Below are 144,179 nucleotides of genomic sequence, written 5' to 3'. Positions count from 1 at the left end.
TTCCAATTCCAACCTCACTCCTTCCAAACACACTGCTCTCCACACTAATCCTAACCTCACCATCAAACCCACAGATAAAGGAGGTGCTGTAGTGGTCTGGCGGACTGACCTCTACCTTGCCGAGGCCCAGAGATAACTGTCAGGCACCTCCTCTCACATACCACTTGAACAGGATCCCACTAAGGAGCACCAGGCCATTGTCTCCCACACCATCACCAACCTTATTAATTCTGGGGATCTTTCATCCACTGCCACCAACCACGGTCTGCAACCCCCATTTCTACCTCCTACCCAAGATCCACAAACCTGGCTGTCCAGATAGACCCATTGTTTCAGCTTGTTCCTGCCCCAATCTGCATACCTCAACTCAGTTTTATCCCTTCCGGTTCAGTCTCTTCCTACCTACGTCCATGACACTTCACACACTTTTGATCTTTACAATTATTTCAAGTTCCCTGACCCTGATCATCTTAGTTTTACTATGAATATCCAATCCCTATACGCCTCCATCCCCCACCAGGAAGGCCTCAAAGCTCTGTTTCTTTCTGGACACCAGACCCAACCAATTCCCCTCCGCCACCACTCTCCCCACCTAGTGGAACTTGTCCTCTCTTAATAATTTCTCTTTCAGCTCCTCCCACTTCCTTCAAACAAGAGGTGTAGCTATGGGCACTTGCACAAGTCGCAGCTATGCCTGCCTCTTTGTCGGCTATGTGGAACTGTCTATGTTCCAAGTCTATACTGGTGTCCATCCTCCACTTCTCCTACGCTACACCAATGACTGCATTGGTGCTGCTTCATGCACCATGCAGAGCTTGTCGATATTGTCAACTGCTCTCAAATTTATCTGGTTCATTTCTAACACCGCCCTCCCCTTTCTCAATCTCTTTGTCTTTATCTCTGGAGACAGCCCATCTACTGATGCCTATTATAAGCCCACTGACTCTCAGCTACCTGGACTATAAAAATGCCACCCTCTTCTCTCAATACTTCTGTCTCCGCGGCATCTGCTTTCAGGATGAAGCTTTTCATTCCAGAACAAAGATGTCCTCCTTCAAAGAAAGAGGTTTCACTTCCTCCACCATCAGTGCTGCTCTCAACTGCATCTCTTTCATTTTGCACATATCTGCTCTTACCCCATCCTCCCACCATGGATAGGGTTCCCCTCATCCTCACCTAGCATCTCGCCAGCCTCTGCATCCAGCACATAATTCTCTGTAACTTCTGCCATTTCAGCGGGATCCCACCACCAAACACATCTGTCCCTCCCCTGCCCCAACATTCTGTAGGGACTCCCACCCCACTGATCTCCCTTTTGGCACCTATCCTTACCAGCAGAACATGTGCTACACCTGCCCCTACTCTTCCTCCCTCACTACCATTAAGTGCCCCAAATAGTCCTTCCAAGTGAGGCAATACCTCACCTGTGAGTCTGTTAGGGGTTACCTACTGTATCCCGTGCTTGCAGTGTGGCTTCCTGCATTTGATGAGATCTAATGCAGGTCGGGAGACAGCTTCACCAAGCACCTATGCTCCATCCACCAGAAAAAGCAGGATCTCCCAGTGGCCACCCATTTCAATTTCACTTCCCATTGCGCCATGTCAGTCCATGGCCTCCTCTACTGTCATAATGAGGTCACACTCAGGTTGGAGCAGCAACACCTTGTATCCCTTCTGGGTAACCTCCAGCCTGATGGCATAAACATTGATTATTGAACTTCCAGTAATGCCCTCCCCCTAATTGTTCATTATTCCCCATTCCCATTTTCCTCTCTCACCTTATTTCCTTACCTGCCTATCACCTCCCTCTGGTGCTACTCCCCCTTTTCTTTCTTCCATGGCTTTCTGTTTTCTCCTATCAGATTCCCCTCCTCTTGCGCTGCATCTCCTTCACCAATCAACTTCCTAGCTCATTACTTCACCCCTCCCCCTTTCACCCATCACCTTGTGTATCTTCCTCCCCTCCCTCCCCCAAACCTTCTTACTTTGACTCCTCATCTTTCTTTCCAGACCCGATGAAGGGTCTCAACCCAAAACGTCGACTGTACTCTTTTCCATAGATGCTGCCTGGCCTGCTGAGTTCCTCCAGCATTTAGTGTGTATTAATTGGATTTCCAGCATCTGCAGATTTTTTCTTGTTTGTAATGGAGAAAGGCTGGTTGCTGGGAACATGCACTTTGGGAACTACTCTGCTCCTCCTTTAGAGTTGAGTCAGGCATCCTGGATCATCTGGTTTCACAAGGTGAAACAGCTGTCATTTTACATTTGCAAATACACCACATTTATTTTGATGATAGCAGTTGTCGAAGAAAATTCAGGACACTCCAAAACCTCTGGAGTAGCTGCGACAGAACAAAACCCACGATAGCAACAGCTGGTCTCTTTATTATCTCTCCCAGTTTGTATTTCTATTGTTTTAAAACCTATCCGATTGTAGGACAGTAGAATTATGGTCTGATTTAAAATGAAATTTGATCCTGCAATCTGATTAATATCTGCTGAGATTTCAATGCGCAGGCATCTGTCTGTAAGGAGTTTGTACATACTCCCATGGGTTTTCTCCGGGTGCTCCGGTTTCTTCCCACAGTCCAAAGATTGGTAGATTAGTCTGTTATTGTAAATTGTCCCATGATTAGGCTAGGGTGAAAATTAAGGGTTATGGGATTTGCTGGGTTGTACAGCTTAGAGGGGCAGAAGGGCCTAATTTATGTTGTATCTCACTAAATAACTTTTTTTAAATCTTCAAGTGGGACTTACACAAAGTAAGGAACTTCATTTTTTTCAGTGAGTAAACTTTTCTTGTAAAACATTTTTAAAGTGCAAGTATTGAGAGATGCAAGATCTGTGCAAGTAGATCACATTAACAGCAAACAGATTTTGTCCCTATGGCGCACATTGGTATCAGATCAGTTCCCCACTGGCAGCTGATCATGTGCTCACCAATATTGTTACACCAATACCAGTATTCAGAATGGTGAAAGAACTCTAGTACCTACAGACTGACAGGTATTCCGAGCAGATAGATTATGACATCCATCAGTGTTCACTGCTGATAAATTGGAGCTTAACTCTCTAGCCAGTGCCCTCTCTTAACCTTGAGCAGCTGAACATGTGTTCAGCAGCAGGAATGACTGCCACCACTGCTGTTTGACAGGATCATCAGTGACTGGAGGTTAGCCGCTGATTGATACTTAGCAGCTTTTGCCATGTCTCTCCAAGCAATGATGCTTTCCACATTTCTTTAAGATTTAAGGCTTTGGGGAGTTTTGCATGTCAGTCTACAAGACTATCAGACATAAGAGCAGAATTAGGCTGTTTGGCCCATCAAGTCTACTCCACCATTCAATGATGGCTGATTTATTTTCCCTCTCAACCCCATTGTCTTTCTTTCTCACCATAACCTGTGACACCCTTACTAATCAAGAAGCTATCAACCTCTGCTTTAAATATATCCAACTTCTTGACCACCACAGCCATCTGTGGCAATGAATTCCACAGAATTTGCATGCTCCAGTTAAAGATATTCCTCCTCATGTGTTTTAAAGGGATATTATTCTATTATGATGCAAAGTCCTTGGGTCCTATGCCCTCCTACTATTGGAAAAATGTTCTCCATGACCACTCCATCTAGGAAGTTTCAATATATGGTAGGTTTTAATGAGCTCCTCCCTCATTCTTCTGGAATAAAGAGGTTACAAGCCCAGAACCATCAAATGGTCCTCATTCCTAGGATCATTCCTGCAAACCTCCTCTGGACCTTCTCCAATGCTAGCACAGATTTAGGGCCAGAACTGCTCACCATGCTCCAAATGTGGTCTGACCAATGCCTTAAAGTCTCAAAATTACATTCCTGTTTTTATATTCTAGTCCTCTGGAACTGAATGCTAACATTGCATTTGACTTCTGACTATTAATTCAACTGGCAAGTTAATCTTTAAGGAATCCTGCTCCAGGACTCCCAAGTCCATTTGCAACTCCAATTTCTGAATTTCACCCCCCCCCCCCAACCCATTTAGGAAATAGAAGAGGCAGCTTCAAGGCCTGTCCACCTAAACTGAGAGCAAGGTTTGATCAATCCGTGCTGGGCTGATTTGGAAAGATTGAGTACAGGCCAAAACAAGGTGGCAGGGTCCAGGCCCAGAGTGTATCAATGCAACTGGGCCTGAGTCTTGGAGCAAGGGACAAAGTGATGTTTGAATGATTTGAACACTGAAAGGCAAGGTGTTGGGACCACAGGCAAGGGCCGTGCCAGTTCTACTTGCTGCTTCTTGCAGTTTACTCTGCTCTTCCCTGCTCTGAGGCTGTTGCTGAAGCCCTGATCCTGCATACATTGTATATATTGTTGTATCATCCACAAACCTGGCCACGAAGCCATCAATCCATTATCCAGATCATTAACATAATGTGAAAAGCAGCAGACCCACTAACAACCTGTGAGAAACACCACTACTCACAGTCTCCTGCCAGTCAGTCAATCTTCAATCCATGCTAGAATCTTTCCTGTAAAATCAAGGGTTGCTATCTTGTTAAGAAGCCCCATGTGCAGCATCTTGTCAAAGGCCTTTTGAAAATCCAAGCAAAAAACATCCATTGACTCTTGTTTGCAAAATATTGCTATTTACTTCCTCAAAATTTCAATGGATTTGTCTGACTAGATTTCCCCTTAAGGAAACCATCTAATCTGCCTTCAGATATCCTAAAACCTTATCATTGATAATGGACCCTAACGTCTTGCCAACCGCTGAAGTCAGGCAAAAGAGCCTGTACAGTGGTTTCCTGCCTTTTGCCTCCCTTCCTCTTAATGAATTGAGTGAGATTTCCAATTTTTTCAGTCCTCTGGAAACATTCCAGAATCTAGTGATTCATGAAAGAATACTACTAATGCCTCCACAATCTCTTCAGCTACCTCTTTCAGAACCCGGGGATGTAGTCCATCTGCTCCTGGTGCTCATCTCCCTTGAGATCTTTCAATATCTAGCTTTGTGTCAATGGGTTTCAACCTGCAACATCTCACTTTGAGCTTTAACTGTGACAAGAGACCTTGACGAGGATGGTTAGGACCCAAGTGCTGGAGTATCTGAATCTGAAAAAGAGACACAATACTAGATAGAAACAAGAACTGAGTACTTGACAAGACGCTAGATGATAATCCTAGTAGCATTTACAATTGAGCACTGAGGCGCTGTTCAGTTGTCCCTTAAATACTGAATTCTAGTCGCTAAAACATGATTGTCAATTAGTGGGATGATCCTTAACTCATAAAGAGGCTGTGCCAGCTACTCACATTCAAAGATAAGAACATCTAAATCCCACAAGCTTGCATGGTTGGGTGCTTCTCATAAAAGGAACCCCTCCTCTATGACTAACTCTTGATGGCCCTGCCATCTCAGAGAGACAGTGATGGTAACTGATGTGAACCGGATCTCTCTGTGGTGGATAGCCACCAAGAAGAATGCACACAGGTGCAGTTTACCATCTGAAGGTGACTGTGCGGCACTCACTCTGATGTCTGACCAATTGTGGCCAATCTCTGACTGTCTGAGTCTTCTTAGGATCCATCTTGAGATTGCTGTTAGAGATGAAGAAACCCAAAAATGAAATGGTCGCCACTTGAACCTCAGACTTCTCCAGCTTGACATAAAGTCCAAGGTCTAGAAGCCTCTTTAAAATGTCCCTGACATGAGCAACGTGCTCCTCTATGGACTTAGAGAAGATTAGGATGTCATCCAAGTAGACAAAGGCATCTTTATGGAGAGTATCCCAGACTACATTGCTTATCAAGGTCCAATAACTGCTGGAGCATTCACAAGGTCAAAGGGCATAACCAGGGTACTCTGTGCTGGAAATCCAAGCAACACAAAATGTTGAAGGAACTCAGCAGAACAGGCAGTATCTACCGGCAGGGTGGGGAGAGTACAATCAACATTTTGGGCCGAGACCCTTCATCAATCCTGATGAATGACCTCGGCCTGAAACGTCAACTGCACTCATTCCCATAGATGCTGCCTGGACTCCCGAGTTCCTCCAGCATTGTGTGTTACTTGTAGTGCCTCATTGTGTTGAAGACAATCTTCCACTCATCACCTTCCTTTATACGGACCAGACTGTATGCACTCTGCAGGTCTAGCTCAGTGAATACTCTTGTCCCTTGACGATTCTCAACGGCAGTACGAGTGGAAGGAAGTAATGATTCTTGGCCACTATGCTGCTTTATCCTCTATTTTCAATGGATGGCTGCAGGTTCCCATCTCTCTTTCGCATGAAGAAGCCTGCGCCAGCTGACGTGGCGGAGGCCAGAATGAATCCTATGGCAAGAGCCTCCTTTATATACGCCATTGCTCTTCTCTGGGCTGACTGTGCGTATAATTGACTGCGCAGAGGACAAGTACAGGAGAAGATCTGTAGCAAAGTTACAGGGTCGGTGTGGTGGAAGGGTCAAGGCCTTTCTCTTGCTAAGACCTCTTCCAAGCCTTTGTATATGGAAGGACTTTGAAGGGTTTGGGTGTTGCAGGTTCTTCTGAACTCTTCAAGGATGACTCCCAAGGCTTCTTAGGTGGCAGGAATGGTTCAACCAACATCCAAATCTCCTTCCCAGGTTCACCGGAATCCTTTATATCAACAGGAAATGGCAACAAGTTGTTACCGATAGTCATCACGCCCCTAGTACAGGCTCCTGTGTTTAGGAGTCTTCTCTTTAGTCGGGACCTGGAGGCTAGATCCATTAAGCTTTGGGTTAGCTCACACTGAAGTCTGCCCACTTGCTAATCCCTGGACTTGAGAGTCTGGGGGTCAGAACCCCATGCCATAAACATACCCTCTTACAATAGCTGGACCAAGCAATGATTCTCCCTTCCCTCCAGTTCAGAGGGTTATGCTGGGACAGCCAAGAGTACCTGAGGATCGGGGGTATGAGGAGCAAGTCAAGGTAGAAACTAACATCCTCCACGTGGTCCTCAATCCTCATCTGCAACTCTTCAGTCTGTTGTTGGATCTGCCCAGAACCTAGCAAACAGCTATCCAAAACAGTCGCAGCCATGGACGAACTGAACTCTGGCAGCGGTATGTTGAGCCGATGGGTGGTCCCAACTCCAGGAAATTACCAGCTGCCTTCACCTGTCTTCTGTTATTACTCCAGGAGGTCACCACCTTCAGCGTGACATCCTTTAGCTTGTCCCAGAGCTTCCCTGTTCCAACCGTTCTCCTGGGCCAAAGACCGGAACTCGATAGCATAGATGGCCACTGACCGACTTCCCTGATACAATTTCATCAGACAGTCCGAGGCTCTGTTTGCGCTGGCGGAATGATAAATTATTTTCTCATGGTGGCCATAAATTCTTCCAAAATTGCGTAAATCTCTCACCTGCATTCCCAATGGGTGGTGACCCAGGCAAGGTCTCTCTGGTCAGGAGAGAGATCATGAATTAGAATTGACTTTATTTCTTACATCCTTCACATTCATGAAGAGTAAAAATTTTTACATTATGTCTCCGTCTAAATGTGCAATCATAGTAATTTATAATAAACAGAACAGTCAATGTGACATAGAAATACCCTGAAGAATGAAGGCCACCTTTCTACGCTCCAAAGGGAGCTGGTATGGCTGAAGTTCAAACATCAATACACATTGAGTGAGGAAGCCGCGGCGAGAACCCAGGTCTCAGTCAAACCTCTCTGGAGTCGGAAGGTGTACTGACTCCGCAGAGCAACTGACAGGCTCATCCAAGTGCCTCTGGCTTTCTCCTTGCGTTAGCTGGTACACAGCTTCTGGAGATCGTCTCTGACTGGAAATCCTCTCGCTGTGTCTGCCCACAGCGGATGAAAGACTGATACCCCACTGGATCTACGTTGGCTCAATCATTCCATGACCAGAGTCCTTGATGAGGATGGTTAGGACCCAAGTGCTGGAGTATCCCAGGATGGAATTGAGACACGACACTAGGTTGAAACGAGAACCAAGTACTTAAAAAGACGTTAGACGATAATCCCAGTAGATTTTACGACTGACCACTGAGGCTCCGTTCAGGTGCTCTTTAAATGCCGAACTCTAGGCGCCAAAACACGATTGCCAATTAGCAATTTAGGAGCCGCATCAGCTCTGCATACTCAGTCGAGTTAGAGTCACTAAATCCCGGTAGGGTGCGTCTCTTAATGGTGATGTTCTGGGCTGGCTGGCTTACAGTACATTTAATGACAGAGGTGGGACAGCAACTTACCAGCCTATGATTTCCTGGTTTCGGTTCAGTCTTTTTTAAAAAGCGGAACAACATTGGCTATCCTACAATCCTCTTACCTCGCCTGTCACTAAGGATATTTTAAATATATCTGCTAGGACACCAGCAATTTCTGCACTTACCTCCTATAGGATCTGAGGGAACACCTTGTCAGGTCTTAAAGATTTATCCACCCTGATTTGCCTCAGGTCAGCATAGAGCTCCTCTGTAATCTGTACGGGGTCCATGAAGCTGATGCCACTTTGCCTCACTTCTATAAACTGTATCCATTTCCCAAGTAAATACAGATGCAAAGAATGCAGTTATGATCTCCCCCATCTGTTTTGGCTCCACACATGGATTACCATTCTGGTCTTCCAGAGGACCAATTTTGTCCCTTTTGCTCTCAACACATCTGTAGAATCCCTTAGGATTCTCCTTCACTTTGTCTGCTAGAGCAACTTCATGCCTTCTTTTAGCCCTCCTGATTTTATTCTCAAGTGTTCCCTTGCATTTCTTATACTTCATAAACACCCCATTTGTTCCTCCTTTTTACTCTTAACCAGGGCCTCAATATCTCAAGACCAAGATTCCCAACACTTGTTATCTTTGCATTTTATTCTGATTTGCACTTTCCCAGTACACATTTGTCAGAAAACAGCCTGTCCCAATACACACTTGCCAGATTATTTCTGATACCATCAAAATTGGCCTTTCTCCAATGTAGAATCTCAACGCGTGGACCAGACCCATCTCTTTGCATATTTACTTTGAAATTAATGGCATTGTGGTCACTGGATACAACATCTTCCCCTACAGGATCGTCTGTCTTATTCCCTTAATAGCAGATCCAGTTTCACACACTTTCTCATAGGAATTCTACATACTGATGACAGAAATTTTCCTGAACATATTTAATGAACAATCCCATTTAGTCCTTTTATAGTATAAGATTTCGAGTCAATATGGAAAGTTGAAATCACTAACAATAACAACCTTATGTTTCTTGCAACAGTCTGCTCTTTACAATTAGTTCCTCTAAATCCTTTGGCCTGTTGGGTGGTCTGTAATACAACCCCATTAACATGGTCATACCTTTCTTATCTCTCAGTTCCACCCATAACGTTTCACTAGTCGAGTTCTGACTAGTTCTGTCCTGACAGAGCACTGCCGTGACATTTTCCCTGACTAGTAATGTCACCCTCCTCCTTTAAAACCTCCCACCCTATCATGTCTAAATTAATGGAACCCCAGAATATCGAGCTGCCAGTCTTGTCCCTCTTGCAACCGAGTCTCACTAATGGCCACAATGTCACAATTCCAGCTATTGATCCATGCCCTGAGCTCATCCTTCTTTCCAAATAATTGCTTTGAAGTAAAGGCAGCTCAGGACACTAGTCACACCACACTCATCCTTTTGATTCCTAACTTTGTCTGATGTCTTCAATATCTGTCTCCACGAACTGTTCTGACATTCTGGTTCCCATCCCCCTGCAATTCTAGTTTAACCCCCACCGTGCAACATTACCAAACCTTCCTGTTGGGATATTAGTCCCCCTCCAGTTCAGGTGCAAACAAACTGTCCTTTCTGTACAGATCTCACCTTCCCTGGAAGAGAGCCCAATGATCCAAAAACTTTATGTCCTCCCTCCTACACCAACTCTTTAGCCAGGTATTAAACTGTAGTCTTCCTAGTTCTGACCTCACTAGCACAAAGCATGGGTAGCAATCCAGAGGTCACAACTCAGGAGGACCTACTCTTTGACTTGGCACCCAACTCCCTGTACAGAACCTCGTCACTCATCCTACCCATGGTCATTGGTACCTACATGGACCATGACTTCTAGTTGTACTCCCACCCACTTAAGAGTGCTGAGGACTCAATCTGAGATTTAGCAGGAAGTAACATACCATCTGGGAATCTTGTTCTCACCTACAGAACCTCCTGTCCATTTCCCCAACTAACAAATACCCTATCACCACAGTTTAGCTCTTCTCCCCCTTCCCTTCTGAGTCAGAGGCAGACTCATTGCCAGGGCTATGACCTCAGTGACTTTCCTCTGTTAGGTCAATACCCCCAACCATATATCCATCCTATCTATCATCCCTTCAGCCTCCTGAATGATCTGAAATTTATCCAGTTCCAACTCCAACTCCTTAATGCAGATTGTTAGAAGCTATAGATGGATGCACTTCTCTCAGCTGTAATCGTCAGAGACACTGGAGGTCTCCCTACCTTCCCACATCCTGCAAGAGGAGATTCCACTATCCTGCCTGGCATCTCTACTGTCCTAGCTGAGCAGATATAAAGGAAAGGGGGAAAAAAAATAAAACTTAAACCTGGAGCTTTTCTTTTCTTCCTAACCAAAGCCTCAAAGAGCAAAAGTCTCAAGATCACCACTTTGACCCTGTCCACTCAGATGATGGCCACTCTACTTGCCCCTACCTGCAATCCCAAACACCAACTGGTCATTGGTCAAAGATCTATTACACTGCCATGACCCATTTTCAAGTGTCCATTATCAACTTAGGCCCTACAATACTTGTGATTTAATGATCGAGTTTATAATCTAATGGAGAATTTATAAGTTATTACTTCCAGTGCATAATATCACACATTTCAATATTTTGCCAAGAAATGAATCCTGTGATATTTATGATTTCCAAGATTAATTCATCAATATAGATTTAAATCCAGAATTACTTGTAGTAAGCAAAAAAATGGTATGGGTGTTGAAACTCAGAGATTCCTCTGTGCCAGCAGATTCTAATCAGAATCAATAACATGAATAAGATGAATAACATCAATAAGATGGTGGTACGACGCAGTTTGCAGCGGCCTCTCCGGAGTTGATATCTGTTATTTGTCAAGCGGGGTGCCATGCACAATCCTAATCTGATGAAAAACGGACGTGGGAGTACGGAAGAACATCTGGAAATCTCCAGGAAAGCCTTCTTCGTTGCTGCTGCTGTAGTGAGGTCCGGGTCTCTGCTGGGAAGAACGGGCCCGCAGTCCTCGGGATAGCGTTGCTGGTGGCCGGTGGCGGGGGCGTCGTAGTGTGCTCGGCAGAGGATGGTGCTCAGAGAGGCTGTGCCAGAGGGGATGGTCGGAGGCTCGGAGGTTCGATGGACTCGGAGTCCGCTGCTGTCGGGACGCTTTCTCTGTGTGCTGTGTTATGACCTCGGCCCCCTCCTTTGTGAGAATCGCAAGAGCCCTAGTCAAGGGGGGGCGTCAACTGACCCAAGAGGGGGAGAGACGTGCTGAATAGACACAGGAAATGGGAGAGAGAGAGGGAGACGTGCGGAAGACCACGTTCTCCCGAGAAGCAGAATAAAGGCGACATTGACTATTGTCTCATGGAGACCACGTGAAAAGCCCTCGGGCAAAGTGGGCTGGTTGAGAGAGAGATCGCATCACCTGCAACCTGATTGACACCTGCGATCCCGTGAAGAAGTATAAAGGAGGGTCTGAGGGGGGGACAACCCTCAGACGCACCAAGGAGACACCAAGGAAGCACGATACCGTCCCGTGGGAGCGGGAAGCCATTTTGAAGGAAGCCACGTGCGTTAGATTCTGACTTTTGAATCTGTGGCTGGAACCATTGGAAGACCGCTTTTAACTAACAACGGGGAAGCCTGCTCCCCTGATTCCAAGGATTTGCTCTGTAAAGACAACGGGCAAGTGTTTATCCTTTCTCAACCATCTCTCTCTCTCCACAACGTGAAACCCCAGCGGTTCCCAAAAGGGAAAAGCCTGCAAACTTCTGAGTGACTCTTTATATTTCAATTGGACTCAGTATTGCCCCTAGACAACTATAGAGCTTATTTCTGATTGATTATTATTACACCGGTGTTTTAGATTGAGTTTTGACGATGTATATGATCTGAATGTTTTGTATTAACCATACGTTTGTGCCCTTTTTTGAATAAAACGTTTGAAAATAGTAGCATCCGACTCAGCTGATCCCGCTATCTTTGCTGGTAAGTTACCTGGTTACGAGGTTACGTAACAGCTGCGTCTGCGAGACTGAGTCCGGTGGCACCATTGAAGTCCATAGCGGGGGTATTCCCTTCTGCCACCTGCATGGGATGGCGAGTCTATCGGGACCCTGAGGATTTGTGGAAACTGTGTGGTGGTTTCTTTCGAATTTACTGTCTTTTAACATCTTTGGACTATTTTTACTGTGCCCATGGTCTGTTTTTTATCAATTATGGTATTGTTTGCACTGTTGTAACTATGTTGTTTTGTGTAGGTTTTGTAGCTTTAGTTGTTGGTTTGTTGGGTGGTAGAGTTGGTCTCCTGACCTGGTGTGTCTGGGTAGTCTTGTTTTGTCTGGTGGGTTTGGAGCTCCTTTCCGGGGAACACGCTAAGATGGTAGCACGATATTAATACGCAGCAGCCTCTCCGGACTCTGGATTGGGGATTGCCAAACGTTATGTGGATTTTCTGGTGTTGTCTGTTTTGTCGTGTACTTTTGTGATATCATTCTGGAGGAACGTTGTCTCATTTTTTAACTGCATTGCAGTTGTGGTTTCTAAATGACAATAAACTGAAATTCAATTCAATTCAATTCAACATACCCCTGAACAAATTGCTGGAGGAGATCAGTAAGTTGAGCAGGATCAGAACCATACAGCAGGTCCCAGAACATGGTCCATCTCTCTCCTCCCACAAATACTGCTCAACCTGCTGAGTTCCTCCAGCAGTTATTGTTGGCTGCAGTCTCTTGTGTCTCCAAGATAACTGAAGCCAGCATTCACCTCACCTGTCCCCGGAAGTAAATTGCTGCAGATTTACTCAATTTCCTTGGTTTAGAAGCAAAATTGCATGCTAACCAAATAACACAATGATGACAGCTGTATCTCCAAAGAATGTCCAGCTGTGTTGAAGTAAATAGCTAGGAGGTTGGGAGAAAAGTGAATGTGGAAAATTGTATTGGGTACAAGAGCTAAACACTTTCTGAATGCAACTGAAATAGTTAAGTAGGTAGCTAGAGGAGACTAGTTTGTTTGTTATGTGCTGTGTCGTATGATGAGGGTAATCATGGTCTTCCCCTGACCATGATTGTTCTTGGCAAATTTTTCTATAGAAGTGGTTTTCCATTGTCTTCTTCTGGGCAGTGTCTTTACAAGACAGGTGACCTCAGCCATTATCAATACTCTTCAGAGATTGTCTGCCTGGTGTCAATGGTCACATAACCAGAACTTGTAATATGCACCAGCTGCTCATACAACCATCTACCACCTGCTCCCATGGCTTCATGTGACCCTGTCTCTTGGGGGGCAGTGCTATGTAGGTGCTATATCTTGTGCAAGGGTGATCTGCAGCTAGTAGAGGGAAGAAGCACCTTACACCTCCTTTGGCAGAGAAGTTTCTCCACCCTATAATCTGTAGAGGAGGTATTTTAATAGATTGAGCCTCCACCTCATCAGCAATTAGCAAAGCAAAGAGAACAGCACATAGAAATAAACTCAGATAGATTCATGAAGGGTTTGACTTACCAACCTAATAATAATTTACTTTGAAGTGTGAAAAGAGTAAGTCAATGAATTTCAAAGTGGCCTATGTAAATCTGGTACTAAAATTAGTTCAAGAATAATTTATATTGTGTATAATTGCATGACCCATAAAGCAAGGTCAGGGTGCAGAAAATGTCTTCTGCTTGGGGAAGTGATACCATTGCAGAGTCTTTTATGTAATGTGTTTATAAGGAGCTAGGAGACGTGAAGATTGTAGTTAAATTTGCATGGTTGATACATGGTTGTACGGTAACTTTATTACCATTGTGTCATGGGACCAAAAGGATATTAGAAAACAAATTAAGTGGATGGTGATCATTTTTCAGCTAGCATTTCCTGTGCTCTAATATTCTTAACACTAATTATTCTCAAAGCATAGAGGCTGGAGGAAGTTAATTTTGACACATATTGTTTATAGCCATTGAATACCATGTTCACATCTCCTCTACAAGGATAATATTCAAATCAGACACAGAGAGAAATTCAATTTTTGGTAACTTGCTAATGCTCAAATCATGAAATGGCAGAACTGATTAAAAGATCACTTTGAACTATTGAATTACCCACAATAAAATTAAAAACTTAACATCAAGCTCCTTTTTTGAGGAACTACTGTAAGCACAAATTTAGTTGCCAGATTACATACAATAAACATTATATGCTTTTTATTAGGATTGAGTGAGAGGATTGCAAAGGAAAGTTAAAAGACTCAGCAAATGTGTTAAAGCCAGCAGTTTGCAAATAGTTCAAGGTGCTTCTGAACTGATCAACCAACGAGGCCAGAAGTACTGGTAATTTTAGTATTTCTGAATTTTGGCATAAAATGAAAAAGAAAATAAATGGGAGAGCCAGAATGCTGGACCAGTGATTACGTGTCCTGTTGCTAACGGACCACAACTAGGAAAAGAAATGAGTGATAATGTTCTCTGCAGTCTTCAGAAAGCTGCTCACAGTCACCAGCTTCCCAATGGAAGCTCAGGACAGTCAATAAATCAAATTAAGTTCAAGTTCATTGTCACGGACACATACACAAATATAATGCCATGATAGTTGGCTTTTTGCAGCAGCAGCGTACATTATAAACATGGCAAACACGGGTTAACCTGCACACAAATTATATATAGACAATAAAATAAACAAAGCAATACCAGTGTAAATTGAGAGAGAGAAAAGATATTGTCCAAGGTTGTGTTAGGGTTTTGCAGATAGGTTCAAGAAACTGATGATAGTGGGGAACAGAGTCAGGTTTTACATCATCGGCATATGTCACAACGTTTGTTCTCTTTGCAGTATCTGTACAATGCAATACACAATAGAAAAAGCTGAATTAAAGTAGATCTATATTAAATAGTTGAAGTAACCAAGTAGTGCAAAAATAAAAGTAGTGAGGTTCAATGTCCATTCAGAAATCAGACGGCAGAGGGGAAGAAGCTGTTCCTGAATCATTGAGTGTGTGGCTTCAGGCTCCGGTACCTCCTCATGTGTCCTGGGTGATGGGGGTTCATAATGATGGATAATGCCTTTTTGAGGCACTGCTCCTTGAAGATGTCCTGGATGCTACAGAGGCTAGTGTGCATGATGGAGCTCTGCAGCTTGCTTTGATCCTGTGTAGTACCCCCACCCCATACCAGACAATTAAGCAGCCAGTTAGAATGCTCTCCATTGCACAGCTGTAGAAATGTGAGTGGCTTTGGTGACAAATCAAATCTCCTCAAGTTCCTCATGAAATATTTCTGCTGTTGTGCCCTCTTCGTACCTGCATCAATATGTTAGAAGAAACTGTTGTTGAACCTTGGGGTTTTAAGAATAACTTCTTCCCCTCCACCATCAGATTTCTGAACGGTCTATGAACGTGACTTCATTACTCATCTTTTGCATTAAGTAACTTACAGAATTTATGTCTTGCACTGTTCTGCTGTGCAAAACAACAAATTTCATGAGATTTGTCAGTGATCACAAGCTTGATTCACTAAATGCAAAATTGTTTTTGAAGTAATTACACCTTTGAACTGAGGAGGAAGGAAGAAAATGTGTATAGAATAAATGAAATGAAGGAAAGGTTTGAATCTCGGCTGCGGACAATGACATGGGACTGATTTTCAGCCGAGTGACTCGCTGAGTTAGAAGGCAAACACCTTGACACCTCAGTGCTTTGGCAGGTGGACTAGCATGGAGCATCAGTTTATTCACAAAATAAAGAGAAAAGGCTTTTCTTTGCAACATGTGTTGGATTTGGTAAAATATTTTGTGCCAGAGGCAACTTCTATTGTTTTCTCACCTTGAAGACCAAAACACTACAAGGTGATGCAAAAGAAAACTATTGGTGAATCTGTGAGCTGCTTTGGTGGAGAAGTGGAATGGACATGGACTGAATGGCCTTCTTCTGTGCTGTAACCATTCTGTGTTACGTGTCAAACAATGCGGGTGCATCTGAGTCAGATAGGGTAGACATTCACAGCCATGAGGCCCCAGGTACTCGGTTGTTTACAGTGAGACAGGTGAACACCAGACTAGCAAAGCAGATATTCCACTCGGAGCTCAATACTGGGTGGAGATTAAGGTTCATTTTTTATTAAAGTGTACAACTGAAATTCTTCAATTCTCCAGGTAGCCATGAAATCAAGAAAGGCAGCACAATCGTCAACCCCCCCACCCCCAATTCATCTTCCCACATAAAACAAATCAGGCACATTGATCCCCACACCCCAAATTCTCCCTTCCCGTACAAAAACCCAAAAGGCACATTGACCCCCCCCAAATCCCCCTCGCTGTACAAAAAATCCAAGATGATCAGGTAAAAAAAAACTTAGGCAACATTCTTGGAGCATAGCTGCAGACTCCCCACCCCCATTCAGAGGAACTGATCGAAATGCAAGCAGCCAGCCCTCACCCTCTGCACTCATTTCAATCTCCCTCATCACTTCAATCAGCAAAACGGAGCCAAACGTTAGTTTGCACTCCACCCTGCTCGCTACAAGGTTCAAATATGCTGCCTCTGCTTCCTAGAATCTTCTGAGATTGCAGAGTGCTGGAACACCCAAACTCCCACACTCACTTTGATGTTTTAATTAGCAAACAGTGGAAGCTGTAATCAGTAAAATGGAGTCAAACATCAGTTATCTCACACTGCCTCCGAGACTGCAGAGCACTGAGGCACACAAATGATCTCCAAACAGCAGAACACAAGCTCCAACAATTCCAGAATCACACTCAAGACAGGAAACAAACATAAAAGACATAAAAGTGAAAAAGATGGTTTCACAATTTATCCGGAAGATGTCAGCCAAAGGAGCATTGTACACAGGCACCATCTTGACCAGAGATTATCAGGGATGCAGAGAAAACAATTCAGGATTGTACAAAAAGCTTCTGTGGAAAAGTAAAGCTTTCCCTGTGAAATCAGTTTAAGGTAAAGTACAAGTATTTAGGATAGTAACAAGAACCTCAAGACCTTGTAATAAGAACACACAGAGGCACAGTGTAAGGAACCAAACTCAGGTCACTGGGTTGAAAGTCCAGCACTCTGCCAGTGAGGATTGAGAGTGAACCATGATGCAGACAGGAACTGTAGTGCAGATTCAAAAAACAAACTTAACTTTCCTTTAGCCAAGATGGCAAAAAAAACAGGCCACCAACCAAACTCAAAAATGCAGTAATCCAAATACAAATTCAGTAATCCAAGACCTCAATGCATAAATAAGATCCAGAAATGGCAGGCAGTAAGCAGACCAACAAAAAAACAGAAAAGACTTTTAAAAAATACATACCAGAGGCTCTTACTACTTACAAGATCACACTCTGAGACTGAGCAAAGTAAGGTGCAGGAGGCAGGATTTAAATACACAGTCATCATTTGAGAACATGTGCTGTCACAAGAGAGTCCTATCAGTTCTCAAAAAATACCCATAGGGAGCTATGTCTGCCCCAGTTGACCAAACCCGGAATAGACCAGGGTCCTAACACTGAGAGCAATGGAAGAGGTGTACCACCTCACAATCAGCCCACCTTCTGTGCTCTCAGTCACCTTCAGCACCATCTGTGGTTTCCACACAGACACGATCAGCCACTTTACAATCCACAATACTGGAGTATACAGCAAACAGGTTATCCTCAATCCTAAAGAAATGCTGAAGAAGAAAACTTTCTTTTCTGCAACTTTTTTGCTCAGCGAGTTCTTCTGCAGATTCAGTATATATCTTCAATTCATCAAGTTTATGTTCCACAATTTTCAAGTTAAGGCGGCAATGATAATGAATGTTTTAGCCATGAAATTGCTTCAACTTTATTATAGAACACACCATAAAAGGTAATACAAAGGTCCAAATCTAATACTATATCAGAGAAAATAGCATGAGGCTCAATCTTTTCCTCCTGCAGGAGGCAGGATTTAAATACACAGTCATCATTTGAGAACATGTGCTGTCACAAGAGAGTCCTATCAGTTCTCTTCCTTTGAATTTGTTTAATGTTTTGAAGACATAAAGCATAACACCCCTTGCTTTGTTTTACGGAATGCACTATTCTGCTTCATAATCAGCTACTAAAGAGTTTACCCCTCTGTGATGTGGTGCTTCCTGGTCACCTGTGATGGAATTTACATTTTCTGATGTACCAAGAGCTGGCACAGCATGCTCGAAGGAAGTTTGGCGGTCAGATAATCTTCATCTGTTGTCCTGAATACCATGTACTTGAGCACAACTAGCTATGCAAGGTGGATGTTAATTTGATCTCTATACTCTGGTTAAGTACCACTTTTAAAATTTGGCCTTTTTCATTTCCCTGTACATTATTGTTAGGCTGGGTTTATTCCACATTAATCAGTCCTAAGAGAATATGAAGTGTAATTTCAAACTTTAATTTGGACTGGTGATGCTTGAACACCTCAACTCCTTAAGAGAATCAATGCTCCACAGTTAATCGTCAGTCTGCTGTATCCAAACGATAGTTTCCAGACCATTGGAGATCTACCTCTAGACTCCAAACTGGTTGTTTAAACTTGCTCTTTTCCCCTTTGCCAGTCCTCATCCCTCCCAAAAATGTAACTACTACTCAAACAATCAATCCTTCATTTAATTAATTTGTTAATAAATTTCTTTATCAATCGCTTTATTGCTGCCACATCTGTGGGATTCTAATAATCTTCTGATATTCATTTGTTGCTAATTGATTCCTCTGAGCAACTTGTTTGACAAGAATCAGTTCATTCATCTAATTAATCTAGTTATCTTGGAGTTCATGTTTGAGGACAAGGATGGCTGGCCTGGAATATAATGATCAACAGAATCAAGAGAATGAGGAAATTCCAGCCTTCAATTTGTCCTGTATTTAAATCTATCCCAATCACAGTGCCATTTTCTTTAACAGAGAAATTTGGCTCATTAATCATCTAACAATCTGCTGATCAGACAACATCTGTGGCAGGAAAGGAATTGTTAATGTTTCCCATTGAAACCCTATATCAGGCCAGGCAGATTGTTTGTTTCTACAGATTCCAGCATCTGCACTATCTGGTAACTCCACTGTTCTATTGATGTTGGAGGATGCTCCATGGAGAGGAGAAGAAAAAGTGGCATATTATCTGTGGGGTAGCTGGTTGAAACATTTTAGTGAAGCTCCTTCCTTTAAAAGCTGGGTATGATGATGGAGCAGCATTAAAAATTAAGGACATTTTAAACTCATGGAAGACTTTAGTGTCAGTAATTGATGGCTATGCAGCTAAGAAATCAATATGTTCTCACCTTATCACCTGTAATAAGATGTGGATTTCAAATAAAGTGACATTATTTACTGTTCCAGCATTCCATCTGGTACTCTGACACTTCTGACACCTTGTTTCCTTCCACAGTTAACAAGGTAGCAGTCAAGTCTGTGATGGGATGTTTTGCAGTTGCCTGGAAGAATGTAGCTCCAACAATGCTTAATAAACTCAACATCACCCAAGCCAAAGCAGCCCATTCACCACCGAAATGCTCATCTACAAAGTGTTCTGCAGATGCTTATCATTTACTCTAAATGTATCTCCCAGACCTGTACATTGAAATTTCAGCACTTGCAGCTTCTTCTCCATAAGTCATATAATATCTACCTAGTCCTGGCACATTCTGCATCATTCTTTTATAGAGGATAACTTTTAATAGGCCCTGGGTTCCCCTTCACAAATATTCATTCTTTTTCTTCATTTCTCTCATAAGGGCAAATTTTGAAATTCACTTCCACTCATAAATGCTATCTAATCTGTCAAATGACCTTTAGTGTGAAAGTCTGTAATGGATGCCTAAACACCTGATGGCAATCTAAACACAGGATTGTGCTCCCAGCCACACTCTATGACCATCAGAGCACACAGTGAAGATAAATATTAAATCAATGAGCCTACTTCAAATTCCAGTTAATCCATTCTGAGCTTCCTATTTCATCTTTATTAATGATTGATAAAAATTGCTTCATTTATTCTGGCACCATTCAGTATTAAAAAGACAATTATATTTTTGGTTGTAAACAAGCTCTGTTGTGACTTTCACCTCTGGATTAATTTGCTTATTTGAATTGACAACACATTTATTTGTGTGATGTGCAGGTGTCAGAAAGCAAGCTTACTTCTTTTGCAATGTTTGTTGCTGCATATTAATAGGTGTCTCCCCAATAAATGAATCAAGTCAGCTCTGCTTCCTGCTCCAGAAAGTAATCTGTCCTTCCTAGTGAATAAAACTAATTATCCAATTTTCTGAAACTCGTTGCTGAGAGAGGCCAATTTGCTTTGAGATTTAATAATAAATACATCTCAAGTAAGCGATCCTGAATGCCTTCAATTCATTTAACTTGGACTGGAGAACTCCAGATTAATAGGTCTTCGTACTGGGAAAAAATGCTTCTCTGGTAAGCTAAAATTGTAAGCTGGTTTCTGCTTCATTGGTCAGGTAGTTCACCTTTATATTACCATGTCCTTTTGCATTGGCCTGATATGTGTACTTGATGGAGTACATTTTACTGAAATGCTCTGTTCACAGCATCCCTTCTTCACTCTCTTGATAGTCTTCCAATCCTTGAAAGACAAAATTTAATAAGAATTTAGGCCCATTTGTGCCTGTTATTTTTTTACATATTAATTCCAACTAGAAATCATAATTCATCTTAGTTGATGTGTTTGTACCTATTTAAGTCCTGTCCTTTGAGAAATTTTATTGAGTACGGGCTCTTCTGGATATCAGTTACCTTGGCACAGGTTTCATTTCTCAGTCGTATTTCCCGTTTGTGATGAGTTAATCAACATGAGTGGATCACTTTAATTATGTAATGACTGAACTTGGATCTAAAGATGATGACTATCTTCATAATTAACAATAAAATGAAGAGTACATCAAACAGTAATAGGCGAATGATTTAATGTTCAAACTTTCTTCCTGTGAGATTTTTTATTCGGGAAGCATTGATGCTAACAGACCCCTATAAAGGTCAGGATTCCTCTGTCAATTACTCCATAGGACATAGGAGCAAAATTAGGCCATTTGGCCCATTGACCATGGCTGATCCTTTTTCCTCCCTCAGTCCCACTCCCTGGTCTTCTCCCTGTAACTTTTGATGCCCTGTGCAATCAAGAAACTATAAACTCTGCTTTAAATACACCCAACGACCTGGCCTCCACAGCTGCCTATGGGAATAAATTCCACAAGTTCACCACACTCTAGCTAAATAAATTTCTCTGCATCTTTTGTTTTAAATGGATGCCCCTGTGTCCTGAGGCTGTGCTCTCTTGTCCAATACTCATCCACCATGGGAAACATCCTTTCCACATCTAACATAAGAACATACAAGAACATAAGAAATAGGAGCAGGAGTAGGCCATTCAGCCCATTGAGCCTGCCCCGCCATTCAATAAGATCATGGCTGCTCTGTCTGTAAACTCAGCTCCATCTACCTGCCTTTTCCCCATAACCCTTAATTCCCTTACTATGTAAAAACCTATCTAACTGTATCTTAAATATATTTAGTGAAGAAGCCTCAACTGCTTCCCTGGGCAGAGAATTCCACAGGTTCACCAGTCTCTGGGAAAAACAATTTCTCCTCATCTTCGTCCTAAATCTTCTCCCCTGAAGCTTGAGGCAAAGTCCCCTAGTTCTAGTCTCATCTACCAATGGAAACAACTTTCCTACTTCGATTTTATCTATCCCTTTCAAAATGTTGTATGTTTCTATAAGATCCCATCTCATTCTTCTGAATTCCAGAGAGTATAGTCCCAGGTGACTCAACCTCTCCTCGTAGGTTAACCCCTTCATCCCTGGAATCAGCCTGTTGAACCTCCTCTGCACTGCCTCCAAAGTTAGTATATCCTTCCTCAAGTATGGAGACCAGAACTGCACACAGTACTCCAGGTGCAGCCTCCCCAGTACCCTGTATAATTGCAGCATGACCTCCCTATTCTTGAATTCAATCCCTCTAGCAAGGAAGACCAACATTCTGTTTGCCTTCTTAATAACCTGTTCTACCTGCAAGCCAACTTTTTGTGTTTCATGAACAAGCACTCCCTAGTCCTTCTGCACAACAGCATGCTGCAACAACATATTTGGCATCAATCATCACATCAAAAACAAAAAATTTCATAATCTTTTAACACAAAATCCAATTCCAAATATCATTTATTTACATTACTCCCATTTATTTTAAATCATGTATTTTATATTTGTTCATTAAATAATTTTTTAATCTTGTTAATTGTGGTGCATGTTTTTAAATTCTCACTACAACTGTTCCGTAGATTCACCCCTCTGACTGAAATACAATGATTTTTTACATTTGTTCTTATCCTTTGTTTTTAAAATATACATGTTCCTCTCAAATCATGTTGACTTTCTCTCGTTTTAAACAACCTTTGGATACTTTGTGGTAGCTGTCCATTTTTTACTTTATACGTAATTTGTATTATTTTAAAATCTATGAAATCTTTGAATTTTAAAGTGTTTAGTTGAATAAATAGTGTATTCATTGGCTCATAATAACTTGTCTTATTTGCAATTTGTATAACTTTCTTTTGGAGTAGAAAAATTGAGTTTGTATTTGTTTTGTATGTATTTCTCCATACCTCTACACAGTAAGTCATGTATGGGACTATAAGTGAACAGTATAATGTATCCAAAGATTCCTGATTTAGGAAATCTTGCACTTTGTACAGTATTGCAAAACATTTTGACATTCTTGCTTTGACATAATTTATTTATGGTTTCCAGCTTAATTTACTATCTATTACCACTCCTAAAAATTTTGTTTCAGATACCTTATCAATTTCAACATCATTTATTCTAGGTTTACTATATGAGTTATTCCTTCCAAAGTGGATGATCTCACATTTACCAATGTTGTATTCCATCTGCCAGACCTTGGCCCACTCACTTAACCTATCTATATCCCTCTGCAGACTCTCCACATCCTCTGTACAATTTGCTTTTCCACTCAGTTTAGTGTCATCAGCAAATTTTGCTATGCTACACTCAGTCCCCTCTTCCAAATCATCAATGTAAATAGTAAACAGCTGTGGGCCTAGCACTGACCCCTGCGGCACCCCACTCACCACTGACTGCCAACTGGAGAAACACCCATTTGTACAAATCCCTGCCTTCTATTGGTTAACCAATCCACTATCCATGCCAATACACTTCCTCCGACTCCATGCATCCGTATCTTATTTGTAAGTCTCTTGTGCAGCAGCTTATCGAACGCCTTCTGGAAATCCAAGTATACGACATCCACCTGTTCCCCTCTATCCACTGCACTCATTATGTCCTCAAAGAACTCCAGTAAGTTTGGCAAACACGACCTTCCCTTTCTGAATCCATGTTGCGTCTGTGTACTGGAACCACTCCTTTCTAAATGTTTCACTATTTCTTCCTTAATGACAGCTTCAAGCGTTTTCCCAAATACAGGTGTTAAGCTAACTGGCCTATAGTTGCCCGTCTTTTGCCTACGTCCTTTTTTAAAAAGTGACTTGACATTTGCTGTCTTCCAATCATCCAGAACCTGCCCAGAGTCTAGAGAGTTTTGATAAATGATTACCAATGCATCTACTATAACCTCTGCCAATTCCCTCAGCACCCTGGGATGCATCCCATCAGGACCAAGGGACCTTTCTATCTTCAAGCCCTCTAGTTTGATCATCACTATCTCTTTAGTGACAGTGATTTTATTGAGGTCCTCACCTCACATTTCGTCCATAACATCATTCTTTGGCATATTAGACGTGTCTTCCATCATGAAGACCGACACAAAATAGTCGTTCAATGCCTCAGCCATTTCCTCTTCACCCAATATTAATTTCCCCTTCTCATCTTCCAAGGGACCTACATTGACTTTAGCCACCCTACTCCACTTTATATATTTATAAAAACTTTTGCTATCTGTTTTTATATTTTGTGCTAATTTACTTTCATACTCTATCTTCCCTTTCCTTATTTCTTGTTTAGTTGTTCTTTGTTGCTTTTTAAAGTTTTTCCAATCTTCCAGTCTCCCACTATTCTTTGTGACTTTGTACACATGAGCTTTTAATTTGATACTATCTTTTATTTCCTTAGTTATCCAAGGCTGGCTCTCCCCACACTTACTGTCCTTACTTTTGACTGGAATATACTTTTGTTGAGCACTGTGAAAAATCTCTTTGAAAGTATTCCACTGTTCCTGAACTGTCCTACCAAACAGCCTGTGCTCTCAATCCACATTAGCCAACTCCTCCCTTAGCCCGTTGTAGTCTCCCTTGTCCAAGCATAATACACTAGTTTTAGATCTAACTATTTCATCCCCCATCTGCATGCAAAGCTCAATCATTCTATGATCACTCTTTCCAAGAGGATCCCTGACTACAAGATCGTTAATCTTACCTGTGTCATTGCACAGGACTAGATCTAAGATCTAAGATAGCATTTTCCCTTGTAGGTTCACTAACATGCTGCTCTAGAAAGCCATTATGGATGCATTCTATGAAGTCCTCCTCAAGACTTCTTTGACCAACCTGATTCACCCAATCTATGTGGAAATTAAAATCCCCCATGACAACTGTCATTCCGTTCTTACAAGCCTCAGTTATTTCTTAGTTAATCACCTCTGCCACTGCAATATTTTTATTTGGCGGCCTATAGACAACTCCCATCAGTAATGTTTTTCTTTTACTATTCTTAATCTCTACCCAGATGGAATCAACATTCTGCTCCATAGATCTTATATTGTCTCTCACAATCGCCCTGATCTCATCCTTAATTAAGAGTGCTACCCACCTCCTTTGCCTTCCTGCCCATCTTTCCGTATTACCTGATACCCTTGGATATTTAATTCCTAGTCATCTCCACCTTGCAACCAGGTTTCTGTAATGGCCACTAAATCATATGCCTTGGTACTGATCTGTGCAAACAAGTTCACTAACCTTGTTTCTAATATTATGGGCATTTAGATAAAGTGCCCTTATACTCATTGTCCTTTTAGAATCTAGTGACCTATGTGATTTTTGCTTTTTAGTTTTATGCACTCCACCCTTACTTTTGTCTTCACTAACTCTCGCTTTGGTCTCTGCATCACTTCCCTCTTTTCTGTGTGGGTTCCTATCCTCCTGTTAGTTTAAAACCTCCCAAACAGTGTGGCCCTGCCCAGATGTAGACTGTCCGAATGGTACTGGTCTCACCTCCCCCAGAAGCAGTTCCAATGCCCCAAGAATCTGAAACCCTCCCTCCTGCACCACCGCTCAAGCCTCATATTCATTCTAGCTATCCTGTTATTCCAACTGTGGCTAGCATGTGGCACTGGTAATAATCCTGAGATTATTACCTTTGAGGTCCTACTCTTTAAATTATCTCCTAGTTCGCTAAATTCAGCTTGTCTAGGCCTTTCAACATTCAAAAGGTTTCAATGAGATCCCCCCTTATCCTTCTAAATTCCAGTGAGTACAGACCCAGTGCCATCAAATGTTCCTCGTATGACCACCCTTTCATTCCTTGTGAATGTCCTCTGAACCCTCTCCAATGCCAGTACATCTTTTCTTAAATGAGGAGCCCAAATCAGTCACAATACTCAAGGTGAGGCCTCACCAGCGCCTTATAAAGTCCCCGCTCTAGTATTCCAGACCTCTTGAAATGAGTGCTAACATTACTCCATCTGTGGACCCACAGGCTGCTGCTGGTAAGGGGGGGTTTGTTGCCTCCTGCAATCTTTAGCATCATTGGATCTGCCCCAAAGTCAGGGTGGTTTCCTCCTGCAGACCTCCAGACCATTCATCCCAATCCCACTTTCCCCATCCATCAATTTTTCTGTGATCTCCTCCGCTGTTGCTCCACTCTGCATGGTAACCACAGCCTGCTATGAAGAGGTCTTATTGAAAACTCCTGTAACCAGCAAGCAGAAAATGCCCAGAATCCCAGAATGACATTCTTTTCAAACTATCTCATTCTCCTCAAATACACTATCATTTTTTCCATTCCTTGCATTTTCTTACCTAATTTTAGTTTTGCTTGAGATCAAATACTTCTCAGAGTAAAACTAAAACAGATTCAGTGATCCTTAATAGAAATAGAAAACTGGGGTAAGAAATTGATCTTTAAAGGTGCATGTGAGAGCCCTGTTTATATGAAAGAGGCACTAAGCATCTTCACGGAACATGACAACTGCTGGAAGTGAAAGGCCAAGGCCCACTGGGTTTCTCATCCATGATTCTGACAGTTGCAGTGCACGTTGATAGTGCACTTACTGGCAATAATATAATTCATTAACAATGAATCTCTGGAAGCTAGAGTGTAACAGACTCAGACATAAATGTGAAAAGCAATGTGGGAGCCAACAGCCCAAAGTATCTTCCCATTTCCCTCACCCCGAGGCAAGATACACTAACCAGATGTCATGCTTTTGGAAACATGAGTTACGTGGATTTTAAACGATAAATTCATTATTGCTTCTCAGAACTTTTATTGTAGCTGGAAAAGTCCGAGATGCATTTAAACATGAAAAAGAAATTAAATTGGAAACATTAAAGTAATTCACATGTTTTGGGCATCAAAGGTGAGGCTAATATTAAATGCTCGTTTAATTGCTCCTGAACTGAATGGCAATTTATATCAGCTTAGAGGATAGTTAAGACACATCAACGCTGTTGTAAGTCACTTATAATCTAATGTGGGTAAGAATGGCAGACCCATTTTTATAAAGGAAATACACCTAGTATACAGGAGGTGCTTAAAAAAGTAGCCACCCAATGTATCTTCATGATCTTCTGCTACTGTGGCTCATCCACTTCAGGGGTCAATGTTTTGTGCATTCAGAGTTGCTCTTCTGCACAGCACTGTTGTAACATGTGGTTATTTGAGTTACTGTCACCTTCATGTCAGTTTGGGTAAGTCTAACCATTCTTCCCTGAACCTCTCTCAAAGTGCTTAAACTCACTGGGTGTTTTTTTTTGTGGGGGGGGGGGTGTTTGCATGCGCAATATTCTCTAGAGTTTACTGAAACCATATCTGATGTTCAAGGATTGAAGTTCAAAGTAAGTTTATCATCAAAGTACTTATGTGCCACTATATACAACTTTGAGATTCATTTTCTTGTAGGCATTCAGAGTAAATACAAAAGAATCAGTGAAAATCCATACCCGAGAGCACAGACAAACAATCAATGTGCAAAAGGCCATTAACTGTGCAATTACGAAAAGAAAAAAAAGAAATAATAATAATAATAATAATAATAATAATAAAAAATAAGCAATTAATATTGAAGACATGAGATGAAGCGTCCTTGAAAATGAATCCATAGGTTATGGGAACAGTTCAGCGATGGGGTGAGTGAGGTTAATTGAAGTTAACTTCTCTGGTTCAAAAACATGATGGTTGAAGGGTAATAACTGTTCCTGAACCTGGTGGTGTGGGTCCTCAGACTCCTGTACCTTCTTCATGATGGTAGCAGCAAGAAGAGAGCATGGCCCAGTTGGTGGAGGTCCTTGACAATGGACACTGCTTTCCTGTGACGGTGCTCCATGTAGATGTGTTTTGTGGTGTGAAGTGCTTTACCCAGGATGGACTGGGCCCTACCACTAGTTTTTGTATGCTTTTCCAATCAAGGGCATTGATGTTTCCATATCAGCCCATGACACAGTCAATATACTCTCCACCACCCATCTATAGAAGTTAGTCAAAGTTTTAGATGGCATATTTAATCTCTACAGACTTCAAAGAAAGGAGACACAATGTTGTGCTTTCTTCGTAAAGACTCTTACATGCTGCACCCAGGACAGATCCTCTGAAATGATAATATGGAGGGATTTAAGGTAGCTGACCTTCTCCACCTCTGATCCCTGATGAGACCTGGATCATGGACTGAAGTCAGTACTCAGCTCCTTGGGGTTGCTGGCGTTGAGTGAGGCGTTGTTGTTGTGCTACCACTCAGTTAGATTTTCAATCAGCAAATATGCTAATTTGTCACCACCTTTAATTTGGCCAGCAACATTAGCATCAGAAAATTTAAAAATGGCATTGCAGCTGTGTTTAGCCTCCCAGTTATAAGTACAAAATGAGTAGAACAGGAGGCTAAGCACACGACCCTGTGGTGCACCTGTGCTGATGGAGATTGTGGAGAAGATGTTGCTGCCAATTCAAACTGACTGGGGTTGCTAGTGAGGAAATCAATGATCCAGTTGCTCAAGGAGGTATTGAGACCAAGGTCTTGGAGCTTATTGATTAGTTTTGAGGGGATGATAGTATTGAGCTGATGTATCCTGATCCAGATGTTCCATGGTGGAATGAGATGGAATCTGCTGCTGACCTGCTGTGACAGCGGGCAAATTGGGATGGATGCAAGTTGCTTCTCTTGCAGAAGTTAACATGTTTCATCACCAAACTCTCAAAGCACTTCATTGCAGTGGATGTAAGCGCTACTGGATGATATTCATTGAGGCAGGTTACCTCATTCTTCTCAGACACCGGTATAATTGAAGCCTGCTCAAAGCAGGTGGGTAGTTCAGATTTCCGAAGCAAGAGGTTAAAGATCTCAGTGAACACTGCAGCCAGTTGATCAGCACAGATTTTTAGTACTTGGCCATGTACCCTGTCTGGGGTGGATGCATTCCGTGGGTTCACCCTCATGAAGAATGCCCTCACATCGGCCTCAGAGGCTGAAATCACAGGATCAACAGGAGCTGTCGGAGTTTGTGAAGGTGGTTCGATGCTTTGATGATCAACGTGACATAAAAGGCATTGAGCTCATCTGGGAGTGAAAACTTGTTGCCATCTATGTCAGTGGGTTTCACCTTGTAGAAAGTGATGGCATTCAAACCCAGCCACAGCTGTCGAGCATCCTTCAGTTACTCAAGTTTGTTCAGGAATTGTCATTTTGCATGTGAAATGGCTTTCCAGAGATCATACCTAGACTCCTTGTATTTCAGTTGATTGACAGACCTGAAAACAACTGATCCTGCCCTCAGCAGAATGCTGATCTCATGGTTTATCCAGGACTTCTAGTTGGAGAAGACTCAGAATGATTTTGTTGGGACACATTCATCTCTGACTGTTTAGTCAGACACAACTGTGGTGTATTGGTGCAGATCCTCTGATGAGTCTTTGAACATGGCCCAGTCCACTGACTTGAAGCAAACCCATAACCACTCCTCTGCCTCCCATGAGCACCTTTGTTGTCCTTATCTCTGAACCTTACTCTTTAGCCTTTGCCTGTATGCAGGTAGGAGGAGGACAGCCAGTTGATCAGATTTCCATAAGTATCATCTAGGCACAGAATAGTGGGCTTTCCTAATTATAGTACAGCAATGGCTGATTGTATTGGGACCCCTGGTGCTGCAGATGATATGTTGATGATAATTGGGTAGATATTTCTTCCAACAAGCCTTATTGAAGTCCCCGTCAATGATTTGAAAGGTGTCGAGTAGGCTTTTCCTTGTTTGCTGTTGATATTTGTTAGGTTTCAATAAGACTCCTCCCTCATTCATCTAAACTCCAGCAAATACAGGCCCAGAGCTGTCAAACACTTCTGATTCAGTAACCCTTTCATTTCCAGGATCACCCTTGTAAACCTCCTTTGGATCCTCTCCAATGCCAGCACGTCCTTTCTTAGATATGGGACCCAAAACTGCTCACAATACTTTTTCAGTGGTCTGATCAATGGCTTCTGAAGGGATAGTATTACATCCTTGCCTTTATACCCTAGTCCTCTAGAAATGAATGCCAACATTACATTTGCCTTCCTTCCTTCCTTCCAACTGACTCAATGTCTACGTTAACTTTTAGGGCATTCCTGCAGTAAATTCCCAAGTCCCCTTTGTACCTCCAATTTCTGAAATTTCTGCCTGTTTAGGAAATAAACTGTGCCTTTATTCTTTCTACCAAGTGCATGACATTAACCTTCCCAACACTGTATTCCATTTGACATTTCCTCGCCCATTCTGCTTAACTGTCCAGCTCCTTCTGTAGGCTCCCAACTTCCTCAACACCACCTGCCTCCCCATCTATCATTAGCAAACTTGACCACAAAGACATCAATCCAACATCCGGATCATCAACATATAATGTGAAAAGTAGCAGACCCAACATTGACTCATGCAGAACACTACTAGTCTCCAGCAGTTAACCAGAAAAGGCCCACCTTATTCCCACTCTTTGCCTTCTGCTAGTCAGCAATTCTTCTAGCCACATGAGTATCTTTCCTGTAATACCATGGACTCTTACCATGTTTAACAGCCTCACATGTGGCACCTTGTCAAAGGCCTTCTGAAAATCCAAGTAAACAACATCCACTGACTCTCTCTGCTTTGTCTATCCTGCCTGTTATTTCCTCAAAGAATTCCAGCAGATTTGTCAGACAAGATTTCCCCTTTAGGAAACCATGCTGACATCAGCCTATTTTATCATGTGCATCCAAGTACCCCAGAAACTCATCTTAATAATGGACTCTAACATCTTGCCAACCACTGAAGTCAGGCTAACTGGCCCATAATTTCCTCTCACACAAAATGTTGGAGAAACTCAGCAAGCTAGGCAGCATCTATGGAAAAGAGTACAGTCAATACTTCAGCAGTACCTGCTGAAGAATCTCGGCCTGAAACGTCGACTCTACTGTTTTCCATAGATGCTACATGGCCTGCTGAGTTCCTCCAGCATTTTGTGTGTGTTGCTTGGATTTCCAGCATTTGCACAATTTCTCTTGTTCATAATTTCTTTTCTTCTGCCTCCTTCCCTTTTTAAGGAGTGGGATGATATTTGCAATTTTCTAGTTCTCCAGAACCATTCCAGAATATGATTCCTTAAAGGTCATTACTAATGACTCCACAGTCTCTGTAGATACCTCTTTCAGAACCTGAGGATGTAGTCCATCTGGTCCAGGTGACTTTTCTATCTTCAGACCTTTCAGCTTCCCCAGTTCCTTTTCCTTAGTGACGCTGCATGTCACTCTCAAATTTCTGGCATTCTATTAGTGTCTTCCACAGTGAAGACTGAAGGAAAATATTTATTCAGTTTATCTGCCTTATATTTGTTCATTTTTATTAATTCTCCAGTCATTTTCCATTCCTCCAATGTCCACTCTTGCCTTTCTTTTATTCTTTATATAATTGTGAAAACTTTTGGTATCGTTTTTATATTATTAGCCAGCTTAACTTCATATTTAATCTTTTATCTCTTTGTTGTCATTTTTTTAGTTGCTTGCCATTGGTTTTGAAAAGCTTCCCAATTTTCTAGCCTCCTAATAATTATTTTCTACATTGTACGTTTTCCCTTCTGCTTTTATTTTGTCTTTATCTTCTCTTGTCAGCAATGGACATCTCATCCTTCCTTTAGAATGCTTCTTCTTCTTAAGCTCCCAGTCATAGTTGATCTTCTTTCAGCCATGACTCTGCGATGCCCAGCTGCTAACTTCTGACACGATCACCTACCTCATTTCTTATGTTGCGTGTATTCAAGTATAATCCCTTCCATCCCGTATTCATCATCCTTCTTTTCAATCTTGCCTCTATGTTGCCTGAAGTTAAATTCTTATCACTTTCTAAGCCTTCTGTCTTATTCTATTTTCCAGAGTCTTCAGTAACATCTCTTGCACTCTCTTTCCCTTTTACTTTATCTGTAATTTTCCGATCTGTTAAACCCATCTCACCCCCACTATTTAGTTCAGATCTTTATTCCCCAGCATTGCTTATGCAATTCACAAGAGGCCTAGGCACATGGTTTATGTGGAGGATATCCCATTTGAACTGTTTCCAATACTGTCTCACAAATTCAAACTCACTGCTCCCACACCAATCATTGAGCCACAGATTTCTAGATCTCTGATCTTATTAAACCCATGCCAATTTACATCTGGCTCAAGTAACAAATCAGAGATTAGTACCTTTTTCGGTTCCGCATTTTAATTTAGTCGCTATCTGCTTAAGTTCCCTCAGCAGAACCTCTTTCCCATGTCACTGTACTCACATGGACTATGACAACTGGATCTTTCCCTTCCCACTTGAAATTCCTGTACAGATCAGATGAGATGTCCCAAACCCAGGCAGAAGCAAACAATAAAGCCTTTGGAACTTTTGATCCTTGCAACAGAGAATTATCTCTATTCCCCTGACTATACTATCTCTAATTACAATATGTTTCTCTTCTCTCCCCCTTCTTGAATGGCTCCCTAAACCACAGTAATGTTTGCTCATCATTCCTATAGCCCCCAACTCATATCCTCCCAGAGAGCAACAATCTCAGGCCCGTCAGGTGAGCTTAAAGATTGAGGCACTGCCTCTTCAATCCCCCAATTTGTCTCACCCACAGTTACTCCCCTCTTGTCCCTAGCCACAGACTGAATTTGAAGTGATTAATCTAATGGGTGCAACTGCCTCCTGAAACACAATGCCCTGGTGACTTTCCCACTCCATGATGTATCACAGTGTTTGAAGCTCCGATTCCGGGCCATCGGCTTTGAGCCTGAGTTCCTCGAGCAGCCAACACTTGCTGCAGATGTGGTCATCTGGAGTGGGGTCCACCAGCTCCCACATCAGGCAGCTACAACACTTCATCTGATTCTGCATCCCTACTCAATGTAATTATTATTTTTTTAGGCAACTAGAATATATAAATAAAAACCTTACCTTTTCTTACCTGCCACACATCTGAGACTCCTTGCTGAAGCCACTTGAGCCAAAGCCTCAGATCTCATACGCCTGCACTGGCCCATTCAAGCAACGACTGCACCACAGCCGCCTCCAGGACCCTGGAATCTTCCTCTTCTTGCAAACGCACTTGAGCCAAAGCTCCCATTTCCCACTCTAAATCTATCTGCTCACTCTACAGCTGCTCCAACAATGGCCACCCTGCTTAAACCTCATTTCCTTGTATTGGTTCAAGTGAAGCTCACATGCAACAAGACTTGCCCTTTTGAATGGTTCCTGCTTTTGCGCATATCTCATTCTCACTATCCAAAGTGAAGCATGTTAAAAGAACATGTAAGCTTCACATATTGAACATAAATTTACAACTGCTGCCAAAAGATAGGGCTTTTGCTCAAGGGAATAATTATCTTTTCAACAGTATGTCATTGTTAGTGCAACATGTCAATGTCTCCTATTCAGATACAGATTAATTCAAACTATTGTGTTTTAAAGGAGGGGCGCAAAGTGAAAAACTGAAGTCGAAGAAGGCTTAGTTACCAGTGCTGAAATGATGCAAACCAAGACTGCATAAAATGCAGAGCTGAAACAAGGCAGAACTGAGGTAGGACTAAGGTAGGATAAGAGAGACTTAAGTATGAGAGTTCTAAATTTTGTGGACCAGGAATCAAAGCAAGTCAATGCATGGCTTGCCAGGTAAAAAGGACTTTTGTGGACTAGGATAAGGCCAATGGAGTTTTGAATGAGCTGCCATACTATGGAGGGTGGAAAGAGGTGGTTGTGAATTAGTTGTAATCAAGTATATATGAAAGCTAATGTCATTTTTCCCTGGTTAGATGAATATTTTAGAGAGAAATAGGAACACTGGAGCACAAATATAGGAAAGGGACATTGATTTTTTTCTGCCATTCAAAAATATAACTTCTCTGTGTGGCTCAAATTGGCTTATCCTCCTTTCCCTGGATACTTTTACCCGACTCTGTATTCAAGAATTTACTGTACAAATCCAACTCCATTTGCAATTCAAAAAACAGATAGCATCTCTCAGGATTTAATTGGAAGTGGCAGAAACTCTGCAAGAATGGATGAAAGGAAGCTGAAGTAATTTGCAGCAAACAAAAGAGATAAAATCTAGTAACCGATGGCCATGTTTTTCAGTTTCACTGGTGCAGTCCATTAAAAAGTTAAAAGCACAGTATTATTATCCTCCTGCAGTTCGTAGATATATTGCATTATTGAGGACTGAGGCAGAATTCACCTGCTCAATAGCTCATTTACATTTAATAAGACAAGGATGTGCACAGATAACAAGGTCCAAAAAGACTTTTATGGTGTTTTACGCTTGATAATGAAAGAGAGACGTTCTGTAATGAGTTGGTGAAAGTCAAGAAGCTCTAATGGGTTGAAAGACAGATGGGAATCTTTGATAAATTCGCAGGTATTACTGCAAATCCATATGGCTCACATACATAGAGCTGGGAATTATATGTATCTGTTATTTTTAGTGCCCTGGCCTTTATGTATAAGCTCCCAGGGAAAACTTTGCCTACTTCTACATGAAATATATGGCCAAAAATTGTCCTTCACATATCATTCCCCAACTCAGCCTATATGGACTTAATATTGCATAAAAACACGTTTATCTTCCTATTTATATAACTTCTTCAACATTGGATTTTTTGAAAATATCATTCAGAAAAGAACATATAAAAGATTGTTTTATTTTAATCTAATTAAAGAGCAAAATAGAATTGGCTATGAACCCAATAATTCATGGAAATATATACTCTATGAGAGAACATTTGAAAGTAATTCTCAATGCATAATCCACAATATTGCTGGAGACAGAACAAAAGGCTTCCGAAGTCTGAATTTGTCTATTCTATTTGCATTAACAAGCAGGTCCCTAACTGCTGCCTTAGGCTCCCTGTTCAACATAGTGTTACTCACAACTCCAGTTTTAAAAAAAACTATTGTAAGTCCTGGCTCTTCTCCTTCTCTGGCAGCTGGCAATGCTTGTCTCTCCCACTCTCGTTTCCCTCTCTTATACAATAAATGCAGCAAATGATCAGCAAGGTTGGCATTATCTAAGGACAGAGGAACATAATTAATGTTTCAAGTTAATGATTATTGACCCATGTTGTTGCTTCAACAATATGGACATGATGAGAGTATTTTCTGTGAATTTTTAAATTCAGATTTCAGTGTCTTCAGTTTATTGCTCTGTTCTCACTTCCAGATTTTTCTCCCATCACCAATGCGTCAGTCACCTTCCAGCTATCCTGATCACATGATCTCTCACAGCAACGTGGTGGCATGAAACTGAAATCTTTTTTGCTGATGAGCTCCTGAGATTATCCAACAGGTGTCAGTTTCTCATTGTCAACTATTAGCCACTTGGTGCAATTACATCATATAGTATTGTAATGTTATGTCTTTGTATCCACTTTAAGGAAACAATACATAATTTAGAACAGGTTTAGCATTCAGAGGAAGACACTAATGAACCAGCTTTGAAATTTCCATTTCCCTGAGTAGCTTTCCAGGACATTAGAGATGTCCTCCTTCTTCAAAGAATGGGGTTTCCCTTGTACCACCATTGATGCTGCCCTCACCCACATCTCCTCCATTTCCTGGACATTTGTCCTCGCCCCGCCTTCACAAGGATAAAGTTTCTTTTGTCCTTACTTAACCCATCATTCCCCACAACTGCTGCAATTTTCAAAGGGATCCTACCACTAAACATGTCTTTACATCCCCCATTACCACCTCTCCACTCTCTGCAGGGATTGTTCCATTCACAATTCCATTTGTCCCTCCCCTCGTATCTCCTTCCTGTCACTTATCACTACACCAGCCCATTCACCTCTCTCACCTCCATTCAGAGCTCCAAACAGTCCTCCAGCTGAGGTAACACTTCACCGGTAAATCTGTTGAGGTCGGCAATTGTATCTGGTGCTCCTGATGCAGCCTCCTCTCCGTTGGTGAGACCCGTCATAAATTGGGGGACTGTTTTATCAAGCACCTCTGCTCTATCTGCCAAAAGCAGAATTTCCCAGTGGCCGATGTCGGATTGTAATGTTTTAATCCAATGTTTTTTTAGAAGTCAGGAAAGTGGCACGAAACTTGTTGTTTTACAATCATTGTATTAAGAATTGATAGAGCAAAGGAAAGTTGAATAGGCAGTGGGAGAGGTCTACCAAGTGAATGGAAAGCGAAGGTTCAGATGGTGCTGCTTCGTGTTTAACTATTTTATAACCATGGGGATAAGGAAAATTCCATTCAAATTTGTAGATAGGAATTAACCATTTAGAAAGCTATCATTCAAATACTGCAGTACCACATTAACCAATGAGAAAGCACTTATTTAAATAAACAAAGCTTCCAGATCTTTCCAGAACTGTACTGTGTATCGCCACTAGAGGCATATTAAGCTATTATATGTATATAAAAACTACTTAAATTACAAGCAGATAATTAATTGTTAAACTGCACAGAAAATAACAATTAAACAGTCTATCTAAGAATTAAGCAGTCAGATCCAACAATTTGTTCAACAATTAATTGTTTAGAATCATTACATCTGAAAATTCAAATAACTTGTAGTATATTTGTTACATATAAAATAATCAAAAAAACTGCTTAGGTTATAACATATCAAAGCATACAGCTGAAGTCAGAAGTTTACATACACCTTAGCCAAATACATTTAAACTCAGTTTTTCACAATTCCTGACATTTAATCCCAGAAAACATTCCCTGTCTTAGGTCAGTTAGGATCACAACTTTATTTTAAGAATGTGAAATGTCAGAATAATAGTAGAGAGAATGATTTATTTCAGCTTTTATTTCTTCCATCACATTCCCAGTGGGTTAGAAATTTACATACACTTTGATAGTATTTGGTAGCATTGTCTTTAAATTGTTTAACTTAGGTCAAATGTTTTGGGTAGCCTTCCACAAGCTTCTCACAATAAGTTGCTGGAATTTTGTTCCATTCCTCCAGACAGAACTGGTGTAACAGTGTCAGGTTTGTAGGCCTTCTTGTTTGCACATGCTTTTTCAGTTCTTCCCACAAATCTTCTATCTGATTGAGGTCAGGGCTTTGTGATGGCCACTCCAGTACTTTGACTTTGTTGTCCTTAAGCAATTTTGCCACAGCTTTGGAGGTATGCTTGGGGCCATTGTCCATTTGGAAGACCCATTTGCGACCGAGCTTTAACTTCCTGGCTGATCTCTTGAGATGTTGCTTCAATATATCCACACAATTTTCCTTCCTAATGATGCCATCTATTTTGTGAAGTGCACCAGTCCCTCCTGCAGCAAAGCACCCCCACAACATGATGCTGCCACCCCCATGCTTCACGGTTGGGATGGAGTTCTTCGGCTTGCAAGCCTCACCCTTTTTCCTCCAAATATAATGGTGGTCATTATGGTCAAACAGTTCAATTTTTGTTCCATCAGACCAGAGGACATTTCTCCAAAAAGTAAGATCTTTGTCCCCATGTGCACTTGCAAACTGTAGTCTGGCTTTTTTATGGTGGTTTTGGAGCAGTGGTTTCTTCCTTGCTGAGCAGCCTTTCAGGTTATGTCGATATAGGACTCGTTTTACTGTGGATATAGATACTTGTCAACCTGTTTCCTCCAGCATCTTCACAAGGTCCTTTGCAGTTCTTCTGGGATTGATTTTCACTTTTTGTACCAAAGTGCGTTCATCTCTAGGAGACAGAATGAGTCTCCTTCCTGGGCAGTACAACGGCTGCGTGGTCCCATGGTGTTTATACTTGCGTACTATTGTTTGTACAGATGAATGTGGTACCTTCAGGTGGTTGGAAATTGCTCCCAAGGATGAACCAGACTTGTGGAAGTCCACAATTTTTTTTCCTGAGGTCTTGGCTGATTTCTTTTGATTTTGTTTGTAAACTTCTGACCCACTGGAATTGTGATATAGTCAATTAAAAATGAAATAATCTGTCTGTAAAAATTGTTAGAAAAATTACTCGTGTCATGCACAAAGTAGATGTCCTCAACATCTTGCCAAAACTATAGTTTGCTAATATGAAATCTGTGGAGTGGTTAAACAATGAGTTTTAATGACTTCAACCTATGTGTATGTAAACTTTGGACTTCAACTGTATATATTTTTAAAATATTCATAAGTTCATACCATGGTTAGGCATATTAGTACCCACGCTTACATGAGGTTGAACAATTCTATTAATGATTGCCTGCAAACATGTAAAAAATGTAAATTATGATCAGGCATATTAGTATGAATAATACGACTTGTAATATTTAGTAACTGCAGCTTCAGGGGCTTAACTCAATCCAGTCAAAGAAATCCCATCCATCAGACTGATGTAGTTTAGATACGAATATGTTCAGCCAATTAGTCATGTCTTCAGATTCTCAGGTACAACACTCATTGCCTATAACTGCACATCTTCCCCCTTCTAACTGTTAAGAGAAGATCTAATGCCAAGTGATTTTGTAGAACCATCTTGTCCATGACAATTGTTGTTAATTTTCCCAAAGCTTTAGCAGTGTCATTGCTCACTCTTTCTAAGGCTACAGCAACATTTTTAGTCTGTCTTATACTTCTTGCAACACCATAAAATGGGAATAAAATTTATGCAATTGATCTCCTTTTAAAATATCTCATTTACGTTTAGGCTCGGGAGATAAATGTAAGGCATGCATATGTCTCACAGCAGGAAAAACATATCTAAGTAACAAGCTCCTAGCCAATTATGTGGAAGAGAGGTGTGGGCTCCATTTCCACACATAAAGTACATGATGTTTCATGAACTTAGACCATGTCTTACTACTTGACAGGAGCGTTAACCTGTTTAAGATAGCCCCAGTTAAACTCAGCAACTTGCTGGTGGCAAACAAAACAAACAAAACTACTAATTAATTTATTAATCACACTTTTTCTGGTAAACAATCCCTGAAAACAATAATCTGTAACATTCCTTTTAGGTTCGAGCTTTTGGATTGTCTATGACCTGGCATTTTTGCAGTGTGAATTGAAGTCCCGAAGGTGCAGGACAGTTGCGGCATGACGTATTGGACCAAATCGAGGCAGTTTGGCACAGGCATGAGAGCAAGGAATGAGCCAATGTTTCACCATTGCTGGAGCAGACTTGGAGGTGATTTGATGTGACAGAACTAAGGCAAATCAGAGTTGAGATGGTGGGACCCAGGCCCAGGCCCGAGAGCAAAGGAAGGCCTGAGGTTTGATGAATTTATGTGCCGGGCCAAATTGGAAAGATCAGGTATGGGCCAAATTGAAGTGGTAGGTCCTGGACCCAAAGGTGTGTCAAAGCAGCAGGGCCCAGGTCCGAGAGCAAGGAACAACCCGAGGTTTGGAAAATTTAAGTGACGGGCCAAATTGAAAAGGTCAAAGTGTTGGGGCAGGAGGCAAGGGATGAGCTAGTTCAGCTTGCTTTTCCATGAAGTTTACCCATCTCTGTGCTAAACTAAGGCCATGGCCTGCAACGAATGGGCTCCTGAATCCACTGCTGACTTCATGACTGTGGACTTATATTCGTGAACTTCAGTTCTGAAAGCTATTTGCTTACTTTTATTATTTGCACTATTCTTTTCTTCACATTGGGTGTTTGATGGTAATTATTTTAATGGATTTGATTGGGTTTCTTTGTTTTGTCGCTGCCTGTAAGGAGACTAATCTGAAGGTTCTATATAGTATACATACTTTGGTAATAAATGTACTTCAAACTTCATTGAATTACAATATTTTTCTGATCAGTAATAAACGTTCCAGAGTCATTATCCTATTTAGAAAAATGTAGAGGGTAATTGCATAAACTATGCCCTACTGGAATTGTAACTTCTGAACTCAAGCAAAAAGTAACTTTTATAGTGATCAGATGAAGAGATTTAATTGCTTTGCATCAACATTAGATGTGGATATAGCCCAGGATAAGACATGAATAGGGTCAGATATTATATTCTCTAAATTATGCTGATTATATTTACATAAATGATCCAGTTTTAGATGATTTTGTGGGGCCATGATCATGGTATATTTATGTCTTCCTTGGGAAGAATGAATCCTAGGCATAATGTCAATATTGCCATTGCTGGAATGTTTAATAAAGCGGGCAAATGTTTGTTCTGGATTTGTAGGAATGTCTAGCATCAGTGAATATTTTGAATTGTGCAGTATATATTATCATACCCGACAGCTAGAGTCATTTGCATCAGGAAATTCATGTGGTATTCTCATGTATACATTATGAATCATCCCAATTGGCACATTATGAATAGGGAAACTTGGCAGAAATATAACAACAACAAATAACATTAAAATAAACTTCATAATGTTCAGTAGTTGTCGACTTTCTTGGTCTTCTGGCCAGTTAGTGATTTAGTCACTGTAGCCCATCAGTCACTAGCACATTAACCATAGCATTTGTTGTCCTTGTCGGGTACCACTTTAGCTTGCTTGCAGTGGCTGATGAGCACCCAATTTTACCTTTTACCTTCACTGCCGTGTTGATAATTAACAGCAATTGATAAGGACCTTCCCACTGAGCTCCCAGTGGTTCCTTATCAGGACCCACTCACCAGGAACCAGGGTGTGTCCTCCTCCTACTTGATTACCCCAAGCAGCAAACAAATCTGTTGAGAAGCAGACCGGACAACTTGGGTTAATTTCACACAATAGTTAATTAAACTGGCTTCCATAATGTATATATCAGCCTCTCTGAGATCAAGGGCTCCTGGCAGAGACATAGGACACCCTGTTACCACTTCAAATCAACTTAGTTTAGTTTTCTTTGTTTGGAGTTTTTCTGATACTATACAAGATGATACAAAGTGCCACTGGTCATAGTATGCCTTCCTCACGATACTTAGTCAATTGTTGTTTGATAGTTCCATTCATTGTTCAACCTGTCCTGGTGACTCTGGTCATGTGGAGAATGAAAAGACCATTCAACATTCATCTATTGACAAACACTCCCGACGAAATACATTCCTTGGTCAGAATCAATGTGATATAGTCCTTGATCAGAGTTTTTGCTCGGTGAGTGGCAGTGGCTTTCCTTGTCAGAATATATTCCATCCATCTTAAAACATTGTCCATTATCACTTGTGCGTCTGGGTATCCTCGATACTTTGATAAAGAAGTGTAGTGCAGTTGTAAATGTAAAAATGGACAAGGTGGTGCAGGAGCGCTTAATTATCATAACTACTCCATTTCTGCCGGATTTGTTTCCACAACTATAGTGATCACAAAGAATCGGTGGTAGTTGGAGCTCCACAACGACCACCAACATATTTCCTGTGCAACCGGAGGAGCCAACACACTTGACCACTGTTATACCACAATCAAAGATGCATATCGTGCCATCCTACACCCACACCCACATTTCGGAAAGTCCAGTCACCTGCTTGATACTTCTACTCCCAGAAAATAAAGACCACAGCATCAGTGGTGAAGACCAAAAAGGTATGGTCAAAGGAGGTGGAGGAGCACTAACAGGGTGCCTTTGAGACAGTGGACTGGACAATATTCAGGGATTCATCTTCAAATCTGAATGAATGTGCCACTGACTTCATCAAGACCTGTGTGAATGGGTGAGTGCTTTTGAGAACATACCAGAGTGTGGGGTCAAGCGAGCCTTTTCACTCTGGAAGAGGTCTCAATATGATGCCTGTTCTGTTTCATTTTGTCAAATAAAGAGATGGTTTCATATCTACCAATACACCTCTCTGCTGACTTGTTTACACAATAACATTTGGGGGCTCGTCCAGGATGTCTTTGCCACCAATGTGTGGCTAGTAATCTCAGCAGGCTAAGTGGGTGAGTATTTTTAAATTCATAACTCCCACTTGAACCTGTTCGGGTTAGTGGCTATGGGATTGTTAGGTATCACAAACATGGTGGAGAGCTGAACTGGGAACTATAAAAATTGTGTGTGTGTGTGTGTGTGTGTGTGTGTGTGTGTGTGTGTGTGTGTGTGTGTGTGTGTGTGTGTGTGTGTGTGTGTGTGTGTGTGTGTGTGTGTGTGATGAAACTTTGTGTGATAATTTGCTGAGATGGGGTCACCACTTGCGAAGGGTGGTTATTGAAGTCTGAGGTGCCAGTGGGAATGTGTATACTCATTCTGGGATCTACACTTCAGCACATGTATTTGTGAGTGTGTGTGCTCTGGTGTAACAGATGCAAAGGAATACGGCAGGAATCATGAGTTCTGATGCACATAAGTGGCAGATTGCAGAGTACATACTTCACGGTTTTAAGTACGTACTCTCTAATTTGTGTCTGTCATTTATGTTTTGCATAGTGTGGGAATTAGTATGGAGATCTTTCAAGGAGAGGTTTTACCTATATATATATATATATATATATATATATGTTGGGATATATTGAGGTCAAGCAACATCAGGTCTAGAATAGATGATGACTTGAGCTAGCCCTTGACTTTGATTACAACCATCCATAAACCCTTCACCCCCGAGGAGAAGCAGAGCATTTTGTCAGAGCTGCTCTCAATCAAGGCCACCGGTGGGAATGCAGAATTGTGGTGCAAGCTCGAGGGAGTGGCTGAAATTCACCAGATGCACCCTAAAGATATATATGTGTTGGTAAAAATGTAGTGCCTGAGGAATATGTGGGACAGTATGGCCCAGGGAGTGCAGGATGGTACATGGGCAACTACGGGGAATGCCAGCAACGAAGAGAGATATTGCCTCATTAAAGGGGAAGTAAGGCAGCAACTGCGGGGGGGGGGGGGGCAATGAGTAACTGGGGGGCTATAATGTCAGTGATTCAGAGAGCTAATGAGCCTGCCATAGATTATGCAGAACAGAAATATTGAGCGTATGACAAGTATTTAGGGTTGGATAATTCAGGGAGGGATGACCCAGACTTCCTGAAAATGCTGAATGAAGGCTTGAGCTCAGTCCAGCAGGAAGTTTTCGATTTAGGGATAACGGTGGGATCCGCCTACTCAGCACCAGTGTCATGAGCCAGTGAGATAGATCGGAGGAGAGGGAGTGGAAGTTGAAAAGTGACTAAACTGAACGTAGCTGCTGTGATGTCACAAAGATCTTGCCTTGTGTGCCAGCAGCTGGAGCACATAACAAGGAACTGCTGGGATAGATGTGGGACGGTAAAGGAGATGATTTATTACAACTGTGGTTTCTCAGGCCATGGTTGGAGGCAGTGCTCTGAAAAGAGAGGAAGGTGTGAGAATCACTCACCGAAGCAGGCAGAACCCACAGCAGCACCCCTTCTTTCCAATTTGTCTGCAGACCAGGTTATAGAGCTATGAAGTCAGACAAACGTTTTACAGCAGCCTCTGTTGACAGTGATGGTCATCTACAGATATACACAATGGGTTTATTAGGAAGCCAACAATGTGAAATGTTAGTGGACATGGGGTTATCAGTGCTGAATACTGATCTACCCTTGGCCACGACTAGAGAGGCAATATACATTACCAGTGCAGGGAGTGAAACAATGAGCGTGCAAAGAAGTCAACCCCAGTTCCTTGAGTTTGAGGAGAGCAACTACCTGTAGATTTTTGGGTATAGCCAAACAATGACAGTACTATCCTGGGAGCAGACATACTGAGTAAGGCAGGTCTGATCACAGGCTCAGGAAAAGGAGAAATAACATGGAAAAGACAGGAGCAGTGAACATGTGTGGCCCACAGAGAGACAGCAGCCCCAAGCAGGGAGGAGAGACTGGGGGATGTGTGGGAATCATGTCACGAGGTCCCAAGGGGAGGGGCCGAGCACAGTCAGGAGTTGTTAGAGGAGTGTAGCTGTCTGAGGTGATTACAGCAAAGGCTCGCCAGAAAGGGGATAGTAAGGAGCAGAAAGGGAATGGGTGGGCAGACATCAGTGTGAGGAGGGCAGCCGAAGAACAAAAAGCAACTGAAATTACAAGTGTACAAAAAGAAACTACAATGGCCAATTTGATAAGATTACATGGAGATGCGAGAAACACTGTAACCAGGGTAGAGTGGTGAAGGGCGGAGCAGAACAACAGCAGCACATCACTGATCAGAAAGAGCCAGAGAGAAAAGAGGTAGTCCTCCCACAGCCCGGTGACCAAGTATGGTGAGGGTGCTGCCAGAAACGGCAGGGTTTGCTTCCAGATGGTACCTTTAACTGTTATGGTCCGGTCCTGAATCCGCATTCCGGATTTTGATCCGGTCTACAGACTCCAGACTCCGGGTCTTGTAGCCATCCCTCCTTTCGCCCTTGAGCCCAATTAGTCACACCTGTGGATCATCGTGGCTTGTTGGGGCTCAAGGAGGCGCACCTGATGCCCATCGGCTGCCGGTGTATATAGGGGGCTCTGGAAGTGAGTGGGGAAGGGGAAGGGTGTTCTTCTTCTTCTGGTTGCCCTGGCTTTGAGTATGTCTGGCAGTCACCCTGGACCTAGGTCCCTTCCTATCCCTTTCCTCTGTTGGGCAAGCCTGGCTGGACTGCTGTTGCCTGGCAGGGGACTCTGCCCCTTTCCATCCCTTGTTGCTGATGGGTTGTGCCCTGCAACCTACCCAGGTGCCCTGTGACCTGCTCAGGCCTGCATGTTCCTGTCTGGGAGGTCTGGGCCCTGCCTAGGAGTTATGTGGCCTGCCCAGAGGTCTCTGCCCCTACCTATCCCTTGCTGCTGAGGGGTTGTGCTCTGTGACCTGCTCAGGCCCGTGTTCCTGTCTGGGAGGTCTGGGCCCTGCCTAGGAGTTATGCGGCCTGCCCAGTGAACTCCTAGATCCTGCCTGGGCTCTGGGATCCTGCCTTGCCTGGACTCTAAGACTCTGCTGGAATCCCAGAATCACCTTGAACATCACGTCCCTCACGCACACCACGGTCTCCACATCTTGTCTATCGTTTAGTTGTTCCTGTCCTGCCCCTAGTACTTTAGTGCCTGCGGCCTGCACGGGTCCAGCCTCCTGTCCCCTTGTGACACTAACAAATGACACTTGTGAATGTGTGCAGACTCGGCAAGGCAGCCAGTGGAAACACTGGACTGAGGTTAAAGCATAGAACTCGCCCTCTTGTTGCCCTGACAGACAGAACAGGGGATCAAGTGTACCTTGTAACAGTGTTATTACAGAGAACCTAAGAGATGAACACCAGCCAGCTGGCCACACCAGGCCTGACCACAGTTGATGGAAGCAGACCCACAGCAAATGTGAGTGTGGCAGAAATCTGTGAATAGCATGCTGAAGTGTAATGGTAACAGTGCTCTGTAATGAAGACTGGTTGCTGAAGGTACATGATTAGTTGTATAGCATAGAACAGAAAAGATATTGGGGGAAAATAGATGGGAAGGGATTTAAGTTCCAGCAGAGACATCAAGTTCTACAACTTCAAAGGCAATGGCAGGTCAAGAAAGAGAAGAAATTGCATGCGGCTTCTGAAGATAGTCACCCCAGCCTGAATGAGCAGTGACTACAAATGAGCTGGGCCTTTCAGTGGTTGGAACAGCAATCGACTGGACAGTTCAGAAGGGAGTGCCACTGGGGAGAGGTCCTTTCAGTAATCCAAATAGACACCTCCCCAACCTCTTCCTGTATATCAATGAGAGGGCCTGTGAGCCTGATGTATTCACCTTGCTGGTGTCTCTGCAAAGAGAGAGTTTAGCTATCAGAGAATGAAGAGGTGAAGATAAAGAATGTGACTAACCTGCATTTGGCCAGCAGGGAAGAAGGAAACAGCCATACAAATGAAGCTGCATTTTTAAAGAATGTTTTTCAAATTTCTGGAACAATCTCTCTGCTTAGCGTCTTTTGGTAGCCATTAGCAACGATAGGGTCGATGTAGATGGACACGAGAGTGTTCTGAAGCAAGGAATTTCTGTTGTTCTATTTGAGTAGATCCTCCTTAAGGTTGGCCTTTCCTAATACAAATTTATTTTTGTCCAGGAGGGCCAAGAGGAGGGATTGTTAAGGCATTTTTGGGGTTAGCATGTATAACAAATAATTTCAGCAACTGACTTCAGTCATATCACTCTCTCACTCTCGTGTCTATAGGGTGGCAGAAATCACAGAGGAGGAGCAGTGAGAGAGGGTTTCTACTGTACCCCCATTGAAGAGAAGATTTAAACTTCTTCAGGATAAGCATCCCTGGAAGAGATTTTGCAGTGTGGTAGCCCAATCGCAAGCAAGAGAAAGTCTGCAGGTGCTGAAAATCCAAACAATACACACAATGCTGGAAGAACTCATCAGGTCAAAGGGTCTCAGCCCAATATATCAACTGTACTCTTTTCCATAGATGTTGACTGATCTGCTGAGTTCCCAAAGCATTGTGTGTGTAAATGCTGATTTAAATTCATTATTTGGTTGTCTGTGGTGTGGGTGCAAAGAGGGAGGTGTAAAGATTGTGTAGTTCAAAGGAAGCATTGTGGATGCATTGTAAATATGGAATTGTCCTGAATTGGCCTTTGATATTTAGCAAATAAAATATTGTGTAGTGTTGGATCAAGTGGGCCTTTTTCCTTCTAAAGGAGACTCAATATGCTGGTGTGACTCATTTTGTTAAATAAGGAGGCTGCTTCAATACTACCAGTACTTCTCTCTGGTGACTTTGTTCATGTCACAATAACTGACATATGCAAATCAAATGCTGTGGATGAACCAAGAGATTCGTAGTCTGCTGAGGGCTAGATCTGTGGCATTCAAGGCCGGTGATCTAGAACAATACCAGGTGTCCAGGTATGGCCTATGAAAAACTACTTCAAGAGTGGAAAAAAAACAATTCAGATTGAAGTTTGAGATGGAAACAGATTAGCAGGGTCACTTCCTACAAAGCAAAACTTAAAATCATGAATGGCTTTGATGCTTCACTCCCAGGTTAGCTTAACAACTTTTCTGCATACTCTGAAAGGGAGAATAAATATACACCTGTGTGAATCCCTGCAGCATCCAGTGACCCTGTCATCACTGTCTCGAAAGCTGAAGACAGAACTTCCTTCAAGAGGGAGGATGCTCACAAGGCATCAGGCTTGATGGTGTATCTGTTAGAGCTCTGAAAACCTGGGCCAACCAACTGGCAGGTGTGTTTACGGGCATCCTGACTCTCAGGTGCAGTCGAAGGGTCCCACCTGCTTCAAAAGGGTGAAAGTCATACCAATGCCCAAGAAGAACATGGTGATCTGTTTCAATGTCTATTATCCAGTGGCACTTACATCTACTGTGATGAAGTGCCTTGAGAGATTGGTCATGGCTAGAATCAACTCCTGCCTGAACAACAACCTGAACCTGCTATAATTTGATTATCACCACAATAGGTTGACAGCCCATACTATCTCACTGGCTCTCCATTCAGCCTTAGATATTCCTGGACAATAGTAATACCTATATCAGGCTGCTCTTTATTGATTACAGCTCAACATTCAGCACCATCATACCCACAGTACTAATCATCATCCAAAACCTGGGCTTCTGTACTCCTTTTACAACTGGATCCTTGACGTCCTCACCAGGAGACCACAGTCTGTATGGTTCAGAAATAATATCGCCTCCTTGCTGACAATAAACACTGGTACACCTTAGGGATGTGTGCTTAGCCCACTGTTCTATTCTCTCTACACCTACAACTGTGTGGCTAGGCACACCTCAAACTCATCAATAAATTTGCTGACAACACAACTATTGTTGCCAGAATTTAAGATAATGACAAGGAGGTGTACAGGAGCAAGATGGACCAGCTGGTTGAGTGGTGTCACAACTACAACCTTGTACTCAACATCAGTAAAACCAAGGAATTGATTGTGGATTTCAGGAAGGGGAAGTCGAGGAAGCACACACCAGTCCTCATTGAGGGATCAGCAGTGGAAAGGGTAAGCAGTGTCGTTCATGGGTATCAGCATCTCTGAAGATTTATCCTGAGCCTGAGATATGGATGCAATTACAAAGCAGACATGACAATTGTTGCATTACACTAGGAGTTCGAAGAGACTTGGTCTGTCATCAAAGACTCGCAAATTTTTACAGATATACCATGGAGAGCATCCTAACAGGTTGCATCACCATCTAACACAAAGGCACCACTACACAGGATTGGAAAATGCTGCAGAAAGTTGTAAACTCAGCCAGTTCCATCATAGGCACTAGCCTCCTCAGCATCGAGGACACATTCAAAAGGAGATGCCTTAAAAAGGCAGCATCCGTCAATAAGGACACCCATCAGTCAGGACATGCTCTTGACTCATTGTTATCATCAAGGAGGAGTACAGGAGCCTGAAGACAAACAATGTTTCAGGAGCAGCTTCTTCCCCTCCGCCATCAGATCTCTGAATGGACAGTGAACCCATGAACACTACCTCATTATTTTTTCCTCTCTTATTGCACTACTTAATTAATTTAATTTTTTCATATACTGTGCCTACAACCCAGCACTGCCCCTTGGAAGTTTTCACATTTTATTGTGAAATTGAATCACAGTGGATTTAATTTGGCTTTTTGAGACACTGATCAACATTAAAAAAAACTCTTTCATGTCAACGTAAAAACAGATCTGGACGAAGTGACCTAAATTAATTACAAATATAAAACACAATATGATCAATTGCATAAGTATTCACCACCTTCAAGTCAGTATTTGGTAGATGCATCTTTGGTAGTAATTAGTCTGTGTGGATAGGTCTCTATCGGCTTTGCACATTTGGACACTGCAATTTTCCCTCATTCTTCTTTACAAAACTGCTTAAGCTCTGTCAGATTGTATGGGGATCATGAAAGACAGCCCTTTTCAAGTCCAGCCACAAATTCTCAATCAGATTGAGTTCTCGACTCTGACTTGACCACTCCAGGACATTAACTTTGTTGGTTTTAAGTCATTCATGTGTAGTGTTGACTTTATGCTAGGGGTCATTTTCTTGCTGGAAAACGAGTCTTCTCCCAAGTCGCAGTTCTCTTGCAGACTGCATCAGGTTTTCTTCCAGGATTTCCTTATATTTTTCTCCATTCATTTTACCCTCTACCTTCACAAGCCTTCCAGGGCCTACTGCAGTGAAGCATCTCCACAGCACAATACAGCCACCACCATGCTTCACAGTAGGAATGGTGTGTTTTTGATAATGTGCAGTGTTTGGCTTATGTCAAACAGCGCTTATTCTAATGGCCAAAAAGCTCAATTTTGGTTTCATCAGATCATAAAACCTACTTCCAGCTAACTTCAGAGTCTCCCACAAGGCTTCTGGTAAACTCTAGCTGAGATTTCATGTGAGTTTTTTTTTCAACAGTGGCTTTCTCTTTGCTTCTCTCCCATAAAGCTGTGACTGGTGAAGCATCCGGGCAACAGTTGTTGTATGCGCAGTCTCTCCCATCTCAGCCAATGAAGCTTGTAACTCCTCCAGAGTTGTCATAGGTCTCTTGGTGGCCTCCCTTCCTAGTCCCCTTTTTTCACAGTCACTCAGCTTTTGAGGACGGCCTGCTCTAGGCAGGCTTACAGCTGTGCCATATTCTTTCCATTTCTTGATGATTGACTTAACTGTACTCCAAGGGATATTAAGTGATTTGGAAATTTTCCTGTATCTTTCTCCTGATTTGAGCTTTTCAATAACCTTTTCATGGAGTTGTTGGGAGTGCTCTTTTGTCGTCTTGGTGTAGTTTTTGCCAGGATACTGCCTCACCAGCAGTTGGACCTTCCAGATACAGGTGTATTTTTATTACGATCAATTGAAAAATCTTGACTGCACACAGATCTCCAAAAACAGATCTCCATTTAATTAATTCTGAAACCAATTGCCTGCACCAGTGATAATTTGGTGTGCCATATTAAGGGGGGTGGGAGGCGGTGAATACTTATGCTATCAATTATTTTGTGTTTTATATTTGCAATTAATTTAGATAACTTTGTTAGAGATCTGTTCTCACTTTGACACAAAAGAGCCTTTTTCAGTTGATCAGTGTTTAAGAAAAAGCAAATGAAAATCCATTGTGATTCATTGCTGTAAAACAATAAAACATGAAAACTTCCGGGGGGGGGGGCGAATTCTTTTTATAGGCACTGTATAAACTTATTGTAATGTTATAATGTATTGCAATGTGCTGCTGCTGCATCTCAAGAAATTTCATAACATATGGAAGTGACATTAAACCTGATTCAGATTCTAAATCCCCTCCTATTAGAGTCCTTCTTCTTCAGCCCTTTAGGTTTCCCTTTCACCTGGCCTCACCTATCACCTTCTAGTCTGCCCTCCTTTCCCTTTTCCAGTCCTGATGAAGAATCTCAGCCTAAAATGTTAACTGTTTATTTATTTCCATAGATGCTGACTTCCTCCAGAATTTTGTGTGTGTTGCTCTGGGTTTGCAGCATTTGCAGAATCTCTTATGTTTATGCTAGTATTTTATGAGTGTTTCTTTGCTAATTTGGGAGCTGAACCATGTGAGTTCACATCTTGGCTCTGTCATTTCCATTGCAAGCATCTTTATGTTGGCACGAAGTAATCACTAAGCCAATGAATTTAAACCAGATGCTTTCCATATCCATCCACCAAAATCATATGCCTTTATCTTATAAGTTAAAGTTTGGAAACTAATGTCAGCAACATCTCAAGCTGGAGGTGGGCCATCTTCATGCAGTGAACACAGCCAATGGTTACCCTCTTGGTGCAGTTGTAGGCTTCAGGTGCTGTTGGGATAACCCCATTTCATTGCATCAGCATTTGGCCAGACATCACGTGGACTGAGAGCATGAAGTCTTCCGAATGAACACCAAGTACTTTCCCCTTGTACCCCCAGTGATAACCTTAATTTTATTATGCAGGGAAGTAAATTACTGAGATCGGGGAATCAATTTCTCCTTTTTATTATATCAACTTTAACAACTTTAAACTCCTCAGTGTTATTATTTCAGAGGACCTGCACTGGGCCCAGCACATAATTGCAGTTACGAAGAAAGCACAGCAGCACTTCTAGTTCCTTAGAAGCTTGTGAAGATTCAGCATGACATCTAAACCTTAGACAAACTTCTGTGGTCATTTACTGGCTGCATCACCAATGCCCTTGAATGGAAAATCCTTTGTAATTTATTTTTTTATTGAAGTTCATCATCAGCCAAACATTTCCATAAGATGTATTTCTGACATTGTACATATAATCATATATATCACAAATCTCCACAGAGTATTTATCTGAGGTATACACTTATAGAAAAGAGTGGAAAGAAAAAACAAGCAAAAGGAAAGAACTATATACAAGTAGGGAGTGATCTTTTTTTTTACAACAGATTCATTGATTTGTGAGAATAAAATCAGGCCCATGAGGCATTATGTAGTTAAACCATTTTTCCCAGTATGAATCAAATCCTACAAAATGTTATGGATATGGCCCAGTCCAACATGCATAAAGCCCTCCCACCATTCAGCACATCTAAATGGAGCAGGAAAGCCGCATCCATTATCACAGACTCCCACTGCACAGGTCATGCACTCTCCTTGCAGCTGCCATCAGGAACCAGGTGCAGGAGCATCAGGACCCACACGATCAGGTTCAGAAACAGTTATTACCCCTCAACCATCAGGGTCTTGAACTAGAGGTAATAGCTTTACTCAGCTTCACTTGCCCCATCATTGAACTGTGCCCACAACCTATAGATTCATTTCCAAGGACTCTTCATCTCATGTTTTCAATATTCATTGAATATTTATTTATTTATTAAAATTGTTCACTTTTCCTTCCTTTGTATGTGCACGGCTTGTTGTGTTTTGCAAACCGGTTGCCCGCCCTGTTGGGTGTGGCTTTTCATTGATTCCTTATGGTTATTGGATTTATTGAGTATGGCCACAGGAAAATGCATCTCAGGGTTGTACGTGCATGTTGATAATATATTTACTTTGAAGTTTTGAACTTTGAAAAATTATATTGGTCAAATAATTTTTCTCTCTAAAGGAGAGCAAATTTGGAAAAGTTTATTCCAACTTTATTCCACAGAATATTTGGGCTTTCAAAGGTGTGTTTGTTCTATCATTTCTTAGTTTTAAATTACATTTATTAAAGTCATTATAGATTATTTCCACCCCATTCTGTTGATTCACAAAAGAAACAAATCATTATTACTTCCAAATCTGCTATTGCGTTTCTTAAATCCTTTCCATTAGGATTAATTGTACTGCCACATATTAAGTCATTATAGTGCTAAATGTGGTGCTTTTAGACTTCTTTTATTAAGGCAATTTTTTAAATGAATATTTGAGGCATTATTAGACGAAGAAATCCCAGAGTTCTTCAACTAACTATTTATTTTTGGAATATTTAGTTTATGTTCTGAAGTGAATACCAGTCATAATATTATCATGATGTTTTGCATGAAGGAAACGTATCACCTGATCTCACCATTTTACTTTATAGTAATGGTCTCTTTCTAGCAGTTAGATCTTGGAACAATATTAACATGTTAGCAGTTAGCCTTGAACAGAAAACTGAGCAGCTAAGTCCCTTGTTAGAGACCTGAGTATATCACCTGAGCACACTGGAGTCGATGATAGCGTCATTTACCCGCTGAACAGAGCCTGCTCCCACTTGGATAAGCAGGGTAGTACTATGAGGATCATGTTTTTTGATTTCTCGAGTGCCTTCAATATCATACAGCCCTTATTACTGAGGGAAAAGCTCCGTTCAATGCAGGTCGGCACTTCTATTTTATCCTGGATAATGGACTACCTAACTGGCAGCCCAGTTTGTGTAGCTTCAGAGCTGTGTGTCAGACATGGCTATAAGCAGCACTGGGGTCCCACGGCGACTGTATTGACTCCCTTCCTGTTTACCCTGTATTCCTCGGACATTAGATACAACACTGAGTCATGTCATCTGCAGAAGTTCTCTGATGGCTCAGCATTAGTTGGGTGTGTAAAGGAAGGATGGGAAGATGAATACAGGGCCCTGGTGGAGGACTTGGTCAAATGGTGCAGGCTGAATCATCTGCAGCTCAACATCAGTAAGACAAAGGAGATGGTGATGGATTTTAGAAAGACTAAGCCTGCACTTCTCCTGGTTGCTATTGATGGTGAGAATGCGGATGTGGTGTGGACCTACAAGTACCTGGGGGTGCACCTGGATGACAGACTTGAATACAGCACCCACTCAGAGGCTGTGCACAAGAAGGGCCAGAGTCGCTTCTACTTCCTGAGGAGACTGAGGCCTTTTGGAGTATGGAGGCATCTCCTTCACATGTTCTACCTGTAGATTGTATGATTCCCAGTACAATTGTCTATGTGGTGGTGTGCTGGGGCAATGGCATCAACACAGGCGATGCCAACAGGCTCAATAAACTGATTAGAAAGGCTGGCTCTGTTTTAGGAGTCAAACTGGACACACTGGAGGCTGTGGTAGAATGAAGGACCCTACAGAAAATCCCAGCAATTCTGGACAATATTTCTCACCCTCTGTATGCCACCTTGGCTGAACAGAGGAGCACTTTTAGTAATAGACTAAGACAACTAAGACAACATTTTAGGAACAGCTTCTTCCCTTCTGCTATCAGATTTCTGAACAGACAATTAACCTCACTTTTTTTTCTTTTTTTGCTCCCTATTGCACTACTTATTTAATTTAATTTTTATATGTACTGTATTTATTGTAATTTATTATTATGTATTGAACTGTACTGCTATACAGTATATTAGTTTTATAATATTTGACATTATATATACAGGGTGTCCAGGGAGGGGTATCGCCTCTAGTGAAGGGGCTTGTATCCATCCCAGGGCAGTTCAAGCAACACACACAAAATGCTGGTGGAACACAGCAGGCCAGGCAGCATCTATAGGGAGCAGCGCTGTCAACGTTTCAGGCCAAGACCCTTCGTCAGGACTAACTGAAAGGAACAGCTCATTCACTTTTGGTCCACACAGGACACTCAGCTCCCACCTGAGGCTCCAAGTAGCTGTTTGTGTGCAACAACAGACACACTCTGGTGTGCCGTTTCGACAGGCAGACTAAACAAACTGAGGGTAGCTGGTGACCTCACACCCCAGTGAGATAGGGACGTGCCTGTCCTAGCCTGCAAAGCCAGCTCCGGTGGACTCAGTAGATAAGATCTACAGTGAGATCCAGTGGCCAGGTTCTGCAACACTCCATGGAGAGCAAAGGGCGTGACAAGGCTCAGAAGATGTCGTGGTCATCCATTGCAACAAAGGAAGGCCCCAGTTTGTGACACCTGTTCGTACCACTAGACCCAGACTTCTGAGGTGCATAGAATGGAACTGCCTCGAGCAATGGCCTTTTCACTTTAAAAACTCTCCTGCACAGGTTTCCTATCATTGTTGGACACAATTGACAACCACCATGTATATAAGTAACCTTCTCACCGGGTTCGTATACAAACTTGGCTTGTTACTAGCTCTGCTAACAGCCATGGGACTCAACAGTGAAAGGTCACCTTCCATAAACACTGTACGTCTCAAGTCAGTATGATTTGGGGTTCAACCAAACTGGAATTTTGTGATGTTCTGATTAAAGAAACTTTGAATTGTGCGAATGCTGTGTAAATGCTGAAATGTCAGTCAGCCAGAAGTAACAGATCATATACCTCAGAAAATTTTAAGGAAGTATATTTACCAATTTCAACTTTATCAAACAGTTAATAGGAAGACGAAAAGAAAAAGAATATAAAAGGGTCCATTACATTTAAACCACTCCAATGTGCATAAGATCGTTGGAGCTCATACTAGAGTAATCTTTTACTCAAGTGCTGGACCCATGGTCTGCGTGAAGGCACTCACCACATTCTGAACTTTCTTAGACGTCCAACTCGAACAAACTGACCCTGTCTCAGAAGTAGTGGCCCTTCCTCCTTGGAACTATTCATCTACACAAAGCATTTTGTGCAACAGGGGCTCTCCTTCCAATGGCATCCTGTGGCATCTTCCCTTCTGTCCCACTCTGCAGCTCTTGCCAAAAGCCCCTGTACCAGACTATGTGTGATTCTGAATAGGGTTTTAGGATGAGTGGGGCTCTAGGTTAGTAGTAAGTGAGCAGTCAGCAAGCAGGTGAATCTGAACCAGGCACTATCAGGGTGTTTGGGCCATTGACAAGCAAGACATTGGGACTGGGATGACCAGTGGGAGTCGATGCTAAGGATACGAGGAGAGTCGAGTCCATGCGGTAGCAAAGGGTCTGGGCCATGGGCAGCAAAAAAAGTTAGTCTGGGATGATCACAAAATCTAAGTCAGGCTGAGTTGAAGATTTGCTGGATTTTGAAGGTTGGTGGTGTGGAAACCAAGGATGATCAGAGGATGGTGTCAGTAGTGATTGAATTTTGTAGGTGAAAGTGGTCAGGTAATACAACTAAGTAGTCACAAAATCTTCTGGAGAGTTAAGCAGGCAGGGAACTGAGGATGCTTCAGATAGGTGCTGAAGGATAAAAGCATGATGATTAAAAACTACTGTATTTAAATCTGTTGCTCTTTACTACAGACCAGTGCTGATTGATCCTTGAAAATACGTGGTTTATTTACTTACATGATGGTCCAAAGGAAGATTACTAAGTTCAGAGTTCAAAGTAACTTTATTATCAGGGTACATTTATGTCACAATACACTACCCTGAGATTCATTTTCTTGCAGGTATTCACAATAGAATGGAGAACTAGAACAGAATCAATGAAAAACTACACACAAGGACTGACATACAACCAATGTACAAGAAGAAGACAATCTGTGCAAATACAAATAAATAACTGTTCCTGAACCTAGTGGTGTGGCTCCTGTACCTGCTTCCTGATGGCAGCAATGGGACACACCAGGAAGAACTTTGTCAAACTTTTATTGTCAAGTGGAACAGGCTGGAAATTATTTCAGAAAACATTTTCACCTGTCTCAGAAGAAAGCTGCTGTGCAATCAAGATTTCAGACTCTGGGATTTTATGCACCAAACAAAGGATCACTTCCATATAAAATTTGCCAAGGTAATTCAGAAATCTTTCTGAACATTTGAATAAAAAGCTTAAGTTTATGAGATCCTTATTTTTTTTAGAAACTCCCTTCACCAATCTTTGTCTTACATTAATTTAACATCAGTCCTAGTTTTGGACAGTCCAACTAGTAACTGGTATGATACACTGAACTCATCGGTAAAATAATAGGTTCATCTTATAAGGTTCCTTAACATATGCCTACAGCTGTGATGGTATTCGGTTTGCATGCCACGAAGATCTAAACTCAAAGATCTTAACTCAAAGATCTTAAGCCCAATTTGATAAGGATAGTAAAAGATAACTTCACTAAAGAGAGGTTATCCTGTAACTACCTACTTTTCAAAGACTTGTTCACTTCCCAGCTTATCCTCCAGAGCAAGCTGAGCTGCCAATAACCACTATTTGAGTGGTGGGTCCCCGCTCCCTACCAAGGAGAAGATGCTTCCAGCTGACGGAATAGTTAAAACACTGTTTATTTATTTTTAGTGTTACAATTTTAAATCTAGACAAAAATTTTAAAACACATTTAAAACTCACAGAGGTTTTCTATCTTATAAAATATTTTCAAATTTTAAACTATTTCTAATCCGCAAAGGAACTCCAAAGTGCAGGTACAAATCTTATAAGCTAAAAAGACATACCAATGAGTAGCAGATGAACGAATTGTCCACCACAAAAGTCAAAGGCAGAGGGATGGATTCTAGTTCCCTGTCTTTCATTCATTCCTCTTGATGTTCTTTTCTATTCCTAATAAGCCTGACTGCTCTCTACTGTTTCCCATTTGGGTGAATTCACACATATGTGATATTTTGTTGGATACCTTTTCCCACAAGTGGTCTGAAAACTTCTGGGGACAGAGCTTGCAGATACCCATAATTAATGGTGTGAAGCTAACTCTTTGGGTACATAGACCTTCTAATTATGCATAGATCAGCTATTTAATGTGCTAAGTGATAGTATAAATCTGGTCTGCAGGAGTCATTGAATAAAATAACTTGTCTTATAACTTGCCAATTACCTTAACTCATTGTCTTACACTGTATCTCTTTAGAAATCAGCCCAGGCATTGTGGGCCAGCAGTCTGCCTTTAGACAGTGCCATTTGCAAAGCTGGCCTTTTAACTTCACACTGATTATAGGTTGCCACTTGCATTAGGAACTGCAGATTAGCTCCCATTTATGACAAGAAGCTGAACAAAGAATATTAGCTCGAAGCTTAACTTACTTAAAAACAACCCGTTGACCTTTAGATGTTCACAGACACTGTGTTTAGAAAACTATGTGTGATTAAAAAGAAGGCCTCCAGGCCCTGGACAGTGAATATCCAACACCTTGCTATCTATATTTATGCTTATTTGTACTAGTTTGGTATTCCATTTATCTACCTTACAAGCAAAATCCACTATGGTCCAACATTCTGGTGCTTTTAAAGAAGATGTGCAAATGTACAGCCCTGAGGGATTAATACAATGTACTTATCCACAGATATTAGTTATTAATTGTGCTTAAAGATGTTGAATTGTATGAGCTGAAGAATTAGGTACTCTATTTTTGTTATAACTGAATTAATCAATAATTTTAAAGAAGCCATTTGTCAATTGTTTATTCTCATCAATACAAAGCCAATAAGGGAATACCAGTATGATTTGTGTTCTGAAAACCACAGAAAAATACAACCATGGAGACAGCAAGACTTTCATCGATGGATGATAATATTCTCCATATATTTTCATGTTTCCAGCTTGCTGGCATAAATTTGTCAAGATTGACGTCCATGGGATTGAGCTTCAGAAACTTGCTCAAATATATAGTCACTTTGATATTGCACATTTCACTTATGCAACCAAGGGTATATTTCTTTACACAGTATCTGAATCATGGTTAGTTTGACTTTATAATCTTATATCTTGGACTAACAGAACAGTCACTTTTTAAAATAAAATTCTGAAATTACTATCTCAAGTTTAGACAACCATAGGAGACACTGCCTGCAGATTCTGGAGTCCGGAGCAACAAATAAGCTGTTGGAGGAACATAGTGGGTTGTTCTGTCAATGTTTTGGGTTGATGCCCTGTATCAGGATCACCATATTTCATAAAGGAGGTGCTTGTGAAGTGTTTTGGAAAATGCTCAAAGCAGCTTTGAATAGGTCACAGTGAGGGGCATGGAATTCCAATCTGCTGTTCAAACAACACTGCATTTGTATCATTAAGAACAATTATCTTGTTTGAAAATCATAATATAGACAGCATCTTTGCCATGTATTACTATTTATGTTACTGGATAAGTTGTCAGCAGGAGTCTTAAGCCAAGATCCCATTTATTGACAGATCACAATAAGATTACACTATTACTCTTATAGTTCCCTATCAGTACATGTCATTTATTATTAGGCGACATTGATAGATGCAATGATTACTCAACATTCTGTGAACTCCAACTTACTGAAATTTGTTTCACGAGCAGCTTTGAATAGGTCACAGTGAGGGGTATGGAATCCCAATCTGCTGTTCAGACAACACTGTATTTGTATCATTAAGAACAATTATCTGGTTTGAAAATCATAATAAAGACAGGTTATTATACATTCCCTCAAGAAATTAATAGAATCTAAATAAATCAAACACACAAAAGAGATCCAATCACATAGGATGAGATCATTGAATATGTCATAAGTAAACAAGAACTTTTCTTTATTACCAGTGCAATATAGAGCACTGAATGGAAGGAGTGAAGGTTTATTGACCAGCAAGAAACCCATCAATCTTTATGATATTCAGTGACAGACCAATATTGGAAGAATTAGCATTTATATTAACACTTTATTGCAAATCTCAGGAATGTCTCAAAGTACTTCAGATATAATGCATGTCTTTGAAGTCTAATCATCATAATTATGGAAACAAACGCAGCACCTCTAGTATTCCCAGTCACAGTCTACAAACCATCAACAATGCATCACCAAATAGTTACGGCACATGAACTAGTTATTGGACCAAAGAATTTATAACACTTTTATGCCCGCAGAATCTCTCCTCCCACTTTTCTTCTTCTAGTCTCATATAAATACAATTCCTCTTATATCCGGCATTCACTTGAATACGGCACTGTGGTGCAGCTATTTCAAAGCACCAGAGACCCAATCAGAGGCTCAATCCTCACCTCAAATTTGCACATTCTCCCTGTGACCATGTGGTTTCATCCATGTATTCCCGTTTCCTACACTATCCCAAAGACAGTAATTACAGAATGGCTTTTGTAATCTATGGATCTATTTCTTTCAGCACAAAGACTGCCCTTAGCATTAATTATTGGCTGATAACTTACGCATGTTCATTGATTTGTTGCTCTCTCTCTCTCTGCAAAGTGAATAGACAAGCGACGAGTACGAACCTGATTGTACATGAATATCACCAACTGCACTGACAATTGCAAGATGACATGACTCAGAGGAAGGGAGAGAGACAGCAAGAGGAAAGAGTGAACCAGTACAGAGAAGGTGGTCACAGATGCTAGAAATGGGCATGTGAGTACCAGTGCACAGTACACAATGAGAGATGCACAACTAGGAAAGCTAAAGTAAAAATAACATGACGATGGCCTTTGTAGCAAGTTAATGAATTTGATAGAGCTATTGTGGGCTGGGAATTGTAGATTGATAGGGTTAATCTGTATTGTAATGCTAACAATGTGGATGAGGTAAAGAAAGTCTCCACACTTCTTAGCTTAATGGATGTTAGAATGTACAGTTTCTTATGCAACTTAGTAACTTGAAAAGCCAGCAAGCAAGATGTTTGAGGAAATTGTTGCAATTTTGCAAAATTGCTTGATCCTAAAATTGTTAGTAATAGCAAAGAAATTTAGATTTCACAAATGGATCAAGTCAAAGGATGAAAGAATTTCTGAATACATTGCCGAACTGCACAAATTTTTCCAGTACTGTGACTTTAGAGATAGACTTTCTGAGACATTAAGAGACAGGCATGTATGTGGCACTCAAAAGAGGTCATTGTCAGAAAGAGTCCTAAACTTAGAACAGATGTTGACCATTGAAAACATTGTTGGAGACTGCAGAAAAATACTTTAGAATGTGAAACATATAAAATATCCCTGAATGGTGTAAAAAGTCAAAAATGTTATCAATGTGACAAATCCTCCCATGATGCAAATGATTGTTGGTTCAAAGAAAAAGTTTGCAGAAAGTGTCACAGCCAAGGGCCACATCAAGAGAGTGTGTAAGTCAGATAAAAAGCACTAAGAACACAGAGTGAAAAACTTCAAACACAAAACTAAACAAATGTATAAGGTGACTGAATGTAAAACTGAATCAGACAACACAGAATCTGACAACGGGTAGCTGTTATGTCTAGAACTGCATAGCATTACTGAAGCAGATCACAAAATCATGTGTCTGGTGTAAAACTAAAAATGAGTCAGTTTTGTGTGTAATTTCAGAGGCTGACTACAATAGACTGTTTTCTAAGCAACCATTAGAAAAGACCCCAGTGATGCAAAAGACCTATTCAGACGAAATGTGTCTCCCAAAGGCAAAATGAAAGTGACATATGGAGGCCAAATGCAGCAGTTAGAGCTTTATGTGATGAAAAGAGAAGGACCACCACTTTTTGGATGTGAAGGGTTGAGAAAAATCTAACTAGACTGGTACACAAAGCTCTTAATGTGTCATCAATAGACAACTGCAGCCCAAACAGTAGCACTAACCAGAGACTATCATAGCTGCTTAATGCTAATGAGAAGGTGCTGGAGAAGGTTATTGGTCAACTCAAATGCATGAAGGCCAGAATTAAAATGGATGAAGCAGCATCACCAAGATTCTGTAAAAGTGTGTCCAGTGTCTTACACACTACGTCCAAAAGTGATGCTGAGCTTCAGAGCTTCGAGACATCTGGCATTCTCTCCAAGGTTGATTGGAGCAATTGGGCATTGCCCATTGTCCTAGTGATCAAGAAAAGGAAGGCCGGAACTATTTTCATATGCAGGAACTTCACAGGTAAGCATCAACCCTGTGCTATGTTCTGTGCAGTACCCTCCGCCGTGAGTATCTTTGACAGGTGGAAAGGAGCTTTTAAAGATTGAATTGTTACAAGCCTATCAGCAAATGGAGATTGAGGAGTCAAGGAGAAAGTTTGTCACAATCTACACTCACATGGGATTGTTCCAGTATAATCAACTTGCCTTTGGCGTCACATCACCTCCAGCAATTTGGCAAAGAGCTTTGCACCACGTGCTCCAAGATATCCCAGGAACACAATGTTTCCTTGATAACGTCATTGTGACTGGTAAAAATGATGAAGAGCACCTCCAGAACCTTGGTAAAGTGCTTACCAGGCTGAATGTGCATGCTCTATGTGCAAAGAGAGAGAAATGTGAGTGTTGCAGGACTAAAGGAGTGACCGTCTTCATCATGGCAAAGAGTGCATATTGACTTTGCTGGGCCATTCATGGACTCCATGTTTCTGATTGCTGTGGATGCTCATTTGAAGTGGCCGGAGGTCAGAAGAGTTCAGATTATTCATGAAGAAAAGTGGCATCAAATATTTCAAGTCAGCTCCTCACCACCAAATAACGAATTGGTTAGCTGAAAGGCTTATCTTAACATTCAAGAAATCCATTAAAGTTATGGACAAGCAGGACAGTTCTCTACAGCACAAGGTGGGCAACTTCCCTTTTGTGTATCGGAACTCTGTTCATGCGACAACAAATCAAATACATGCAATGCTGTTTAAGAGCAGGAATCTGAGATCTTGCATAGACCTCCTGAAGCCAGATCTATGGAGGAAAGTGCAGAATAAACAGTACAGCCAGTTGCCCAGTAAATCGGCATAGAAGTTGGACAGAAGGTCCTAGTATGAGATTACTGAGAAGACAAATGGACATCTGGTAGGTTAACTACAAGAACTGGACCACTGATGTACACAGTGGATGTTGGAGATCAGACATGGAGATGCCATGTTGACCAGATACTGGATGCTCAACCAAAGAACACACCTGAGTCGACTGTGTCCAACAAGACAGACACATTACAGCCACCAAACTTACCTGTCAGTGATGATCATGTCACCAACAACAATGTGACACCTGCAACAGAGAAAGTTTGACAAGACACCTGCCAAACCTGATGTCACTCCACGTGTCCAAAGGCACTATCCTGAAAGAAACAGAGCACAACCCAAAAGATTGAATCTTTAGTACAATGAAGTTTATTATGGACTGTTATTGTGAAAGCATTTTTATTGAATATGGTCTGTTAAATGGAAATTGAATGTGTTGGTACATATTAGATTAGATTAGATTATGAGGACACTCAGACCTCATTTATTGTCATTTAGAAATGCATGCATGCATTAAGAAATGATACAATTTTACAGCTTTATGTTATATTAATCTAAAGGGGCAGGAATTGTAGTATATGAATCTATTTCTTTTAGCACAATTACCGCCTTCAGCACTAATTATTGACTGATAACTTACCCACGTGCATTGATTTGTTGCTGTCTCTGCAGAGTGAATATACACGTTAACTTCACCTCCAAGTACATGCCTTTATTTATTTGAGATGTAATTGTCCGGGCACAACAGTTTTGACAGCCTGTTCAGTGCTCAGCTATCTCCTCAATATGTGTTTCATGGGTTGTCAGGCTATAATTGAATCTTTGTGAGGGTTGAGACCTGTTAAAAACATAAAATGAATATAGAATAGATTATTTTAAGTTAATATGTGCATACACATGTTTATTAATTACCGTAGATTCCAGACTACAGAGCGCACCTGATTAAAAGCCGCAGGCTCTAATTTTAGAAAGAAAAGCAATTTTGTACTTGTACAGGCCGCACCGGATTTTAAGCCGCAGGTGTCCCATGTTGTAATATGAGATATTTACACAGAAAGATATTACACGTGAGGATTTTTTAACTTTTAATTAAATCCGTATGGTAACATAAACAAATACATATTGCAAATGCTTTTTTTCGAACCGTGCCTGTAACACGGCTACTTTTAAATATACATACATATCGGTAACACACAAATTACGTTGCGTATACTTTTTTACTGAACAGTGCACAAACAACATTCCAATATCTCCTAACGACTGGTAAAAAATATATATATACTGCAGCCTACCAGGAAAAGTTATTGATCGCCTTTAACTTAAAAGCTGCATCATATGGTTGCAACGTTCTCGCGTGGGTCTAATGCGCTCGCCCCCTCCTTTCCATTTATCGCAAACCGGTATTTTCCCACAAGACGTGGCGAAACCGGATGTGACGTCATAGCATTCCGGGATGTAGTACAGAAAACAAATATACTTAAAACACTTCTAACTTTAACTAGAAAATACTAACAAATGAATTACTAAGCGAAAATATTATAAACTAAATAACTGCCATAAAGGCAGCACAATGCTTTTCTTCGAGTGTTTTCCATGTTGATGAGGGTGAGTACAAATGACTGATTTACAATAATTTAATTGTGAAAGTGCGCTTGATTTATCGTACAATTTCATTGGATCTCTGTGAACTACTCATCAATTTTATTGGTCTACTGTTACGAGGCAAAATGTTTTTGGCGGCATGAAAAAAAAACATGCATTAGCCGCACCGTAGTAAAGGCCGCAGTGTTCAAAGTGTGGGAAAAAAGTAGCGGCTTATAATCCGGAATCTACGGTAAAATGTTTAAATTAACTTAGATGTTCACTTGCGTTTTCTCTGCGAGTGAAAATCTGCCTTCCAGTTGTATCAGGCCACTGTTCTGATGCTAGTTTTAACCTGGTAGAGGCTCAGCAGGTTGATTCTCTAAGTGGAGAGCTGGAAGCCAGTGGTTCAATCTGCTCCATTGGATTCTATGAATCTATACATGTAGCGCAGGTGGCGGGGGAAATGTCACAACCAATTTATTTATCATGACACAGAAAGGAATTGCAATAGCCAGGCAATAAACCGGCATGCCCGTGAGGTTTGGGAAGAAACCAAAGCATCTGGAAGGAACTCAGAGGGTCTCAGGGAGAATATGCAAATTTTCCCTAGGGAGCACTTAAGATCAGGATCAAACGCAGGTTCCTGAAGTTTTGTGCCAACAAGACTAACTGCTGCACCACTGTGTCACCCAGACTTAGACCTAGAAAGAGTTATTTCATTGTGATATGAAATGATCTACATACAACTATATAATAGATCAACAATATATCAGGCCTGCTCCTGCAAGCACCTCCCAGTCTCCACCCCCCTAATAGGATTTACCTGCTGCTCGTTCAAGACTCAGCACCTGCAGCCTATTTAACCCCAGCACATATTCCCAGTACTTGTTCACTCACTGAACCAGCCAGCCTCAACCAGTTGCTCCTAACCTTCATTGTCGTTGCCTAAAGTTTACCTTGTTGCCAGCTGTGTTCAGTTTCTGTTCTCTCTTGTTTCGTGGCCCCTTGTGGCTTGTTATTTTATGGTCTATTAGTTTACTGTTTAACCATCTCAACCATTCTGCCTTTGGGTCAAGCCTCCTCCTATAGTCCCCGACAGGATGAGTGAACCATCGATCGATTCAGCAGAGTATGTTCACCTAAAGGAAGTCACCTGTCGCAACTAGTACATGATCCAGAAGCAGCAGCAGACCAGCTCACTGCTCTCTTTCACCTCGGTGCAGCAACTCCACAGGAGTCAACTTCCTCCCTCTGAGCCTCAAATTCTTGTGCCCAAGAGCTTCAATGGGTCTCCAACATGACACCACAACTTTCTGTCCCAGTGAGTCTTACACTTCGAGTTCAGGCATCTCGTTATTCTGTGGACCCGGCCTCAATTCTCTCTTGACTGGGCAAACTCTGACCTGGGTTGCTGCTAACTGGGACAATAAAATCTGCATTTGCAACAAATATGAGGATTTCACTGCTGAGATGTGCCAGGTTTTCGACCATCTGGGAAGTGGAATGGAGGAAGCAAATCAGATACTTTGCCTGCGTCAAGTCTCACACTGAATGCTGGATTACACCGTGGAATTCAAGATGCTCATAATGGAGTACAGGTGCAATGTGGAAGTGCGACTGGCCCAATACCATCACGGCCTCTCAGCAGCAAGAAAAAGTCTGCAGCTTCTGGAAATCCGAGCAACACACACAAAATGCTGCAAGGTCTCAGCAGGCCAGGCCGCATCTATCGAAAAAAGTAGAGTCGACGTGTCAGGCTAAAAAGTCAACTTTATTTTTTTCCATGGATGCTGCCCAGCCTGCTGATGGTTTCTCAGAATGCTTGAAAGGTGAGCTTTCTATCTGGCAGGTACCCAACAACCACAAAAACCTCATTACTTCAGCTCTCCATATTGACAAGCTTCTTATGGAATGAGCCTCCAGATCATCAACCAGACCCTAGTTTCATTCCCAGAACCATCTCACGTTGCAGGACCTTCCTTGTCAATACCTCCAGAACCCATGCAGCTAAAGGGGGCTCCCTTAACCCCCAAAGAGTGCGAAGGTCGGTGGAGAAACAACCTGTATGCCTATTGTGGAGCAGCTGACCACCGCCGAATCAAATGCCCACTATGTCCTGGAAATGAGACCTCCAAGTAGAGACCAGGGGCCTCCTATCCCCATCCCTTGTCGGAGAGCACTGTGAGTCCATCCAATTCCTCCTGATTGACTCTCTCAACACTCCCGTCATCCTGGGTTACTCGTGGCTCTCCAATCATAACTTTTACTTCACTGGGGGCATCCAGTTCTCTGCTGAGCTGGGGACCCAACTGTCTGCAACATCGGTTAACCTCATCCCGTAATTCCATGGGGGGTGGAGGAAACCCTTGATTTTATCAAATTCCCATAGGAGTAACACAATTCACCGAGCACGTTCAATGAAAGGAGAGCCGGCACCTTGACATGTCACAGACCACACAACTGCACAATCGACCTCCCCCTGGGCACCATCCCTCCCTGAAAGTGTCTGTATTCCCCCTCCTCCTGCTGAGAGCCAACCTATGATTGAAAACATCACCAAAGCACTACAGCATGCTTTCATTCACTCATCCCAGTCCCCAGACATTGCAGGATTCTTCTTTGTCCAAAAGGAAGATGGGGGGAGAGTCTTTGTCCCTGCATTGACTTCTGTGGACTCAACAACATTCCCATTAGGAAATGCGGCCCTCACCCCTTGATGGGTAGCACATTTGAAACACTCTGTGGCACCCAGACCTTCACCAAACTGGATCTATGGAGTGCATACAAACTGATCTGTGTCCAGCAGGGGGATGAGTGGAAAACAGTGTTCATAACATCCAATGCTCAATATAAATACTTGGTGATGACTTTCAGACTTTCTAACCGTCCTACCATTTTGTGAGCTATCATTACCAAGAACCTCCACAACATGCTACACAGGTATGTAGTTGTCTACCTCGACAGCACCCATATCATCTCCAAGGATCCCCAAGGCCAGGCCTTTCTCGTCCATTCGCTCCTTCAGCATCTTCTGAAAAACCAACTGTACTGCCAGTTAGATAAATGCCAGTTCCACACCTATGTCGTGAAGGGTTATCGTACCTGCCGGTCAAGAACCACTTCTGCCGTGCTGGTTACTGATAGGCCCATTCAAAAAAATGAGGCAGCTCTCTGTCATTGGGCGGCTTTTGTGCAACAGCACCAGTTTCCGGTTTCAGGCACCCCGGAGGTATAAGAATAATGTGTGTGAGATGCTCTGTCTCTTTTTCACTAGGAGCTCCCTTCACACTAGGTCACAACCAGGGCTGAAGGGCCACTGGGAAAATGTGCTGCAGATAGGAGGGCCTACACACACAATTAGATACAGTAAGCACCTTATCCTTGTAAGCAGAACAAGTGCTACACCTGCCCTTACACTTCCTCCCTCACCATCATTCAGGGCCCCAGACAGTCCTTCCAGGTGAGGCGACACTTCACCTGTTAGTCGGCTGGTGTGGTATACTGCATCCGGTGCTCCCAGTGTGGCCTTTTATATATTGGTGAGACCTGACGCAGACTGGGAGACCGTTTCGCTGAACACCTACGCTCTGTCCGCCAGAGAAAGCAGGATTTCCCAATGGCCACACATTTTAATTCCATGTCACATTCCCATTCTGATTTGTCTATCCATGGCCTGCAACCTGATGGCATGAACATTGACTTCTCGAACTTCCATTAATGCCCCTCGTCCCCTTCTTACCCCATCCCTGATATATTTAGTTTTCTCCCCCCTCCCCTATTTTTCTCTCTCTGCTCATCACTCTGCCTGTTCTCCATCTCCCTCTGGTGCTCCCCTCCCCCTTTCTTTCTCCCTAGGCCTCCTGTCCCATGATCCTTTCCCTTCTCTAGCTCTGTATCCCTTTTGCCAATCACTTTTCCAGCTCTTAGCTTCACCCCAGACCCTCCAGTCTTCTATCATTTTGCATTCCCCCTCCCCCTCCTACTTTCAGATCTCTTACTATCTTTCCTTACAGTTAGTCCTGACGAAGAGTCTCGGCCTGAAACGTCAACAGTGCTTCTTCCTATAGATGCTGCCTGCCCTGCTGTGTTCCACCAGCATTTTGTGTGTGTTGCTTGAATTTCCAGCATCTGCAGATTTCCTCGTGTTTGCACAGTAAGCACCTGTTTGTTGAATGTTTAGTGTTGTAGTTGTGTAACTTGAGAGACTTAACAAAGTACCTGTAGGGTTAGAAGTGGTATTGAACATTTAGTATCATAGTACCTGTAACTTAGGGGCCTTAAATAAGCACTTGTTTGATTTAGATGCTTGCTTGAGTGTAAATAAGTAGTTAACATGCTTACTCGCAATCAGCGTCTTTTGTTCCATTTACCAAATCCATTAATCCATGAATCTGCTTCCAAGAAACAACACCTCAGTCATTTCCTTCCTGGAAATCCCAAGGAATAATCATGAACCCAGGAAAAGTGAGCACTGTACTGGAATGGCCACGACTGTGTTCCCTGAAAAAGTTACTTTGGGTTCTCCAACTTCTATGGCCATTTCGTCAGAAATGACAGCTGAATCACCTCCCATCTCAACTCCGTCACCAAGTCACCTATCTCATGAATAACCTGGTCTGCTGCTGAGGATCTCACCTTCCAGAAACTTAGGAGAGGAGATGCTTCACCTCCTGTCCCATTCTCTGTCATTTGAACCCCTCTGGACATTTTGTGTAGAGGTGGACACATCTGACTTGGGCAGTGAGGCTATTTTCTCCTAGCAAAAACCGGATGGGATGATACCCCCATTTGGCTTCTTTTCATGCAAATTCAACCCTACATAGCATCATTACGGAGTAAGAGACAGGGAGCAACTCACTATTAAATGGTCCTTTCAGGAATAGAGACTTGATGGGAGCCCCTCCGATCTAGTCTGACCACCAGAACACAAAGCCGCCAACTCAAACCACAACAGACTTGCTGGGGTCACTTCTCTGAACAATTCTTCTTCACCATCTCTTGCCACAAAGGTGGACATCCTGTCTTGACAGTTTAACCCAGCTGAAATGGAGATTGACCCTCAACACATCATTCCACCCTCCCATATCCTTGCCCCAAATGTCTTAGGCTTTGAGAACCAAATCTGCCTGGCCCTAGGCCTGCCTCAGTGACACACCTGTCAACCATATGTACATGCCAGTGGCTTTGGGCTCTGACGCACTCCAGTGGGCCCACTCTGGCTATCCAGGAGCACAATGAACGATAGATTTTCTGCAATGCTGGTTCTGGTGGGTCACCTCTGTGAGTTTGTCCCCTGGCTACCATCCACAGAATAACTGTCACTCAGAAAGAACCAATCGGCAAGTGGAGAAGTTTCTGCAATGCTTTCCTGCCTCTAACCCACCACATGGAAGAAGCATCCACTCTGGGCTGAACTGTCCCACAACCTACACACCTCCTCTACCTCAGGAATGTCACCCATTGAAGTGCTCCATGGCCACCAACCCCTGTTCTTTCCCATGGAGGAGCCCACACCAGGGTCTTGGTTTTCTCACACCAGAATGCTTGGAAGAGGGCACAGAGGGTCTTCCTAGCCACAAACCAAACCGCCATCGATGCTCAGCCACACTAATCCAACCTGGGGACCTTGTCTGCCTGCCCATCTGAGATCTGCCCCGCACACCGACTCCCACAAGCTCTCGCCCTGTTTCAAGATCACTGTTCACATTAGCCCAGTCACTTACCATCTTCAGGTTCCACCATCCCTCAGGACCACACCTACCTTCCACAGGTCCTGCCTTAAGCCTATTGTCTATGGACTACTCAACCCACCTGAAACTACATCTCCGGAACCTTGGATGGTGATCCCACGTACACAGTCTGCTGGCTGCTGAGTACACATTGTCGTGGATGGAGAGTGTAGTATTTGGTCGACAGGGGAGGGTACAGCCTGGAGAAGTCTAGAATGCCATACAGTTACACCTTGGATCCATTGCTCATTGATCAGTTCCACCAGACTCATTTGAATCATCATAGGCTGTCAGTGGTCAACTGTGGGGGGGGCGGGGAGAGTGAGGTTGGCGGTCATGTCAGGCCTGCTCCTGCAGACGCCATCCAGTCTCCACCCAGCTAATAGGATTCACCAGCCACTCGTTCCAGACTCATCACCTGCAGCCTATTTAACCCCAGTCCTTGTTCGCTCATCAAACCTGCGGGACTCAGCCAGTTGCTCCTAGTCTTCATTCTGCTTGGTAAAAGGTTACCTTGTTGCCTATTATGTTTAATTTCTGTTCTCTCTTGTTTGGTGACCCCTCAAGGCTTGTTGTTTTGTGGACTACAAATAAAGTATTGTTTACTGCTAAACCATCTCCGCTGCTCTGCTTTTGGGTCAAGCCTCCTTTACATTTCCTGACACAATATAAATGGAACAAGAGACATCATAAATGATTGCATTTCTCAGTGCTAACTCCCTGGTGGCACTGTCATTGGATGAGAATATACTGTGTAATGCAAGAAACCCACCAAATCACTGATAAGGGCAAACAGCATGTTTAAAATCAAATCAAAAAGATGACTGCTCTGACAATGGAGCAGTCATCTCAGTACTGTACTGAAACAGATTCTGAAATCAGATTTGAGTCCACAACCATCATACACAGAGCTAAGAACAAAATTCATTTTTGCACATTTCAAAAAACAATACATTGTCAGAAAAACAATATACAACTCACTTCTATTATATCATTATTCAGATTTTATTATCAATATTTAGATGTGATAATCACTCTACTTGGATTAAAATGCAATCATTTATCATGTGTTTTGCTACGGGGAGAAGGCCGGGAACTGGGGTTGAGGAGTAGTAAAAAAAGATCAGCCAGGATTGAATGGCGGAGCAGACTCGATGGGCCAAATGGCCTAATTCTACTCCTATGTCTTATGGTTTCATGCAGGTATACAGTATATGAGTTCATTTTGCATTCTGCCAGTGCATTGACCAAAGGTTTATCTGAGAAGAGACACGAAGTATTTCCTTTTTACTTCTCTCACCCCACCTGACTTCAGACTGAATTTGCCCAATCTAATTCTCTCCTTGTAGTTCTCCCTCTTATGGTTTCTCAATCTTTAATCTCATTGGTGAAGAAGTGCAGCCTATAAATTGTTAAAGGTGTTTATTTTGATCAGTGATGTGCTATGGTGAGCTGACTGATCTCTCACCAAAGTGAGACTGTTTAAAGTGGCACTTTGATAGCTGCCTCACACAAGGATAGATGCAACTTCTAGTGGTTCGACTAGACGTTGGCCAAAGGGCATGGGGGGAAAAGGTCAAAGATTAACAATTCACCAGCTGAACAAATTTGTCTTTACTTGTTCATGTTAAATGGGAGCAAATGAGCACTTCACTCTGCTTTCAAAATTCATTTCAATTGATGCTAATGGGTGCATAATTAAATGTAGAAATGCAGGGTTTATTTTGACGTTCATTAATTTGTCATTAGCTCAAGAATGGCTCAACTACCAACTAACTCCCCATGGGAAAGCAGCTCCCTGTATTTAAACTGTAAATATGAAAGACATTCTCAAGGTAAATCAAGCCTTTTCAAGTCTAAGTACTCTTCAACAAAATGATAAGTGTTATTAAACTGCCCTCGTGGGGACTTATCATAAATGCTTAGAGTGTGGGGATTGATTTCTTCAGGTTTTGTTGTTATTGAAGATATTTAAAACAAACATTTTTATTTCACTTATTATCTGTACATATATTCTCTTGTTCTCAAGGGTGTTGCATCATTTCCATTTTCTAATTCCAGAAACAAAATATTTTTGATCTTAAACAGGTATGACAAATTAAATTAGAGTAATTGCTATTAGTTATTATGGACCACACTTTGTGTTTTCCCATTGAACTTGTGGCAAGCTTAACAAAGCTTAACACAAAAGAATCAGAAGAGAGATGTAAGGTATTTTTGTTTAGGAAACTAATGAAGGGCTGAATCAAATCAGCTAGCAGCCTGGCCCAATGAACTGATATTAATATCCTGTAATATCCATAGAGCACAGGTGCTGCCCTTCAGCCCAACAAATCCATGCCGACCATGGTGCCCAATTTCCTGCTTTGTGCCCATATTTCTTTACATTTTCCTCCTCGGTGTACTAATCCATGTGTGTTTGAAATGATATTGGACCTGTCTCAACCACTTTCCTTAGCAGCTTATTCCATTTACTTACCACACGCTGTGTAAAAAAAAAAGTTGCTTTGCAGGTCTCCTTTAAATCTTTCCCCTCTCTCCCTAAATCTGTACCCTGCGCTGGGGCAAACACTGTTACCATTCATCTTAACTACGCCTCTCATAATTTGAAGTATTTCTATAAGTTTGCCTCTCATTTTCCTATGTTCAAGGGAGTAAAAACCTAGCCTGCCCACCCTCTCCCTGTAACTTAGCCCTCTAGTCTTGGCACATCCTTGTAAATCTGTTCTGCACTCAGTCCTGGTTAACCATAGGGTGACCAATACAGCAGACAGTACTACAAGTGCAGAGACCACCACGGCTTACACAACTGCAACATAATGTTCCAGCTCCTATAGGCAATGTCCTAACTGATGAAGGCTGGCGTACTAAACACCTTTTTCACCACAATGCTTCTTTCAATGAACTGTTCACTTATATTCCTAAATCCCTCTGTTCCTTTATACTCTAGTGTCTGACCAACCCTTCATTGTATAAATCTTGCGCTAGTTTAACTGTCCAAACTGCATCACCTCATACTTATCTGTATTGAAGTTCTCCCCTTGGCCCACTTCCTAGCTGACCAAAGTCCCCCTGGAATCTACAATGACTTTCTTCACCATCAGCAGAACTTCCTAATTTTGTGTCATCCACAGATTTACTGATCAAGCCCTTGGCATTTGTATTCAAATCATTTAGAAACAATAGTGAATAACAAGGATCCCAACTCTGACCCCTGCAACCTGCCCCTAGTCACTGGCCTTCATTCTGAGAATCAGCCTTCAACCATCACCACCCCTTGCTTCCTGCCTCCGAGTCAATTTTGAATCCTTTTATCGTTTAAATTATTTTATATATGGCACAAAATATTTTAGCTTCTGGTGCTGTTTATATACATGCAGAGTGCCTAACTGATGAAAGACAACTGAGGTGAAGATATAGATACACCTGTACACCTGCTCATTAATGCAAATATCTAATCATCCAATCATGTGGCAGCAACTCAATGCATAAAAGCATGCAGGCATGATCAAGAGGTTCAGTTGTTCAGACCAAATATCAGAATGGGGAAGAAATGTGAAATAAGTGACTTTGACTGTGGAATAATTGTTGGTGCCAGACAGGGTGGTTTGAGTATCTCAGAATCTGGAATTTTTCATGTGCAATGGTCTCTAGGGTTTACAGAGAATGGTGCAATAAAGCAAAATAACATACAGTGTGCAGCAGTTCTGTGGGCAAAAATACCTTGTAAATGAGATAGGTCAGAGGAGAATGGACAGACTGGTTCAAGCTGATAGGGAGATGACAGTAACTCAGCTAACTATGCATTACAAGAGAGACCTGCAGAAGAACATCCCTGAATGCGCAACACATCAATCCTTGAAGTGGATGGGCTGTAGCAGCTGAAGACCATGAATGTACATTCAGTGAATGTAGATAATAAGCAGAATTAAACACTTACACTTAAATATAGCAGGTGGCAGAGTGGAGATACATCTCTACCATAGATGCTGTAAGGTACTCCTTCCCTCTACTAGCCTGCAGGTCACCCTTGGGCAAAGCGTAGCACCTTGGGGTGGCTCTATTGGTAAAAAATGAAATCAAATCACTAGAAAGAGGTGACATAGGATTGGAAGGTGTAGAATCATTGTGGATAGAGCTAAGAAACTGCAAGAGTGAAAACAAACCCTGATAGAACTTATATGCCAACCTCCAAACAGTAACAAGGATGTGGTTTACAAATTACAACAAGAGATAGAAAATGTATGCTAAATTGGCAATTTATGATGGTCATGGGAGATTTCAATATGCAGGTGGATTGGGAAAGTCAGGTTGGTACAGGATTCCAAGAAGGAGAGTTTGCAGAAGGCCTATGAGAGGGCTTTTTGCAGCGGCTCTTATCTGAGCCCACTGGGGCATCATCCATTCCAGATTCAGTGTGGTGCAACAAGCCAGAATTGATTAGAGAGCTTAAAGTAAAGGGAACCTGAGGGGGCAGTGATCATAATACAGTAGAAATCACCCTGCAATTTGAAAAGCAGAAGCAAAAATCAGATGTAATAGTACTACAGTGGAGTAAAAGGAATTACAGAGGCATGAGAGAGGAAATGGTCAAAATTGATTGAAAGGGAACACTAGCAGGGAAGAAGATAGAGCAGCAATTTTCTGGGAGCATTCCGAAGGTGCGGGATATATACCGTACACCCCCAAAGAAGAAGAAGAATTCTAAAGGCAGGATGACACAATCATGGCTGACAAGAGAAGTCAAAACCAACATAAAAGTCAATGAGAGGGTAATAGAACAAAAAACAGTAGGAAGCTAGAGGATTGGGAAGGTTTTAAAAACCAACAGAAGGCAATTAAAAAAGTCATAAAGAAGGAAAAGATGGAATATGAAGGTAAGCTAGCCAATAATATTAAAGAGGATACCAAAGTTTCTTCAAATATATAATGTGTAAAAGAGAGGTGAGAGCAGGTATCAGACTGCTGGAAAATTATGCTGGAGAGGTAGTATTAGAGGATAAGGAAATGGCAGATGAACTGAATTAAGTATTTTGCATCAGTCTTCACTGTGAAAGACATTAGCAGTATGCTGGAAGTTTGAGAGCATCAGGGGGCAGAAGTGAATCAATTTGCCATTACTAGGGAGAAGGTGCTTAGGAAACTGGAAGGTCTGGATCAGATGGTCTACAGCCCAGGTTTCTGAAAGTGGTGGCTGAAGAGATTGCGTAGGCATTAGTAATTATCTTTCAAGAATCAATGGATTCTGCCATGGTTCTGGAGGACTGGAAAATTGCAAATGTGACTCCAGTCTTCAAGAAGGGAGAGAGGCAGAGCAGAGGAAATTATAGGCCAGTTAGTCTGACCTCAATTGTCAGGAAAATATTAGAGTCGATTGCTAAGGATGTGATTTTGGGGAATTGGAGTCACATGATAAAATAGGCTGCAGTCAGTATGGTTTCCTTAAGGGAAAATCTTGCTTGACAAATCTGTTGGAGTTCTGTGAAGAAATAACAAGCAGGATGGACAAAAGAGTATCAGTGGATGTTGTGTACTTGGATTTTCAGAAGACTTTTGACAAGCTCCCACATATGTGCCTGGTTAACAAGTTAAGAGCCCAAGGTATTACAGGAAGATTTTACATGGATAGAGAACTGGCTGATTGGCAAGAGGCAAAGAGTGTGAATAAAGAGAGCCTTTGCTGGTTGGCTGCCATTTACTAGTGCTGTTCCACAGGTGTCTGGAACTGCTTATTTTTACATTATATGTTAATGATTTGAATGAAAAATTGATGGCTTTGTGGCCATGCTTGCTGACAACACAAAGATAGGTAGAGGGGCAGGTAGCATTGAGGAAGCAGAGAAGCTACAGAAGACTTAAACAGATTAAGAGAATGGGAAAAGAAGTGGCAGATGGAATACAGTGTAAGGAAGTGTATGGTCATATATTTTGGTAGAAGAAATAAAAGCATAGACGACTTTCTAAATGGAAAGAAAATTCAATTATCTGAAGTACATAGAGACTTGGGAGTCCTCGAGCAGGAATTCAGAAGCATGAGGAGGGATCTTATTGAAATCTGTTGAATGTTGAAAGTCCTTGATAGAGTAGATGTGGAGAGAATGTTTCCTATGATGAAGGAGTCTAAGATCAGAGGACACTGCCTCATAAAGAGGGATGTCCATTTAGAATAGAGGTAAATAAGAAGGAATTTTTTTTTAGCCAGAAAGTGGTGAATCTGTGGAATTTGTTGCCACAAGCAGTTGTGGGTATATTTAAGGCACAGTTTGACAGATTCTTGATTAATCAGATCATGAAGGATATGGGGAGAAGGCAGGAGATGGGGCTGAGTGGAAAATGGATCAGCCACGATGAAATGGCAGAACAGACTCAATGGGCAAATGACCTAATTCTGCTCCCATATCTTAGGGTCTTCTGGTCTTCTGACTAACTTCAGTACTTCAGTGAAGGGAGAGTTTAAAGTATATGCTCAAATTTCTAGTTTGGAAGTTGAACATGTAACATTGTGCTTTAAGCTGAGAGTGATTCTGCTGAGCAGTCTTTCTCTCACCCCTTACTTTTGTTGAAAGTGATGTCCATGCTAAGCTGTGGTTGAGTTTCCCATTGTTAACTCGATTTATAAGTGACTCAGATTACCTGTGAAGTTTGGTACTTAAAGGAGCCAATAATTCACTGCTGGTAACCATTTCATACAGTATCGTCATTCCAGTGTCTGAATAGTAGTGAGAAATAAGAGCCCTGACTGATTTTATTTCTTGTATCAGATCGACTGAGAATAATTTTACAAGTGTTCAAACCAGGGTGGAAAATTTCAATGACAATCCCTAAATTTCTCACAAAAACCACATTGGAGCCTTGGGTATCAGACATTACAAGTCATCATTAACCATTCCTATTCTTGTTCTGCTAGAATTAAAATGAGCCAGGGAGAAAGAACATGAATTGGCACACATTCCCAGTTCTAATGAATAAACTGTCATTAATTATTGGTATCTACCAAACCACATTAAAAGCAATGTCAGCTAAAAGGACATATTTAATTCAACATTTTAACATCAAATTCACACATTACTATGTTATTTATTTCATTTTTGATATTTCTATTTGGAAATATCATAAAGGACATATTAGTTGTGGCATTCTATATGTTGATTTATCATACATATTTTAGTTAAACTTTCTTAATGTACTTAATCAGAATAAAATCTACTTATCATATTCTTAACCAATGAGCTTTTCCGGTTGGAAATGACGTGAAAGGGAATATGAGAGGTGTGTGTGTGAATTGGAGGGGGGGGGGGGAGGCGGAGGTTGTTAGATATTCAGAACACGTTGCTGCCTGCTGCGGCGGGGACAGAGATTATCCACGGACGCTGAGGGTCAGTGCCGCACAGACACCATGGCAGAAACTTCAGAAAAAGTGCCCATAGCCCTGGCAGGGCCAGCTGACGTGGAGCAATGCCTGCCGCCTGTAAGTACATAGGAGAGGGGATAAAATGTCTTCAGCGCCTCCGTCCCTGGTACATTTACATAAAGTTTAGACCCATTTCCAAACAAAGTTTCCAAGATTAGTTAAACGAGACGAAGTGTGTAAATTTTAAGGGTTTCTTTGATAATATGAAATAGATTGCAAATTATTGCAAACCAATTCCGCCACTTTACATGACAAGAAGCTGTGTACTTTAAAAATATTCCAGCGTACTGGAATGAAGTGGCAACTGAAGTTCAGAAGGGGCAGTGGAGGTGCCGGGATAACGAGCCCATTGTTTACCGGACAGGTTTTACTGAATTGCGCAGGATTTGTTACAATTTAAGTTTAGGGAAAAAGTTTCATATGTTATTCATTTCTGATGGCAAAATTCATTCAAAACTGTTTTGTCAAAGTTCCTCGCTGTGCGTGAGACTGTAATTCTATCATCAGTAGCGGTGCTGGCGTTTTTGCTGAAGTTTATAATTTGAAGTTGCTGCCGTTTAAGAGTTCATTTCTGTCCCTGTTCAAGGCTTACACCGTGGCCGTCAAACCCTCGAGCAGCGGCCGCCTGTTGAAGATCGGCGCCGTGATTCTCATCACCGGCTCTGCCCTCCTGGTCCTCGGAGCGATTGGAGCTTTTTGCTTCTGGAAGATCCATGACAAAAATGTAAGCAACGTAACCCCGATATTTATGAAATTATTAGCCCCTCCACCCTTTCCAAACAGAAAGGGTAAAGTAGAAGGGAAACTTGATCAAAAAGTGGAGGTGCAAAGCCAGCGACCAGTTGTGTGAAGCTTCGATGGTCTCTTGGCGGCACTAGGGTCGGCTGGTGTGTGGCATCGCTCACGGAATCAACTCTGTACTTCGATCACCGCCGGTCGCTTCCCTTTAAACTGTTGCACAGTACCGGCCAGGGTCCCACTTATATCGTCTTAAACCCTTTTACTTTTGCAAAAGAAAGTGAACGGTTAAATGTTTTGGCAATAATCCCGACAGGAGATGAGCCCTCGTAAAGAATGTCAATCAACTTTTGACATAGCTATATGGTAATAATGCAGTGATGGGAACGGGAAAATATTTTCTTTTAAACCCGGTGAATGTTGAAACGCTGGTGAAGGGAAGACTCTAGCCTCTCCTCTCATTTGTAACTAAAAGTTGGGAGAAGTTTTGAAGAAACCAAACCAACTTTCCAGATTGCATTGCCCCGTTCGCAGCCCAGTCTTCCCCTTGCCAGCAGTGCTGGTCATTGGAAGTGTATATGGATTTTCACCAGCTGCTAAACAGTCTCTTTGGAGCCAAGGAATCCAGGGTTAGGACAAGGCCCTGCTTATGTCCTGGAATTCCACAGATCAGAGGTGCTGCTCTGTTGGCCCTGAGGAAGGAATCTGCCAGACAGGAATTTTCAATGAATGAAAAGTTGGTAATTCTTGAGAGCTGCTCTTTTCCAGGCTATTACAGGCAAAATATATTAAACTAAATTGAATATACTGTATGTCTGTCCCTTTTGCACTGCAAGAGACACGGTCTAGAAAGATAAGGAGCTGGAAATGGAGGCTTTGGGATTTTGTCTGAAACAAGAGGCTCATTTCCAAATGTTTCCTTCCCATTTCTGCTGGAAGGTAAAGCAACTGGGAATGGAAAAATGAAAAAAAGAGGCTGCTCAACGCTAGTCCACATGCCAAAGTACTGTGGTGTTAAGGTGTTCACTCAGTGAGTCACCCAGCTAAAAATCAATCCCATGGCATTGTCCTCAGCCCAGATTCAAACTTTCCGTCCAGTTTATTTATTCTATATCCACTCCTTCCCTCTCCTTTCCCCTCTGATTGTAAGTGTAATTACTTCCAACAAAATTTCAGAGTGACTAGTGAATCACAATCAAGTTTATTATCACTGACAAATGTCATGAAATTTGTTATTTTGCACAGCAGTACAGTGCAAAAGATAAAAATTATTATAGGTTACTAAAAAAAATGGAGGGAGAAGCTGTTTGTAAAACATTGGTGGTAGGTCTTCGGAGACTCTGCTTGGACTACTTTCCACCCTTCCAGCCCTGCTGCTGACCCCACCATTTCATGCAAGAGGGAGGAGATCCTCGGTCAGACTTACAATCTATTTGCACGATGCACCTGGGAGCTGTGAGACTTGGAGCAATGTAAGAGAGTGGTAGGTATTTTAACAGATAGGTCTAACTACTTGAGCTTGTCGGGGAGTAAGTGATATGAGTGTGTGTGATCAACACCTGTGTTTAGCACAGTATTTGGTGGGAGGTGGCATTAGAATGGGCATTCAGAAGGTCAGAACTGGTTTGCCACTGAATAATAAAATGAGAAGGTAACACAGATTTGGTGTACAGCTTGTAAACGGCCCAGCAGGTGGAGGTTAATGGTACATTGTGATCCCCTTCCTTGTTTTCCAACACTATCCAATTTAATCCTTAAGGATTTATTACAGATGAGATGGAAATTCTAGGCAGCTTCATTAGCTGAAAATAAATAAATTTCCTGAGCCATACAATACTAATCAGGCAGCACTGAAGGATTTGAGAGCACTAATATCTGTTAGGAAAGAGATAATGTACACATAGTTTTTGGTGGGGAGTTCCAGAGATACAATTCCAACCACTAGTGAGAACCACTCATTATAATTGGCATTATTTGAACTGTACGTAATCAGATACTGATAATTTCAGGCAAGTCTAAAGGCACAAATGGCATAGTTCTCATTGCTTCCCCACATCACATCATTCCCTCAATTCTGTTTTATTGCTCCTCTCAGTTACTCTTGACTGTTCTATTTCCTACTCCTTGACACCCTCACCACTGCTTCACTACCTCCCCACTGAGCTGTCATCTTGTTGCTTCAAGCACTGCCCTCTCATTGGCCCACTCACCACTTCTCCAATACCTCTTTTCACCTTGCCGGACTAGAAGTTTATCTCAGTTACTCGTAACAGACCATAATCCACTTTTACTATGTCAGCTTTATGGTCAAAGATGATCACACCACACCTGGGTCAAGAGTTGGATATGGACTTCGATCTAGACTCAGGATAAGGATATTAGACTGTGGCCAAAATGGTCCCTGGATATTTTGTCCCTGGGATATTGCCAATTCCTGTCAATCTTTGGGTTACATTGCGCCCTGACATCTTGCATCAGGAGGGTATTGAGGCCATATCAAATGCATTCCAGGTTGTGAAGACAACAAGGGTCCGTTCCTTGGAACAGGTGTCACCATGTCATCACTGGAGCTGTGCATTTTGAAACCACTGGAAGATTGAAAATCTCCATATATAACTTCTCACATTCTCCACAGATGTTAAAAATGATCATAGGTAATTCTCAGAGCAATTTAACTTCTATTCCATGCTAAAAAAATGGAATTGATGATCAGAAATACACTGTTGAGGTCTAAGTTCCTTGCCAATGATAAATCCAGATTTTTTTCTATCTGACTTCCCTGAGCTTTTTAAGCTATCATTATTGTGAACTTTGTTAAGTCCTGTGCACTGTTCCACTCAAAGGGCTTTGCATGGAATTCCACACAATTAGTTAGATTCAAAGCTCTGTTGATTCTTAGTATAAAGAACAACATAAAACATAGAACATAGTACAATACGGCATAGTACAGGCCCTTCAGTCCACAATGTTGTGCCGACCCTTAAACCCTGCCTCCCATAGAACCCCCCACCTTAAATTCTGCCATATACCTGTCCAGTAGTCTTTTAAATTTCACTAGTGTATCTGCCTCCACCACTGACTCAGGCAGTGCATTCCATGGACCAACCACTCTCTGAGTAAAAAAGCTTCCTCTAATATCCCCCTTGAACTTTCCACCCCTTACCTTAAAGCCATGTCCTCTTGTATTGAACAGTGGTGCCCTGGGGAAGAGGTGCTGGCTGTCTACTCTATCTATTCCTCTTAAATATCTTATATACCTCTGTCATGTCTCTTCTCAACGAGCTGAAGGAACAGTAACAATGAGTACATTTAATTAACTTGGAACAGAGGGGGATATTGGTTTCCAAAAAGGATATTAGCAGATCAATGGTATGATCATTCTGTTCCTAATTTGTGTAAATGATCTGGATTCAGAACTTGAGTGGCCAGATAATATGAAATCTGGAGGAGCTATGACCATTAGAGGAGACCAGTTCAAAAACTGAGGCGGACAAGCTAATGTAAGTGAATTAATGGGGAAAGAAAGAAAAAGCACAGTTACTGCATATTGAAATTGGTAAGGTTGAACTGGAAAAAGAACATGAAATATTAGTTTCTTCAACTGTCATTGAAAAAGTGAAAAGGGTTTGAAATACACAACCAAATCCTGGAGGGTTAAAAGTGCAACCTTGGAATGACTGAATCAGCTGAATCTTGAATATTGCTGCAACTCTGATCAGCATAACAGAAGTGATTCCCTTGGTGAAGGATGTACCAATGAGAGGGTTAGTCTCTCTGTATGAGCTGCAGACCAATCATGATTTTAAGTTCTTCTTCCATCACATCCACCTCTGTGCCTATCCCTTTGCCAAGGATTTCGTACCCTCTCTGATTGCCCTCTCTCTTCTCCAACACTCCTCCTCCTCCTCTTAAACATCCCTGACCTTTTACCCTCTCTTTAGTTCTCCAACTACTGATGTGAGATCAACCATTTTGACCTCCATTCCTCTCACTTATTCTAACTTCACCCCTCTGAATGCACAACTCTCCACTCATTCTGCACCATGTCAAACATTCGCTAAACCTGCAGACAAGGGAGGTGTTGTTATAATCTGGCAAAAATCCTTGGTAATTCTCAGGCACTTCCTCATACATACTCCTGCACTAGTGATCATCATGCCACTGTCTCCAATACCATCACAGATCTCATCACTTGCAGATGTTTCCCATTACAGCCTCCAACCTGTTAGTCTCCCAATTCCATACTGTCCATTTCTGTCACCTATTCAGGGTTCACAAACAGGACTGCCTTGGTAGGCGTGTTGTTTCAGCTTGCTTTTGCCTTGTTGAATTCACATCCTCATACCATGAGTCTATATTGTCCCCCTACATCCAGGGCAACTCACATGCTCTCCACCATTTTAACCACTTCTATTCGACTGCTTCATCTTTACCATGGATGTCCAGTCCTTATATGGCTCAAATTTCCATCAGGAATGCCTTCAGGTCTATGCTTCTACCTAGAGCATAGATTCAATCAGTTCTCTTGAACTACCACTACCCTCCATAAATTCTCTTTTGATTCCTCTCACTTTCTATAAATAAAAATTATAGGCATAGTCATTCACATGGACTCATTTTCACCTGCCTTTTCATTGGCTATGTCGAGTGGGGTTTTTCCAAACCAACTCTGGCATCATTCACCAGCTCTTTCTCCACTACCCGCTGACTGCGTTGGTTCTGCCTCCTGCACATGAGCAGAACTTCTTAATTACATCAATATCACTACTGATTTCAATCCTGCACTCCAATGCACTTAGACTATATCTGACACTTCTCTCCCCTTTCTTAATCTTTATGCTTCCATTTCAGAAGACAAAATATCCACTAACATTTACTGCAAACGCATTGACTCCCTTACTACCTAGACTATATCTCCTCCATCCTGTCACTAATAAGGATGTCAATCCTTTGGTTCACTTTCTCTGTCTGCACCACATTTGTCCTCAAGATGACACTTTTACTCTAGGGCATCTGAGGTAACCCATCAGGAAATGTAGAAGAGGTTTGATTGACCCAAACACAGAGCAGAGGAGATGACTGAACGGTGAGTGATAACTTTAATAATAAAATACAAAATAACAAGCCACAAGGGGCCACAGAATAAGAGAGAATGGATACTTGCTGAAGGCTAGGAGTAACTGGTTGAGGCTGGCTAGTTCAATGAGTGAACAAGGAGGGAGGGTGAGAGCCGGGTTTAAATAGGCTGCAGGGGATGAGTTGGAAATGAGTGGCTGATGGTTCCTTTTAGCTGGGTGGAGATTGAGAAGTGCTTGTAGGTGAAGGTATGACAGGACCCTCCCACTTCCTTCTTCCTGATAGCCCAGGACAATCCAGATGGGTCCTGCGATGAGTGATGGACCCAAGATGAAACTAGAAGGCACCCAATACCTCTGCTCTGGGCTCAACCATTCTCAGTCGACCAGGTACTGTCCACCCTGTGGAAGACAATGTGAATCTATCAGCCAGCGAACCATGAACACTGGACCACCTTCCGCCACTCTTAGTTCCAGTGGTGCGGGCTCAGATGTGTTGAGTAGTCCATGGACAAAGCTTAAGGCAGGACACGTGGAAGGTAGGTGTGATCCTGAAGGATGATAGTGGTTGGTGGCAGTAAGTGACTGCGTTAATGTGACTGGCAACCTTAAAGGGATCAATGAACTGGGTCCAGAGCTTATGGCAGTTGCTGCACAAGGGCAGATCATGGGTGGACAGTGAGACATGGTCCTCAGGCCAGAATAGTCTGGCTGGGCACCAATGACATTTAGGCGTAGTTGGCAGCTAGGATGGCCCTCCTTGCCCTTTTCCAGCATTCTGGTATCAGTCAACCAAGACCCTGGTGAATGGGACCACCACCATTGCCTTCTCCATGGGAACAATGGAGCTTGGTAGCTCTGATGTACTTCAAATGGTGACATACCTGTGGCAGAGGAGATCTGTGGTGGTTAGATCATTTAGCCCAGAGCAGATTCTTTTTCCATGTGGAAATGTTTGAGGTGGCAAAGCATCACAGAAACTTCTCAACTTGCTGTTTGGTTCTTTCGGACTGACCATTGCTCTGCTGATGATAGCCAGAGAACAAACTCACTGAGGTGCAGAGGAGAGAACGGAAGGCTCACCAGAAGCGGGAGATGAATTGTGGGCCCTGGTCTGACACAATGTCATGGAGGCAAATTATGTACTTGCTGAAGAACCAGGTCCACTGACTCAGCGGTTGACACAAGTTTGGGAAGCGCCATGAAGTGGGCCGATTTGGAGAACTGGTCCACGACTGTAACGATTACCATGACCCCATCAGAAGGTGACAAATCTGTGATGAAATCCACGGTGATGTGGGAGCACAGGTATCGAGGCACTGGTAATGGCTGCGGGAGCCCAGCGGGCTGCTGCCTGCAGGAATTGGACTGGGCACATTGAGGGCAGGCAGTAATGAACCAACATACATCTGTGATCATGGATGGCCACCAGAAGCAGCGTTGCAGAAAATTCAAGGTCCGTCATGCCTCAGTGCGCACAGTCGCCAGCACATACATATGATTATCAGGTGTGTGGGTCCGCAGGAGCAGGCTCACGGTGTAGGGTCTGGCAGTCTGATTCTCAATGTTCCAGATGATCAGAGTGAGGATCTGGGAAGATAGAATGGTGGGCTGAGGGTTGATCTCCATCTCAGTTGAGTTAAGCTGCAATGGCAGAGCATCCCCTTTAGTGTTGTTGGAGCTGGGTCGGTAGATGCTCAAGTTGTATTGCTCGAAGAAGAGGGCCCAGCGAGCCTGATGTGGGTTGAGATGGGAGATCTGCTAAGTGGATATGAGGTTCTGATGGTCTGTCCAGATCAGAAAAGGCTTAGTGTTTCCCATCAGCCGATGTCTCCATTCCTCCAAGGCCCATTTAATGGTAAGTAGCTCCCTGTCTCTACTCCACAACAGCACTGTGTAGAGTTGAACATGAGTGAGAAGAAGGCACAAAGGTGTGTCTTCCCGTCTGGTCCTTCCTGGTACCCATGTCAAATGGGTCCACCTTTACCACAAAAGCCCTGGAGGGCTTTGAAGGGTGGAGAATGGGAGTGGTAGTGAAGCATCTCTGAAGCTCCTCGAAACTATGTCCACAGCAACAGACCAGGTTGTTCATAAGGTAATGACTTGGTGAGGGAGGTGAGAGGAGCGGCAATTTGGCTGTAGCTCCTGACAAAATGGTGGCAGGAGTTGGAAAATCCCAAGGAGCACTGTAGCTATTTGAGGGAGCATTATCAGGGCAATTCAACGACTATACAGACTTTCTCAGTTATGCAGTGGGTGAAAAGGCATAACTCAGGAAGGAAATGACTGGGGTGAGGAACTGGTATTTTTCTAATTTGCAATACAGTTGGTTTTCAAGGAGATGCTGAAAGACTGAATGGACATGGCAGACGTATTGGGCTTCCTTGGAGAAGATGAGGATGTTGTCAAGGTAGATGAACACACATCTGCGTATCTCATGACTGAAGGCTTAGAAAACAGCTGGTCTGTTGGAAAGACTGAAAGGCATCACCAGATATTCCAAGTGGCCAGTGGGTGTTGCAAATGCCATCATCTACTCATCCCCCTGGCAGACACAGGTCAGGTTGGATGCTCCAGTTTGGTGAAGATCTGGACCCTGCGGAGTGTTTTGAATGCACTGTCCATCAAGGGGTGAGGTTCTCAGTGGTGGTTTTATTGAGTTCATAATAGTGAATGCACGGACAAAGACCCCATCTTTCTTTTTGACAAAGAAGAATCCTGCACCAGCTGGGGACTGGGATGGTTGAAAGAAGCCTTGTCCGATTGAAGAACTTTGGCAACGTAGTCATTTGTGCTTGTGTCTCAGGAGGCAAGAGGGAGAATGATGGCTTCCAGGAGAAGTATGCCCAGGAGGATGTCAATCACATAGTCATGTGGCCAGTGAGGTGGCAGGGAGCTGGATTCCCCTTTACTGAAGGCGATGACTAAGTCATGGTATCCCTGTGGGAGTTTGGTGAAGTTGAGAGTTTCCTCTGTCTCTATGGATTTACAGGGCGAAGTCAACTGGGGATGCAGGCAGGTGGTGTAGCATGTGAGTCCATAACTCAGCAGTGAACCAGATGACCAGATGCAGTAAGATCATGAGTGGAGAGGCAGGAGTCAACCGAGATGAGAGGAGTGTTGGAAGAGTCAATTAGGAGGAATTAGATGGGCGTGTGGTGCTTTCTGATGCTCATGTGCATAAACTGTGTGTGCGTTCTGACCATCACAGACCCCAAGGGACATTCATCAATTGCCATGATGTAGAGGGGGTAACAGATGGGCTTGGTAAGGAGTCCAATCTGCATACACAGTGACTCTCACATGGTGGATTGGATAGTGGACTACTTGACTGAGAGACCTCAGTATGTGCGGTTGGGAGACTGTAGGTCTGACACGGTGGTCAGCAGCACAGGAGCGCCGCAGGGGACCGTGCTCTCTCTGGTCCTGTTCACCCTGTACACATCAGACTTCCAATATAACTCGGAGTCCTGCCATGTGCAGAAGTTCGCTGACAACACGGCCATAGTGGGGTGTGTCAGGAATGGACAGGAGGAGGAATATAGGAAACTGATACAGGACTTTGTGATATGGTGCAATTCAAACTACCTGCGTCTCAATATCACCAAGACCAAGGAGATGGTGGTGGACTTTAGGAGACCTAGGCCTCATATGGAGCCTGTGATCATTAATGGAGAATGTGTGGAGCAGGTTAAGACCTACAAGTATCTGGGAGTACAGTTAGACGAGAAGCTAGACTGGACTGCCAACACAGATGCCTTGTGCAGGAAGGCACAGAGTCGACTGTACTTCCTTAGAAGGTTGGCGTCATTCAATGTCTGTAGTGAGATGCTGAAGATGTTCTATAGGTCAGTTGTGGAGAGCGCCCTCTTCTTTGTGGTGGCGTGTTGGGGAGGCAGCATTAAGAAGAGGGACGCCTCACGTCTTAATAAGCTGGTAAGGAAGGCGGGCTCTGTCATGGGCAAAGTACTGGAGAGTATAACATCGGTAGCTGAGCGAAGGGCGCTGAGTAGGCTACGGTCAATTATGGAAAACCCTGAACATCCTCTACATAGCACCATCCAGAGACAGAGAAGCAGTTTCAGCGACAGGTTGCTATCGATGCAATGCTCCTCAGACAGGATGAAGAGGTCAATACTCCCCAATGCCATTAGGCTTTACAATTCAACCGCCAGGAGTAAGATATGTTAAAGTGCCGGGGTTGATTGTATTTAATGTATCTAAGTAAACTACTTAAGAACTTTTTAAAAGCTATTATTAATGCTTTTTGAGAGAGTGATTTAGATGCATATCATATTTTTACTGAGTAATTTTATGTAATTAGTTTTGCTAAAACAAGTGTATGGGACATTGGAAAAAATGTTGAATTTCCCCATGGGGATGAATAAAGTATCTATCTATCTATCTATCTATCTATCTAGTCCGTAAAGTCGCCTACTGGGGCAGAATCCTTCTGAGCCTCCTGTGCATTCAGAGCAGTCAGGGTGTGTAGTCGGACAGAGTAAGTGGGTCAGGCTATGGTGCTGGAACAAGAGGCTGGAGGGGAGCTTACCAGATAGAAGGTTCCTCATCTGTACCTGGCGGTGCTGTTTTCTGGGATACAGAGCAATTGATGCACGGGTGATCGGCTGCTTCACAGAAAGTGCGCAAGTTGCTTCTCTACCGACACTTAACGCTGTTGGGGGGGGGGGGGTTAAGGGTGCTGTGCCTAAATACTCAGGTTTTGAAGGTGTTAATGATGAGGGTCCTGCAGCCTGAAGTAGTTCTGGGAAGAGAACTGGGGTTCTAGCAGATGACCTGGAGGGTTGTTCTATGAGATGCTTGTCAGTACAGAAGGACAGAGTGATGAGGCTTTCAAGGTCGGTAGGCATCTCCCAGGTAGGTAATTCGCTTATCAAGTGCTCCGAGGGGCCGTGATGATAATGGGCCTACAGCGCGTCTGCATTCCAGCTGCACTCTGCCACGAAGCTTTTGAATTCCACAGTGTAGCCCAGCGCCATGTGTGAGCCTCGAAGCAGATGACGTACTCGATAAACTGCCTCCCTTCCTCTTCCCGGATGGTCGAAAGCCCGACACATCTCAGTGGTGAAAACCTCACATCTGGTGGTCAAAAGAGAGATGACAAAGGCAATCTTGGCAGAGTCCATAGAACACAGAGTCGACTGAAGCTCAAAATGTAAAACACAATAGGACAGAAAGTTGCAATATTGGGTTGGGGATCTGTCGAAGCATTCAGGAACCAAAGCCCAGGGCTCAAAGGAACTCAATACAGCCGCAGGGCTCCTGTATTGATACAGAGAGTTGGTTGAGAGTGGTGAACAGATGGTCAATGGTTTCCTGCTGCTTCTGGACCTTGGGCTCATGTTGACGGCCAACTTCCTTTAAGCAAGCATACTCTGCCAGGTTAACTGTCAGGAAATGCAGAGGAGCCTTGAAGCAAATGCATTGCAGTGGAGACTAATGACCAATGAGCAATAACTTTACTAACAAACTGTAATGAGGGGCCACAAAGTAAGAGAGAGCAGATATTTCATGCAACAGGATAACTGAAAGCTAGGAGTAACTGGCTGAGGCCAGCTGGTTCGAAAGAGTGAACAAGGATTGAGGGTGCAAGTTGTGTTTAAATAGGCTGCAGGTAATGTGTTAGAAATGAGTGGCAGGTGACTCCTGTTCACTGGGTGGAGACTCAGATGTCCCTACTGTGCAGGCCTGATATGACCTCCATTTTCAGGAAGTATCTCCCCTTCAACCCCACTCTGGTTGATGGAGCCCAAGCTCCACTATCAGGAAATGTGTCCCCTTCTCCCACACACACACCCTCGTTAATGAAGTCGATACCAGCATCTCCTCCATTTCCTGCGCTCACTCTCACTCTACCTCCCCGCAGTCAGGGATAGAATCCTCATTTCTCCTTAGCTTTCCTCCCACCAGCCTCCATTCTTAACACAGCATTAATCAAGAAGGCTGACTCGCACCTCTATTTTCTGAGGAGGCTGAAGTGCCTTTGCACATCCTTACTCACATCATTCTACAGATGTGCAGTAGAGGGCATCTTAACATGCTGCATCACTGTTTGGTACGGAAACTGCACAACGGTGGACATGAAGGCCGTACAACAGGTAGGCAGAACTGCCTAATGTGTCACTGACACCAGACCATATCCACTGGCGTCCACACTAGGAGCACCAGACTCAGAAGTGGATACTTCACCAAGCAGTAGGACTGACCAACACCTCCACCAACTAACTGCACCACTACTTAGTTATTTCCTGTCAGTCATCTTATGTACAGCCTTGTGTCACTTTATGGACATACGATCAATCTATGTACATAAGCTATCTTATGTATTTATATCTAATGTGTTTTTTAAAATTATTATTGTGATCTTTATCTTTTTGTGGTTTTATTGTGCTGCATCGGATCCAGAGAAATTATTTTGTTCTCCTTACACTTTGGTGCCGGAAATGGCATTAAACAACCTTGAATCTTGTATCTTGAACCAGCTGTAATGTGATCCCACCTCCAGTCAAATCCTCCCTTTCTGTTTTCCTCAGGATCCAGTCTCTCTGGGACTCCCTATGTTGCTCACCCCTCCCCACTCATCACTCCTCAGGCACTTACTCCTGCATTTGTAGGAAGTGCGAAACCTATTCCAACATTTCCACTCACACTCCATCCAGAAATCAAAACAGCTGAGTTCCTCCATTTGTTTACTTCTCGAGCCTGAGTGTAAGACATTATTGGATAACCTTGGGCTTTTCAGTAAGATATCTGGGGGTGATCTTACATAGGTGGATAAACCTTTAACTTTGGATTAATTCATTTTAAATTCAGAGTATTACATTAAATGTAACTGCAAAATATGAACCGACACAATTAGACGTATACCCGATAATGTGCAGAAATGGATTGTGACTTTGGCTGATAGAGCAAAAGGTGAATGATTGAAACCAGCCATCTGATTTTAACTGTCATAGAAACAAAAAATCAGGAGAAATGCAAAATGGGTTTCCAGTTTGCTCTTGCTTACTTATGTCTTCAGAATCTAATCCAAAGAGCAGATAACAGATTTAGAGAGAAGATGACATATTGTTACCCCAGAAACAGCAGAAACATTTGTCTCTCTTTTTGTAAAGTAGTCTGAAAGGGGGGAATACTCCTGCTCAGCTGTCATCGTCTAATGTCAGACCTGAGCCACATTAAATCCTGTAAAAAAATGCTATAAAAGAAATTACATTAGTAAAAGCTTCATGTTGAACAAATGTCTAAAAATAAAACAGCAGGCCTGCCTGCCCAGTTTATTTATCCTGGCCATTTTGGAGAATTTGAATTGCTGTTCAGTGCAAATATTTCAATATGAGATACAAAGGAACAACGATAATGCAAAATGATTTATTTCAGATTTTAAATGAGCCAATAATTCATTTAGTGCGTGTGATACTTTCCTTTACCAAGTCTGCATTTCAGTATTCCTCAGTAAAGTTCCAGTGGGTAATACCACACACTCATTCTTCCGTGCAAATGGTCTTTGCTCTCGCTGAGGAGTTTGATGAAGTGGAAGCAGGCAGCCAAGACACCATCTTCAACATGAGTAGAAACATTTGTACAGATCTTCAACCATTTGCACACATTATAGTTCTAGATACACTGCAATGAATCTGAGCAATTGGTTCACAGAGAGCACTAATAAAACAATTAATTATATGAATGGATGTCACAGCAACACTGATAATATATTAAAAATGAGGCCATTGAACTGGCACTTAACAGAAGGAAAGGTATTCAAGTGTACATAACCTTTATGTTTGATAAGTGATACCTTATACAAGATAGTGTCTTACAACATTCTTTCCTTCGCATTAGTATAGCAGTTAAATGGCTAGCTTTTTCTTCTTTGCAGTTAAAATTACATAACAATGTGAGCCTTTTTAAATTTTCATGAAGGCCTAGTTTTCAGATAATTGCTAACACGGGCAGCACTATGGCACAGCTGCCTTACTGTACCAGAAACCCAGGTTCAATCTGACCTTCACCATGTGGACTTGTAAATTCTTCCCGTTTCCCCCGAGAGTTCTGATTTCATCCCGCATTTCAAAGAAATACTCCTTGTGGGTTGGTAAGTGGTCAACTGCAGGATTTGGGAGAATATGGGAAGCATGAAGTTAAGTAATGTTATTGAAATATAAATGGTCGTCACAAATTCAGTTGGGTTAAAGGACCTGTTTCTATCTGTATCTCTGAGGGGTGATCAACAGATAGAGCTTAATCATGCACATGGAATAGAAGAGTACAACACAGGAGCAGGCCTTTTGCCCATGATGTTAAGCCAAACTAATTAAATGAGTAATTAAACGCTTATCTAAACTAATCCTTCCTGCACAATGTCTATATCCCACTATTCTCTGCACATTCATTAGAGCCTTTTAAATGCCTGTATGGTATATGCCTTGACTACCACCCCTGACAGCACATTCCAAGCACCTACCAATCTCCTTTGAACTTACACCCTCTCACCTCTGGACACTGGGAAAAAGATACCAGCTGTCTCCCCTATCTATGCTGCTCACACCTTTCTGAACTTCCATCAGCCTCTGCTTCTCCAGAAAACAGAAATAGCCCAATTTGTTCACAGAATCAAATGAAGCATGGTGTGGATGGAAGGCTTTCCTAATCATCAGTCAAATTAGCACTTATGCACCTCTTAGGAGCTAGCTTAAGAACAGTTTGTGAGAGGTGTGGGTCAGGAAATAATAGTTTTGTCTTTGGCACATTTGAATACTGATAACTAATTTGAGAGCAGAGAGTAAAATAGATAGCCCTGTGCATTTGGAACCAGAACTGGTTTGGTCATCTGGGAAACTAGGAATTTTCTAAATGTGATCCTATCACATTGTCTTCTCAGCATCTTTTATTATTCACAGCAACACTAACAAATCCCTTATCACTTCTCCACTCAACTCCAACTGAAAAGAATCTGAAGAATTAACCTTATTTATCTCTCCATACATAGTATCTGATCTGCCTGAGTTTTTCCAGTATTTCCTATTTTTATTCTGTTAGAAGAGAAAGCAGTCGTCTTGCTTTGTCATATTTGTACAAAGCAGAAATACACGGCCATCTTAAGCAGATGTTGAATGTGCAGTGTATGTTTGGTTCATGGAATGTGACTGTTTGCCAATAACACCACTGGTCTGATTGCAGGTGTACAATATGCACTATAGCATGAGCATCAATGGAAAGGTAAAGGATGCATCACTGGAAATTGACACTGAGAACAACCTTGAGACTTTCAGAACTGGAAGTGGTAATGAAGAGGCAGTGGAAATTCATGATTTTCAAACTGTAAGTTAAACAGTGAATTAAATCTTAAGAAATGTTTCCATAGTTAACACATTTTAAGAACGCAGATATTAATAGCCATGGATGGCACCTTGTTTACCCACTCATCATTGGATTTGACTCTGCCATATAAAAACATATTGTAGCGATGTGCTACACACAGCGCAGAAATAACAACATGCAGTCGGTAAGTCGTTTCGAGACTAGTTTATTCAAACTAGGCGGCGCTGGCATTTAAATCCCTAGCGCCCGCCCTCCCCGGGTGGAAATGATGTCAGAGGTGCATTACCAAAGTCTCCCCCCGCGCGCTGGCTATTTGTGAGCCAGTTCGCCTGTGCAGAAAGTGGGTCGCCACAGTATCATGGTTATATCCCTATATCTGCCATATCCCTGCTCTTGTCCACCAAAACAATTCACTAAAGAAAAACAGGATAATTCTGAAATGCAGAACTAACTTACAGTTTCTTTCCTCTCTAAAAGTTGCCTTTTAGATTTTTTCTCCCCATCAACTCCAACATCTCTTCCAATGAGTGCAAAGAGCCCATGGAATTTTATTGTCAAAAGAAATGAGCCTACCAAATCTGTCCTACTCCCAAATTCACTTCTTTCAGTATTTCCTCATCCCCATAATGCCCTCTGCAAACTTGTTCTGCACACCTCTAACCCTTCACTGTATCTCGATAAACTACTGACCATCCAATTTTCCTTCCTATCTCCTTTTGTCAGGTGACACTGCTAATGGGTCTTATAGTTAGGTATTATGCCATTGTCATTCACCTTCTCAAAATGACAAACCATGCTCTCCATTCCTGTAAACTATTGCTCTGCCTCTAATATTCCTTTCTTCTCTAGTCTTCCTATGCATGTTATCACCTCCCAAATATACACACAACTTCACCAAAATTCTGGGCTTGAAACCTTCCAGCCCTTTTCACACCACCACAGTGTTGATTAGAATCATTAATGGCATCTCAGTAATGTATCTCCCTTTGTCTTTCTTAACTATCTTACTGCCATTGACATAGTCACCTCACCTTGCTCTTCTCACGAGTCACCGCTGCCATTTAGTATTCACTTGGTTCATTCTTGGCGGTTAAGCGATAGAGAGTGAACCTTCAGCAATGGCTTCTCCTCCGCTTTGCTTCCAGTATCCAATGGGACCCCATCCTTGACATCCTCCTACTTCTCATTTTTGTGCTGTCATTGTCCAGAACAGTCATTTTCCACATGAGTGGTGGAGACAACTAGCTTTAACTCACCACCTAATTTGAGCCCCATCCAACTTTCATAAAATAAAAGACTGCCCAACATACTGAATAAAATAAAACTAAACATAGGGCAGACCAAAGTCATCATTTTGTGGTTATTTTCTACACCACAATGTCACTTCTAAACTGTTTTCTGTACTGGTCAGTATTTCTCGTGTGTGATAGATTTGAGTTCCCAACCCCATATTTCTGTTATCACAAAGGCTTTCTAGTTGTGTCTTCTCAACATTGTCTGATTCACACCAGCCTCAGTTTGTGTGCTGCTGAACCCTCAGAACTTGTCTTTGTTACCTGTAGACTTGACTCTCCCAGCACACTCCTGGCTGGCCTGCCTCATTCTGCTCTACAAAAGCTGGAAGTCATCTAAGACTGCTCTGTATGTCCCTAGTTGCACAGTTCTTCCCTGCCTGTTTACACCACAGTAGTCAATAAAATTCTCATCCTTGCTTTTGAACACATTTATGGTCTTGTCCCCTCTTTTCTCTGTAATCTCTCTTGTTCTGTAGCCTCCCAGCATATTTCTAGCCCTCTGATTTTGGCCATTGTCATTTCCAGCTTTAATTGTTCTGTCATCACCAATTTTGCCTTCAACACCAGCAGTACCATTTGAAATTCTCTCCTTAAGCCTCTCCCCCACTCCTTTTCCAAGACCCCTTAAAATCTGGTTCTTTGACCTAACTTTGGGATTTCTGCCCTTGTTTGTTAGTGTTCTGTTTTTATTTAGTAACAGTCTCAGCACTATATTTTGTTCTTGAGATGTTGAGATGTTCTTGCGACCTTTAAGGTCGTATACATTGTTCAGGTTCTTGTTAATGACGTGTATATTGATTCATAAGGAATTATACCAATCTATCTTCGTCTGAAATCATTTTGATATTCAAGTGTGTCTTGATTTGCAATCCAGTTGCTATAAGTCAAACTTTAAGGTCTAAGGGAGGGGCACAGGCAGTGCACTGTCATTCAGTGCAGTAGCAGGGGACAGGCTTTTAATGAAGCCGGCCAAAACAGAACTTCTGACACATTGGCCTTCATAAAGTACTGATTGCTGGATGTGATGTTGAAGTCGCATAAGACATTGGGTAAGTCCAAATTTGGAGTATTGTGTGCAGTTCAGGTCACTTACCAACAGCAAAAATATCAGTAAGATTGATAGAGTACAGAGAAAATTAAAAGGATGTTGCTGGAACCTGAGTGCCTGAGTTGTTGAACAGGTTAAGACTTTATTCCCTGGAGCTTCAGAGAGTGGTGATTTCACAGAGGTATACTAAATTATGAGGGTACAGATAGGGTTAATGCAAGCAGGCTTTTCCACTGAGGTTGAATGAGACTAGAACTAAAGATCATAGGTTAAAGATGAAGGGTGAAATATTTAAGGGAAGCCTAAGGGTGAACTTCTTCAGTCTGAGGTTGTTGAGAGTGTGGAAGAAGCTGCCAGCAGAGGTAGTGGATGTTGATTGCAAATTTTAAGAGAAGTTTGGATAGGTACATGGATGGGAGGGGTACGGAGGGCTATGATGCAGGTGCAGGTTGATAGGACTATCAGAATAACAGTTCAGTATGGACTAGATGGGCCAAATAGCCTATTTCTGCGCAGTAGTGCTCTATCACTCTATGACTTGATACCTATCCCTCTTGGCTCCAAACATCCAGTTTCTAAGATGGTTCTGCCTTCTATTCATCCAGTACCCTTTGGGCAGAACAGGTTTTACATTCTGCTTCTTGCAAGTTGCATTAGGCACCTACAGCCCAGCACTGGATTCTGCATTTTATTTTTCCATAATATTCCAGTCCCCTTTGAGTGAGAACACTGATTGCCTAATAGAGGGCTATGGATGATCCTAGGTAATTTCTAAGGTAAGGATATGTTCAGCACAGCATTGTGGGCCGAAGGGCCTGTTTTGCGCTGTAGGTTTTCTATATTTCTATGTTTCTAAGGCACATTGCTAAGAGCCAAATATATCAAGGCTAAGATAGAAAGAATTTGCATTAACATGGTATGTTATAATCTCAGGTGATGTAATATCTTTGATGTGTTTTTTTTTCAAGCTTTGGTGTGGTAAATCTGTGCACAGCAATCTCCCAAAGCAGCAAAGTGATGATGCTCTGATAATCTTCTGGTGTGATCTTCTTCATACCAGGGAGATATGAATCACAACACAAGGAAGAGACCCCCCATCCTTCCTCAAATCAAGTTTGCACCCACCTGAGAGGATGATACCCGACATGTCCTCAGTGCAGCCTGAATTGAGTGCACAGGTCTTCAGAGCGGGCTTGAACCGCAAGCTAGGGCTACTGTTCCTTGAATAGCTGAGAACAAAACTCCAAATTGTTTCACTTTTTCCTTCTCAGTAACATGAAAAGCTACAGACATGCATATAGATTATTAACTGCAGGTAATTTCTGTTGAACAGGGAATCACAGGAATTCGCTTTGCTGGAGGAGAGAAGTGCTACATCAAAGTGCAAGCTAAAGCACATCTGCCGGATATCAAGAGTCTGAAAACAGAAGCAGTTTCATTTGAGCTTGTAGGTGTTAAGTGGATTTGAATTTCTAATGATTTTAGATCTGCAAGACCCAGGTAACAAAATCTTTAAAAGGAGAAAGTGAATCTAATAATTCTATTTAGAGCTGTGGTTTGCAGCATCTTTCAACTGAATGTATGCATAATTTGCAGACCTCTTGATTTCCCTAGACCTCCTCGCCATGTCAATCAGTCAAAGATACAGCCTGCTGCAGGGTAAGCTGTTCCCCATGAGTGTGACATTCAGATTTGTAAGGGACTCTGGCCTAGTTGCTCAGATTTTATGAATTTCATACGCTGACATTGTTGAGGAAAAACACCTGATGTCTGCTGGCTGACAATCCGTAAGAACGGTATGAAATAAAAAACACAGAGCTGTGTGCACAATGCACAGCCGAACTAAACTAAATAGGTTAATGCCTGATAACATAGCAGGCAAGATGAATAATGGTTGATAGAGTAGGTTCAACTCATTTTAATCATGTAATTTTAAAAATCAGAACAATTTGCATATGACGGGGTAGCAGTAACTCTATTATAAATGAGCAGCTGCAATACATTATACCTTCCCCCTTGTCTATTATTAGTAGCCAGAGCCCACCTGGACTAATTAATAGGATTACTGATATGCAAATTAGATTCAGTTGAGACAGAAAGAGGTGGCACCTTAAATAATGTCTGTGGCAGGTTGGAAAATTGAAATAATGAGGATTCTATACATGTACTAATCTAGAGAAAGTGATGCTTAATTAGACTTTAATTTTTGACCAGTCACCTAACACCTTTCAGTCGAAGATTTCATAAAATATATAATTGCAATTTGAGGGGCTATGTTCAATTAAGATTTTAATTGAAAAAATGAATGTGATTTTTATTAAATTGACAGGCTGTTAAGAAAGATAGTGAGAATTCTTGGTCTAAGGGCTCAGAAAGCGTTTTTGACCAGGATGGTGGGTTTATGTTTGATAATCTATATATGGTCTCATATATAGAATATGTGATTGCTATAAGCACTGTATGCTGCCAGTAGGAACACATTTAGTGCATTTACAAGTAGGAAAACTGGTCTATGATGCATTTGAATCTTCAGGTACAAGTTGCTTCAGTCTGCCTTCAAGTGGTTAGATGAAGGAACGAACTCTCATTGGAAAGGTGTCAGTGGACTGAAACACGGCCACTGTTTATATCGGACCATACAGGAACAAGCCAATGTTTAAAAGGCCTGCAAGAAATTTGTAGCAATCGTCTGTCAATCTGAAAAGAGGAACATGACAAAAGGTGACATGACTTCCACATCAAAAACAAAAAACTGTATTCAATAGACCGATAAATAAAGCAAAAACAGAGTGAATAGAAACAGCACCAGAAGTAGGGAAGGATGTCCACATCTACTCTGTCACAAATTTACCGAAGCTAAAGATATGGATTGGAAAACTGACTTTGCTAAGGGTCCCTCTTTAGTTATAAATTTAACAACGCATTCGCCAACTGATAAACTCGGAGGTGAAACTATACGAATGTTGAATCTGAATTTAAAATCATGTACCAATAGACATTTCTCATATATATCAGATGTCAGAGATTGCTAACATAAGAAGGTCTTATAGCTGAGGGACAGCACAGAGGCACTGCTCATGACTACACAAGAATAGTCACTGAGCACAAAAGCAATAGAAGCAGGAGTCTATCACACCAGACAAGACCCACGTTGCAAACTGTGCAAGGAATCCACTGAAACCATCCAGCACATAGTAGCAGAGTGCTTGATACAGGCAGGGACAGCATACACTGAACGGTACAACCAAGTTGCAGGAATTGTGTACAGGAATATCTGCACTGAGTATAGATCGGACGCTCCCAAATCCAAATAGGAAACACCGGAAGAGGTAGTGGAGAATGACAGAGCTAAGATCCTTTGGGAGTCTAGATACATACTGATAAGCAGGTATTGTCCAATCAACCAGACATAGTTATATTGCCAAGGAACAGAAGAAGGCAGCAGCAATGGATGTGGCAATCCCAAACGACATCAAGAAGAAAGAATATAAGAATCTGGAGAAATACCTGGTCTTGAAAGAGCAGATAGAAGGGATGTGAAAGGTTAAAGCCAGAGTAATCCCAGTGATGATAGGAGCACTTGGAGCTGTGACACCTAGTGTGTGTGTGTGTGCGTGCGTGCGTGTGTGCGTGCATGTGTGTGTGTGTGCGCGCGCATGCACACCCTTAACTCCTGGTGGGAGAGTGCTGCCAGCAAATTCCGGGAACAACACCTGAGATCTTGAACCAGAAGAGCCCACATTACTAGTAACAGCAAGGATACTGCGCTGAGCACAAACAAGAGAAAATCTGCAGATGCTGGAAATCCAAGCAACAAACACAAAATGCTGGAGGAACCCAGACAGCATCTATGGAAAAGAGTACTGTACAGTCGACATTTCAGGCCAAGACCTTTCATCAGAACTGAGCCCTCAAGCTTCCAGGCCTCTGGTAGAGGAAAAATACACATATACACCACCCAGTAAGGGGTGAGAGGAAAAATATATATTTATGATAAATGTTTATTGTTGCATGATTTAAAATATATAAATAGGCTACATTGTCACAAAGCTGACGTCAAAGATTCATAAATAAGATCTTTCCTTTTTCTGCAGATAGATATTGATAAGGAGCTTTAAATCAGACTGAGGACTCAAGAGGAAAGTAATTTTTGGTAGCTAACAAAAATGCGCGTTCCATTGCTCAAAATGCTTAAGAGAAAGCAAAGAAATTTTACATTTGGTCACAAACTAACAAGGTCAAGAAATATGAAAATTTAAAACATTCCACTTTAACCTTAGTAATCCAGCCAGTAAATACACTTACAGATCATAGACTAATATGGTGGGCTCCCATTATTTCAGCAAACCCACTTCCAACAGAGCAATGCATCAATAACTCAAGGAGAAATAGAATGATAATTTCAAACTCATTGGTACTGCAAAATATAATTGTTGGTAAAAGAGTAGCTAAATATGGATTTCAGCATGTTGGTCATCTGGAATCACGGAACATCTGTAGGATATATTGCCATCCTCATGGCATATATAATAAGAGACTGAGAAGATAAAGCAAAAGAAAGCAATCTGACCAACACGCATTCTATACTTGGCCAATATAGGAGAACCATTTGAAAGTTATGGACACTTAATGGACAGCCATCTCATTAGCACTTGCAAAAAGCACAAGAACCACTTCAGAACATGTGGGAGTAATGTAATGAAATCACACAATATTTATGAGGCACAACAAGCTCATTTTAACAAGGTTGCTTCTGGGAGTGACAATGAATGTATGCAATGGGCATTTAGACGTAACTGGTAACTAATGAAATTCAAAAACACTTCTTATTTCATTTGAGAGTAAGGAAATATATTTCTGCATTTTCTCACATTTGATCTACAAGTGACTGTACAAGCAGGACAAGTAGACATCTGAAACTATGCAAGTACAAGATGTATCTTCGTTAAAATAGATAGTGAAGACATTTTCAGAAACCTTGCATTTTGATCCTTCCATCTTTTATGGAACCTGCACAGTCCTTTTAATGGACAATACTCTTGAACACAATGCCTGTCTGAGTGATCTGGGAGTGCAGATGTGCATTCACCTCAAAAGCCTTATTCATTAGTCAATTGGTTCATATAACTGAAAATCCTGTAAATATTCAATAGATTATGCAGCATCTGTAGAGGGGGAAACAAAGGGTTAACATTTTGGACCAAAGTTCATTTACCAGAACTAGGAAACCAAAGGTATTTCAAACTCCAGAAAAAGGAAGAAATATAACAACGAGTAGGCACCAGAACTGGGACCTCTGTTTGTGATATATATAAAGGACAAAAATGTAGGTGGGCTGCTTAGTAAGTTTCAGACAATATGAAAATTGGCTGTACTGTGGGTAGGTCATTAAGGATAAAGAATCAATTCCTAGTATGGGCAAAGAAATGCTAAATTATTCTAATCCATACAAATGTGAGGTGTTGCACTTTAGGAGGGCAATTATATGAAAAATGTTGATAGTGATGCCCTTGGAAGTAGAGAAGGATCTTGGGGTACAAGTCCATAGCTCCCAGAAAGTGGCAGCACAGGTAGATAGGGAGGCAAAGGATAAGTGCAGCATACTTGCCTTTATCAGTCAAGGCAATGAGTATTAATGTTGACAAACCACATTGCAGAGGTTTAAAACTTTGGAATGGCTACATTTGGAGTATTGTGTGCAGTTCTGGTCACTGTAGACCATGTCTAGACAGACGGGATTAGTGTAAATTAACATCATGTTCACCATACACTTCAGGGGCCAAAGGGCTGTTTCTGTTTTCTATGTTCTTAAACATTATCATCTAAGGAAGTCTCCTTATTACATCTAACATGTGGTAAATAAGCCCACAATTAAAAGAGGGATTATTAGAGCTAGAGATTTAGCTTTTTTTCCCAGTTTTATCTCTCAGGTTGACTGGTGCTGACATTATGTTTCAGAGCACCAACTATTCTCACTCAAGATAATCAATGAAGAATCCTTTATTTGTGAGTATATATATCTTGAGTGAATGATGCTTTCTTCAGAAGGCTTGACTACCCCTGACCACCAGGAAACTGAAAAATATTTTTAAAAGGTATAGATCTGAGAACTACATTTGCAGTGAAGAAAATTTGTAAGTAAATGACTCCACAGAGCTTAATCACAGAGGTGTTAAGGAATTGATGAATCAAGAGAAGTGCTGAAGAAATCATTTGTTCATGAAAATTAGATGAAAACAATGATGAGAAGTCTTCTGGGGTGTATTTGGGAGACACAAGCCAGGAGTAAACTATTAAAGACACCATTTTAGCAGCAGACTAGAAAGTAGAACTTTCAGGAGATATAAATTGAGATTTTTATAAGTGTTTCATGCTAATAATGGAGACAAAATGCAATGTGAACCAGAGCAACAGGATTGCACTTCCATATAAATACATTACATTTATATTGACATGCCAGGTTAAAAAGAACCAAAAACGGGCCAAAAATATGTGCTTCTTTTTAGGTTTTGAATTCTAGTTGCTTGATATTTAGGCAGATGTGAATGTGGAATTTTAGTCACTGAAAGAGTTGAACTTTGGAGTATGCTATCAATCATCACATCTCTACTTTCCAATTCAGAGCATCCAAAGTCAATTTGCAGAGTATCCAAATGTACATTCCTCTTTGAAATAGGAAGAAAAGAACTCTGAGGAAAGTCAGAAGCTTCATCAAGTTTATCTGGAGCTTCTTACCACCAGTGTACTGACCTCAGATTTAGAATTTTTCACTTTTCCTTTGAAGTACCTAAAAGTTTAGGCCTGCTGATAATATTGTTTTGTATGACAAGTGGAGTTGCACAAAGTCAGTGTTGCTGTCAACTTTTTCATGTTGTGTTGTCAGAGAACAAACAGCAAAGAGCCACCCAAATTCACAGCAGAAGGAACTCAAGAAAGATTTTATATGAATGAAGTCACAATGTTGTAGGAAGTTTTTTTTTTGCACAGCATATATTCCCTATCTATTGCAGGACCCAATTAAAATGTAAATGAGATCATTATCTGTGATTGGCATAAACAGAAATACAAAATGAGCAGTAGGTAGTTCCTCCGCAGATGGTGTGGTCTTCCTCCTGGAGGAAACTGGGCACACGGCAATCTCATACTGGCCCATACAATCCCTTTGTCACTGCCACTGCAACTTGTAAATGTTAATCTTGCTTCAGAAAATGTGTGAAACCACTGCAAAGACAGGCCTGATGGTGATGAAAGAGCCATGAATAGGCATAAAGTAAGAGTCCTGTCTTTATCTAGGGCTCTGTCATGACATTCATCAAAGCTAGAACCTTTCATCTTGTAGCAGTGGTTCAGGATATATTCAATGTTGTAGCTAAGGGGATTTTTTTGAGGACACCACTCTAATTTTTTTTGACCCGGGTGCCGCCCCGAATACTGCAGTATGCTTTTGTATCCTGTTGTCATCCGGCTTCTGACCCACTATTGAAGGAAAAGCTGTCTTGTAACAGCCACGTTAGTTGATGCAAATAATCTTTATTTTAAGAGCTCCCATTATATTGAGAGATCATGCTTTTAAATCCATGCTTCTTGCACAACTTCTGAAATAATTGTTTTTGCTATGTTTATTGTGTCTCTCACAATGAAAGAAGATACAAAATATGCATTTGATGTTTATTATTTGTGGTAATGATTTATCCCGTCTCTGTTTCTAAGAGACCGTATATTTTTTCTTTCTTTCCTGTTAGTTCTAGAAGTTCTTCACTGCTGTAAAGATTCAGGTCTTGTTGGCTGATGATCTCTTTTACAGGGTAGAGTTATGACAGTCTCTACAATTATTTTTGATACCCTGACCTATGCCCATGACACAGGGAAATACAAAATGCCACCTCCCATCCCCACAGTGCTTCTACCCCTTATGGAAAAGTGTGGTAGTGTTCTGGGAGATGTCAGAAACGCAGTAACTGCTTTCCATTAATTTTTGATAAGAGGCACAGACCAACTGACCACCAAGAAGAGGAATGACGCTTTCTCTTCACCTGCACAATGTGGACAAGTTATCAAATCAGTGCAAGAATGAGCCCCGTGCAGTCAGATTCTCAGCAGATTGGTTGATGAGGTCTTCTTGTTGTTGCTGGGCAGTAATAAAAGTGTCAGCTGCACTAAATCTGATCCCATTTTCCATGTATTCATTCATAAAAAACTGGACAGTAACAGTGCTTGTTTGGAAGAATCTGGATGCTTAAAATTAAGGCTATGGCAATATTGATAGATGCTGGCAATGTCACATGGCTGTTAAAACTTGTCTGGGGGATACATATGGGAACTGTCATAGCTGTCACTGCTTCCCTGTTGAACCTTATCCTACAGGGACTGATCTCCAGATAATGATGCCTGGAATAGTATATCAGATGGGTAGAAGAGAAATGCAACAGTATAAAACTAAACCTGTTCTACTTAACATCTCAGAAACCCCTTCCCATTATTACTGTACTGTATAAACAAAGTCTCTTGATTTTTCAGCTCTGAATAATTTGCCCATTTTAAGTAAAGCTCAGCATCCTGAAACTCAAATATTCACTTGGCTTATCACTAGAAATACACCAAAATGCTGCTTTTTGCAATAACTGGGGGTTGAAAACATGGTCTACCTTCTGTTTACTTGGCTTACACCCTATAACATTCAACCAGCACTTGGGTATGAAGTTGTTTTCCATCAACTATTGTCTGGAGATAATAGTTTGTATTGCTCGACAGAAAAAGACTTAAAAATAGTGCAAAATGTATTCTAGAACCCATTCTGTTTGGAGCAGTTAGCAAAGGGTCAAAAGGAATATTGTATCTAGCTGTCACAAAGATATTTTTTGAATTTCATTTCAGAATGCTGGTGAGTACCAGGGAAACTTTGATAGGAGGTGGGGATAAAGACCAAAACAATAACTGACAGTCACCATCTATTCTTTTAAAGCCTAGAACAACAGCCTACCATAACTATCAGCTGGGAAATAAGCAAATTTGTTCTAACCACAGGACTACCTAAAGGGAAATGTGATGGATACTTTTTTGTAAACTGAAATTTGCTTTATCTGAATGTAGTTCCATCCGGAGAATTTATAAGCAATCCCACTGAGACGTACTGAAGTGAGCATCCAGGTCTTTTCAGAATTGCATTTAACTGCTGATTCATCTCAAGATTTTTTTTTAGAAATGACGATGTTAATAACTGTTAGCTCTGATGTCACATCCTGCTTTCAGATGATTGATCTGATGTAACATAACAGATTTGTATCAAATAATCAACTCTGGTCAGAGCATCTAAGACATCCAATAAGGAATATGGAGAAATTGCAGAGTTGCTATCTGGGTCTATGTTTTGGATCTTAGTGGATGAGTTTAAGCCAGCAAAGTACCATGACCACTGAAAATAATCTACAGTATATTTGCCATTTGTTTTATAGTTGTAGCACCAAACCCAAACAGGACTGTGGAGGCAGGTGGCTGTACAACACTGGTTAGGAAATTATAGATGGAGAATGTAAAATCAAAACAGAAAATTCGAGAAGCACTCAGCAAGTCAGGCAGCATCTACAGATAAAGGATTGAATTTTCTTCCTTGAATTCCTTTTTTAGTCTCAGAGCATTCAGATGGTGGTATGCTCCTCCTGCAAGTTGTGGAAGATCTGGGAGACTTCCAGTGTCGCTGAGGATTTCATCCATGAGACGTCCAGCTGCAGCTGCAGATTGACCACCTGCAGGAGTTGGAGCTGGACACACTGTAAATCATCTGAGATGCCGAGAGATTCTTCGATATGCGCTTCAGTCAGATGGGCACACCTAAGGTAGAGGCCAGGAAAGGAAAGGGGAGCAGCGAGATAGTGCAAGGTTATCCTGTGGCCATTGCCCTCAAAAATAAGAACACTATTTTGGATTCTGTTAGGAAGGATGAGCATTCAAAAAAAAAGGCAGCAGTAGGCATGTCTGTGGCACCAGGACTGGCTCTAAGACCTCAGTAGAGAAGGTGAAGGCAGAAAGGACTTGATAGGGGACTCAATAGTTCGGGGGGTTGCAGACAGGAAGAAAGACTGGAATGATGTGTTGCTTCCTTGATGCCAAGGTCAAGGATCATGGACCAGCTACAGAACATTCTCAAGTGGGAGCTTGAGCTACCAAAAGTCATTGTGCAGATTGACACAAATGGCATAAGGAGGGAAAGGGATGAGGTCCCATTGACTGAAAATAGGGAGTTTGGGAAAAAGTTAAAAAGCAAGCGTTTGAGGGTAGCAATCTCTGGATTACTTCCAGTACCATGTGCTAGTGAGAGTAAGAACAGGAGGATGTGGTAAATGAGTGTCTGGCTGAAAAACGGATGAGTGTGTAAGGTGCATATTTTTGGACCTTAGGCATCTCTTGTGGGAGATATGACCTCTATAAGAGAGATGGGTTACAACTGAACTAGAGGGGAACCAATATACTGGCAGGCAGATTTGCCAGTGCTATTAGAGTCTGGAAGGTGTGTGTAGGGAGGGGTGAAGATCCCAAGCTTAAGCTTCAGGGAGGTAAATGAGAGGCTGGAAAGAGATTGGCAGCAAGTAATCAACATGACAGGAGAATGGCCAGGAGCAGAGAAAGCCAATCGGATTGAATTGCATTGCACGAGGTCTGGAAGGTAAGGCAGACAAGCTTTTGGCTTGGATAGCTATGTGGAATTAGCATTTTGTAGCCATGGCTGAAGGGGGAGGGGAACAAGACTGGCAACTGAATGTTCCAGGATACAGGTGCTTCAGGTAGGATAAGGAGAGTGGAAAGGCAGTTCCATTTTTGATTAAGAGGAATGTCACAACAGTAGTCAGAGAGGAAATTTCTGAAGGATCATCCAGTGAGGCTTTATAGATGGAGTTGAGAAATCAAAGGTGCAGAGCACTCATAAGTTACCAACAAATAGGGCATAGTTTTAAAGTGAGAGGGGAATGATTTATGAGGAATTTGAAGAGCAACTCTTTTACACAAAAGTTGGTATCAACATGGAATCAGGTGCCAGAGAAAGTGGTAGAGGCAGGTACAATAACAACTTTTAAAAGATAGGTGGGTAAGTACATGGATTGGAAAAGTTTGGACGGTTATGGCCAACTACTAGGAAATGGGACTAGCTTGAACTGGGCATCTTGGTTGTCATGGATCATCCCTGAGGCAGAATGTTCTGGCTTCAGCAAAGGCCTACTCTTTGTCCCCTGCTCCCATACTTCCCTGTCCGCCATGATGCCGAGCTCTTCTTCTACCTCCTCTGTCTCCAAGCCTACTTACTTGTGAGGATTCTCCACCCTGTGCCAATCACCCCTTATTCCATCTCCAACACTCCTCTTCTTGGATACCCTGCTCTGGTCCTCTACCCTTTTCACCTATAATTGCTGATGAAACATCAACCGTTTCAACTTCCGCACTCCTCTCTCCAATACAACCTTACCCCTCTGTACGCTCTGCCTTTCACTATCTCTGTACCAATCTCACCATCAAACCAACAGATAAGAAGGGTGCTGTTGTAGTCTGCTAGACTGACCTCTACATTGCTGAAGCCAGCCGGCAACCCTCAGACACCTCCTTTTACTTACCCCTTGAAGAGGACCACACTCAAAACCATCAGACCATTGTCACCTGCACCCAATCCAACCTCATCAACTCTGGAGATCACCCACCAACCTCCCTGCACTGCTCATTTCCACCTCCTAGCCAAGATCCACAAACCTGACTGCCCAAGTAGATCAATTGTTTCTGCCTGCTCCTGTCCCGCTGAACTTATGTCCACATACTTCAACTCCATTTTGACCCCTTTGGTTCAGTCCCTTCCCACCTAGTACCTCCGTGACACTTCACATATTCTCAATCTCTTCAACAACTTTCAATTCCCTGACTCCGATCACCATGGATGTCCAGTCACTATACACTTCTATCCCCCATCAAGAAAGCCTTAAAGCTCCTTTCTGTACAACAGACCTAGCCGGTCCCCCTCCACCTCCACCTTCCACTATCTGACAGAACTGGTCCTCACACTCAACAATTTCTCTTTTCACTCCTCACACCTTCTACAAACTCAAGGGGTGCCCACAGGCACCCACATGGGCCCCAGCTATGTCTGCCTTTTTTATTGGCTACAGGGAACAGTCTGTGTCACAAACCTTCACGGGTAATGCTCCCCAACTATTTCTTTGCAACATTGACAATTACATTTGTGCTGCTTCATGCTGAAGTAGTTAATTTCATCAACCTCGCCATCAACTTCCACCTTGCCTTTAAATTCACCAGATCTATTTCTGACACTTCTCTCCCCTTTCTTAACCACTCTTTTTTTTTCATTTCTGGAGAGAGACTCTTTACTGATATCTTTTCTAAACCTACTAACTCTCACAGCTATCTCAACCATACCTCTACCCCCCTGACATTTGTAAAAACGATACTTCCTTTTCTCAGTCCCTCCACCTCTGCCCCATCCATTCCCAGGATAAGGCTTCCCAGAACATCAGAGATGTTTTCCTTCTTCAAAGAAGAGGTTTCCCTTCCTCCACCATTAATGTTCGCCTCAACCTTATCTCTTCCATCTCGCAGACATCTGCCCTCATGCCATCTTCCAGTCACCTTACCAGGGATAGAGTTCCTCGTGCCTGTACCTACCACCCTACACGCCTCTGGATCCAGCACATCATTCTCTGCAACTGCCACCATCTTCAGTGGGATCTTACCTTGCCCCCAGTCTCTGCTTTCTGCAGGGACTGGCCCCTCCGTGTTTCCTTTGTTCATTTGTCCCTCCTCACTAATCTCCCTCCTGACACTTAACCCTGAAGCAACAGAAGCACTACATCTGCCCATTCACCTCCATTCAGGGCCCCAAATAGTCCTTCACAGCGAGGCAGCACTTCAGCTGTGAGTCTGTCGGGGTCACCTACAACATCCAGTGCCTCCTCTGTGTCTCATCAGTAAGACCCAACATAGATTTGGCAATATTTTGTCAAGCACCTTTGCTCCATCCGAAACAAGCAGGATCTCCCAGTGGCCAGCCAATGATCAGTGGTCAGTCCCCAGTACCATTCTGACATGTCAGTCCATGGCCTCCTTTACTGCCAAGATGAGGGCATCCTCAGGTTGGAGGAGCAACATCTCATATTCTGTCTGGGTGACCTCCAACCTGACAGCATTTCTCTAATTTCCAGTAATTTCTTTCCCGGCCCCTCCCCCCTTCTTCCATTCCCCATTCTGGCTCCCCTCTCCCCTCTTCTTACTTGGTGTCTGTCGTCCTTCCCTTTCTCCCATGGTCCACTCTCCTCTCCTATCAGATTCCTTCTTCTTCAACCCTTTATCATCTCTCAGCTTCTCACTTCACACCCCCCTTCCACCCATCTACCTTCCCCCTCACTTGGGTTCACCTATCACTTTCTATCTTGTACTCCTTCCCCCCCACATCTTACTTTGACATTTTCTCCCATTCTTTCCAGCTCTGATGAAGGGTCTCAGCCCAAAAAGTCAAATGTTCATTCCTTCCCACAGATACAGCCTAGCTTGCTGAGGTCCTCCAGCATTACGTGTGTTACACTGGATTTCCAGCATCTGCAGAATCTCTTGTATTATGTTGTGGACCAGGTGGGCCAAAAGGCCTGTTTTCATGCAGTGTGACTCTACAATTCCATTTGAATCAGTGTTAATGTTTCTGAAGCGTCTTCAATCCAAATTGTTGACTCTGTTTTGGTCTCCACAGTTGCAGCTTGACCTGTTGTGTGTTTCCAGCACCTACTGTTTTTAGGTTTTCATTTAGCAGCGAATATAAAATCATTTATCATTGGCTTTCAGATTTTTGTACGAGACATGACATCATACAAAAACAATTATTTTTCATTGTACATATTGTGCAGATTATAAATAACATTTATCAGATCAAGATCTGTAGCAATTTCAAAGTTCAAAGTTCACTGTAAATTTCTTATCAAAGTGACTCCAAGAAAGGTTCATTTTCTTGCAGGTGTACACAAAACAAAGAAATGCAGTAGAATTAATGGAAAACTACACACAAAGGCTGACTATCAATCAATGTACAAAAGAAAAAAAATCTGTTGAAATGCATATATAGATAGATAGATAATACTGAAGACATCAGTGGTAGAGTCCTTGAAAGTGAGTCCATAGGTCGTGGAATCAGTTTAGTGTTGAAATCAGTTAAGTTATCCACACTGGTTTAGGAGCCTGATGATAACTGTTCCTGAACCTGGTAGTGTGGGTCCTGGACGCCTTTCCCAATGTCAATAGCAAGAAGAGAGCATGGCCTGGACGTTGTGTTCCTTGATGATGGATGCTGCTTTCTTGTAATAGCGCTCCTTATAGCTGTGATCAGTGCTGGGGAGGATTTTACCTCTGATGACTGCGCTGTATCCAACACCTTTTGTAGGCGCTTCCATTCCTGGGCATTGGTGTTTCTAGATCAGGCTGTGATGCCACCAATCAGGATACTCTGCATTGTGCATCTGTAGATGACATGACAGATCTGCACAATCTTCTAAGAAAGTAGAGGCACTACCACACCTTTTCTGTAAGGGCACTTAGGTGCTGGTCCCAGGTCAAATCTTCTGATATGATAATAATGCCAAAAATTCACAGTTACTGACCCTCTCCACCTCCGATCCCCTAATGAGGGTGAGCTCACGGACCTCTGGTCTTTTCCTCTCATAATCAATAATTAGCTCTTTGGTTTTGGTGATGCTGAGTGAGAGGTTGTTGTTCAGCCGGATTTTCAGTCTCCCTTCCATATACTGATTCATCAACACCTTTGATTTTGCCAACAACAGCAAACTTAAATATGGCATTGCAGCTAAGCTTAGCCTCACAGTCACAGGAGAAAGTGATACAATTTGAACTATTGACTCCGGATTATTTTTAAACCAAGTGATTCCTGAAATATCAAATGGGAAATCTTACAAAGTCATCATCTGCTAAGGTGCAACTTAATGGGAATTATATGCTGACATAATAAGGAAGTGGTAGATTGCTTTAGTAAGGAATCCTCTGATCATTGGCTTTTGTAACATCTAGAATGAAGCAAGGACAAAGGTGATCTGAAAATTATTTGAAGGGACAAAAGCACAAGTAGAAGGGTCATTGCATTGTGAAGGAACAGACAGGTTGGAAAAATAATGAGAGCCCAGAAATAAGCATTTGATTTCCGAGGCACAGATCTGGCCAATTAGAAGTTTTGTAACAGGAGATGGAGTTCCACTGATTCATAAACTACAATCCATCAAAAGAATCTCAGGGAAATATGATCCTGAAGTTCACTTCAATTTGAGGGGAGGTGGGAGAGGTGTAGTGAATGATGGAAACAGGGATGGGAGGATTGTGCTAAAAAGGAGAATTGATCGAGCAAGGAAATGAGGGCTGTGAGAACAAGTGGAATGAAAGAACCAAGGGAATGGTGTTGTCAAAATCACTGCATGAGCATTTAATAAATCTGACAGAAAGTATCTGGCAATCAGCCACTGTGTTACTATCAAGCATCAGTTTTAATTAAAGTGCAAAATATATACCAGCACCTTCAAGAAAGATTAGGGAAATTCCAGCATGATAACTAAAAGCAATTTTGCTGTTATTACAAAATGCCCTCTAAATGCTACAAGGTATTATGTAGCATATTTTTTAAATCCATCTTGATATGAGAATAGGGGAATTTATAAATTGTTTCTTTAATATTCAAGGGCCTACAGTAGTTTTTTACTATAGGTTGGTATAAGCGATTTCATAATATACTTAATGGCCATTCATTACTAAGCTGCGAGAAAAACAAGAAAGTTAATCCCTTGTGGCAGTTCTAACCTTTTGTACCTAGTCCAGGAAATGTGTACTTCAACATGTTATTATATGAATTCTTTCGACATTTTAATTGGAGATTTTTAGCTTTAAACTGTTGGAGAGTATACACTTTCATGCCTTCCACTGAATCCTAATAATAATCCTAATATGTTTATACATAATTGATTGTATGTAGAAACATCTATGCTCATAACATGAGATCATACTGTATTAGTGAAAAGAAATCAAAAAGAAATACTGATATTTTTTGTCTTTGTTCACGTGGAATTGCCAAATAAATTGCCAACTGACATTGTACTTCTGGATACTCGAGTACAAGACCTTTAAGCGAGAGCAAGGCATATCTTTATGCCTGTCTGAGCAATGCAAGGTGCCCTTTTCACAAGATATTCCACCAAATCCTTTTCTCAGAGATGCCTAAAAGGAACACTCAGAAATCTCTCTTCTGTCAATTAGATTTTTTCTGAATTTTCCTTAGTGAAATGGCTTATCAAGAGAAGTTTTCTCTATCTACACAAGAAATGTGCACTTGTGGAGGGATGATATCTCCAATAACTTCAGCACGAGCTTGTCTCAGTGTACAGCAGTAGGTTTGTCGACATTTGATGATGGATTGCAAACATCATTTTCATAAGTGAATCAATGCACTATGCACTCCTGGGCTAACGTCGCCATCTTGTGGTAATATGGTGTAATTCTAGGTATTTCCAGAGAAACCATTTAAAGAGGAAAAGGATTATAAAATGCTCTAGATTGTGAAGTGTTCTGCTGCCTGGGCCATAGTCGCCTTTGTCTCCACCCAGTCTTTGTAATTGTTACTGACCTGACCTGGAAACATCAGCTCTGCTCAGACTGAAGTGATCAAGATGGGCTAGGTGCCGTACGGAACAACGGGCTTTATAAAAATACTTCAGAAATGTTCTTGCTTGGGTGATACTTCTAATCGATTAGAAAATGTAGTCACAAAAAGCTCTGGAAATGTAAATACCACATTAAATTTTACTGTGATGTAAAATAATCCTGTTAAATGTTTCCTTAAATATTTACAGTAATAACAACTAAACTGGTACAACAGAGGATTTCTGTTCTGAGAACATAGAACCTTTCATCCATAAAATAACTGTTTAAAGCCTTGCAATACATTGACAGTAGAGCTCCCTTTAGTATTCCAATAACAGTGCAGAGTTGATAACTACATTATTTTTGAATAATTGATAACCAAATGAAATGCATTATTCACTATTCTCCAATTTAAGGAAGATGAAATCATGCCAGCAAAATTTGAAGAAGAGTCCCTTATCTGGATGGCTGCAGACCAACCAATCAAAGACCATGCCTTCCTGAGCCCTAAGGTTTTGGAACTGTGCGGTGACCTCCCTATTTACTGGCTTCGTCCAACTTACACCAAAGGTAACTGTGATGTCAGTTTTACTGTTGACTGCTGCACTTCTGATTACAAAGAGTACATAGGGAATGGTGTCCAATCTAATAAAATATTCTTTCTTGATGAAAAGTAACAGGTCTTCTTGAAACAAATGAAAATTAATTAACATTTGGATCTATCCTAAGATACAATGTTTGATTTTGAGGTTTATGCTTTCAACTTTGAACTGATTCCCCTGGTCGCTGTAAAGTTGACAGAATGGTTCACTCAACCAAAGATCAGATTATGTGCAATTGGCAGCATGCCTTAATTTTTTACAATTAAAATTAATGTATTAAAAAATCAATAATAAATAAATTTAATGGCCAGAGTCCTTTCAATGTTTGTATTTCTTGATTTAGATTTGAGTAGTTTAACTCCATGGGTCAATGTAAGAAAACAGCACTGCTCAGGATAACACTGCATGGCATCTGTTATTAACTTTTCTCATATACAGTTAGTTATTAGCTGAGAATGAGCTTGAGCCAATTGCAGTGCGTTCACACAAAACAATGGAGTTCAGCAGGTCAAGCAACATCTACAGAGAGGAATAACGAGTCAATGTTTCAGGCTGCAACACCAAAACGTCGACTGTTTATTCCTCCCCGGATGCTGCCTGACCTGCGGTGTTTCTCCAGCATTTTGAATTGAATTGAATTGACTTTATTACTTACATACTTCACGTACATGAGGAGTAAAAACCTTTTATGTTACGTATCTGTCAATATGTGCAATTTATAGTAATTTGTAATAAATAGTATGTATAATACGACAGTCAATATAGCGTAGAAATACAATTGTATCAGTGTGAATTAATCAGTCTGATGGCCTGGTGGAAGAAGCTGTCCTGGATGTGGTACCGCTTCCCAGATGGTAGCAGCTGGAACAGTTTGTGGTTGGAGTGTCTTCAGAAGTAGGCCATTCGGCTCATTGAATCTGCTCCACGTTTCAATCATGGGTCGATCCAATTTTTCCAGTCATCCTCACTCCCCTGCTTTCTCACCATACCCTTTGATGCCCTGGCTAATCAAGAAACTATCTATCTCTGCCTTAAATGCACCCAATGGCAGCCTCCACAGCCGCTCGTGGCAACAAATTCCACAGATTTACCACCCTCTGACTAAAGTAATTTTGCTGCGTCTCTGTTCTAAATGGACGACCTTCAATCCTGAGGTCATGCCCTCTTGTCCTAGACTCCCCTACCATGGGAAATAATTTTACCATATCTAATCTGTTCAGGCCTTTTAACATTCAGAATGTTTCAATGAGATCCCCCCTCATTCTCCTGAACTCCAGGGAATACAGCCCAAGAGCTGCCAGACTTTCCTCTGGGTCTCCAATGATCCTTTGTGCCCTTTTTACCCAGCTGTCTTTGTAAGTGTCCTAAACAGTGGGAAGTTCACATCTACAGATGCGCTGAGCTGTCCACACCGCTCTCTGCAGAATCCTGCGATTGAAGGAAGTACAGTTTCCATACCAGGTGGTGATGCAGCCAGTCAGGATGCTCTCAATCATGCCCCTGTAGAAAGACTTTAGAATTTGGGGGCCCATACCAAACATCTTCAACCATCTGAGGTGAAAGAGACATTGTTGTGCTTTTTTCACCACACAGTACGTATGTACAGACCACATGAGATCTCCAGTGATGGTTATGCCGAGGAACTTAAAGCTGTTCACCTTCTCAACCCCAGATCCATTGATGTCAATAGGGGCTAGCCTGTCTCCATTCCTCCTGTAGTCCACAACCAACTCCTTTGTTTTTGCAACACTGAGATAAAGGTTGTTTTCTTGACACCACTGTGTTAGGGTAATGATTATTTCTCTGTAGGCTGCCTCGTTATTATTTGAGATTAGGCCAATCAGTGTAGCCTCGTCAGAAAATTTAATTAGCAGAGTGGGTGGTGACACAGTCGTGAGTATACAGAGAGTAAAGGAGGGGGCTTAGGACCTGTGTTGAGGATCAGAGGGGCAGAAGTGAGGGAGCCCATTCTTACCACCTGCCAACAATCTTCCAGGAAGTCCAGGTTCCAGCTACAAAAGACAGGGTCAAGGCCAAGGTCTCTGAGCTTCTTGTCGAGCTTGGAGGGAATTATGGTGTTGAATGCTGAACTATAGTCCAAGAACAACATTCTCTCATAAGCATCCTTCTTCTCCAGGTGTGTAAGGACGGTGTGTAGAGCTGTGGCTATTGCGTCATCTGTCAATCGGTTGTGTCGGTAGGTGAATTGTGGGTGGTAGTATGCTGCAGGTATAGTCCTTGACCAGCCTCTCAAAGCATTTGCTTATTATTGAGGTGAGTGGGACAGGACACCAGTTGTTCAGACATGTTGCCTTGGTCTTCTTAGGTACAGGGACAATGGTGGATGTTCTGAAGCAGGAGGGCTCTCCACACTGGGAGAGGGAAAGATTAAAAATGTCTGTAAACACACCTGTTAGTTGTGCCGCACACATCCTGAGTACCCACCCTGGGATGCCATCCGGTCCTGTAGCCTTGCGACTGTCCACCTGTCGGAAACACCTGCGTTACTCAGCCTCAGAGATGACCAAGGTGCAAGTCACATCAGCGGTTCTCCTCAGGGGCTCAGTGTTGGCGACATCGATCCGAGCATAAAAAAAGATTTAGGTCATCTGGGAGAGAGGCAGCAATGGTGGCAGTACCACTGAGCTTAGCTTTGAAGTCTGTGGTGGTGTGCAGACCTTGCCGTGAGCTGCGTGTGTTGTTGCTGGAGAGTTGTGTCTGGATCTTGTCCCTGTATTATTGTTTTGCTGCCTTCAAGACTTTGTGCAGATCGTAGCTGCATTTCTTGAGCTCCTGCTGATTGCCAGCAATGTCAGCTCTGTCTCATGTGATTGTTACGTTACATCTGTTTAAACGTACCGTGGGTTAACAATGAAGAATCACATTCTGGAAGAATTAGAGAATTTTTATTTACAGTAATAAACAAACACGTCTTAACCCAGCCACGTGCTGGCACATTCTAGCAATCCTGTGCATGCTCAGTGCTCTGTCCAATCATGTACTGGCACATCATTGCACATGATATCACCACAGCGATAAAAGGGCTGCTTACGTGGAACTGTCGATCCAGGGATTCTAGCTTGGGTAGACTCCGACCAATTTTTGGGGGACAACATACTCGATGCACTTCTGGATGAAGCTTGTGACCCCTTCCATGAACTTGGAGACATCCTCATCACGGAAGACATTCCAGTTAACGTTATCAAAGCAGTCCTGTAGCATGGAGGCCGATGGGTCGGACCAACAGTGCACAGTTTTAACTACGGCCGCCTCTTGTTTCAGCTTCTGCCTTTATATCAGCAGCATCAAGATAGAGGAATGATCCAACTTTCCAAATGGTGGATGGAGAAGCACTTTGTATGCATTGTGGGAAGGAGAGTAACAATTGTCGAGTATGCTCTCTCCCCCTGCGCTCACCTGACAAAACTTTAGTAAGCGATGCTCTATTAAAGTCTCCAGGGTGCTGATGGCCTTGTACAGTTCCTTGAGAGCCAGGTCAGTATCAGCCTGCGGTGGAATATACACCATAGTGATAATAACAGCCGTGAACTCCCTAGGCAGCCAGAAAGGTCTACACAGCAGTACAATGTACTCCAGATCTGGGGAACAAAAGGATTTGAGGGCATGAACATGTGTGTGTTGCTCTGGATTTCCAGCATCTTCAGAATCTCTTGTGTCTATGCAATGTATTCACATCAAAATCAATAAACTCCATGACATTTCTTCAATATGTGCTCCTGTCAAATGAATCCTTGCACCAATAAGTGAGCCTTACTAAGCTTATTCTTCAGGCTTGATATTTCATTCTATTTTGTTCAGATCAGATATGTCCTTTCCAGTTATTTTTCAAGCATTGGCGGCTATTAAAACAGACTTTGATCAAGAGATGCATCAGCTATTGGACTGTTATTAAAGAGTTAGAAGTTCAAAGTAAAGTTAATATCAACATACATATATGTCACCATAAACAACCCTGTGATTCATTCTCTTGTGGGCATACTCAATAAATCTTTAGAATAATAGCCATATTAGGAGTAAGTGAAGTTATCCCTTCAGATGGTTGAGGGGTAATAACTGTTCCTGAACCTGATGGTGTGAGTCCTGGGGCTCTTGTGTCTTCCTCCTGATGGCAGCAGTGAGAAGAGAGCATGGTCTCTGTCTGGTGGAGGTACCTGATGACAGATGCTGCTTTCCTGTGACAGTGCTTCATGTAGATGTGCTCAGTGGTTGGGAGGGCTTTACCCATGATGGACTGGGATGTATCCATTACTACTCATAGAGTTTTTTGGCCAAGGACATTGGTGTTTTGGTACCAGGCTGTGATGTAACCAGTAACTATACTGTCCAATATACACATCTATAGAAGGTTGCCTAAGTTTTAGAAGTCATGCCAATTGCCTGCAAACTTCCAAGGAAGTACAGGCACTGCCGTGCTTTTTTCATAATTGCATTTGTGTGCTGGGCCAGGGTCCTCCAAAAAAATATCATCCAGGAACTTAAAGTTGCTAACCCTCTCCATCTCTGATCCTCCACTGAGATCTGGCTTATGGATCTCTGGTTTTCCTCTCCTGAAGTCAATAATCAGTTCCATGGTATGGCTGACATTGAGTGAGAGTTATGGCACCACTCAGCCAGATTTTTAGTCTCCCTCCTATATGCTGATTCATCACCACACTTGACAGTGGTGACATCAACAAACTTAAATATGGCATTGGAGCTGTGCTTAGCCACACAGTCATAAACATAAAACAGGTAGAGCAGGGGGCTAAGCACACAGCCTTGTGGTGCACCTGTGCTGATGGAGATTGTGGAGGAGATGTTGCTGCCAATTCGAGCTGACTGGGGTCTGTGAGTGAGGAAATCCAGAATCCAATTGCACAAGGAGGTATTGAGGCTTGGAGCTTATTGATTAGTTTTGAGGGAATGATGGTATTGAATGCTGAGCTGTAGTTGATAAAGAGCATCCTGAGGAATGCATCTTTGCTGTCCAGATGTTCCAGGGTTGAGTGAAGAACTAATAAGATGGCATCTGCTGTGGACCTGTTGCTTAAGTAGGCAAAGTGGAGCAGATCTAAGTCAGTTCTCAGGCAGGAGTTGATGTGTTTCATCACCAACCTCTCAAAGCATTTCATCACTGTGGATGTAAGTGCTACTGGATGATAGTCATTGAGGAAGGTCACCATGTTCTCCTTAGGCAACGATATAATTGAAGCCTGCTTGCAGCAGGTGGGAACCTCAGACTGTCAAATCAAAGGGTTAAAGATCTCAGTGAACACTTCAGCCAGTTGATCAGCACATGTCGTTAGTACTTGACCAGATATCCCATCTGGCCCGGATGTTTTTCGCATGTTCACCCTCCTGAAGGCTGCTCACACATCAGTTTCAGAGACTGTAATCCTTGGGGGCTGTGGGAGTTTATGATGGTTCGGCAGTCAAAGCGAGCAAAGAAGGCATTGAGCTCATCTGGAAGTGAAGCCATGTTGTCAACTATGTGGCTTGATTTAAATTTATAAGAGGTGAAAGTATTTTAGGCCTACCACAACTGTCAAGCATCCTTCTTTGAATCGTTTGGTCTGGAATTGCCACTTTGCTAGTGAGATGGCTTTCCAGCGAACGTACCTGGACCTCACATAAAATTCCAGGTCACCAGACCTGAATGCCTCTGGTCTAGCCCTCAGTAGATTTCAGATCTCATGATTCATCCTGGGCTTCTGATTGGGGAAGACTCTGAAAGATTATGTGGGGATGCACTCGTCTACAGCTGTTTTAATAAAGTCCATTGCAACCATGGCATATTCACTCAGATTCCCAGATGAGTCCTTGAACATGGCCCAGTCCACTGACTCAAAGCAATCCCAAGGCCACTCCTCTGCCTCCCACAACCAGCTCTTTGTTGTCCTGATCTCTGGAGCTTTTCTCTTTAGCCTCTGCCTGTATGCAGGTAGGAGAAGGACAGTCAGGTGATCCAATTTACTGAAATACAGCTTGGGCATGAAATGATAGGCATTCCTTATCTTATTATAACAGTGGGCCAATATCTTAGGACCTCTAGTGGACAGGTTATATGTTAATGGTAATTAGGCAGGGTTTTCTTCAAACAAACTTGGTTGAAGTCTCTGACTATGATTTGAAATGCTTCAGGATGGACAAGTTTCTTTTTGGAAATGGCATCACGACAGCATCGCGAGCGCTTGATTATAGTCGGCCGCTGGTGGTATGTAAACTGCGGTCAGGATCACAGGTGATAAATCCCTAGGTAAATTAAATGGATGGCATTTGACCCTTAGGTGTTCCAAGTCAGGGGGGATACGAGTTCAACAAAACTGCCACATCAGAGCAGCACCAAGGGTTTATCATGAAACACACACTTCCTCCTTTTGCCTTTTCGTTACTCATTGTGTTGTAATCAAAATCAATATCGATATCAATTGGAGACTAATTCAATGTCATTTTCTTTCTTTGACATAATCTTCATTTTCCTGCATGTAATCACCAATGCCTTCCTGCTCTTTGCCCATATTCTCACTCTGGTCTTTCACCACATTCACTCCTGAAGTGAGTGGAATTATCTGATAGGCTAAATCAAAATTTGAAAGCAATGTGTGACAGTCACAAAGCAAAAGAGATGAAAATGTAAGTTCTGGTTGACATTTATTGTCTGCACAGGGTTTTATTGAAGAATAAAAATAAGAATCCATTTTCCAGATGGGCCTTCAATAGTGTGTCTATAAATTTATTGGATGAATGGAAAAAAATCCAGTCTTATATATTCTTTTGTATTTTCCTGTTGAATTAAGTGACATGAACCTTTAATCTATATATGAGCTTAATGGATTCTTCAATCTTTTTCTCATATCTGTTTCAACCATCCAACTATGCAGCAGAGAAAGTTGTCCTGAAATTCTGAAACTGATTAACAGCTGAACATTTAAAACTAAGATTTATTTTGAAGCTAGTCAAAGTTGCAATGTAATTTATTTTGTCTTCACAGATGGTCAAAGGAAGAGAAGATCAGTGGACCATGAGAAACCTCTGATACCTGACCCTTACTACTATGAGGTTGAATTTAACCCTGGTGCAGTGGATGATTTTGGCCAGATTGTGGGAGCTCCTGCTGAGGTTGATGTTGAAACAACAGAGGTACAAGCTCAGGATGCAAGGGCAAATGATACCATTCCAGAAGAAGGGGGGCCATCTACCTTCAATGCAGAAAACCCCTATCATGTACGTACAAGTATTATTTCTCATAGGCCATGAATAGCAGTTAATTAGCTAATAGAGCTGAGATAAGGCTTGGCATCTATGCCAAGTAACTGGTGCAAAGCCTCAAAGAATATATAAATCTATTCTTTTATGTTTTGCATTGATTGTGGGCATCAGTGGCTAGTTCAGCATTTAAAGTCAGTCCCTCCTTATATACCTTTGAGAAGATGGTGCTGATAAGCTGTCCTTTTGAACCCCTGTCTCACAGGGACTCCCTTGGAGCTCTTGGAGTTCCAGGTTTTTGGCACTCCAGTATTAAGGAATGGTGATAGATTTTTCAGTGTCAGAATGGTTTATGACTTGAAGAGGAAATTGAAATAGATGTCAGGATATATGATCCTCTTGTCCTCCTGCAATATACAATCTGTGATTCTTCAGAGTTTTTACCAAAGATGCCTTGGTACTCTGCCATAGTTCATCTGGTAGCAGGTCTACCCTGTGGCCATGACACTTCACTTTAAATGGTGTAACTGTTGAATGTAATGGATGGACTTTGCCCTGAATGATTCCAAAAATCTTTCCGGAACAGCACTCAACCAGACAATTAGAACATACTCTACTGCATTCTATATTAACATCTTGGAGATGATGAAAAAGCTAATAGAAATCAGGAGGGAAATTATACTGGTATTGCTTTATTATGATGACGTGTACCAGAATACAATGAAAAACTTGTGCTTTGGTAACCATCTAAACAGATGATGCCAAATAAAATTACATCAAAGTCGTATCAAAATACAGAATGGAGAGGATCATTTTTCAGCTACAGAGTCAATGCAGTGCAGGTAGACAAATAAAATGCAAGGGCCACGACGAGGTAGAATGGGAGATCAAGAGTGCTTCATCTCTGAGCGTATGGAAGATTCATTTGAAGAGTGGGATAGTAGACTGATGATATGTACTGTCAGGCTTTGATATCTTCTGCCTGACATGAGAGAGGAGAAAGGATAGTGACTAGGGTGGGGAGCTCCTTGATTACGTTAGCTGCTTTCCTGAAGCAGCAGGAAATGTAGAGGAAGTGTGTTGCCTATCTTTAGTGATTACTGTCTGTTGTTCAGGAAGACAAGAATCCAGTTGCAAAGGTGGGTGTAGAATCCTGTATCTAGGACTTTGAAGGTGAGCTTGTTTGGAATTATGGTGTTGAAGGCAGAACTATAGTCAATAAATAGGAGTATGACATGGGTGCCTTAGTTATCAAGTCCCAGAGCAGAAGTGCAGGGCAGGAAGATGGCTCCCTGTTTCAGCGTTAGCTGAATTGCATGGGTCAAGGTTGTCTGGGGGACTGGAGCTGATGTGTGCCATGACTAGCCTCTCAAAGCACTTCATGATGGTGGATGCCAGTGCCATTGGACAGTGGTCATTAAGGCACATTATCTGATCTTTGTTTGGTACTGGGATGATAGTAGTCTCCATAAAGCAGGTGGAAACCTGAGATTAGGGTAGAGTTTGGTTAAAGATGTCTGAATGCTCCTACCAGTTGGTTCATGTAGGATCTGAAGACATGGCTGGAGGTTTCATCTGGGTGGTTGCTTTTGGTGGGTTCAAACTCAGGAAGCCCAAGCTGACATCTACAACAGTAACCATGGGAACAGGTGCCATATCAGATGGTGTGATTTCACTGACCTTCTTTACAAAACACGCAGGACACATTCAGCTCATTTAGGAGGGATGTATTGTCCCCAGTGATGCCTCCTGACTTTGCTTTATAGCCTGTTATAGCTTACAAGCCTCGCCATACTTGACAAGCTTAGACTGGTGTTGCCTTTTGGTACTCCTGATTGCTTCGTGAATACACGTCAGGGTCACCTGACTTGAACACCTCAGACCGGGATTTGATTAAGGGGTGGATCCCTCAGTTTGGTTTTCAGTTGGAGACCAATCAGATTGACCCCTTTGGTACACACTTATTGGCTAAGACTGTGACATTATTTGACATATTTATTTAGGTCAGTTGAACATGGACCAGTCTACCAAACCGAAGTAGTTGCATGGGAGCTCATCTTTTCCCTCAGACCAGCACCGTATGAATCTCACATTGCAGAATACCCAAATGCAAACGTACTCTTTGTAGTCACTGTACAGTATTTGTGTAGCTGGTCCAGTTCGACGTCTTATCCATCCTGAGATGCTCAAGATAGCAGATTTGATTGATGGTAGTGATATCATTGGATATACACAAGATATTCTGCAGATGCAACAGACACAAGATGCTGGATGAACTCAGCAAGTCAGGCAGTCTCTGTGGAGAAGAGTACACAGTCGATGTTTCGAGCCAAGGCCCTTCGTCATGACTGATAAAAGGTCTTGGCCCAAAACGTCCACTGTTTATTCCTCTCCATAGATGCTTCCAGGCCTGTTAAGTTCCAGCAGCATTTTGCAAGTGACTTTCATGTCAGAGATTCCAATTTATAGAGATTCCTGGAATAATACAACATAAGAACAGGCCCTTTGGTCCAACTTAATGATACCAACCTCAATGACTATCCAATTTAATCCGATTTGCCTGCATATGGCTCAATGTAAATCTGTAAATCTTTCCTATCTTCGTATCTGCCTGTGTCACCTTCTAAGCCAAATACTTGTGTGTAAGACATGTTTCTCAGATTCCTCTTAAATATATCACCTCTTGTTTTGGACTCCCCTGTCCTTGGAAAAAGACTATGGCTAAATGCTCTATATCATATATGTCAAACTCAAGGCCCGCGGGCCAAATCCGGCCCGCGGTGGAATTATCTTTGGCCTGCGAGATAATATCTAATTACTATTAAAGCTGGCCCCAGTAATCGAAGCGCCTATGGCGTATGATATGGCTAATGCTGAGTTTATTCAGGTACCAGGTTTTCAGGGTTTTTAGTGTTTATTCGGCAATCTTGCACGGCAGTCTTCTTCATAAGAAACGGAATTTGTAAAGTGAAACACCTTGTAGTTATAGCAGAGACTGAGATACATGAGAGCAGGCTGAAAAAACGGAGGCAACGAAAGCTGCGTTCGCACGCGTCCGACTGATCCGGCCCGCATGAAGCTGCATTTTGCTCAATCCGGCCCGTGACCTAAAATGAGTTTGACACCCCTGCTATATACACTCATTATTTTACGACCTTTACAAGATCACCCTTCAACCTTCTATGTTCCAAGGACAATATTATCTAGTCTCTCATTCCAATGCAAGCTCTCCATTCCAGAAAACAAGGTCTTTTATCAGTTGCAACCTACACTCTAAGTGTGGTCTAGCCAACATCTTACATAGAAACATAGAACCATAGAAAATAGGTGCAGGAGTAGGCCATTCGGCCCTTCGAGCCTGCACCGCCATTCAGTATGATCATAGCTGATCATCCAACTCAGAACCCTGTACCTGCTTTCTCTCCATACCCCCTGATCCCTTTAGCCACAAGGGCCATATCTAACTTCCTCTTAAATATAGCCAATGAACCGGCCTCAACTGTTTCCTGTGGCAGAGAATTCCACAGATTCACCACTCTCTGTGTGAAGAAGTTTTTCCTCATCTCGGTCCTAAAAGGCTTCCCCTTAATCCTTAAACTGTGACCCCTCGTTCCGGACCTCCCCAACATCGGAAACAATCTTCCTGCATCTAGCCTGTCCAATCCCTTTAGAATTTTATACGTTTCAATAAGATCCCCCCTCAATCTTCTAAATTCCAGTGAGTATAAGCCTAGTCGATCTAGTCTTTCTTCATGTGAAAGTCCTGCCATCCCAGGAATCAATCTGGTGAACCTTCTCTGTACTCCCTCTATGGCAAGAATGTCTTTCCTCAGATTAGGGGACCAAAACTGCACACAATATTCTAGGTGCGGTCTCACCAAGGCCTTGTACAACAGCAGTAGAACCTCCCTACTCCTGTACTTGAATCCTTTTGCTATGAATGCCAACATACCATTTGCCTTTTTCACTGCCTGCTGTACCTGCATGCCCACCTTTAATGACTGGTGTACAATGACACCCAGGTCTCGTTGCATCTCCCCTTTTCCTAATCGGCCACCGTTCAGATAATAATCTGTTTTCCTGTTCTTGCAACCAAAGTGGATAACCTCACATTTATCCACATTAAATTGCATCTGCCATGAATTTGCCCACTCACCTAACCTATCCAAGTCACCCTGCATCCTCTTAGCATCCTACTCACAGCTAACACCGCTGCCCAGCTTCGTGTCATCCACAAACTTGGAGATGCTGCATTTAATTCCCCTCGTCTAAATCATTAATATATTATTGTAAACAACTGGGGTCCCAGCACTGAGCCTTGCGGTTTCACTGCCTGTCATTCTGAAAAGGTCCCGCTTACTCCCACTCTTTGCTTCCTGTCTGCCAGCCAATTCTCTATCCACATCAATACCATACCCCCAATACCGTGTGCTTTAAGTTTGCACACAGCAAATAACAAATTGCAGGAGGAGCACAATAGGTGGACCAGATTCTGTGGAGAGAAAATAATTGTCAACTTATTGGGTCAAGATCTTGCTCAGAACTAAGAGTAGAGATGGAAGGTAGCTTGTAGAGAAAGAAGGTGGGAGAAGGAGGGGTGAGGAATGGTGGGCAGATGGAGCTAGGTTGGAGGAAGTGAGGATGAAGGTGGAGGCAGAGGCTAAGGGTGACAAGCAGGAATATAAATACTGGTAAGGAAAGAAAGGTGATGAAGGGAACCATTTAACAGAGGGATAGAGAGTGGAAGAAACCAGATAGAGAAGAGAATCCAGTAAATAGAGACAGGTGGAACCAGGAAGGGGTGAGGGAAGAAAATTGGTCTTGGTGGAGTTGCTGGAAAGGGTATGGGGAGGGAAAACATATTAAGAGAACCAGAGGTGGATCAGAAGGAGAGAAATGTGAACATAGGTCAAGGCTACCTTGAAATTTGACCATATGGGTTCATTCTAGGTGATCCAATTTCCTCTCACATATCAAAGGTTGGGAGGTTAACTGGCCACTGTAAATTACCCTGAGTGTGAGAGTTGTAGAGTCTGAGGAGAAGTAGGGAATAAAGTGGCTCTAGTAAAGGATTAGTGTAAATGAGTGGTTGATAATTGGCATGAACTTGGTGCTGTACGGCGCAGTGAAAAATCACTGTAATTTTGACAATAAGTGTTCTGAACTTACAAAGTATAATTTGAGAAAACCCTTGTGACCTTTTCCAAAAGAGTGGTTGCACTCAATAATGGAACTGTCATCTAATCTATGAAATGCCATTATAAGTTAGCATCAAAAGTTTACAAATGAGAAAAAAAACAGACTGAAACCAGAGTGAAGCGTGACCAAGGACCAAACAGAAGATACAAGGTAACAGCTTCCCTGATAAACTAAAGCATATCATTAGCAAATTCCCACAAGGCATTAAAAGAGTAAAAGAAGGCAAATAGTTTGTAGACAGTTCAAACATACAGATGGTTAAAGGTGGAAATAATGTAAATATTCCCTTTCTCCTGCCCTCCTTCCCACAGAATCAGTATTGACTCAGGTGAATGAAGAATATTGGAAGTGGAATTGAAGAGTGCAATTAGCTTTCCCTTACTCAAATCTGGGCAAAAAGCAGTCAAAGCTTAGATCAGCACAACCCAGAACATTATTGAAAAGTGTATAAAAATAAGTAATGGCACAAGTAAAATAAGTACAAATTCTATATGTAATACAGCAAGATATGATCTATGTGTAAATGGTTACAAACTGTTATTCTCTAATTTGAACTCCGATTTCTACACATTGCATAGTTTTAGCTCTTAACTCTGTCCTTCAACATATATTTTCATTCAACTTTCACTGTACAACTGACCAACCTTGTATGCGATTCCTTTTTGTTAATTTTAAATATTCCTAAAGCTTTAACCCTGAATGTCTCTGGACAGAATTCATCTTGGTGATCACTTATATCCTGAGCTACCCTTCATGACAATCTGAGTGAAAATTTTTCCCTTTCAACTTTACCATCTTCATTGTGTCTCTCTGACCTAGAACCATGAATCGAGTAACAGGGTCACAGAGTCACAGAGTCAGAGGGTCACAAGGTCACAGAGTCACTGGCTCAGAGTCACAGGGTCACAGAGTCAATGGGTCACAGAGTTATAGTCACAAAGTCACAGGGTCACATGGCAACAGAGTCACAGAGTCATAGGGTTACAGGGTCACCGGGTTATAGAGGTATAGTCACAGGGTCACATGGCAACAGAGTCACAGAGTCATAGGGTTACAGGGTCACCGGGTTATAGAGGTATAGTCACAGGGTCACATGGCAACAGAGTCACAGAGTCATAGGGTTACAGGGTCACCGGGTTATAGAGGTATAGTCACAGGGTCACAGAGTGACAGGGCCACAGAGTCACAGGTTCACTGGGTGATAGGGTCATTGAGTCACAGGGTCACATGGTCACAGTCACTGGCTCACAGAATCACAGGGTCACATTGTCACAGGGTCACAGGGTTACAGTCATACAGTCATGAGGTCACATGGTCACAGAGTAACAGGGTCACAGAGTCACAGGGTCACAGGGTAATAGGGTCATTGAGTCACAAGGTCACATGGTCAGGTCATAGTGATCTGGAGCTACAGGGTCTCAGAGTCCCAGGATCACTGGGTCACATAGTCACAGAGGCATAGTACAGGGTCACAGGGTCACTGGGCCACAGAGTCACAGATTCACAAAGTAACATGATCATGAATTCACCGTGTCATGGAGGGTCACAGGGTCACAGAATCACAGGGTCATGGAGTCACAGGTTCTCAAGGTTACTGGTTCACAGAATCACAGAGCATTGAGTCACAGCGTCAGAGTGTCACAGGGTCACAGAATCAGAGTCACTGGGTCCCAAGTGTCACAGGGTCGTGGGTCACAGAGTCACAGGATCATAGGCCATAGAGTCATAAGGTCACAGAGTCACAGTGTCAATGAGTCACAGGGTCAAAAAGTCAGAGAGTCACAAGATGACAGTCATAGAGTGATAGGGTCACAGTGTCACAGAGTCTCTGCATCACACAGCACCGAAACTGGTCCTTTACCCTGACTGGTCCATTCTGACCAAGAAACTCATTTAAGCTACTTCTATTTGCCAACATTTAACCTGTGTAATTCTAAATTTTTTCTACCCATTGAACCTGTTCAATTTCCAGTCGTTAATGTTGGTGTACTCACCTTAAACACTTCCTCTGTTAGCTCATTCTTTATCCTGACCACACTCTGGTTTTTGCACCTCAGGTTCCTATCCAATCTCTCCCCCTCACCTTAAGCCTGCGCCCTCTAGTTCTTGATTCCCCAGTTTCCAGAAAACGTCCGTGTGTATTCACCCTATCTCTGTTTTTCATAATTTTGTATACCCCTATCCTATCACTCCTCATTCTCCCGCACTCTGAAGAAGAATGTGCTCACCCTTGCTCCACAGCTCAGTCCCTCGAATTGCAGCAACTTCCTTGTGTATGTTCTCTGGACACATTCCAGATTAATGGCATCTTTCCTCTCAAAGGGTGACCAAACTTGGACAGATATTCCAAATGTGGGGTCACCATTGTCTTCCATAACTCCAGAATAACATTTCAACTAATGTAGTCCGTACCCTGAGTGATGAAGGGATCTTGCCAGAAGACATCTTCTCCATCCTGTGGGCTTACACACTTTTATCTACTTGTCCTTCTGGGTCCCTCTCTTCAATGACAGTCATACAATCCTAGTTTGTCTTCCCAAAATGCACTCTCGTCTGAATTAAATTCCAGTATAGAAATTTTTGATGTTCAATCATTAGCACAACAATGATGGTTCAATGGAGAAATTTTTTTGAGATTATTTGCTTCCCAAAGTGTTTTTGCCAGATAATATTCCGGTAGTTATAATCTCAAACAACTGTTGGAGGCAAGAGAACACTTACCTTGGCATTGCCTTGTACATATTACCTCTGGTGACATTCCCACATTACAATGATCTAGAAGACAAATTTGTGTTTGTATGAACAAATGCTTCAAGGCATCCTTCTAGATTACAGCCTGTTTGAAACATTCAGCGCTGACACTAGGTTCCCTACAGAGTTTTCAGATGAAAGTTTTCAGCCTGTCTTAATTCACCACAAATTACACATTCATTCTGGGGAATTTTTTGACTCCAGGGATTAATAGAGACATTATAGAAAATATATTAATTAATTAAACTCTGTACAGGAGAACTGTTAAGATCAGGATTTCTAATCAGCCATCATTTGTCTGGGGTCCAATGTATCTGCTCAGCCTTGGTCAGTTGAGGAAATGGGTATTTAAAGATCAAGAGCTGACACAAACTCATGGTCTACTGGGCACCGGTGATGTCTGACCTTCTGTGAGCTTCTGAAGGCATCCCAAACCACTGGAAGTGCACCACCAACATTTTCTCTGCAAAATCCTCAATTGTGAGGGACTGCCAAGAAAAGAGAAGGTTCCTTTCCATTAGAAAATACAGGCAAAGTTGACAAATGTAAAACACACAATTTGAAATTAATAAACTTCTTATGCAGGAATGATAAGCAATGTCAATGTCCTCTCTCAGGCCAACTACCTTGGCTTTAAGGACTGGGTGCACTCAGCTGGTGATGTCATTTCAAATTCCCACATTTCCTCTCTCTCTTTATCCTCCTACTACTACCATTCATGAGCCACCGTCTCACAATTCCACCCTTGCTCACCTGGCGCAAACTGTCCAACCTCTTACACCTCTCCTCAGGCAACCAGTCACCTTGGACTCTTTTCTCAGTATTCCTCTCCTCTTTATGCTAGCCATCCCACCTTTTGCTCTTAGTCCTGATGCAGTGCTTTGACCCAATGGTCAACAGTCCATTTCCCCCTCATGGAAGCTGCTGGACTAGCTGATTTCCTCTGGCAGATTGTTTGTTGTGACACCAAGTGCACATCTAACACTGGTCACCCAAAGCAGGCACCCCAGTCTGACCTATGCCATAGGAGAAGATGACCAAGGAACTGAGAAAATCATTCAAGGAATTGCTGCAAGTTTCCTTGAAGACATGCAGCATCCCCCATGACTACTTTGAAAATTGGGCCAAGGTGAACTTTCAGGATGATGTTGAGAACCTCAAGGCAATAAATTGAGGGTACAGAGAAATCCTGTGTAGATAATGGAAGGGCCATACAATCAAACAAACTACCCGGCCACCAAATGGGCCGTCTGTTGAAGAGTCACAAAACCGAGTCATTTTCAATGCTAAGGGACTGTTAAGAAAGGAGAAAGCTTCCTTCTAATAGGAACTATTTAGAAAAAATAGGCTCAGCTGGAAAATGTAGGGTTAAATGGTTAAACCTCTTTGCTGTCCATCTCTTCAAAGAGGCTGTTGAGTAATATGCAACTATAATGCATCTTTCTTCCAGACCAAGCCCCAGTAACTAAAACTGGCCAAGAACTTTTCATGTGGTAAGAAATATTAAATTACAAAGCAGAGAAACAAGTTGTGGAGTAAAAAGAGGCTCAAAAATGTACTCTTTAAACATTCTGCTGAGGAGCAAGGATTGATTTTAACACAATCAGATTATACAGATCGTTGCCAAGATCAATTGCAAAGGATATCTGTTGTGCTCACATTTACACTTGCAAAAACATTTGAAAATCTATCCATTCTTTAAACTTGCACAATATCAGTAAACTGATAATTAAAATCATACATTTCAAAGGTGATTTCAACAGCCATAACCATCAAAATGCTACTAGGTCTACCAACCTCTGAAGCAAAATAGATTAAAGAAATAGATTTTGTAATTGAACCAGGCTCTATCGTTTCAAATAATGGCACTGAGACTGTTATTAGCATCTTATGAGCATGCTCACAAATAACTTGATTCTATTATGAGAATTGTTAGTTTTACGGTGTCCATCTTACTGCATTAGAGATATTTAAGTACCAACAAGTAGTTCAGTGGCACAGTGGGTTTGATTTAGCACAAAATCAATTGATCTCTGTGGATTTACAGCTTACAGCTCTTTAGAAGTTTGCATAGATTCAGCATGCCATTAAAACATTGGAGAGTATCATAACTGATTTCATCAACTCTAATCCCAGAAATGGAAAAGGCTACAGACCTTGATGGAAACAGGCAAAGCCTTCCCCACCATTGAGTACACTTACATAGAACGCTGCTTCAAGAAAGCAGCACCAGCCATCAAAACTCCCCACCACAAACAAGAGAAAATCTGCAGATGCTGGAAATCCAAGCAAAGCACACAAAATGCTGAAGGAGCTCAGCAGGCCAAGGAGCCTGGCTCAGTCTCAGTCCTGCTGAAGGGTCTTGGCCCGAAACATCGACTCTTTCCTCTTTTCCACAGACGCTGCCTGGCCTGCTGAGTTCCTCCAACATTGCAAAACTCCAGGCCACGCTCTCCTCTCACTGCTACCATCATGCAGGACTTATATCCCACGCCAACAGGTTCAGCAACAATTACTTTATGCTTGTTATGCCACCAGCATTTGGGGCAGCAGTGAAGGTCCTCCATCTCTGGTGGTGTTCGGGTTTTTGTTCATTATGTCAGGAGCTTCCTCTCAGTTTCCACTAGTGCCAGTCATGCAAATCCCAGGTGGAGACTCAGGAGTAGCATCGTACTGAGATGTAGAAGGATTCTCCATTGCTATTTCCACAACAGTTTTATTTTACCAGTCAGGGTTACTGACCCTGAGCTGAACCCCTGAACCTGGAGATCCAGTGGACCACTCTAACCTCTACCCTTTGACCTGTTTGGCATGGGTAACCATATCAAGAAGCAAAGCATAAAGCCCTGACTCCAGCCTGCATTGCTCTCTGGGTCATTAAGGCACGCAAGCCTCCAAACCCAACGACAAGATTGTGGCCCTCTTGGAGGTCAGGAACAATTATGACCCTACAGACATCAGGCTCCTGAACTGGCATGGATAACTTCACTCACCACAACTCTGAACTGAGTCTATGACCAACAGTCTCACTTTCAAAAACTCTGCTACAACCCATATTCTCAGTATTATGTTTAGTTTGTTTTCTTTTGTCATTAGAGTTTGTAAGCCTTTGTCTACTTATGTATCATTTTTCAAATTCTACTGTATTTCTGTTTTCTTCTAAATGCCCACAGGAGAAAGAATCTTATTGTAGTATATGGAAGCATATTGTTTTCACACATGGTAAATGGTAATGTATATGTACTTTGATAATCAATTTAACCTGAACTTTGAGCTTTGCACTGTTCAAGTCCAAGGATTACAATCCTTTCTTCACCTTTTAGAATGGGTCTCAGCTTACAAAGTCAACTCATTCCTAGTTTATCTGGAAAAGCATATAGGTGTCAGACAAACGGAGTGTAATGCAGAAGGCCTATAATAATGCAGTCAAAATTATCGTGCAATGATCATTCTTAGCAGGATGTTCATAAAACATTTTAGAATTACGCACAAAAGAATACAGTGAATTCTGGTTAATTGGGACACATCAAGTCCAATACATTTGGCCCAATTAGCCACAGTATCATGGAAATAGTTAAAAAGGTAGAAAAAAGACAAAGTATTAATTAACTGAGTAACAAATTATGCATTTAAATGAAATACAGAACAAATTGGAACACTAACAACACTGTTACAGTACTATAAAACTGTAGTTTCAATAGTTATCAACAGATGAATTCATCCAATGTACACTGCCATGTTCGGTAGATTAACTGTAAATGAACAAAATCAATGCAGACACCTAGTGCAGATAATGACTGCCTTCAGACAGTGCTTTCGATGATTGCATTCTCCAAATCTTCATCTTCATTGTAGCATTCAAGACAGTAGTCAATACCTTAAAATCCTTTGTAGTTTCTAACTTGTTGATGTTGTAAAATTGTTTCATTTTTACTTCAGGCTGTTTCTGGCATCTCCAAAGCCTGAAAACTTGAAACTGCAGTGAGAAAAACGGTTCTGAATTTTCTTACTTCTTATTTCTTGCCATCTATCTAGACTTCACCAAGTTCAATTCCAGTCACCTCATTACAGGAAGGATGTGGATACTATAGAGAGAGTGCAGAGGATGTTGCCTGGATTGGGGAGCATGCCTTATGAGGATAGTTTGAGTGAACTTGGCCTTTTCTCCTTGGAGCAACAGAGGATGAGAGGTGACCTGATAAAGATGTATGAGATGATGAGAGGCATTGATCATGTGGATAGCCAGGGCTTTTTCCCAGGGCTGAAATGGCTAACATGAGGAGGCATAGTTTTAAGGTGCATGGAAGTGGGTCAAGGGAGATGTCAGAGGTAAGATTTTTACACAGTGAGTCGTGGGTGTGTGGAATGCACTGCCAGCAAAGGTGGTAGAGGCGAATACAATAGGATCTTTTAAGATCCTCTTAGATAGGTACATGGAGCTAAAAAAGATGGAGGGCTATGTGGTAGGGAAACTCTAGGCAGTTTCTAGAGTAGATTACATGGTCGGCACAACATTGTGGGCCAAACAGCCTGTAATCTGCTGTAGATTTCTATGTTTCTATCAGTGACAAAAATCATTGCTTTTTGAATACAAATACACGCAATTGGCACTATTTTAAAAACTGTCTATTCCAAGCATGGTGTACTGTTCAACCGGCAAACAAGTGCACAGAACTGACACGAGTCAGAAACTTACACAACCATCTCCTGCCCCAGTTGGGCAGCATAGTCCCAAATAAACAAGGGGAATTCTGGCTATTTTTTGATTAGTTTTTGTTCTTAACTATTGTTATCCTCTGTATTCTTCTTTAAAAATATGCTGTGTTAAAAATGATAAATATAATTTTACAAGTATTGATATTATCTGATTGAATTGTAATGATTGTACTTCAATGGAATTCTGAATTGTCTTTATTTGATGGTGTTTGAAATTGAAGGGTTGGTAATTGTACGCACCCCCAATGCATTGAGATTAATTGTCAGTATTGATGTGCCTTTCTGTGGGAATGGACAATGAATATGAAAAATAATTGTGTAACATTGTAGTAGACATTTTGTATAGGGACTGTAATGTTACACACTCACTTAGGACCATGAATATGCAATATATACTTGCATATTTTTACATGTGTTATGGTACATTCTGACTATAATAACAACTCTGAACCCCTAGAGGATGTTTTTGATTGTTGTCTGCCAAGTTGTCATGAGAATGGAAAGAAAATTGACAGAGGACTGGGCCTCGCAGAATATTTTAAATGCGCCTCTCAGGGGAGGATTCCTTTGTGCTAACTGTAATGAAATTTAAACCTACTATATTTATAAAGGTTTAATTATTTTATTACCCAAAGCCTATTCAGGAAAATCTCCACAGTTTCAATCAATGAGTAATTGCTAGTTTTGGCTCTTTTGGAACTGGTTGCCACTGGACCTCATTCTATCCATCCAATAAAGAAAATATAGACTTGAAATTAGGATGTAACAGAAAAAAGGGCTTAACTATGAAGAGATTTTAAAGAGCAACTATTATATTATCTCAATGCTGTCTATCATTCCGAACTCAAATGTGCCATGCACTATAAATGATCCACTCATGAATAATTGAATCTGACAGTTCTCGCATTAGACAGTGCATATCAAGAGCTAATAAGGATGACAATAAAACTATCATTGATTGGAATAATGTACATTTGCTATTAAATTGACTTAAAATAAAATTACGGTTATGAAAATGCTGAATAGTTATATAATCTCTGCATGCATTACTCATCTCCATTTAAATCTCCAGCTATAGTATATCTGTTACTTAACTTGCCTCAAGATGTTCTTAGTGTTTTGGCCTGTTTATAATTTCATAACATTCAATATTCAATTTGATATTTGATAATCTTGTCTGTGTTGGTAGAAAAGCTTGAACGGAATTTAAGCAATAACGTACTGTAATTCAATTCATTGATATTTATGTTATCTGGGAAGAAAGCTAATATATATTTCTATTTGTGTTTGACTCAGATGATATTACTGTATGGAAATGTAAAGTTCAAATAATGAAAAGAATTGTTTGCAGTATTTGTTAAGTTTGTATCATCTTGATTGAATTTGGTGGAAGTAGACCATGAACCATGAGGATGAATCATCATCATTTTTGTATTCCCAAGCCAAAGTGAGATTTGATTCTTAAAGCAAGAGTTTTTACAATCATTGATCACAGAAAAAGCAAGGATTTTTTAAATCCTTTCTCATTTCTGTGATCTGAGCAATGTCTTCAAGTCTAGCACTTAATGCCCAGTCCCGAATGATTTGAGAAATTGGTCTCAAACACTTTTCTTTAACTCTGTAGTGTGTTATTTTGTAAATGGTTTGATACAGGTGAATAACCAGTCAAGGGACATTCAAAGGTCTATTAAATTGGTTTGAAAATGGGACCTACAAACATTGGTACAAAACCAGATGGTTTTTACAAGAATCTGATAGCTGTAAAGTCACTTTTACTAGGAGCAAATCTTTATCTTCAGATTCTTAAAACCAAATTCAAACTCTCAAGGTGCGGTGGAATTATGACTCAAGGAAATGCCAGATGGAATTTCACTCTGACAAAGGTGATATGATGCATAGAGGCAAGTTAAACCAGGACAGAACTTTCACTGTATAAGGTGTTGTTGAACAGAGAGACCTAGAAGTACAAGCGCACATTTCCCTGGAAGTGGCAACACAGTTAGACAGGGTGGTGAAGAGGACACATGCCATGTTTGTCTTCATCGGCTGAGACTTGAATATAAGAGTTGAGATGTCAAATTACAGTTGTAAAAAAATGTTGGTTAGTCTGCACTTGGAGTGTTGTGGTCACAGCATTACAAGAAAAATATGATTAAGCTAAAGAGGGTGCAGAGAAGATTCACAATGATGTCACTGGACTATACCTCTTCCTACCCTGACTCTTGTAAAAATGCCATCCCCTTCTCTTAGTTTCCTCGTCTCTGCCATATCTGCTCTCAGGATGAGGCTTTTCATTCCAGAATTAATGAGATGTCCTCCTTCTTCAAAGAATGGGGCTCCCTTCCTCCACCATCAACACTGCTCTCACCCACATCTCTTCAACTTTGCACAATCTGTTGTCACACCACACCAGCAGGAATAGTGTTCCTCTTGTCCTCACCTACCACCCCACCAGCCTCCATGTCTGGCACATAATTCTTCGTAACTTCCGCCATCTCCAACAGGATCCCACCACCTCCAAGTTCTGTTTTCTACAAGGATCACTCCCTACGCAACTCTTTTGTCCATTAGTTCCTCCCCACTGTTCTCCCTATTGGCACTTACCTTTGCAAGCAGAACAAGTGCCGAACCTGACCCTACACTTCCTCCCTCACTACCAGTCAGGGCCTGAAACAGTCCTTCCAGGTGAGGCGACATTTCATCTGCCGATGTATCTGGTGCTCCCGATGTGGCCTCTTGTATGTTGGTGACACCCGGTGTAAATTGGGAGGCCGCTTCGCTGAGCACCTGCACACCATCTGCCAGAAAAAGCAGAATCTCCCAGTGGCCACCTATTTCAATTCTACTTCCCATACCCATTCTGTCATGCCAGTGCATGCCTCCTCTACTGCTGCGATGAGGCCACACTCAGGTTGGAGGAGCAACACCTTATACCACATCGGGGTAGCCTCCAGCCTGATGGCATCAATTTCTCCAACTTTCGCTAATTGCCTCATTTCACCATTACCATTCCCATTTCCCTCTCTCATCTTTTCTCCTCACCTGCCCATCACCTCCCTCTGGTGCTCCTCCTCCTTCCCTTTCGTCTGTGGTCTTCTAGCCTTTCCTATCAGATTTCCCCTTCTCCACCCCTTTATCTCTTTCACCAGCTCTTTACTTCACCCCTCCCCCCTCCCGGTTTCACCAATCACCAACCATCTTGTACATCTTCCTCCCTTCCCCCACCTTCTCACTCTGACCTCATCTTTTTTTTTCTAATCCTGATGAAGGGTCTTGGCCCAAACATTGACTGTTTACACTTTTCCTCAGATGCTGCTTGGCCTGCCGAGCTCCTTGTGTGTGTCATAATGATGTTGCCTGGATGGTGGGGAAATATGGGGTAGGCTGGTTCTGTTTTTCCTGGAGCAAAGGAGGCTGAGGCGATAGAGATACAGTATATAAAGTTGTGACACAAATAGTTAGGGATAGAAGTTAGAGCCTGTTTCCCATGGTAAGGGTATTAGAATAGTTTTAAGCTGAGAAGAAAAAAATTACTGGGGACCCAAGGGGTAAGTTTTCCATACAAAGAGTATTTATCTGGAATGAACTGCCAGAGAGGTGGTGGAGGCAGGAACAGTAATGACATTTAGGAGGCACTTGGACAAATGAGGAAGGCACAGATGGGTATGGAATTGATGCAAGCAGTGGGATTTGCATAGATAGGCAATGATTGGCACAGACAAAGTGAGCCAAAAGGCCATTTCTATGCTGTTTAAATCAATGATTCTGTGGTAAGTTAATTAGTTTAAACCAGTACATGCCAACTCCATACTCCATTACTGTCCACTTTGATGCGGTGCCGCTCTGCACTTCAGTGTCCTGCTTTTTGCCATCTGAATGCCAAGGGCATTTTATAATATTGCCAAGAGATCTCCGATCATATTGGCTGTTCCATCAAGAATAAATACTGAATATTTCTGAATGTATAACTTATTTTTATTTTTTAAATGGTATGTAAATATAGTTACCCTGCAGCTGCTATTAACCTATTAAGCATGAGTGACCTTCCGGGTGGTCATATATGTCTCGCCAGAATTTAAATTAGCAACATACATTGGTCAAAATTTTTAAATTATAAAACAGAGGTCTTTCAGCTAATCACACTGGTTCCTTGATAGAGCAACCCAACTTGTTCCTTTATTTTGTCCTTTCAACAAAGCTCTCAATTGTTTTTTTTTAACTCAAGCATACATCAAGTTCCCTTAAGAATATTATATTTGTATCTTTTATTTCCTGCAGATCACAAAAAGGTAATGAATAAACAAAACTCCTTATTTTCATTCTGGATCTTCTGCCAATTATCTTACATTTACTGACCCATCTGCTTATGGAAACACTTTGTCCTTATCTACTCTACCAAAACATTTCATAATTTTAAATGGATTCTTTTATCCCCAATCAGATTCGAAAAGAAATTAGTCTGTATGGCAGGATGTTATGACATCAATGAATATGCCCTTCAACTTGGTAAAAGTTGACATTTTATACCTTTTTTATGAATTAATGAGATGCATGTCAGCACATGGATGCAATGATTAATTCAGATTTTAAGCTGAATCAACTGCAGACTCAATCCCAGGAGACACAGGCTATAAAGTGTTGCCGGTGATTTTGCTTTCCATAACCTTTTCTATAAAGTGTTTGAGGTAATGCAATGAAAGCAGGCTACACACATACAATTGTAAGTTTTGCCTGCTGCAGCACACGAGTCACATGAGTGAATGCAAAAGATTTCACTCCCCCTTCCCACCTTCACCACCCTGGAGAACTTTAATTTTCCCCATTAAGTTTAATCGGTAGTTATATAAAGGCATCTCAGGATATTGTAAATCGTGACTGTCAATCGAAATGGATCTGCATCCATTTAAGGGCAGTTGCATCAGAATGGTGGATTCTTGAGATTCTTAGTGTATAGAAATGTATTTAAGTAGCAAAGCAATTAAATTAGTAAGTGATATATTGATTTTGTATTAAGATACATATAAAATTATACTGTATAATAAATCTATATGCTAATTACTGATATACACTGAGAGACCACATCATTAGGTACACCTATACACCTGTACAATAATGCAAATATCTAATCAATCATGTGGTAGTAACTCAGTGCATAAAGATATGCAGACATGGTCAAGAGGTTTAATTGTTGTTCATGCAAAACATCAGAATGGGAAGAAATTTAACCTAAGTGACTTTGACGGTGGAATGATTGTTGGTGCTAGACTGGGTGGTTTGAGTATCTCAGAAATTGCTGATTTCCTGGGATTTTCACACACAGTGACTGCTACAGGGAGTAGTGTGAATAACAAAAAGCATCCGGTGCGTTGCAGTTTTGTGGGTGAAAACACCTCATTAATGAGAGAGGTCAGAGGAGAATATTCAGACTGATTCAAGCTGACAGGAAAGCAACAGTAATTTAAATAATCACACGTTACAACAGTGGAACACACAAAGCATCAAACCTTGAAGTGGATGGGCTACAGCAGCGGAGGACCACTCTCCAGCAGTCAGTGGCCATTTCATTGAGAACCAGAGGTACCTAATAAAGTGGCCACTGAGTTTAACACCAACAGAACTTTACACACAATGAAATATGAATGTCATTTTCCTATCCGTTGTGAAAAAAATCCAATGCAAATCACTTGAATAAACACCCCAAATTTTACGGGACAAATGAGAAAAAAATCTTCCACAAAATTCACTTCTGGGAATATGATAACTGAAGTTCTCTAATAGTATTTAAAAGTAATAATCGGTGTCACAGAGTGCAAAAACAGCTCCTTCAGATCACCAAAATACCCCATTTGGTCCATCATCTTCTCTGAGTTGCTGTTTCAAGTGCGTGTTTCTCACATCTTAACTGTTGTGAGAGTGTCTGCCTGCGCCACTTCCTCAGGCAATGACTTATTCCAATTCACCATAGTGTCTTAATTACTACTTTAACACCATGGATATTCCATCTCATTGTGTATTTGACAACGATTATCATCTTCCATCACTATGGAATTGGATTGAATGGAATGATGCCGTTGGTTTAGAGAAACAGCCTGAAACAAGGGAAGTTCTGAACAAACAACTCACTGGATTTCCACTCTCACTACATTGCTGTGAGAGGCTCAAAGCAGCATTTAGCAGCTGTCAGGGCGAAGGGTGCTGGGGTGATGGTAGTTGTACATTTGAATAGAGAGTGGGTTTGATGAGAGATGGTGAAGGAACAGAATTAACCTTCGGTTATTAACCCAATTCAGTGTAGCATTGGCAGAAGTCCTGAAAGCCAGTGAACTGAATTGTCTTGCACTGGGAGGGGACAGGGAGACAAGATGGGGTACCTGAAAAAAATGACAGCTGACTGTTTGAAAATCCAGTACATGGGCTGCTGATGAAATTCTGATGAAGTAAATGTGAAATAGATGAATAAAGCATTTATAAATAGTAACGATAAATACTCTATTAAATTTTGGCATACGGGCTAACAACCTATTGCCAAATTGTTTATACTATTTGGTAAAGGAATTTGCAAATTCATAGCATAAGATCAGTTTTTAACCTCAGTACAGTTCTGAAATAAATACTTGTTTTTCTTTTCTTGTTTAAGTATAGTGTGAGATTTTAGTATAACCTTAATTACTTGGAAAAGAATGATTTTTCAAAGGAAATGGAAGAGTAATTTCAAACTTTTGCTGCATTGAAATCTCTCTTTTGTTATTCCAGAGGATCTTAGAAGGCGAGGGTGCCACCATGACCTTTGACCCCATGCTGGATCACCAAGGGATATGTTGTGCTGAGTGTAGACGCAGTTATTCACACTGCCAACGTATATGTGAACCGCTGGGTGGCTACATACCCTGGCCTTATAATTACCAAGGGTGCCGAGTTGCTTGTAGGCTGATTATGCCATGCTCCTGGTGGGTAGGACGTATTCTTGGTGTATTGTAAGCTGCTAGGAAGTCACATGTTTTAAATAAAATGCAGCCCCATGGTAAATAAATATTGACCATAACTTAATTAACAGCTATTTTTGGAAAGAATGTTCAGATTGTCATATGATTGAAAGTACCTTTTATAATCTTATCTGTTAAAACTAATCAGTCTGTGCTCCAAACTGTGTAAAGCCACGCCAAATTATGCAAGACAAATTGCATAAGATGAGCTTGTTTATTTAGAAAACTTGTGCAGAGCTTCATAAGTGTGCAATAAAGCATACAGCAGCGTGTATGTGTGCTTCGATCTTGATTTGTACAGATAACATAACCAGCTGGTGGTGTACTTGTAACTCTGGAACAAAGAGACCCAATTATTACAATAGTACTGGATGGCTAGGACTGTAAAATGTCTTCTGTTTTTATGCTTCTGGAGTTTCCATTTTCCATTTATTAAAGAATGTTGTGCATTTGTGTGTTGTTTTCCAGTTAAATTCATATCCCTCTCCTGTGTGTGGCATAGATATTTCAAATGACCAACCAGATTTCATGTTTCCTGGTAAATAAAAGTTAAAAAAATAAGAACATGCCCTATTGATTGTTAGCAGCAAAAAATGTTTGTAATTTATATTTTTAAGTCTTGTTATGTTGGTGGAATGTGAGTTTGATTGCCCCCCATCCCTTCCCACCCACATACTAAGCATTTGATATCACACTGGTTTAAAAACAAACTTCCCTAAAGCAAAGTGGAAATATTAGAGGCAACATGAAGCTTTAATGCTCCTAAGAATTGACAATGAGTGGAGCTGGTGAAAAACAGACAGGAGAAGCACAGTCTGCAGCTTTATTATTGGTCAATATTGGGAGGTGAAGTAATGCCATCCAAATGCTTAAACAAATATATACATATCTAAAAACAAGTATTTTTGTGGTGGATTATTTTAGATCAACATTTAGCAACTTTACACACACAATAAAATAACAAGGCAGGAGCTAAATTAGTAACTCCTACTGATTTGAGAGATTATATTGAATAGGCCATTCAGATAAATTACAGTTACAAACACCCAATTCATGTACAACTCATGCATTTGGGAGACGTGAACAGAATTGCCAGCTGCAGCCAGAACTGAATTTGAAGCCTCATTTCTGATTGACAAACCAGTCGAGTTATGAACCGTTCACAGTAATGGACCCCTGACATAACTGATGAGTTCCTGCACCTATCAGGAGCAACAATGAATAAGCTTTGGATAAAAAGTGTCAGAAATGGGTGCAAGCACAAATATATATCTTGTGTTAACATACAGACACCCAGGTAGTTTTCTGCCTCAGTGAGCTCACAAGATTTGAAAAGAGGAAGTTTAATGTCCTTTTGTATTATGGAATTAATAATTTAGTTTCCACACATGGTTGTTTGGACAGCTTGCAACAATCCTTTTGGAAGGCAATCCAATCTCTAACAAACACAAGTAAGTGATGTCTGGTGAAATGCTTATCAAGCATGTGTTCCTGATTTCAACGTGAGCGTTCAAGGATGCATGAACAGATGGGGAATCGTCAAACTGTAAATCAAATTGCTTCTTATGATATGTATAGAGCATTAGATGAGATTAAATGTAAATTTAAGATTAACAAGTTTTTTTAAATCTAAATGCCCAGATTTAATAGTTTGGTCCTACAGTTGGTAGAGAAAGCAATTATTTTCTTTCATTTAAAAAAGTGCTGGAAATATTCAACAGATCAGGCCACACATTGGGAAGAGAAACAGAATGAACAGCTTAGGTTGAAGACTCAGTTAGAAATGGGAAGGAGAATGCACTGCAGGGAAGGCGGGAAAGGGGTGGTGTCTCTCCTAGGGTAAAGCTGAGCTGACCATGGGGATAAGCTGTAAATTAGGTTGTATGGTGAGCGAGTGAATGGGACCAGTTAGAAAATGAGAATGTAGACAAAGGAATGTGGGAGTTGAGAACTGCAGAGCAGGAGGACTTGTCTAGCAGGCTAGGGTGAGCATGTTCTTTATTTCCAGAGAAAAACAAACAAACTGATTGAATATCACAGTTGGATGAGTGATACAGACTGAAAAATTGAATTATTTTAGGATTCAGCAATGAGTTCGGAAGGCTGCGGCATGCCATGATGCAGTTTTTTCAGCTTTCATTGGGCCTCATTGTAAGTATAAATGGGTAAAATCTGATACATCAGAGAAGGGATGGGATGTAGAATTAACATTGCATCATCAAGACTAAATGCAGAAGTTAAGAGTAAGTGGAGCAGCCATTGTGGGAGTGGCCATTGTTGGACTGGGCAGGGATAGAGTGAAGGACTGAGGCTTTATATCGAGAGGCTTCAGCGAGAAGAGGCAAAGGGTAAAGTGGTGAGTTTCTCTTTCTTCCTTTGTTTTTGCACAAGTAAAGCAGCGAGAATGGAACCCCAGGGAAGTGGAGCATTCCTTTTGAATGATGTGGGAATCAGGGTAACCTCCAGTCTCTTTGATGTCTACAACTGCAAGGGATGCATCCAGCTGAATTTCCTTGCAGACCATGTTATGGAAATGTAGTTGGAGTTGGACACCCTATGGATCATTTGGGAGAATGACAAGTTGATAGATAGGAGCTACAGGGAGGCACTTACACCTCAGTTGCAGGAGACAGGTAGCTAGGTGACTGGAGGGAGATAGAAAGGGAGTAGGCAGATGATGCAATGTACCCCTATCAACATTCCCCTCAATAACAAGTATATCACTTTGAGTGCTGTTAGAGGGGAGCAATCTACCAGGCGAAAGCTGCAGCAATCAGGTCTCTGAGTCTGGCTCTGTGGCTCAGAAGGGGAAGGTGGAGAAGAGGAAAGTAGTGGTGTTAGGGAATTCAATAGTTAGGGGAACAGACAGGAAATTCTATTATCCTAACTATGAGCAGAGATTACCAGATGGCATGTAGCTTCCCAGGTGCCAAAGTCAGGAACATCTCAGATGGATCCACAACAATCTTAAAGGGAGAGAAAACAGACAAAAGTCATGGTATATATTGGTACAAATGGTATAGATAGGAACAGGGGTAAGGTGCTAAGAAGTGATACAGGGATCTTGGTAAGAAGGTGAAAAATAGGACCTCAAAGGTAGCAATTTTGAGATTACTGCCTGTGCCACACTCTGGTGTGGGTAAGAATAGGACGATCAGGGGAGTGGGGAAGACTGGAAAAATTGGACTAGCCCATGATTGAATGGTGAAACAGACTGGATGGGCCAAATGGCCTACTTCTGCTCCTGTATCTTATGGTCTTATATGGCAGATGAATGTGTAGCTGAGGAATTGATTCTTATATTAACCTAAAACAAATAATAATAACATTGTTTTTGGTAGTCCCAGGGATATGTTGATCAAGCAGTTCATGTGCAAGTATGCAGAAAATGAAGGACTTCTTGCGTGTGGATAGTCAAACTCAGTGATTTGGTTTGTAGAAAAAAATGCAAGAAACAATTTTCATTTACTAAAAATGATCTAAGTTGGTTCATTTCCAAGTTCTTTGATGTTTGATCTATGATGTTAGTTTAATGGTGCACATCACAATTTCAGAAATTTAAGAAAACATAGTTAAATTTGAGTTTCAGCAAACTTATTTTTGAGGACCGACGAAGGGTCTCGGCCCAAAACATCGACAGTGCTTCTCCTTATAGATGCTGCCTGGCCTGCTGTGTTCCGCCAGCATTTTGTGTGTGTTGTTTGAATTTCCAGCATCTGCAGATTTCTTCGTGTTTGCTCTTCAGATTTCAGATAAGTTGGAAACAGTAATTATAATGGGACTGACTCATAGATTCTGTAGTCACCAATTATGACCCTTACATTCTGAAAGCGCTCCTCCTGAACCAGATAGCTAAATCTCATTGGTTGATTTGGGTTGTCCATATTCTTCTAGTTTTGGTTATTTAAGTTAAACATGTAAATTGAGAGTTTTAGCAACATTTTCTACCTATTTAATGCTAAACAAAATACTGCTTGCATTATGTGTTCTCACTTTCAGGAGACTAAATGCAACTTTATATACATTTTAGAATTACAGTATGCTTAAGTTACTAGAGTAATGCAGTTCCATTTAGCTTTCCAATTACTATTCTTTAGGTAGAAAAAAAGAGAATAACAGTCAATATATAATATTCAGTTGAACTTCTCCCAAGATATGAAATATGAACAGTCCTTTTGCTATCTATTCTAGAGGAATGTTGAACTGTCATCAATAAACCGATATTTCATTGTTCAGATAGATCAGAGTGAAGATGAACTACTTTAAGGCTCTGATAAAGTATCTAAAAAGTTGGAAATTTTCAGAAGTACCTGGGTTGGTTGCATTGACAATCAGTTGACAAGACAATTTATTTGGGTCTGCTATGGGTGCCCTTAAGCACAAACATTCCTACACCTCCCATAACAAAACCTAGCCCCATTACTATGGAACTGTGGTGTACTCAGCATGTGGCATTGTAACAGGCCTTACAGGTAACCAAGCCTCCAGAATGGTTATGCTCACATAATATAGACCCAGTACCCATTTTCCTCTTCCATTAGATAAAGATTTTATTCTCCAATTTAAACCCCGAGAGAGAACCTGTCTTCTCCTTCAGTCTCCAGACTCCCTCAACCTATGATTTCCCTGACTTACTATTTCACCCACAGTCCAGTCTGCCATCAACATTTAACTATTTATGCCCCCACACCCCCAACCAGATTATGCCCCCACACCCCACACAGAAACATACTACCAAACACCTCCCTCCCTACACATGCAAATACAGCCTCATTCCTCACTGACCACTCTCTAGCCTCACTTCTAGACTAAGCCTGCTCAACCAAGGTGACTGTGTTCTGGGAAACAAAGAAAAAATTTTAAATCAAGGCAGAACTTCAGGCCATGTGCATTTTCAGGTTTTTGCATTTGTTAGTGCCCTTCGCTGAGCTCCCTACTCAACCCAAACTGTAGAATAAGTCTTCATTAAAGAATACGTACACGTTTTACAATTGCAAAAAAAAGTGCATAGGATACTACATTCTCCAAAAGGCCTATAACTCTGTACTGTCTCATTACTAAACTCACTACCATATCTTTACTCAGCTGCTTGAAGATGACTTTTGTAAGTGAATCAGAATCAGGTTTATTACGGTATGCCATGGAATCTTTGTTTTAGAATATATTGTAAAACTGTAAGAAATAGGCGCTGGAGTACATCATCTGGCTTGTCAATGGTGCTCTGCCATTGAATAAAATCATGGCTGATCTGGCCACGGATTTACCTTCACCTACCTGCCTTTTTCCCATAAACCTTAACTCCACTGCTATGCAGAAATCTATCGAGCTGTGTTTTAAATATATTTAATGATGCCATCTCTACTGGTCCTTGGGAAGAGAATTCCACTTAATCACTAATCTCTGGGAAAAGCAGTTTCTCCTCATCTCAATCCTAAATCTATTCTCCCAGATCTTGAGGCTATGTCGCCTAGCTCTAGTCTCACTCACTTTCCTGTCTCTATCTTATCTATCTCTTTCATAATTGTATATGTTTCTATAAGATCCCTTCCCATTCTTCTGAATTCCCAGGAAGTTCCAGCTCTCCTTATGGCTACATCTATGGAATCAACCTGGAGAACCTGCTTTGCACTGCTTCTAAAGCCAGTTGGGAGATGAGAAATGCATGCAGTATTCTAGGTGAGGTATCACTTGTACCCTGTACATAACCTCCCTGCTCTTAAATTCAATCCCTCCAACAAGAAAGCTAACCGTGCATTTGCACATACAAAACAACCTTTTGCAATGCATGCACAAGCACTGTCAAGTCCCTCTGCACGGCAGCATGCTGCAATCTTTCACCATTTGATAAGGTACCTCATGCAAGGCTTACTGAGAAAGTAATGAGGCATGGGATCCAAGGGGACATTGCTTTGTGGATCCAGAACTGGCTTGCCCACAGAAGGCAGAGAGTGGTTGTAGACGGGTCATATTCTGCATGGAGGCCGGTAACCAGTGGTGTGCCTCAGGGATCTGTTCTGGGACCCCTTCTCTTCGTGATTTTTATAAATGACCTGGATGAGGAAGCGAGGGATGGGTTAGTAAATTTGCTGATGACACAAAGGTTGGGGGTGTTGTGGATAGTGTGGAGGGCTGTCAGAGGTTACAGTGGGACATTGATAGGATGCAAAACTGGGCTGAGAAGTGGCAAACACGAGGAAATCTGCAGATGCTGGAAATTCAGTCCTGATGAAGGGTCTTGGCC

At 41.8% G+C, this 144,179-nt stretch overlaps 1 protein-coding gene across 1 annotated transcript; it reads left to right on the top strand.

Annotated features, from left to right (window-relative positions):
- The first annotated feature begins 76,207 nt into the window (after window positions 1-76,207).
- Window positions 76,208-138,387, top strand: cnmd (chondromodulin). Its single transcript, XM_073043206.1, has 7 exons — window positions 76,208-76,366; window positions 76,896-77,033; window positions 91,324-91,464; window positions 95,141-95,254; window positions 110,898-111,051; window positions 118,075-118,307; window positions 137,709-138,387. Exons 1-7 carry the CDS (start codon window positions 76,295-76,297, stop codon window positions 137,931-137,933), a joined length of 1,077 nt encoding a protein of 358 aa, XP_072899307.1. The 5' UTR covers window positions 76,208-76,294; the 3' UTR covers window positions 137,934-138,387.
- The last annotated feature ends 5,792 nt before the right edge of the window (window positions 138,388-144,179 follow it).

Source organism: Hemitrygon akajei, chromosome 4, assembly GCF_048418815.1.
Source record: "Hemitrygon akajei chromosome 4, sHemAka1.3, whole genome shotgun sequence".
NCBI lineage: Eukaryota > Metazoa > Chordata > Chondrichthyes > Myliobatiformes > Dasyatidae > Hemitrygon > Hemitrygon akajei.
The sequence above is the reverse complement of the archived record's forward strand: the minus strand, read 5'-3'. Positions and strand labels throughout refer to the sequence as shown.

What these genes read in the sequence shown, in the direction of transcription:
- cnmd (XM_073043206.1), top strand. Translation starts at nt 76,295, where the DNA reads ATGGCAGAAACTTCAGAAAAAGTGCCCATAGCCCTGGCAGGGCCAGCT. An exon ending in AAGCAGTTTCATTTGAGCTT is followed by an intron (nt 95,255 to 110,897) that starts GTAGGTGTTAAG and finishes CTCCAATTTAAG; the next exon opens with GAAGATGAAATCATGCCAGC. An exon ending in ATGCAGAAAACCCCTATCAT is followed by an intron (nt 118,308 to 137,708) that starts GTACGTACAAGT and finishes TTGTTATTCCAG; the next exon opens with AGGATCTTAGAAGGCGAGGG.